Source organism: Hippopotamus amphibius, chromosome 5 (genome assembly GCF_030028045.1).
Source record: "Hippopotamus amphibius kiboko isolate mHipAmp2 chromosome 5, mHipAmp2.hap2, whole genome shotgun sequence".
Taxonomy (NCBI): domain Eukaryota; kingdom Metazoa; phylum Chordata; class Mammalia; order Artiodactyla; family Hippopotamidae; genus Hippopotamus; species Hippopotamus amphibius.
Window position 1 is genome coordinate 19329288 of NC_080190.1, and position 144179 is coordinate 19473466.

General features: G+C 43.2%; 1 protein-coding gene and 1 long non-coding RNA gene across 10 annotated transcripts; one reads left to right on the forward strand and one right to left on the reverse strand.

Annotated features, from left to right (window-relative positions):
- Positions 1–426: 426 nt before the first annotated feature.
- On the forward strand, positions 427–63920 carry GPAM (glycerol-3-phosphate acyltransferase, mitochondrial). 8 transcript variants are annotated; one of them, XM_057735801.1, is made up of 22 exons: positions 27114–27785; positions 28100–28422; positions 29163–29295; positions 30501–30623; positions 32843–32916; positions 35336–35449; positions 37175–37321; positions 41709–41805; positions 42792–42928; positions 45830–45929; positions 46278–46490; positions 48259–48372; positions 49816–49901; positions 50644–50759; positions 52671–52741; positions 53540–53804; positions 54358–54494; positions 55646–55723; positions 56353–56493; positions 57846–58035; positions 59359–59417; positions 60098–63920. In XM_057735801.1, exons 3-22 carry the CDS (start codon positions 29194–29196, stop codon positions 60212–60214), a joined length of 2481 nt encoding a protein of 826 aa, XP_057591784.1. In that variant the 5' UTR covers positions 27114–27785; positions 28100–28422; positions 29163–29193; the 3' UTR covers positions 60215–63920. The 8 variants fall into 8 exon arrangements, 6 of the variants coding, with proteins under 6 accessions (XP_057591786.1, XP_057591789.1, XP_057591785.1 ...); XM_057735803.1 differs by lacking the exons at positions 27114–27785; positions 28100–28422 and adding an exon at positions 427–644; XR_009053831.1 differs by having other exon boundaries at positions 27111–28422; positions 56353–56464; positions 60098–60175.
- Positions 7720–14502, reverse strand: LOC130853626 (uncharacterized). Of its 2 annotated transcripts, XR_009053833.1 has the most exons (6): positions 14323–14502; positions 11347–11564; positions 9695–9894; positions 9191–9236; positions 8844–8939; positions 7720–8108 (listed from the first exon to the last, which is right to left on the reverse strand). It is a non-coding gene; the product is annotated as an uncharacterized LOC130853626 (long non-coding RNA). The 2 variants fall into 2 exon arrangements; XR_009053834.1 differs by lacking the exon at positions 9695–9894.
- Positions 63921–144179: the final 80259 nt, after the last annotated feature.

A 144179-nucleotide genomic window follows, 5' to 3' on the forward strand; every position in this document is an offset into this window, starting at 1 on the left:
GGCAATGAGTTAGCACATCTGGTGTCAAATGCGCTCGCCCCATGCTGAGCCAAGCTTGCTTCCCTGCAGCAGCGAGGACTCTCGGTGATGGGGAAGCAGCTGTGCAGGGAGCTGGGTGCCACGTGATCACTCAGGGTCCTCAGCGGCCGCCCCTGCGCCAGGCACCTCCACTGAGAGTGGGGTTCCTGAGGTCGGAGCCTCCCTTCCTAGTCAGAAAATCCCGCCAGGCAAAGCCAAGAAGACACATGCAGCAGCATCATTAAATTATAACAAGCCCTGAAACTCACTCCAGAAGCCTGGGTCTGTTTGTCCTTGCGGTCGGAAGGAAGTGTGTGATTGGCCAGCTGAGCTCGGCCTAGCAGGCCTTATCTCTGACTGGTTATTATTTGATTAAAGAGGGCTTCCTCCTCCTGTGGTGTTTCAAAACTGTGCTGGGAGAGTTTGCTGCTGCCTGGGGTTTTTTTTCTGAGGTTACTCCCGAGCACCCAAAGTCCTTCCGTCTCTGGCCGTACAAATAAGCAGACAGAGGAGATTTTCACTCACCCCACACTCAGGCTGGGGCTGTGTTCTCCAGCATCTCCATCGGTTTTGCTAATCAACCGGTTGGAAATAATTCCTCAAACAGCACAGAGTCAAGGATACAGGTATTAAAAAAATTTTTTTTTTTGGGAGGGAGGTTTCTAATTTCTCAAGATGTCAAGACATTAGAAATGGGGGTGGGTGGAGGGCTGGGGCAGCAAAATGGAAAGCAGGAAAGGCAGAGGAAGTGGAGGAAGGGAGTGGAATCTTGGAATTCTACAGAAAGGCAGAGCCAGGGGTGAGTTGTTTGCAGCTGAAGAGAGGTGTGAGTGTGATTGTAATGTACCATTCAGGTCTGTGTGACTTCGCCTCCGTGAAATCCTTCCCAAGGTCTAGCTGCTCCCTTGGCCTCCTCATCATCCTTTCTCCTGGTTCAAGAAACCCACAGTGCTGAGTGGGTTTTACACACATTATGAGAAATCCAATTGCTTTAGCTTGAAATGTTATCAGATCTGATCCTCAAAGGCTCTACTTGGCGGTACCAATCCTCGTGATGTTGGCATCAGAGAAGGACAAGTGGGGCCAAGCCCTTTGTTTAGGAGAATTTGTTTCCCACTTTGTCTGGGATCTGAACTTGACGTGCCTTGTCCATTCTCATCCTCACCATAGCCCCACCTCAGTGGGGAGGGACCTGACCACTTGGAATGAAGATGAAAGGAGATGAAAGGATGGATTCCATCCTCTCAAAGTGTTCAGTTTTAGTTGGAGATAGCTGAAGGGGGGGGGGGTTATGATGCAAAAAAAAAAAAAAAAACTATTTTATTTCGGCATTAAGTAGGAAAGAATATTTTTATGGTAAATGGCTATTCTTAAAGCCAATTTTTCCCTATGCATTTTAGGTTAAGAAACAGCCATGCCAGCTGCATTTCCTTTCTCTAGTCACGGTGGCTGTCTTAACCTCCAAATGTTTCCATCTGTGTTGTCGTAATTCTCGCGTGTTTGTATCTGGGTTGTTTCTGCTTTGTTAGCTGCAGCGGGATGCTCTCAAGGCTGGGTCCCACGAAGCTGCTCTATAGGATGGAAGACTGTTCTTGCCGCCTGCTTCATGGTTCCTGGGGAGTTTTCTCTGCTGAGGCCCCATTGGATTTCTTGAGACTCTTCAGAGTAATTGGTCTGAGAAGTTCATCAAAGTGAATCCTGTCTCCCCCTCATAATTTTAAGAGAAACGTCGAGGTAGAGGATAAGCCCAGTGCACAGAGTTATGCTTCCTGGACCCCGATCTAGCACCTGGCTTGGCAAGACCAGGCACCTGCCTGGGGATACAGGTTCTGAGCGGTCCTCTGTCCTAGAGTGATCCCTCTCCCTCTCCTCCTCTCTCCCAGATGTCTTGGGCCTCTGGTACTAGAACATCACAGCCCCCAAAGCCTAAGCCAAGGCCTCCAGCTTAAGAGAATCTCCCGAGTCTGGTAATCTTGGTTAGAAGAGTGGTGCAGCATGGGGGAAGGGTCATTCAGACCCACTGGTGATGTTTGCTTTTTCCACTTGTTATTTAAATTGTCTAAGCCCCAATTTCCTCATCTGTAAGATGGATATAGTACTTCTCTCATGGGGTTACTTTGTGAATAGAGATTCTGCTTTCAGTAAATATCGGTGTATAGGAGGAGTTGGAGTATAGTGGAGAATGAGGCAGAGAAAGCTCTCTGCCCTCGTGGAGGTTACAGTTAAATGGGGTGGGGAGGGGTGATAGGCAGTAAAAAATTCACACAAATAAACAGGGCATCCCCATCTGTGATGAGAAAAGGAACACAGGACCTGATCTGGATGGGGGTGAAGAGAGCTTGTCGAGAAAGGCCTCTTTGATGAACTGGATGATTCCTGAGACTGTCGCTGCTCTCTGTTGCTTTATGATTCCTTGACCTGCAGCAGGATAGAGCCAGATCAAATGGGGGCCTCCTGACTCCCTGTCCAGTGCTCTTCTACCCAGCTGCCTCCACTGCTGGAGAGAGGCTGGGCCCAAACTCAAGGAGGGCAGGAGGAAGAACCGGGCAATTCTGTCTCCTAGAATCCCTTTTCTCCAGTGCCTCCTTCCTACTCCCCAGCTGGAGCCCAGTATCCTCAGTCCCCTAGGGTTCTTTCTGTCAGATGGAAATCCCTAACACCTTCCCAGGGATGCTTTAGGGGGAGGCAGATAACAGGCTCTCTGTGTCTTTCTCCCCCAGGTTCCTGCATGTCCATCCTGGATGATTAATCCACCTGGGGCGGTCACTCTGGTGGAGAAATTCCAAGCACAGGCAGGCAGGGAGGCGAGGAGTTGGGGGTGAGCCCATCATCTTCTCTGGCTGCCCATGAGCGCGCCCAAGACTGCCCCCTTCCCCACCCACTCAGCCTCCCAGGAGCACAGTGTTCCTTTCACACGGCACACAGTGTCTTTTATGAGCCCTCTGGCCGGGGCTTCAGTGACAGCTCTTGTAAGGAACTGGTTAGCATTTTTTCCAGACAAAGCCAGAAGTTCTGGGAGGTGATGGGAAGGCTAAACCTGCAGCGCGTGATGAAAGGAAATGGTCAGTCTCGGGCTCCTGCAAGAATGGTGTCAGCATCTTCAATTCTCTCCCACCTTTCCTGTGGGGGACCCTGTCCCCGTGACCTTCAGAGGGATATCAACTCTCCCTCCGTCTCCTCTTCCTTAGCTGGGGCCTCACTTCAGCTGTCTGCTAGCCAACCCCCACCTGCTGCTTGCTGGCCACAATAAGGCTTAGTAGGACCTCCCAGGGCCATCAGTGTTTTAGCCAGTGATGCCTGAAGGGAGCGGCCATGGTGGGAAGACAGGCGGTAGGATTGATACCTCAAGGTTCATAACTGTCTTCACCTGAATTCAGGATTTAAAAACCTCTGTTGGGTGTGAGTCACAGAGGATTGGATGTTGAGAAAGGAACGGAGATGCCTTCCCATAAGTAATATGCTAGACAAGACCATTTCCAACAAGACTTTGAATAGTGAGTGGTACCCCAAGGCAAAATCTCCCCAACAGGTCATAAGAGGAAAATGGCAGGACATTTGCAATGGGAAACTCACCCACGCCAGTCAGTTCGCAGAACCCACAGCCTTGCTAATCCCACCAAGGTGGAGCCCAGTTCTCCCTGCCGAACAGCATTTTAGATGTTTAACGGGGCTCTGGTTGTCACACTGAGCGAGGTAATGAAAACACTCAGTCATCACTCCTGGGCTCCTGAGTCCTCTCCCCATCCCGTTCTCCCTTTGCCTCAGCACGCTTGCTTGGTGAGCTTTGCATTTGGCCTCTGCCCAGTGCCCGGTGGGGCTGGCAGGAAGTTTAGCTGAGCCTGGCTCTATCTATTGGGCTTCAACAACCTGCCAAAAATCAGATTGGCTAAAAAAAAAAACCACCCAAAATGAGTCTTGAAAGAAAGCAACACCCATTTCCCCATGGGCTGGACTTGCTCTGCAGGGAAAGGGTGCTTGTTGTGGAACTGAACCCTGCTGGCTCCTGATAACTGTGTCGATGATGCTTTTCTTGAGTGAGTTCCAGAAAGTGACTGCGAGGAACAAGGGCCTGGGAAAAGTGAAAACTTTGGGACTGAGAACACTCCTCAGACTTGGCAATGGGGAAGCCGGAGGATCAAGCTGCAGGCAGGCAGGAGGCTGGCTGCTCCCCACCCCCAGCTCCTGCCCAGACAGCTGCGGGGACCAAGGCAGCGGAGCCGCGCCTTCGCTTAGCGGTCCCCTGGCACCTTCCTGGAGCAGCAGCCGTCCTGACTCCCGTCAAGCTCCCCTTGGGGCACATTTTAATTATCTTGTGGGCTGATGCTCAGGGTGAGCCTGCCAGGTTGGATGGAGGAGGAGCCCCCTTCTACTACACCAGGCAGAAACTGCATGCATGATTAGATGATCGCCAGTGTGGCCTCCAATCCTCAGATCATGTGGGTCCTTGAAGCAGCACAGTGTGTCCCTTGTGCTTTGCCATTGCTCCTTCAAATGCCCCCTTGCTACACTACCACATCTAATTAGCTCTGTGACTCAGGGCAACAAGGTACAGACCCTGCTCTCAAGGAACTCAAAGCCCAGTGGAAGAGATGCTTAATTAAACAAGCAATGTACTGTAGCATTACAGCATGGAGAGTACCTCGTAGAGCAGAGTGACTCTTTCTCAGGGCAACTCCTGTGCCCCCATTTCCACCCCCTCATCCCTCCCTATCCTTGCCCTGGAATATCTTCTCCATTCAAGCTGGGTCTCAAGCCTAATTCTTCTCCATGCGACTCTAGTGGCTACTCACAGTAGCCAGATTCCAGACTGCAGAGGGGGGCTGGTCTATGAGGTTTTCCCCGTCTACGGTGACATAAGAACTAAGGACAAAGTAGCAAGTCTTTAAGATGGCTATGGGTATTCAATTTGGGAAACTTCCCCTTGTTCTGAGAGTCTGTCCTTCCTGCTTGTTGGGATATTAAAACATTCTTTCTTTTATTAAATGATGTTTGTAGATTGTCCATTTCTGTTGAGTTTAATTTTAATATTATGGCTGGGCAGGGGATATATGTATAAATACAGCTGATTCACTTTGGTGTACCTCAAAAACTGGTACCAGAGTGTAAAGCAAATATATTCCAATAAAGAGCTTTAAAAAAAAACAAGTGATAGCTCAAGACCTGGGAATCATTGCCCAACAAGCTGTTCATCACTGAAATGAGCACCCATGTCCAAACCCAAGCAGGAGCCCCTGGGGTGTGTTTCTTAGTATCTGATTTTCCAGTCTGCAGCAGAATGGCAGAGCTGATATACTCAACTCACTCCCCAAAACATTTAGCTGCCTGTGACAGTTAAATCCTTAAACAGACACTACTGTTTTCTTGGCGTCCCAGGCTCCTGTATGTTTAATGCCTTGAGTATCTGATTTCTGGGCCAAACTCATGAAAATCTAAAGGGGAATTATCTGTCTCAGAAAACAGTTGCAATGGAAATAAAAGCCATTAGTACTCGGTGTTATCAGGATTGTTAATTTTTCATTGAAATTTCAAGATAAAAGTCGATCTTCAGAGTTGTGTTAACCGAGATCTCCAGCTTCCACTGAGATGCAGCTTAGAGACTGCTGGAAAAGATGCCTGTACCCTGGCTTGGGGTAGTCTTTTGGGGGCCCTCCATCTACCTTCTTAGGTTAGGGGACATTTTGGGGTCAAAGCATCTGCTCTGGTTAAATGAAATCTTATATTGCATCTGATTACCCTGACATTCTAGTTATGATCCAGGACACTGGAAGTCCCCCATGAAGCTTGATGGATAGAAGAAAAGGTCCACCAGGCAAACCAAATCCCAATAATACAAGTGGTAAAGTCCAAATTCTTGAGCCGAAGTTGAATGTTTGTGTTAAGAGTTGTTTAAAATGAGTGAATCATACTGGGCTTAGGTGTTTAGCTGTAAGGAGGGTTTTGTTTTACCCATTTTGCAATGTTGCCTTTGCTCTGTGATGGCAGTTGCAAAGGAGACCCTCATGTTTGGACTGAGTGCTTCTTGGGGGTCAAGAATATAACTTAGGTGTGATATTGGTGGACACCCTCTTCTCCTGCTGCCCATCTCTCCCCTGGGACCCAACACATCTCTTGGCACATAAGAAGCCAAGAAATTGTTGGTGGTGACAATGACCATGCAAATGACTAATATGTTTTAGAGAGAATCAGTTTCTGGCAATTTCTACTTGACCTGATATGATGGCTTAATCATTAATATTTTTAGCTTGCCTATTTAATTATTAAAAGAAAATTCTTCCTTTGTCTTGATCATTGTGTTTGGTTTGCAGCCCTAGGAAAGGAAGGCGTGGGGGTGTGAAGCTGGTGGGCAGGAAAGGCCTCTTGGTGAGCACCCTGTGTTTTGAGTCTTGGTCTCCTAGTTCCAGAACCTCCTTTGGCTGCTTATTCAGGGGATGATCCAGACCAAAGAGCAACAGTCTGGGTCCTTTTGAACTTATGTAATTGTGTTTGGTTTGCCTGGGCCGTTATGCCAACATGGTCTTTCTTTCCCACTGAACCCATCCCTCACGGCAGGCAGCCTTCGGCTGGTGAGCCTTGAGGTCTGGCAAGAACAGTTGTAGAAGGCTCCAGGGGATGTCATCCACCAGGTGTTGATGTGTGAACCTGGGCAAGTCTCTTTATCTCTCTGGTCATGGTTTCCTTGTGAAACATGCTGGATTCAATCAGAATTTCTACCCTTGGAACTAATGACATTATGGGTCATAATTCTTTGCTGTGGGGCTGTCCTGTGCATTGTAGGATGGTCAACAGCATCCTGGCCTCTACCCAATATGTACCAATAGTAGCACTCCTCCCCTCTTTTTTTTTTTTAATAAATTTATTTATTTATTTATTTATTTATTTATTTATTTTATTGGCTGTGTTGGGTCTTCATTGCTGCACACGAGCTTTCTCTAGTTGCAGCGAGCGGGGGCTACTCTTCTTTGTGGTGCGCAGGCTTCTCATTGCGGTGGTCTCTCTTGTTGCAGAGCATGGGCTCTAGGTGTGTGGGCCTCAGTAGTTGCGGCACATGGGCTCAATAGTTGTGGCGCACAGGCTTAGTTGCTCTGTGGCATGTGGTATCTTCTTGGAGCAAGGATTGAACCTGTGTCCCCTGCATTGGCAGATGGATTCTTACCCACTGCGCCACCTAGGAAGTCCCACTCCTCCCCTCTTTTGTGACCAAAAAAATATCTCCAGACATTTCCAAATGTCCCCTGGGGAGCAAAATCACCCCCAGTGGAGAATGATTGGATCCGATGATATCTAGATTCAAGAAACCACATTAGGAGTTGTTAATTTGTCCTATTTATTGAGCGCTCACTATGTGCTAGGCACTGTATTAGGGTTTACAGCCTAAATATTTTTACAGATATTCTATTGAGAAAGTGACATCTAAATCATGAAAATCTGAATTAGAGTCAATGGTTTCTACATGGGCACTGAGGTAAAGAGTGAAAAAAAGAGCTAGAATCCCTGTTTGGATTCTTGTTAGCCTCATTGTGCAATAGCAGCTTTATACATTGTTGTGAGGACCTAATGTTCAGTGTATATGAAAGCACATAGATCAGGACGGGGCAGGGGGGTGGGAGGTTGGGGTGGGATGAAGTGGGAGATTGGGATTGCCATATATACATTACTAATAAGAAAAAAATATCAAATTGTACACTTTAAATATATGCAGTTTATTGTATGTCAATTATATCTCAATAAAAGTCCATAAAAAAAGCACATAGGTCATAGTAGACATTCAACAATTAAACTCATTCCCCTTTTCTCTCCCCCAACCCTGAGAGAATCAGAACTGCACAAACCAGTTACTTTGCCAGCCTGGCTCTGCTGTTTCTGGGAATCTACCCTTACCCCACCAGTGCCCACAACTTCCTCCTGGTCAAGCCAACACTGATGTGTCGTCTCAAAAAATAAATCTTTAGTTGTTTGTTTCAAGGAGAGCCCCCAGATCTCTTGTATCAGATGGTTGACTTGGTCCATCCTTAAAGGGACTGCCTCTCCTTAGCAAAGAAGAAGATTCTCTGATAGCCAGGGATTTGCAGATGCCGTTGTTTCATGTTGGCCTGAGCACAAAAATGACGGTAAGGATTTGAAGATAAGGGAATTCTCACTTTGTGGGTTATTAGCACTGCTCCTCCTGGGCATGGGTTGGGCCGTGGGTTCTCCTGGGTTCTAAGTGTCTCAAGGGCAGAGACCATGAGTTGAACATCCATGGAAGGTCCTGCATTATCTCCTCCAGGAAAAACCTCTTGGTATTTTGTAGGCTGACCCAGTGAGAGTCATTCATGGTGCAGTAATAAAAAGTTAGGGCAATGAAGTTTGAATCTGCATTTTCTTCTCTGGTCAGACCCTGACTGGGGCTTATAGGGCTCATGAAGGCAGTGTAGTTCTCAGAGAAAAAAAAGGTTCAGGCTCAAGTCTCAGCTCTGCCACGTATGCTCCGATTGACCTCGGGAAACTTATGTTACCTCCCTGAACCTCAGCTTTCATATCTGCAAGTCTGCAATCACAACCCTATAAGGGTTCCTCCTTATAGGGAGTTTATGAGAATTAAATATCAGAACACATGGAAAGCATATAACACAATTCTGCTAAATACTAAGTGTTTAACCAAAATCAATTTTGATGAATAATATAAATGATCTTAAATAGTGGCTATTAACAGCAATAAATATAGTGGATGTTAAACAGACAACAGAAAGCTGGACGTCTGGGTGGAGGAAAAGGTATGAAATTGATTCATTGTGTTACTGATAAGAAAATGGGCTCAGAGAAAGGAAGCGAGTGGGAAGGGGTACCTGGGACATCATTGCTGGTTAATGCAGAGCTGGGACAGATCTGGCATCTCTAGATCCCCCTTCAGATGCTGGTTCTACCATACTGGGGCTACTTTCCTGTGTTAGAGGGAAAAAAAAATATTCAACAATACTTATTAAAGATGGCAAGGCAGGCTTTATCAGGACCACCGTGGTAAATACAAGGACCACTGCAATGGGATTTTACAGTAGGGGAGAGAGATTGGGCTCAACCCCAAGTGCAGCCTGGGAAAGTGTGGATTTATAGCTAAGGAGTAGGTTGGAGGTCAGCGGGTAGAAAATTACCAAGAGGAAATATCATGGGTGAGGGGGATTCTGGGTAAACTGACCTAATAGGATTCTTTGCTGAAGACGGTCCAGGGCATCAGACATCCCCTGGGGGGTGGCAGAGGATAAGGAACCCAATCAGATAACAAAGGTAGGGGCTCTGGTTACACTGACTCAGTCGCATTCTTACAAAAACTGGATTTTACAAGAAGGCACACACATGGGCCTTGGAGAAGTTTCAGGAGCCTAAGGTTTGAATCTCTGTACTATTCAAACATTTAAAGCCCATGTTTAGAAAATTGCATCCAGATTGAGGAAAACGCACCTATTGGTTTAAGAATCACATGCTGTTTCCAGACAGACTCTTTCTTCAGAGTAAGAGAGAAATGAGTGTTTTGTCTGCTGTGTTTTGAATGCCCTAGGGCCGCCTGAGAGAAAAACAGTGCAGAGAGGAGGCCTCGCCCGCCTCAAGGCTCCACCCACACCAGCCTTCGCTCACGCACAGCCAAGCACGACAGAAACCACCTTTGTCCCTGCCTCCCACCTTCCCAAAGTTCAGCCCTTACCCTGCAGCCCAGGCTCAAGGGACTGTGAGTTGATATTTTGCTTTAATGCTGATATTCAGTCTCGAGAGCCACTCTGATTAAACAGCTGGGCACCCATGTGTTCACCTTCTCAGTGAGGCTTCAAGAGATTTCTCTGGGCTGGCTCTGACCTGGGATTCATATCTTGTCTTTCACCTCTTGCCAATGAATTCATACATTTGCTTGAGAAGAAAAGACTGACATTTTCAGGCTCAGAGGTTGAGACAGGAAGAGTTTTGTTTTTTTTAAGATCTTTATTGGAATATAATTGCTTTACACTCTTGTACCAGTCTTTGAGGTACACCAAAGTGAATCAGCTGCACCTACACATATATCCCCATATCCCCTCCCTCCCGTGACTTCCCCCCACCCTCCCCGTCCCGGCCCTCCAAGGCATCACCCATCATAGAGTTGATCTCCCTTTGTTATACAGCATCTTCCCACTAGCTATCTATTTTACAGCTGGTAGTGTATATATGTCTATGCTACTCTCTCATTTTGTCCCCATAAGAAAGGAAGAGTTTTAATAGTCAGAGTGCCTCAGGATACTTTGTCCTTTAACCTAGCCTATCTTGGGCCTGTCTGGGATGGAGGTTATGTGGGTCTGTTCGGGTGTTGGCAGGTGAAATCACATATAATTACAACATGAATGGAACCTTGGTTCAAACAGAATACCTTATTTGCATTAAACTCTCCTGTTGTCTCAATGATTATAAATTAGTCGAGGAGTTGAATCAGTAGAGTCGTAACTTCTACCAGAATTCCATTGTCTATCTTCCCTTTTTGTTTTGTTTTATTTATTTATTTGTTTGTTTGTTTATTGGCTGCATTGGGTCTTTGTTGCTGTGTGTGGGCTTTTTCTAGTTGTGGAGAGCAGGGGCTACCCTTTATTTCATTGCACAGGCTTCTCATTGCAGTGGCTTCTCTTGTTGTGGAGCACAGGCTCTAGGCACGTGGGCTTCAGTAGTTAGCGCATGTGGGCTCAGCAGTTGTGGCCTGTGGGCTCTAGAGCTCAGGCTCAGTTGCTGTGGCGCACGGACTTAGTTGCTCTGTGGCACGTGGGATCTTCCTGGAGCAGGGCTCGAACCCGTGTCACCTGCGTTGGCAGGTGGATTCTTAACCACTGCACCACCAGGCAAGTCCCTGTTTTGCCTTTTTAAACTTAGTTTATCCATCTGCTGTCTTTCTTCTGTGAAGAGTGTACATTTTAATGCTTTTCTTTTACTCCCCTCCTCCTCTTTTGCTTAACCCCCTTCTAGCAAAGCACTGAGAGAATAATGATTTAAAGGAGGGACCTGCAAATTACGGCCCCCGGGCCAAATCCTTTCCGCTGCTTGTAAACAGAGTTGTACTGGCACAGCCACAGCCCTTTGTTTATGTGTTGTCATGGTCGCTTTCTACAACAGAGCCTAGAAGTAGCGACAGAGACCATGTGGCCCACAAAGCCTTAAATATTTATTATCTGTCCCTTTACAGAAAATAAAGTGTGCTGACTCCTGATTTAGAGTGTGAGAGGTGGAGTTAAACATACCTCGGTTCAAATCAGGTCTTGGTTACTTGGCTCGCTTGACATTGGAAAAGCTACATAACCGCTCTGAAACCTCATCTGTACCATGGGGATAAGAAATACCTACCTTGGAGGGTTGCTGTGAGAATTCAGTGAAATAGTGTTTGTAAAAAGGTGCAGCCCTGTGCCTGGCACAGAGGAAAAGCTTAATAAATGTCGCTATTATGACGATCACTCATTCCTTTATCCAACAACTGTATTTCCAGTGCTTGCTCCGTGCTAAGCCTGGGGGGCTGCAGCAGTGATCAAGACATAGACGATTCCTGCTCTCTTGGAGCTCACCTTCTAATGGGGAAGAGTGACAATATGAAGAAAACAAATCAAGAGATTATTTTCAGAAAGTGATAAGTGCTATAAATAAAATAGGATGCTATGAAGGAAAGTGACAAGGCTGGGGACAGAAAGTTGCTGAGCTCAGATTTAAACATAAGAATGAGGCAGCTAGGCAAATATCTAGAGAAGAATGTTCCTGGCAGAGTGGACAATAAATACGGAAGCCCTGAGCCAGGGGTGAGCTTGGGATGGTTCAAGAACAAACAGATGGCCTTGGGGACTGGGGCAGCATGGAGGACAGGGGGTGGGGAGACAGTAGCAGACAAGGGAGCAGAGGTCAGCATAGATCAGGGCATGTCACCGCTCACAGATCCTGAGAGGACGTTTGGCTTTTAGAGGAGGGATGCAATCTAAGATCATAATGGGGCAGAAATGTAACCGAGTCCTTGGCCTCATTCTATGACCTTCATTGTAAATATATTATCCTTCCTCTTCGGTCTCTGGCGTTCGTCACTGTTGGAAACAGGAGATGCATGGGGGCCCTGGAGAGCCCTAGTCAAAGTGGCAGACCCATCACATCGCCCCTGCTGGACATGTCCACCTCACTTGGGCTTTTCTCCTTACAGTACCCCTGACCCACCCAAAAGAATCTTCTGGCCGATGCCATTACCTCTTTGAAATCATTCCTTATCAGGAGATTTTAATGCTTCTCCAGCTGGAGCACTTAAGGTAAAAATCAGTTAATGTAATCATAAAACCCCCTAATAAATTTCCTGCAACTTAAGACAACCAGATAATCATTTTGTCCCTAGGGTCACTCAAAATTCACAGCTCAGTTCCCATAATTAGCATTTCTTTTGTATCTCAGTCATTGAACAGGGGGTGAAGAGCCCCAGTGATAATATTTTACCTGTTTGAGGTTTAAATGAAAGTTTTGACACAATCAGATAAACTGTCTCCAGCTTTGCCAATAATAACAGCCATACAGTACTTTCCAGTTCCAAGCAGTGCTGCATACTTGGCTCACTTCAAGGTAAAATTGTACATTTAGTTTATCAACCTTGATCCATCTGAGGTGACGCCTCCTCCCCCTCGTGTTCTCCTCTTCATTTTCCTCCTCCTTCGTCACCTTTATCCTCATCAAAACCCTTTATCTATCAACCCCCCCAGCTAATAGTAATTAATACTTCCTTTACAATGTGCAAGTATGTGTTTCTGTCTCATTTTGCTTCAGACATTGTTAAAAGAACAAGATCCAAAGGTGGTTCTCTTCCAAGCCATGCTTTCAAACACTGATTCTTAATCTGGGGTCCATGAATGATCATGGAAGGGGGTTATGCGCCCCCTGAAATGGAATGCAAGCTTTTACATGTACATTTTTTTTTATTGGGGGAAAGTCTAGAGTTTCATTGGACTCTCAAAGTGTTCCCTGATTCCAAAATTTAGAAACTACTGCTTTAAAGACTTTACTGGCTCACTCTGTAGTATGGTTATCAAAGGAAAAGTCTAGAAATTTTCTAACTGGAAAAGGAAAATTTGTTGAGTTGGAGCTGGGGAACCTGTGATTCTCAAAGACCACATTTATAAATTACGACCTGTGAAAGCAAGTGGGATTGATAATTGGATCAAATGCAGCCTTCCTTTTAGAGGACTACACATTTTCCTGTGAATTCTTATCATGACTGCAAACATTATATAGTTCCCAGTATGCACCAGGACTATCCTAGCGCCTTCTATATTTTACCTTTTAATCCTCACATCAACCCCATGAAGTATGTGATATTATTAGTCTTGTTTTACAGACAAGGGAAATGGGGCACACACAGATTAAAATCATAGGTTGAGTTTTGTATTCAACATTCCAAGACCCTTCACAGCTCTGGATAATATGGTTTGTCCAGCTATAATTAATGGTTCAGAATAATGATCATTTTGGATGTGTCTGAAGGGTGGCCATGTTGTAAAACCATGAAGCACACGCTTGGTTAATAACAGCATTCCTGTATGTGCCACCCTTGGTTTTGTGAATAGGAACAGATTGTAGGTCACATGCAGAGGGAAGAGAGCTGACTACTCCGCTTAATTTGAACCTGGCTAAGAGTCACCGTGGTTTACACAGTGACGTTACTGACCAAGTAGATAATTTTATTATTGTAAGTATTATTATCACTAAAAAATTCATGCTGTGTACATAAGGTATGCTGTCACCCCGCAGAGCTTAAAGTTAACTAAACCTTATCTCTTGGAGGCTAAAAGTTCATGCATTCCAGGAGTTGATCAATTGATGGGACTTCAGATATAATTCACCCTTTTCCTAGATTACATTATCAACAGTTAATGAGCAGATGGCCTAGAAATTTACTGGGACTAGTCTCTAAGAAAATCACTTATAAATAATCTATAGAAAAACCAACATTGTGGATATTGTTTTGTTTAATTCCACCTGTAGCCTATAGTGGTTACTAGGAATTCTACAATTCATGTACATGGGCTAAATTTACAGATAGAGGTGAGGTAGGAGCCCTGGACCAGAACAAAAAGCCTCTGGAAAAAGTAACTGTAAAATAATTTGATAAAGGGGGAAATGTTTTGCCATCTCCTAAGCAGAATTGGATACACAGCAGGAACAGGTGAGGTGTAAGTCATCCTAAGTGAGTGAAGGGTCAGACTTAATCCCCCACTAAGTCGGCAGAATGACAAAGTGGGGCTAGGAGAGAGGATTGCGCCCTGCGACCCTCAGTTACAGAAAGCCTGTTCTCTAATATCTTACCTTCATGTTGGAGGTCATCCTTGTAATAAATTTCAAATATTTTATGGAATAATGTGGTGATGGCCATCAGAAAATATTTGGTTAAAACCGCAGTCAGTTGTATCATGCTTATTTGGGTTTTACTTTGTATCAGGTAATTTAGATAATGGGAAACTGGGTTGATAGCACTCTTTACTTTGGGAAAATGTTCTTTTGGGAAATCTGTAAGTTAAAAGCAAGAGACAGTTTTAATGAGTATGTTTAGTATACCCAGGAGAATAATTTTCCTAAAAGAAAATCTTAGAACTTCTATGTCCCCAAAAGTAATGAAAGTAAATTATTTAAAAGTATTCTAAACATGAGCCTCAGTTGAACTTTGATCTTTCTTCTTATTAGACTTAATAAGTACATTTCTAGCTTATCTGAACTCATTAGAAAAAGAATTAATGCAGAGTAGTTCTGCTTCTCCTTGTCTTCTTCATGGATTTATTTTACCTTTTTGATAAAGACTGATTCTGAGGGAAGAAAAATAAAAATAAAGCCTGTCTCCAGCCATGTCTAGCTTTCCCTTTCAAATATTTTCAGATTCCTTCCTTTAAGTGTATTGGGCTTTCGCGCGCTTTGACTTTTCTCAATTGTGGCGCTCTTATCCATGGTGGACCACCTCCCACTGTGTGCTGGTTACACTGAGGAGCTGGGCCCCTGTTCTCCCTTGTATTATGTTGTTCCCTCTACTCTGGCTCAGAAAGTGGGGGTGGGAGAGGAATGGGAAATCTGCTTCCTACCTCCCTATCAAGCTTGGATACATGCCTTTCCCAAGACTGATGAATCCTGAACCCCCCGAACTCTAGGTTCATTATATCTCTCCTTGAATACTTCTGTCCCTAGAGCTTTCCTTGTCCTGCACTCTTGCCAGTTGTAAAAGCCATTCACATCCTCCTTTGTTAATTGTTAATTAATCGTCGTATTAATATTTAGATATTTAACAAATAAATCTTAAGCATCTGTTTTGTACAAGGCACTGTTAGGTGCTAGGGATACAAAGGAAGGGGATGCGAGAAGTCAAGACTGACATTTAGCAGGGAGAGGTAGATCTTAAATGGCTAATTCTACAATTAATTAATGTTCAGTTATAATTGTGATAAGTCCCTGGTGAAGAAGCATATGATAAGGGGCCTGCCTTAGTCTGAGGGTCAAAAAGTTTTTCATGAGGAGGTGAGATCTGAGTTACGTTATGAAGCATGAGTTGGAGAGAAAAGAGGATTGTGGGTGAGACCAGTGCTGGCAGAAGCAGTTTGTGCAAGGGAAGAGCAGAGCCCGTTTTTCTTGGGGACTGAAAGAAAGCCAGGGTGACTGAAGTCGGAGAAAAAGAGGGCAAGTGGGAGGAGATGAGGGTGGTGAAATTAACAGGGTGGAATGTGCCAGGCACTGGCAGTTCTAAAAACTATAAGGAATAAGGGAAAAAATTTTAATCAGTTGGGGTGGGGATCAGGCAGAGAAATGGGCGTGTTTGACATCATCAATGTTGTACTTTCAAATGTTCATCTGGGCTGATGTGTGGGGTGTTTGGGAGGGTGATGTGTAGAAAGCAGACATAAAGAGTCCACGGAGTAAGTTGTTATGCCTCCCAGGGAAGATGGTGCGGCCTGGAATAAGACAGTTCAAGAAGAGACAGAGATAAAAAGACGAGTTTAAAGCTACCTAGAAGGTAAAATTTCCAGAAGTTAGTACTGGATTGGATGTGGGAACAGGTTAAGAATGACCTCTAGGTTCCTGGTCTGCTAAGGACAGAGCATGGAATGAGAGTGAAGGAGGGTCTTGAACCAGAAAAAATGCCAAGAAAGAATATTCTGGTAGGTAGAAAGAAATCCAGCAGGACATGGGGTTGTGAAAGTCGAGGAAAGGCTTACACCCAGAGCTTGAACTTGCTCAACGAGCCATTGGTATGCAATAATCTGACATCAGGTTATACATCAGTAGAAGAAAGGTCCTGGGTAAGTCTGGGCATGCACAATCTAGCCTACATTAGGATCCCTCTTCTGGAAGACAAGATGCTGTGTTTATAGTCAGCATCTCAGCTCCATAAACCATCTTGGATCATATGTTCCAAGTACCAACAATGGTTTTCAGAAAAGTGGTCTTAAGCAATATGTAGGAAGAAAAGTTTTTCCTAAAAGACAAAATGTCTTCAGAGATGCAATTCTAGGCACAACAGAGACAAAATTTTCTGATGTCATATAGGATAGCCTGGCCTGTTAGAGGCTCCTGAATCCCTTCATTCCAGATTGGGGCCTTTGCTTTATCTGGCCCAACCAGAAGGTCCACTGAGTTTGCTCTGATGGTCATCAGGGCTGTTCATAAGTGTTCAGTTACCTTGTTTTGGGCATGTGTAGAATTATACTTCTTCACTTTCTTGCTTTATATGATGCTTTAGCTAGTGAAATGGGAACAGAAGTGATGTGTGGATTAAGAGCCAGTGCATGAAGGCAGAAATAGAGACAGATGTAGAGAACAAACATATGGACACCAAGGGGGGAAAGGGGGGGGAGGTTGGTGAGATGAATTGGGAGATTGAGATTGATATTTATACACTAATATGTATAAAATAGATGACTAATAAGAAAAAATATATCAAATTGTACACTTTAAATATATGCAGTTTATTGTGTGTCGATTATATCTCAATAAAACTTTTTAAAAGGAAGAAAAAAAAAAAGAGCCAATGTATGGTTCACTATACTCTCTGGTCCCAGCCTCGGCAATCAAGGAAGCATATGTCAAGACGGAGCCTCCCTCAGTGACCTTATGAGCAGAGCCCCTGTAATAACCTGCAGTTTCCATGTTAGCACAGGCAAATAAACTTTTTTGTCTCAAGACTCTGAGACATTTGTTACTGAATCATAACCTAGCCCATCCTGACTGATACAGAGACATTCTTCCTGGAACAAAGTGACCTTAATGGTTGGTTCCAAAGATTTTAGGACAAATTCTTCACCAGGATTCAAGCTCAAAGGAATCAGATCTCTCTTTTGTCTCCAGAGTCTATGCAAGAGGAGACTAACAACAATCATAATAGCTACTATTATCTCACCATGTGGCAGGCAGTATGCTAATTATCTGTATACATTATTCCATTTTACCTTAAAATAACCCAGTAAGTGAACATTAGCAAATCCGCTTTTTTTTTTTGTAAAGGGGAAGTTTTTTGGGGTTTTTTTAATCTTTTAAAAATTAATTAATTAATTAATTTGTTGGCTGCGTTTGGTTTTCACTGCTGTGTGCGGGCTTTCTCTAGTTGCAGCGAGTGGGGGCTACTCTTTGTTGCACTGCACAGGCTTCTCATTGTGGTGGCTTCTCTTGTTGCAAAGCATGGGCTCTAGGTACATGGGCTTCATGGGCTCAGTAGTTGTGGCTTGCACGCTCTAGAGCACAGGCTCAGTAGTTGTGGTGCATGGGCTCAGTTGCTCCATGGTATGTGGGATCTTCCCGGCCCAGGGATCGAACCCTTGTCCCATGCATTGGCAGGTGGATTCTTAACCACTGTGCCTCCAGGGAAGTCCCAAATCCACTTTTAAAATGAGAGAATTGGGGCTCAGAGAGGTTAAATAATTTTCTCAGGGTCACACAGATGGTAAACGGCAGAACCATGATTGGAACCCAGGTTGTCTGTCTCCAAAGCCCTGGCACAACTCTCAGACATTCTGCTGGAAGGACTCAGGATTAGTCCACTGATGTCCCAACTAGCAGCAGCTCAGCTTTTAAGCCAACCACCTCTTAGTATCACTACCTTCAGTTCCTTCATGGAATAGGGTTTAACATGAAGATAAGCTTTTCAGACCTGGGATCTGGTGGCCCAGTCTCAACTCCCAGGCTCTCACCTATGCTGGCTGAGTAACGTTATCAGTTACATGTTTGGGCTCTAGAATCAGATGGATCTCAATTCAAATCAGGATTCTTCCATATACCAGATTCGCCTAAACTCTTCCTGTGCCTCAAGTTTTCCTATGTGGAAAATCAGGGTAATAATAGTTCCTAGCTCATGGGGCTGCTGGGAGGATGGGCACCTTATTTGCCTCTTTGTCTCAGATCCAATCCCCATCCTTCTCTACTCTACTCTGTGTCTGGGGTGGGGGGGGGTTTGGGGGGGTAGGTAGCCCCTGCAAATTCATTCCTGAGACTCCCTTGCAGTTTGCTTCAGCCAATAGGAGGGCTGGCAGGTGATGGGAGGCCAGAAAGAGGTAGAAGTCAGGGAGGGTATCGCCCTCTTTCTCAGGAGGCATCTCCGGTGGTGGCAGCTCTGTGGTTTCAGCTCCCCCTAGGCAGCCCCTCTTTCCTTGGTCCCAGCTGTTGCCTAGGAGGGTCTGTTAGTGCCTGGCTTTAGCACTCCAGCCCTAGGGAGGACAGTGATCTTCCACTGTTGTTGATCTCTAGGCTGCCTCGCTATCCCCTTTTGTCCTTTCAGTTCTTCTAAGAACTTTCTAAGTAGAATTCTGTACTAAAGTCCACTAGAGGCTGTCTAGCATGGGCTCTTTTCCACACAGAACCATGGCTGATACAAAGGATTGCCTGAGCTAATGCCTATGAAGTGCTGAGAACAGTGCTTGGCACAGAGTAAATGCCCAATCAGTGGTAGCTTAGAAAATGTACTGACTTACCTCTTACCTAGATTCTCTGGGGCCAGTTTGCAGCAGGCAGGACCCTGCCTACATCATAGCTCCTGAATCGATGCCTATTTCTCCTCCTTCTGGGCCACCTGGGTCCACAGACGTGGATTTGTTTTGACACATTCTTCTCTAATCTTTATAGGGTAAAGGGCACGTGGATTCCGCCATGACATTTATGACACGTCACCATTTTATTTCTAATTTTTCAAATCTCTTACTAGGCCTTAAAAAACTCTGCTCTATCTGGCCCCTTCTGACTCCCCAACCCCTCCCTCTACCATTTCCCTCTCACTCCATCCAGCCCACACTGGCCTTTGTTCGCGTCTCTCTGCCAAGCTCTGTCCTCCCTGGGCTTTGGCAGGTATAGTTCCCTCTTCTTGGAAACATCTTTCCTGGTCTCCTTTCATATCCTTCTCACATCCCAGCCTCCAGGTGGCTGCTCCTCCCTTAGAGAGGCCCTCCCCATCACCTTATCTAATGTTGGTCACCTCTGTTATTCTCTGTGACAGATGCTGCTGGATCTTCATTGCAGTTCCCACAACTTGTCATGACTTTGCTTGTTTATTACTCTCCCTACTGTCTCCCTCCCAACATGCCACAGGCCATTAGACTATCAATTCCACCCGGCAGGATCTACGTGTGACAGCTTCATCTGTGTATCCTTGGTGCCTGAAAAAGATGCTTGGCGCAAAATGGGCTGTCAGTCAATGTGTTATGAATGAATGGATGTTGAATTAATCTGTCTCCGAACTGCTCGTGTCAAGGGTCCCTAGAAGTCCAATAGCGATCTGTGTTGGGATTCCCTTCCTCTCCCTTTCCCTGGCATGTGTGTTGTGAGCCAGAGGCCCTGGCTCTGTTCAGGCTGGCCTCCTTCACCACTGCTCTCTGCTGACACCCTGCAGGGTGCATGGAGCTCTGTTTCCTCCACTATGTGCTTGGCCACTGGGACATTCGCCAAGGCTCCCAAGACTCTCTATTCTCTCCACAGCGCTTCCACCTTCACCCTCCTTCTGAAGATCAGCCACCTCCAGGGCTTGCATCGAGCCATCTCGAATCTGATCCATAAGCCAAACCCTCCATCCTGAGCCCCTTCTCAGCGCCTGGGCCTTCCTGGCCTCTCTCCCGGCCTCAGGCAACATCTCCCTTTCACACAATCCAGCTTGATTCTACAGGGAAAGCAAAGGCACTTCAAGTTTTGTCTTCTTGGTGAACAGCGTCAGTCAATAGTTTCCCATTTTTTGGCTTTCATTAACAAAAAAAGGCTGTTAATGGCAATGACTTAGCCTCCTTCAATAGAACCTCAGGACTTAAATCACAGAGCCAGGCTACACCCCTAGGAGAAGGAAAAATGACTTTCTTAAGAATGAGCTAACAGTTATATAAACCAAAAAAGTTGATTTGGAAACTAATTTGTTAATTATCTGGCTCTAGTAGTTACTGATGCAGTAACCTGCTTCCAACTCTAGAGCTGGTGCCCTGCCCTGAGGCCCTGCTAGTGGCCGAAGTCTGGAACCCTCCCTAGTTCCCTCTGGCCTTCCCTCCTGGGGTGGGGGTGGGGGTAGATCAACTTTGTCATGCAGCCCACCTGGTAGAAGATGCCAAGCCAGCTCTCCCAGAAGCCTCACTGCCTCCTGCTTGGCTTATTTGAAGTTTTTACCTTAATCTAGTGATAACAGTTTTCAGTCAAATTGAAGTACCTGTTCTGTCACAAATGTGGTAAAAGTGAGTCAGAGGGGGTTCTGGTCTCTTCTGGCCTAAGGTACTTTCTAAATGGCAAGCTCCAAGGTCACGTCCATGGCCATCCCCCAGTGTGATATACTGGCAGGGGCTTTTTCTCCACGCTCTTTTCCCTCCTTATATTTGAGTTATTCTAGCAGCTGAAAGTGTGCTTAAAAATGAAATATGAGTGAGGAATACAAACTGTAACAGAAAATAAGATTTTAGTGGCTTAAAATCCAGAGGTGTGTGATTGGTAGCGTAGTGTTTGGACATTAAGTTACAGAGCAAATGGGAAAAAAAATTGAAAAAGAAGCAGTGCCAGCCATATCTATTCCCTTTTACGAGGAAAGAGACACTTCTCCAGAAATCCTCAACTTTGATTTTCTCTTAGGTGTCATTGGCTGGAACTGGGTCATAAGACCATCTTGACTGCAGGCACAGTTGGAATATTAGAGAACAAGAGTATCATAATTAACACAGATACTTTGATTCACTCTTTCCTCGGGTTGGGCAAGAGCTCACTCTGAATAAAATCAGGCTTCTAATAGTCAGGAATTTGCAAGAAATGGATATTGGACAGACAGTTCTGAGTTCTAGAAACCACAGCCTACTGAACTTGATGCTGTTTTTTGAATCTTTTGGGACACAATTATCAAACAGGAGTTGTATAAGTCTCCTAGGCTGTTTCACCCTATGCTGCCTGGTAGGCAGTATGTGTTCTACACGTATTTATTAAATGAATGAAGAAAACGAACCTAGAAGAAAGTAGATGATGAGAACAGCATAGATTCAGTAAGAGTAAGTCAGGCCAAACTTTATTTCCTTTAAAAGTTTTTGATAGGACTTCCTAGGTGGTGCAGTGGGTAAGAATCCACCTGCCAATGCAGGGGACATGGGTTTGATCCTTGCCCCAGGAAGATCCCAAATGCTGCGGAGCAACTAAGCCCTTGCGCCACAACTATTGAGCCTGTGCTCTAGAGCCCATGAGCCACAACTGTTGAGCCCATGTGCTGAAACTACTGAAGCCCACGCGCCTGGAGCCCATGCTCTGCAACAAGAGAGGCCACCGCAATGAGAAGCCCACGCACCACGAGGAAGAGCAGCCCCCGCTCACCACAACTAGAGAAAGCCCATGTGCAGCAACGAAGACCCAACACAGCCAATAAAATAAATAATTTATAAAAAAGAAAGTTTTTGATAGAGTAATTGTTATATTTAGATCAGGGCATGTCATAGATATTTTATCACTGGATTTTGGCAAGTCAGTTGACATTGTTCCTCATAATATTCTTGCAGAGAAAAAAAGCACGTCATAATTTGACGGGTGTAACTGAAGCAATACTTAGTGAGAAGTTTATAGCAGTAATATATCTGTATTAGAAAAGAAGACAGGTTTCAACTCAAATCACTGATCTCAAGGTGTATTTCAAGGTATTAAGAGTCCCGGCCTTTATAAGGGGTGTTTTCACCATCATTCAGTTCAAAGTACTTTCTAATTTTCATTCTTATTTATTCTTTAAATTGCGGTGTGTTTTTTTTTGTCTGTTTTTGTTTTTTAGAAGCATGTTAGTTTCCAAATATTTGGGGCATTTCCAGATACCTCTAAGTTAATGATCTCTAATTTCCATTGTGGTTAGAGTATGTTTTATGTGATTTGAATCCTTATAAATCTATTGAGACTTGTTTCGTGGCAAGTTTTACCAAGACACGCTCTGTATTCACCTGAAAAAATGATATTCTATCGATGGGTGTAGTGTTCTATAAATGTCAATCAGGCCAAGTTGGTCGATAGTATTGTACCAGCCTTGTACATCTTTACTGATTTTCTGCCTACTTGCTCAGTTATGGAAAGAGAGGTGCTGCAATTGCTGTTTATAATCACAGATTTTTCTATTTCTCCTTGCAAGTCTGTCAGTTTTTGATTCATATGTATAGAAGCTTTGTATTAGATGTGTAAATATTTACAATTGTTTTTTCCCCTTGATGGGTTGACTTCTTTATCTTTATGAAATGATCCTCTATTTCTGATAATATTCTTTTTTTTAAATTAATTTATTTATTGGCTGCATTCGGTCTTCGTTACTGTGCATGGGCTTTCTCTAGTTGTGGCAAGCAAGGGCTACTCTTCGTTGTGGTGCGTGGGCTTCTCATTGCGGCGGCTTCTCTTGTTGCCAAGCACGGGCTCTAGGCATGTGGGCTTCAGTGGTTGTGGCACATGGGCTCAGTAGTTGTGGCTCATGGGCTCTAGAGTGCAGGCTCAGTAGTTGCTCCATGGCATGTGGGATCTTTTCAGACCAGGGATCGAACCCATGTGTCCCCTGCATTGGTGGGCGGATTCTTAGCCACTGCACCACCAGGGAAGTCCCATATTTCTGGTAATATTCTTTGCATTGAAATCTACTTTTTATAATTTTAATATAACCACCCATATTTCTTCTGATTAGCATTAGCATGGTACATTGTTTTTCAATTGTTTATTTTTAACTTACTTGTCTTTATATTTAAAATAATTTTTTTTTTTTTTTTAGTAGATGGCATACAGTTGGTTCTTCCTTTTTTCTCCAATCTGACATCTTTGCCTTTTAACTGGGGTGGTTACTTATATGTATGAATTTAAAACTACCATCTTGGTATGTGTTTTCTTTATCAATCCATTTCTCTTTCCTTTCTCCTCATTTACTGCCTTCTTTTGGATTCGAGTGACTTTTTTTTTTTTTAATGATTCTGCTTTATTCTCTTTGTTGATGTATTAGCTACAACTGTTTGTTTTACTTTCATGGCAGTTGTTTTACGAATTGGAGGGTACATCTTTAACTTATCACATTTACCTTCAAGTATATTACACAACTCTATGCTTAGTATAAGAATATTACAACAGAATACTTCCCCCTTTCTAGATATTGTGCTGTTGTCATACATTTTACTTTTACATATGTTATAAGCCCCCCAAAATATTATTTTTATTTTTGCATTAAGCAATTATCTTTTAAAAGAGTTTTAAAAAGGAAAAAATTATTTACCTACAGATTTATGATTTCTGGAGCCCTTAATTCCTTTATGTAGATTCAAATTTCCATCTGGTTGTATTTTCTACTTGAAGGAGTTTCTTTTAACATTTCTTGTAGTGTCTGCTGGTGGTTAATTCTTTCAGCTTTTGTGCATCAGATATGTCCATTTTGTCTTGTGTTTGAAATACGTTTGTGGAAAGAATCATGTTTTGATTTGTAGACTGACAGTTTTCTCTTTGAGTACTTTAAAGATGCTGCTCCAGTGTCTTCTCATTTGCACACTTCTGATAAGAAGTCTCCTGATATTCTTATCTTTATTCTCTGCACAGTAATGTCTTTTTTTCTCTGTTTTTAAGATTTTTCACTCTATCACTGGTTGTAAGCAGTTCAGCTGAGATGTTGGTATAGTTTTCTTCTTGTTTCTACTTAGAGTTTGTTGAGCTTCTTGGATTTGTGAGTTTATAGTTTTAATCAAATTTGGGAAGTTTTCAGCCATTATTTTTCCAATTTTCTGATATTTCTCCTTTTCTTCAGGGATGCCAATTGCATGTATATTAAGCTCACTGATACTCTGTTCATTTTTATTTTCAGTCTTTTCTGTTTGTGTTTCATTTCAGATAGTTTCTATTGCGATATTTTCTGGTTCTTTAATCTTTTTTCCAGTAATGTCTAATTTGCTGTTAGTCCTATACAAGTGATGTGTGCGTGTGTGTATGTGTGTGTGTTAAAAATCTCAGACTTTTTTTTTTAATTTTTTTTGGGGGGTACACCAAGTTCAATCATCTGTTTTTATACACATATCCCAGTATTCCCTCCCTTCCTTGACTCCCCCCCTCGAGTCCCCCCCACCCTCCCCTTCCCAGTCCTCTAAGGCATCTTCCATTCTCAAGTTGGACTCCCTTTGTTATACAACTTCCCAGTGACTATCTATTTTACAGTTGGTAGTATATATATGTCTGTGCTACTCTCTCGCTTCGTCTCAGTTTCCCCTTCACCCCCTGCCCCCTCCCATACCTCAAGTTCTCCAGTCCATCAGACAATGGTTTTATAAGAGCTAGATGTTTGGTTTGGGTCTTTTCTTAGGTTTTCCACATCTCTATTTAACATGCTCAATCTCTCCTCTACTTTCTTGGACTTACAGAATATAGTCGTAAGCATTTTTTAGTGTCCTTATTTACCAATTCTATCATCTCTGTCATTTCTGGGACTCTTTCAGCTAATTTTTCTCTTCATTGTGGTTCATTCTTTCCTGTTTCTTTTTGCATGCCTGATGACTTTTGATTGGAAGAATGACATGGTGAATTTTACCTAGATTACCCGTCTGCACGCTAGCCTGGCAACTCTTTCTAGGCAGTAAGCTGAGGCAATCACAGGGCTTAACCTCATTCACTTCCTTTCCCTTATGGACCACTGTCCTGCACTGCTGCCTGTTTTATATATTTTTCTTGGTTTGTTTTTGTTTGTTTGTTTTTTGGTTTTGTTTTTCTTTTTGTTGTCTTAGCAGGAGAGTAAAATCAGTCCTTGTCGCTCCACCTTGGCTGGCCAGACTGGATCTGGATTACTAAATTATTGTGGTTCTGTGCATAAAAGACTGCCAAATTGTCCCTTGTTTTCAAAACAATCCTCATTAAGTAATCTGTGCACTGCAATCCACACCTCCTGCAAGTAAGTAAACTCTTGTGCAATGGGTGTTGCAGGAGAGTTGCCCACAAATGAACTTTATATAAGACAACTTAATTTCCCCCTCTGGCTTATATTTTAATTCCTGTGATATTCTACTTCATTTCTCATTACTTTCTCTTTAACAGTGACTTCAAAGCCTGTGACTTTCCTCTATCGTCTCCCCTCCTTTTCCTTTTTTTATTTCCCTTTTTTAATGTCAGGGACCAGTAATCTGTACACAAATTCCATTATATTTTGGGATGAGAATTCATCTTATTCTAGTTAACACAGAGCTTGAATACACAGGTGTGTGCTTGGAGCTAAGGTGTGTGAGTGGGTTGAATAAAGACAGCATCCCTGACTTCAAGAAGCTCAAAATCTGTTTTTAAATGAATAAGTACCCCTGCTGTTTTGAATTGTTTTGGGATGGATTTATAAACAGAAGTAGAAAGTGCAAGAGAAAGCATTCTTGTTTTACTTCTTGTTCCTCAGTTTCAAAAGTATTGACTGTTTACTATTATGTATTTACTATACCAATGCATTGTAGTGTTACCTAAGAAACAAGCATTGGGAGTGCCCTAGTGATCCAGTGATTAAGACTTTGCCTTCCAATGCAGGGGGTACAGGTTCCATCCCTGGTTGGGGAGCTAACGCCCCCCCTCATGGCCCAAAATCCAAAACATAAAACAGAAGCGATACTGTAACAAATTCAATAAAGACTTTAAAATAGTCCACATCGAAAAATCTTATTTAAAAAAAAAAAGAAATAGGTATTGATGATCAGTTCATAATCTTGTGGAAGAATGACACTAATTAATAAAGACACAAGGTGAGGTGCCACAGTAAACCTGGGAGATTTCACATGACCACGTGACTATGGAGGGCTGGAGAGATTAGGGGAGGCTTGGAGATCTAGTTCAGCAATGAATTTATCAAATTTAGGGGAGAGTGGTGTGAGCACAGTTAGGAGTATGAGTACCCAGGGCTTGACAAGGGACAACTGGGGAGGCTGAAGCCTGATGGAGAACAGTGGGAAAAGTAAAGGCCCCTCTGTGGAAGCCTTAGATGCCGGTCTCTGGCCTTTGGGAGCTCTGGATGGTTTTTGAAGGGTGGACACGGGCAGAGATTGTTTGGAAGAGAGGGTCAGGGTTCATGTGTGCAGAGATGAGGACTGGTGGCAGAGGTGTGAGGGCAGGGACTATGCCTTAATGACCTTTGTACCATCTCCTAGTTCATACTTAATGCTTGTTGCTTAAGGGCATGTAAAAGGTTATCTTTTCCCTTCTAAATTGCTAATCTCTTGATAACTACTCACCTGGTCACTGGCATGACAAATATTGGGAGAGAAACTCTTTGTGCCCCTTGCTAATTTGTTTCAAGGACCAAAGACAGAGATATGCGGACTCAGGCTCTTCCAAACCTTGTTGGTTTTCTTTTAATTCCTTATTTTCTTCCTTTAGGGAAAAGGCATTCAGCCACTGTTTGGAAAGTTACACAACAGGGCCATTCCCAATTCCCCACCTCCCCATAAATTCTGCAGACTCTTACAAATCTCATAAAAACACGGCCCACGTGCACGCTCCCTGGACAGCCGGGCGGAGATACAAACTTCGAGAGGAGCAGAGTTCACACAGCGCGGACGGGTGCACACACTCACGTGGCCCGGCGCCGAGGCAAAATCGCCGCGCGCTCAGGCAGCACACGCCGTACCCGGCCACACAGACACACTTGCGGGGCATACCTTCTAGTCTCAAAGCCTCTCGCAGCGCACGAGGCCAGTAGCCGGCCGGGCCCCGGGCCCCTGGCCCTCGCCCGTCCCCCGAAACGGGCCGGCTCCGGGCTGCGCGCGTCACCGCGGGCGCCGGTTGCGTCATCAGGGCGCGACGCTGCAGCAGCGCCGGCGAAGGCTTGACGTGCGTGCAGCTGCAGCTCTGAAGCCGGCGGAGCCGCGGCTGCGAGCGGCCTTGGCGGGAGCGGGCTGCGGGAGGCTGCTCGGGCCGGGAGCGCCGGGAGCGCCGGGACGGGTGCGTGGTCGTCCCCTGGCCGAACCCGGCGCGACTCCTGCAAGCTGCCGGGCGGTCCGCTCCCCCACCGGTGCCCTCCCTCGAGGTCCCGGGTCCCCCTCTGAGAGATGCTCCCGGCTTGTGCCGGCGTGGGGGTCGGGCTTGTCCTCTCGCCGGGAGACCGGGCTGCGGCAGGGATGCCCCTGGGCGGGAGGGAAGTCCCTGTGGGCTCAGTCCCCCCCGCGCACCCGAAGGGGACGTGGAGGCATTGGCTTTGACGTTGAGGCTGCGGGGGTGCTCTGAGAGCCGCTGGCGCTGGGGACAGTCCGATGACAGATGACCATTGATTGAACTGAGCACTCACTGTGCGTCAGACACTGTGCCAGGTGTCTTAAGGGTATTATCCAGGCCTCCCAGCAACCCAGGAGGTAAGAGTTATCATATCATGCCCATTCTCCAGATGGGGAAACCGAGGCATGGAAGTTAATTGACTTGTCCAAAGTCATACAGACGGTAAGCAGTGGGGGATTCGAACTCGGAGGTTTGGCTTCAGAGCTGGTCCTCCGGCCTGTGTCGTTTTCGAAACCCACCGTTGGCTCCGCTCAGCCCATAGCCTGGCGCCGCCAGGATTATTCTTTTTGGGGGAGATGGGGGGAACTTTTCAACCTTGGGCAAAAGTGGGGCGGGAGGAGCGAAGCGTGGACTTCCTATTGGCACAAGGCTGTTTCCCCCTGTCGTCCAGCCCTCATCGCTGGGGCCAGCCAAGTCTTCATTTTCCCAGGCAGCAACCGGCTCCGCCTGTTGCAGCTACATTCTGCACCTGAAACTGATAGCTTGAGAAGAGCTCTCCTGCCAGGTGCATTGCTTTACTATCCCCTCCCCTCGCCTATTATGTTAGATTGTTACTTACGTAAAACTGTTAAGAATGTGTATAGTCATGCTGAGGATAACAGTTACCACTGTAAATCCATCTGGGGATTGTGAAGAAATCTGAATCTGCCTCCAAGGAACACTGTTAACCTGGACATGACCTTTCAAGGTTTTAAAGGACTAATTTAAGGCCAGGTGAGAAATAGTCAAAAGCTAAAATAATTTGAGAATTATGTTAGAAAATTCTTATATTTGAAGTTAATATCTATTTTCTTTAGCAGTTCACTCTTAGTGAACATTTTTTCTTAGGGTAGGAAATGTCTTCTTGAAAAGAGGTGAAAACTTATAAATCAGATATTTTAGAACAGTGTACTTTTGTCTTAGAGCTTTGTAGATGTATTAAAAGTGCAAATATCATTTCATTTATGTCACACAAGAAAATTAAGACCTTAATTCGGTTCAAGTGGGAAACTTTAGAGGTGTCCTCGTTATCTTTACCCGTTTTTCACTGCATAGTGTGTATGACCAAAAATTCCCAGCACATAATTTTTCAAAATTGTCTACTTCTGTGGATACATGTAACTTATATTTAATAAATGTGTATCTTCATCCTTCTAGGAACTATTTAACACAAATGAAATAATTATTTATCACATACCTGAAATCAGCTGTTCTTTACCCTTGTGAATTCGTAGCTGTTTTGTTCATGAAGTCTAGAGATACAAATGTTGATTTTTTTTTTTAATCAGGATGGCCTGAGTTCATATATATACATCAGAGTCCATTTTTACATGTTGACTAAAGATGGTGGAAGTCCTCCATAGTTCATTTGACATCCTATCATGAGGCAAAATAACGTAGAAATCAGAATTTTGAGTTCTAGTATTTACTCTTTGGATCCTTCATTAACTTAAATGGTATACTTTTTTTTATAGCACATGATTTGGGAGTTAAACGTTTTGTGACATGGATGAGTCTGCGCTGACCCTTGGCACAATAGATGTTTCTTATTTACCAAATTCATCTGAATACAGTATTGGTCGATGTAAGCATGCAAGTGAGGAATGGGTAAGTTTAAGACAGGTTAAAAACATTCAGCCTAAAAATGTTCATTTCAGTGTTCATGAAGGTGAAAGCAACATAAATTCAACTAGAGGTTAATAGCTACAGAAACTGCCTCCAGCTGTTAGAAGCTATGTTTATGAAGTCTAATATTTAAACATTTTTTTTTGGTATTATGTTATTGGGAAGAAAAAATTGGGTAGGAAATTTAAGTACAGTGATTGTGTTAAAAAGCAAAACAGTTTTGCATAGGAAAAAAACCTATTAGTTGTTTTGGGTGGTGTAATTATAAAGATTTTTTTTCTTTCTGTATCTGTTTTCCGTAATTACATCTCACAAGTGTGAATTTTGTAATGGAAATAAACTTCATTTAAAAAAATTGAAAATAGGAAATTTTAGTATGACTCTCAATCCAAAGGGGTTTTTTTTTTTTTTTTTTTGGATTCCCTATGTCAACATAGCATGGCATGTTTTAAATATTTCTTGAACACTATCTGCTTTATTTTTATTATTTTTTTTAATGCTATCTGCTTTAGATAAAAAAATGATGTTGGAGTTTTGGGTAGTGTTTTGGTTTATTTTTGAGAATGTTACATCAGTGGGATTTGAGCAGCCAATGAACTTAAAGTTAAGAGAAAATTATTTAGAACAGAAGAGCTGAGTTTGACCCTAATTAGACAGTATGGCTATAATTTCAGTTCCAGACTTTAAACTCTCTTGTTAGGATAAAGGAATATTATATGTTTACCTTGTTTTTCATTTAAAGTAAAATATTTTAAGCTGTATGGTATCAACTTGCTTACTCTCTAGGTAAGGCCTTTGTAGTTCTTCTATGGGAGTGTATGATTTAAGAGGGAGTGAGATGAATTGTTAACATAGGGCTCTAGGAATCTGACTTTCTTGCTCCTGCTTCTGTCAGAAGGCTGTCTGACCTGTTAGAGCTTAGTTTTTAAACCTGTGAATGCTACTTTGAGTACTGCCAGCTATTGCTATTCTTAGGTGCTCAATTTTTGCCTGTTCCAAGCTTTATTCCAAGTGTTGGTCATGGAGGGAGTACTTTGAATGAAAATCATTCTGAGAAACACATGCCACCAAAAAGGAAAATATGTCTGAAGTTTCTCTTCTGTCTGAAATAGCTTAGATTTAGAGATCAAGTGGACAAGTATAATTTTCTTGCCATTCACACACAATTTTTCCTTAATATTTGTTAGGTTGAGTGTGGTTTCAGACCGACTGTCTTCAGATCTGCAACCTTGAAGTGGAAAGAAAGCCTCATGAGCCGGAAAAGGCCCTTTGTAGGAAGATGTTGTTATTCCTGTACTCCCCAGAGCTGGGTAAAAATGTTACCTTTAATACCTTTGCTGACCTTTAATAGAGTGAAATATGTGATGTAGATTTCCAACTTTGTGTGAATTTTATTATTGTGTAGTCTTAGGGACTTAATGCATTTTTAGAATTTAGGCTCATGTTTATAAACCAAATATTCCAAGTAAAGATGTTGACTCAACTTGTCTTTCCATTCATTTATTCAGTGAATATTGGCCTACTAGTTGATGCCAGGCAATATTTTGTTTTGTTTTGTTCTTTTGTTTTAGTATACCTTTAGAGGGAGAGATCTTACTTTCAGAAAACTCTTCCAGAGAGTTGGTGGGAACCTTCATGTAACTTCAAGATGTTGAAATTTAGCACTGAAAGTTAAAATCCTAGCACGATGAACGAGAGAGAGAGAGAGAGAGAGAGAGTGTGCGCATATGAGCACGGGTGGGACAGAATAAGAAATTAAAGTGTGGCTTTGCCCTTTTGCTAAGCGTCTGTTCCTGCAGTGGAGGGGAGTGGGAGGCTTTCTGTTGACTCTCTATTGTGAAGGATGGTCACGAAAATGTTAGGATGAAGACTGAAAAAAAGAGTGTGCATGGGTTTGTTGTTTGTATTGATATTTTGGTGAAAAAACACAAGCCGTGCAGAATCTTCCATTACAGTGTAGTATTTGAGAAGAGTTGATTGGATGAGAAGTATGCTTCTGAGAGCATTTTGCCAGAGGGCTGAGTTAGCACAGGAATGTAGACTGTAACATGGCTGTGCTCTCAGGCAGCAGATTACCTTTTAAGCATATACCTGAATGGTAAGCTCTCTGTGGGCTGGACCAGTTATCAGGACATGTAAGTGCCATTTATTAACCCTGCCATTTATAGAGGTTGCTTTTAACCTGTGTGCATAGCTGATAGTGCTGGGTGAATCTTCCACTCAGAGTTGGCTTGGCAGAGAGTAGAATTCTGAGTCTGGTATAAGGAATTTACTAATCTGGGAGAAATTTGTGTGATATCCAAGCAGTTTATGTGAAATATTCAGGTCTGCTCAAGAATGTCTTGATAGAGATATTGTTCCTCTTAAATCACAAGTGCCTTGTTGCAAGAACTTGGAGATGAAGGATCATGGAAATTTCTAATCTAGGAATAAGGTCAGTTCAGATTAATAGGCCAGTAGAAATAAAGATTTAAATAGAAGATCATGTGGCTTTTCTTTTTAGATCTGGCATCTCATCTAATTCTAATTTTGAATGCTTAAAAGATCAAAACAATACCTTAACTTTAATGTGTTCTTCAGTCAGAAGAGAGCATAAGAGATTATTTGGTGGTGGTGATGGTTTGGGGTGGGGATAGGTGAGTAGTGTAACAGATAATTGATTTTTGCCTAAATTTAGTACATGATAGAGCTGAACTTGATGTTAAGTTCTTCTGTGGTATGTTTATCTAAAATAATTTTTGTTTGACCATATTTTTGTAATAATTTTTTGACATTTCTTACCTTTTCTATGACATCCTATTTTCCTTTTCTCTAAAGAGATATCACTTAAGTATTTTGACATCTTTTGTTAAGGGTACATTATGCTTTTTCAGCATTTATTTGTGGAAATTTACCTTTTTTACCCACGTTGTTAAAGTTATGGACTTTCTCTTTTTAACAGAGCTATTTCTAGATTACCTTTCAAGATTACCTGTAAAGAGGGTGACCTTTAGCCATGCATTTTCTCATTAAGTAGACAGTCATTTTAGGGGAATAGAAAGACCACATTCTTTGAAGCAAGATCTGGGGTTGAATGCTAAACTTTTGTCAGCCTCAATTTTCCTATCTATAAAATGGGGATAGTAATTCTTATGTGTTGGGATTCTTGGGAGATTTAGTAATCTCACAACAACTACATGGTACTTAACATAGTATTTTGTATTTTGAAAACACTGAAATCTCCAGTATTCCTGTCAATGACTTAAGCCATCTGTGACTTTAACTCTTTTTGGTTGGGGGTGGGGAGTGGGGTGGGAAAGGGAGAGGCACTGTTTCCTTTGCAAGGTACTGAGGATTAGTTCTGAGTTTGTGACCTTCTTTGAAGGCTAAAAAGTACTTTCCAATAGAACATCATCTTTCTTCATTTCAGATTTTTGAAGCAATGCCTTACTTTATGCTTGAATTATAAAAGTCCTCAAGAACTAGTAATGTGAGTCCTTCACCAGCAATCCAATTATATATTTATGTCTGTTTATTTTGTTTTACGCAGGATAAATTTTTCAACCCCAGTATCCCGTCTTTGGGTTTGCGGAATGTTATTTATATCAATGAAACTCACACAAGGTAAAAAGACATTTCTTATACTTCTGATACATGTCAAGAGAAAAACTCTGTAATAACCAGTTAATACACTTTAAGATGAATCTCTCTCTCTTTTTTTTTTTTGAGTTAATAGAATATTAACTTCTGACACAAAAGACTTTATCTAAAAATTGGAACCTGAGAGACCTGTTACTATTTCCTGCTATAATTATATAATATTTTCATGAGAGTGTAAACACTTATAGCTTTAACTTATTCATATATTGATGTTGCAGCTGAAATGTGTCAAAATGTGATAGAGATTTGTATGAGGAGAGGTGGAGGTTTGAATGTCTTATGTTCTGTTATTATTTTATACTTTAAAGAAAGTATATCTTTTTGAAATATGCCTAATCTACAGAGTTTTGGAGGATATTTTCCTCTACTGAACAAATGTTATTTGATTTATTATTGGCTTAAGACTTTTCTTAGAATTTTACTTCTGAATTCCAGGCATATGGGGATGGACTCTTAGGCATCAGAATGAGGGAAAGGAGACTTTGTTCTAGGTGAATTGAGGCTAGGGGATGAGGAAGGAGGGGCAGTGTCTGTGAGGCAGGAGAGAAATGGCAGTCAAAAATGCCACCAGTCCTTGTAATTCTAAGAGTAAATGCCTGGAGTAGGTAAGTAGTAGCCTCAGGTGATGAGAAATACGTGAAATTCCATTAAAGAACTGATCCAAGGAGTCAAATACTAAAATTTTAAATCTTTCTAATGTTACTACTCATATTTTGATGATGCTATTGTAAGTGAGCATGATAATACTTGTATATATATTAAAGTTTTTTTTTTTAATAGAACTAAAGTCAAGGGATGTATTTTTTTCCAATTTCCACGCTACCCTTCCTTCTCTCTCTCTTTTGGCCTCTCTCCCTCTTGTATTCTCTCTCTTGCTCTCAAGTGTAAAGGAAAGAGGAGAAATTTCTTTTCCCTTTGGTTGACATGGTTAGGATCCTAAGCAAAAGCATCCCATTGAGTTTCTTCTTTATATAAGTGGATATTTTTACATACAAAGCTGAGGAATTCATTTGTTGTACTCAGTTGGAGGCAGTTAAGAAAAAAAAGCGTATGATACACACACACACACACACACACACACAAACACTTTTTAGCATATGTTGTATTGACCAGGCACTATGGAGCTGTTCAGTTTAATAAGCTACCTGTGCAGGTGAGTTGGCTGTTTAGCTCTTCCGTGTGTTGCATGAAGCAAAGCCTAAGCATTTTTACACACACACACCCCCCCCCCCGCCACACACACACACCCGCTTTCAGTCAGTTGTAAAGGGATTTCATCAAGAGTTTGGACTTTGTACATTCCAGTAATAATTTTTAAAATGTTCACTGATGGAAGAGTTTAGAATTAAACAACACATTGGGCCAAGTTTTCAGAGAAATGAGACAAAGGAAAGGAGGAAGAAAAAGAATGTCAGGAAGGAGAGATGAAGGAACATGTGATTCATAAACAGTTCTTCCTCAGATTACTTTTCCTCAATTGAGGAGTTTTGGGTCTTTTCAGAATTAAATTATAATCAAAGTTTTCTACTGTCTATATGAATATCATTATGCAGGAAATTATAATGAGATATTATATTATCATTACAAATGGTTTGAAATCATCACATAATGAAAGTCGGTAGCATTCTTATTCTGAGATCCCTGTCCTTAACTCCCATCCAAATAGCACATAGCCACTGTTGCTGGTGGGAACATGTCCTGTTCCTTAAGGATGTTGAATGTGTTTTTTAAAAAAGCAAAAAAAAACAAAAAAAAAAAAACCCAACCAAAAACCCCCCCAAAACCTCCCAAAACAGTAAGAACTTCTGGCTTTGTAAGCCCAGAGTACGAATACTCAGACCATTGTCTAGTTAGCCTTGACTTCTCTCAACCGATCAGCTTCGTCAGTTCAATTTGAGAGTCCATGATCACCTTAGAGGAATTACTGTAATGACAACAAAAAAATTAGCCCTTCATGGTAGGAAAAGACTCCCAAATGATTTTTTATAGCTCATAGATATAGCTATAGCTATAAGCTATATAGCTTGTATACAAAGCATTCAACGTATTTGGTTTTTAAAATGGTATTAATAAAGTAAGATGCTTTTATTTCTTTTGTTTTTATATTTGGATTATTACTTTGCAAAATAACACTATTCAAGCATTAATACATAAATTCCAAGTTTAAGTTTTAACTGAGAATACATGAAAGAAATTAGAAATAAAACTGTCTGCATAGCATCCTGAACTACTTACTAAGGAGAATTTGCTATAGGAGAACCCTAAATCTCTGAAATAGATGAACTGAGGATTTGTTTTTACAGGAGGGGAACCACTGTAATTTAAGCAACTTGCTTTACGTATTCCTAGAGTACTTCTCTGCTAAATTGTTTTCACATTGCAGGCACCGAGGATGGTTGGCAAGACGTCTTTCTTACGTGCTTTTTGTTCAAGAGCGAGATGTCCATAAAGGCCTGTTTGCCACCAATGTGACTGAAAATGTACTGAACAGCAGTAGGTAAGGGTGGGACGCTGTTGTAAAGGGGAAAGGTAGGGATGGGTGGTGCGAGTGGGAAAGTAATTTCCTTTATTAACCTTTAGTTTCTTTGGGACTCTGTCTCGAGAGGTGTTTGTGTTTCCAGGTGTTAAATGTTCAAGCTCCAGAAGAAAGCAAGGCAAGAAAACACATGGTTTTGGTGCCTTGTGGGAATAGCAATCTTGTTTTATGCATTAATAATTGAATGGGCTTCTAATTTATGAAAGGCGAGTTAGAGTTCAGATATGCACGTATTTCCAGAGTTCTCTGTTAAGTGTTCTGTAATATGAACGTTTGGGACAATGCATTTCCTATTTTATAGCTAGAAGAGAAGTGAGTTTGATATTTCTGTCAAATAATTGTTAAGCATCCAGGCACAAATTCTTGTATTAGAAAGTCACTATTAGAAATTTTAAGAGGATAAGGTGACTATCCTTTCCCTCAGAAGATTATGCTTAAAAATGGGAGAGACTGACTTGAACTCAAATGGAGTGAGGTAATCGTTATGAAGTGTAGCCATTAGACTGTGGGAGTTTGAGTGAAGGTTGGTCTCTCTTCCCCCTCATTGTTGTGGACCATGTTAGACACCTACCTGGATTTGGGAAGCTGGAGACCAGGATGGTTTGAAAGATGCTTAGAAATGCATGCCCAATGGTATGGTTGTTAAGGGCTGAACAGTAATGGCACGTAATAGGTACTCTTATAATTTACTGAATAAACGAGTGAATAGGTGATAATGGGGATGTAATAATTTCATGAACTGCTTGTGAAAACATTCCTGGTCACATTGAAATAAATGCTATTCAAGGAATAGACTTAGGGATGGTGCATGTCATGAGGAATTGGTCTTTTGTAGTAACGAATGATAGGGCTCTGTGGAGTTCTGCTGTACTCTAGTCTAAAATCAGCAACAGTGGGAGAAAAAAACAATTATTTGAAACTCTCTTGGATTATTATATATTTTATTTTCTAGGTAGAGCCCCTCAAGTATGTTTCATTCCATCCAGATATTTTGACTAATAACTAGGATGTTAGAAGTGATTTAAGGAGGTTTAAACCTCATGTGTTCTTCCCTAAATCACGTGGAAGATTTACAAGACTAGATTAAATCTTTCCTTTTACCTTACTGCTTACTGGTCTGTGCTGTTTAAATCTAGAGCAGTGCATTTTTAAAATTACTGGTTTGATGTGGAAAACACTTGTAAATATTTATGTCCTCCTTTGATCCCTCCTAGAGAGTTTTACAGATAGTCCCACTAATAGAGCCACAATGTAAATGAATAATAAGTTTGGTCTTCAAAAGAAAAATCACACATTACTTTGGCAGTGGACTTGGGATACCTCTGAATTATATGCCTAAAGGGATAATCTTCCTTTTCTTCCTTTCTGCCAGAGTCTAAAGAGTGTAACTTTTTCCTTCACAGTGTACCTGGAACGTTCAATTTCACATAGTTGTTACCCAGTGAATTTGAATTAAATTTTTAAATCTGCCTTCCAGCTTCCTAAGGGATTCATTGATTTATGAATATAATATCCTTAAGATCTAACAGACAGCCAAAGATAGCACTTCTAACTTGAGCTTATTCTCTTGTGATATCACATTTAAAAGAGAAAGTATATTTTGTGATTTGTATCTGTAGTTTAGAAAATAATACAGAATGTAGCATAGAGCCAGTTACATTGTCTGTCTTTCCATTTTGAAACCAGAGTACAAGAGGTAATTGCAGAAGTGGCTGCTGAATTAAACCCTGATGGTTCTGCTCAGCAGCAATCAAAAGCCATCCATAAAGTGAAAAAGAAAGCCAGAAAGATCCTTCAAGAAATGGTTGCCACTGTTTCACCAGCAGTGATCAGGTATTAAAAGGCAAAAAGCAAAAAAACTTTGAACGAGTCATCCTGTTTTGAGGAGACAGGACGAACCATTGGACTTCCCTCTCCTAGCACGATGCTCTTGGTCCAAAAGAGACTTTAACATATTCTGATGTTAAAAACCAGCTCCTCTTTGTATTCTTATTTAACTTTCATGAGAAGTAGCACTTGGGGGTCTTCAAGGTCCCTTAATCTTTGACATCTTCCAGACTAGTTGTGAGCTCGGTTTCACATGCCCATGTCTTTTTGTTTTCTTTCAGTTTTATTGAGATATAACTGACATATAGCAGTGTATAAGTTGAAGGTATACGACGTAAGGATTTGACTCACATACATCATGAAATGATTACCTCCATGCGTTTACTGAACTGAACAGTCATCATCTCATATAGATACAAAATTAAAGACATAGAATGAAAATTTTTTTCCTAGTGATGAGAACCCTTAGGATTTGCTCTCAGCAATTTTCATGTATGACATACAGCAGTGTTAATTATATTTATTGTGTTGTGCATTACATCCTCAGTACTTATTCATCTTGTAAGTGGAAGTTTGTATCTTTTGACTGCCTTCATCCAATTGCTCCTCTTCCTACCACTTCTGGTAACCACAAATCTGATCTCTTTTTCTGAGTTTGTTTGTTTTGGAAGTATAATTGATCTACAACACTATGTCAGTTCCTGTTATATGACAGTGATTCAATATTTCTATATATTTCAAAATGATCACCACTAGAAGTTTAGTCCTGATCTGTCAACATACAAAGATATTACATAGTTATTGACTATATTCTTCTCACTGTACATTTCATACTTGTGACTCATTTATTTCACAACTGAAGTTTGTACCTTTAAATCTCCCTCACCTATTTCTTACATTCCCACCTGCCTTTCCTCTAGCAACCACCTGTTTTTTTCTGTATCTATAACTCTGTTTTATGTTTGTAGTTTTGATTTTTAGATGACATACATAAGTGAAATCATACAGTATTTGTCTTTCTCTGTCTTTTTTCACTTAGCATAATGTCCTCTAAGTCCATCCATGTAGGTCACAGATGGAAAAATTTCATTCTTTTTTATGGCTGAGGAATATTCCATTGTGTGTTTTTGGGTGTATGTGTGTACATACCACATCTTTATCCATTTTTCTATTGATGGGCACTTAGGCTGCTTCCATATCTTAGCTATTATAAATAATGATGCAATGAACATAGGGGTGCATATATGGCTTCTAATTAATGTTTTCATTTTCCTCATATAAGTACCCAGGAGTGAAATTGCTAGACTATATGGTAGTTCTGTTTTTAATTTTTTAGGAATCTCCGTATTGTTTTCTGTAGTGGCTGCACCAATTTACATTCCCTTTCTCTGCATTCTCCCCAACACTTACTATATGCTGTCTTTTTGATAATAGCCATTCTGACAGGGGTGTGGTTTTGATTTGTGTTCCCCCAGTGATTTGTGATGTTGAGCATCTTTTCGTGTGCCTGTTGGCCATCTGTATGTCTTCTTTGGGAAAATGTCTATTCAGATCCTCTGCCCATTTTGTAATTGGATTGTTTGTTTTTTTGATGTTGAGTTTTTTGTGTGTTTTTGGTATTAACCCCTTATCAGGTATATCCTTTGCAAATACCTTCTCCCTTTCAGTAGGTGGCCTTTTTATTTTGTTGATAGTTTCTTCACTCTGAAAAAACTTTTTAATTTGATGTAATCCCATTTGTTTATTTTTGCTTTTGTTTCCCTTACCTGAGTAGACATATCCAAAAAAATATTACTGACTGATATCAAAGTGTATATTGCCTGTTTTCTTTTAGAAGTTTTATGGTTTCAGGTCTTAGATTTAAGTCTTTAATCCATTTTGAATTTATTTTCATGCATGGTGTGAGAGAGTAGTGCAGTTTGATTTTTTTTTTTCTTCTGCAAGTAGCTGTCCAGTTTTCCCAGCACCATTTATTACAGAGACTCTTTTCCCCATTGTATATTCTTGCCTCCATTGTCATAGATTAATTGCCCATATAATTTTGGGTTCCTTTCTGGGTTCTCTGTTCCATTGATCTGTGTGTCTGTTTTTGTGCCAGTACATGTTGTCTTGATTACTGTAGCTTTGTAGGATAACTTGAAATCAGGGAGCATGACACCTCCACCTTTGTTCTTCTTAAGATTGTTTTGGGTATTTGTGTTTCTGTATAAATTTTAGAATTATTTATTCTAGTTCAGTGAAAAATGCCATTGGTATTTTGATGGGGATTACTTTAAATCTGTAGATTGCCTTAGATATATGGTCGTTTTTAACAATATTAATTCTTCTAATCCGTGAACACAGTATATCTTTCCATCTGCTTGTGTCATCTTTAATTTCTTTCATGAGTCTTACATTTTTCCAAGTACAGGTGTTTTACCTAATTAGATTTATTCCTAGATATTTTATTCCTAGATATTTTATTCTTTTTGATGCATTTGTAAATGAGATTGTTTTCGTAATTTCCCTTCAGATAGTTTGTTGTTAGTGTATGGAAATGCATCTGATTTCTATATATTAATTTTGTATCCTGCAACTTTACCAAATTCATTATGAGTTCAAGTAATTTTCTGGTGGCGTCTTTAGGATTTTCTTTTTTCTTTTTAATTAATCAATTAATTTTTGGCTGCATTGGGTCTTTGTTGCTGCGCACAGGCTTTTTCTAGTTGTGGTGAGTGGGGGCTAATCTTTGTTGTGGTGCGTGGTTTTCTCATTGTAGTGGCTTCTTTTGTTGTGGAGCATGGGCTCTAGGTGTGTGGGCTTCAATAATTGCAGCACGTGGGCTTAGTAGCTGTGGCTCACGGGCTCTAGAGTGCAGGCTCAGTAGTTGTGGCACATGGGCTTAGTTGTTCCACAGCATGTGGGATCTTTCTGGACCATGGCTCAAACCCATGTCCTCTGCATTGGTAGGTGGATTCTTAACCACTGCACCACCAGGGAAGTCCCAGGATTTTCTAAGTATTGTATCATCATCTGCATACAGTGATAATTTCATGTATTCCTTTCCACTTTGGATTCCTTTTATTTCTTTTTCTTGTCTGATTGCTGTGGCTAGGACTTTCAATACTGTGTCAAATAAAAGTGGCAAGAAAGGGCATCCATCCTTGTCATGTTCGTGATCTTAGAGGAAATGCTTTCAGCTTTTCATCATTGAGTCTGATGTTAGCCATGGGCTTGTCATTTATGGCCTTTCTTATATTTAGGTATGTTCCCTCTATATTCACTTTGTTGAGAGTTTTTATCATAAATGGATGTTAGGTTTTGTCAAGAGTTTATTTTTGCATCTGTTGAGATGATTATATGATTTTTATTCTTCAAGTTGTTAATATGATGTATCACATTGATTGATTTGCAGATATTGAACCATCCTTGCATCCTGGGATAAATTCTGCTTGATCAAGGTGTATGATGCTTTTAATGTACTGTATTGTTGAATTTAGTTTGCTAATATTTTGTTGAGAATTTTTGCATCTATGTTCTTCAGTGATACTGGCCTGTGATTTTCTTCTTTTGTGATGTCTTTGGTTTTGATATCATTGTGATGCTGGCCTCATAGGATGAGCAGAATGCAGAAGTGTTCCTTCCTCTGCAATTTTTTGGAATGGTTTGAGAAGGATATGTGTTAATTCTTCTCCAAATGTTCACATGTTTGGTAGAATTCACCTGTGAAGCCATCTGGTCCTGGACTTTTGTTTGCTGGAGGTTTTTTTGTTTCTTTTTTCATTGTTTTTTGTTTGTTTTTTATTACTAGCTCACTTTCATTACTGGTCATTGGTCTGTTCATATTTTATATTTCTTTCTGGTTCAGTCTTGGGAGAGTGTACATTTCTAGGAATTTGTCCATTTCCTCTAGGTTGTCTATTTGCATATACTTGTTTGTAGTAATCTTTTATGATCCTTTGTATTTCTGTAGTGTTGGTTGTAACTTCTCCTTTTTCATTTCTGATTTTATTTATTTGGGCCCTCTCTCTTTTTTTCTTGGTGAATCTGCATATGCCCATGTCTTTGAGGGAGTGATTTATATGCAGTAGAGTGAGTACTATGTTCACCTAAATATTTGCTTGATCATTAGATTCTGAAGTATAAAGTGTGCAATTAGAGTGAAATGTAAGATTTTAGTACATAATAAATGGATGCTTCTGCAAGTAGTATATATGTAAAGTCAGTTAATTAAGTCCACAATTCAGATGTACACATACACACACATACACGCACACATGCTCATAACATGAAATCAGTTACAATCACTCTCAGGTTGTAAGTTCAAAACTTTAAGAAGACAAGTGTCAACTATATATGTTTATATGTATAAATATATGTATATACATTCAAAATTTTTTTAACTTCCTTTCAGACTGACTGGATGGGTGATGCTAAAACTGTTCAACAGCTTCTTTTGGAATATTCAGATTCACAAGGGTCAACTTGAGATGGTTAAAGCTGCAACTGAGGCAAGAATTATGTGAATCTATCATTCTATTTTCTCCACATTTGCAGAGTGATTTTGGAATTCTTTTGGAAATATTTTCTTGTATACTGCTGTGCGTTCCCACACATTTGCAAGATTTCCCCCATGTGAGATAACTAGAGTAGCTATGTATTTGGGGAGAATAAGTGGGGTAAATGAGGACCTACCAGCAATATGCAGGATTCCTTCTATAAGTTACCTTGCAATAACTCTGAAAATCAGGTAGAACAGTCCTTATTTTATAAACAAGGAAATAAAAGCACATAGAAATTAAGAAATTGTCCCAAGTTACAGCCAGTAAGTCACTTGCCCGGGATTTCAAACCAAACCAAGCCTGTGTCCAAAACCTATGTTTTTTTCTTTTTTTAATTAATTAATTTATTGGCTTTGTTGGGTCTTCGTTGCTGCACATGGGCTTTGTCTAGTTGCGGCAAGCAGGGGCTACTCATTGCTGTGGCTTCTCTTGCTGTAGAGCACGAGCTCTAGGTACGTGGGCTTCAGTAGCTGTGGCACACGGGCTCAATAGTTGTGGCTCACCGGCTCTAAAGCACAGGCTCAATAGTTGTGGCACATGGGCTTAGTTGCTCTGAGGCATGTGGGCTCTTCTTGGTGCAGGCATTGAACCCGTGTACCCAGCATTGGCAGGCAGATTCTTAACCACTGTGCCACCTGGGAAGTCCCAAAACCTACGTTCTTTTTATATGGTTAGGGCTTCCTCTCAGAAGATATATAGTAGAGTTAACTTGAGCTCTTGATTGGTCTCCTCCTTCCCTGATTCTTTTTTGTTGTTGCAGTTGTTTTTAGCTAGATAATATTAAATTGAAAGAAGTTCTTATTACTAAAAAATGTTTTTAAAAAATGAGTCATTAATTAGCTAGTGTTTGAATTGACTGTAACTAAATGTGAAGTTGCAAACTGTAATTGAACTTTTCATTTGAATTTTAAATTTGGTGTTTTTCCTTTTGCTAGACGAATTTGCCACTTATATTTCTACCAGTTCATAGATCACACATTGACTATCTCCTGCTCACTTTCATTCTTTTCTGCCATAACATCAAAGCGCCATACATTGCTTCAGGCAATAATCTCAACATCCCCATCTTCAGGTAAGATCAGCTTATTTTGAAAGTTAAGGTATGAAGATTATATTTGGAATTAAAATTTTTTTATTATACCTTTAGATACATTTTATTATAATGAGGACATTAGCTTTTTTATTTTTATTATAAAAGTAATGCATATAAAGAACAAAAAAGCATTAAGACTATAAACATTTGAACTTATTTGCAAAGCAAAAACAGAGATACAGACATAGAAAACAAATGTATGGATACCAAGAGAGGAGGGAGGGTGGGATGGTTTGGGAGATTGGGATTGACATATATACACTACTGTGTATAAAATAGATAACTAATGAGAGCCGACTGGATAGCACAGGGAACTCTACTCAATGCTCTGTGGTGACCTAAATGGGAAGGAAGTCCAAGGAAGAGGGGATATATGTATATTTATGGCTGATTCACTTTGCTCTACAGTAGAAACTAACACAACATTGTAAAGCAACTATACTCCAATGAAAAAAAAAGTACACACAGTAAAAAAGACTATCATCATTATTTCTGTGTTTTATATGGGATATTTGGTGAACTGTGAATAGCTAAACTTATCAGCAGTATTTATCAAATGTATAAAAGACAGTTAGAAAGATAAGATAGCAAATTACTATATCTGATTCGGCAGTAGGGAGGTGGGGTCAGGGTGGTGGTGGACAGGTGGTGATGGTATAAAGGTAAGAAAGAACCATACCTGTTACTCTGATCTCATAATTTAGTAGAACTAGAAACATAATAATTACTGTATAACATGAAAGGTATATTTTCTGGTTACCAGGGGAATGCAGTGCATTCCATTCAGAGGAAATAGTATGTGAAAAAGCAGAGAGATTTAAAAGCATGATATGGTCATGAAATAGCAGACCATTCTTAGACTCTATGGTTAGAATGTAGGGTGCATTGGCGGGGTCAGAGGCTGGCGGTGGTGACTGCATAGGTAGTGAGAGGTCAAAACAATTTCTAAGCCAAGAGTTTAGAGTATATCCCATACTTGAGAAATGATGTGTTCAGATTTGCATTTTGAAAAGTCACTCTGGATTAGAGGGAGTTAGATCAATTCTGACTCTTTTGCAATAGTTCAGACAAAAGATAATGAAGCCTTGAATAAAAGTATAATAGTGCTCTTGGAGAAGAGGTAATAGATTTGAAGAGTATTTAGTTTCAAACTTCAAAGCACAAAGCGTCTCTAAGGGCAGCTCTCAGCGGTAGAGAGCAAGAGGAGGATGGATGTGGAGAATGACTGGAAGGGAAGCAGGCGGGCAGGTTGTGCAGACAGGGCCTCACAAGGGGGCACGCACTGCTTTGCGTGCCACGAAGGCTGATCCTCAGCCTCACAGTCCAGGGAGCTCCTTCCTGACCTCTTAGCTCAGAGTTCTGTAGCTAATCTCACTCATGTGAATGACTGAAGAGAAGCCGTTCGTTCACGCCATCAGCCGACACTTACCCGAATGTGCTCTAGACAAGGGTGAACAAGATACGTAGTCCTCACTTTCAGATAGCTCATAAAATAATGGAGAATGTAGACAAACAACTAGCTCTAATCCAGCATGATGTGACCCTACAGGGCTGACATGCGTTCCCAGGTATCAGAATATCTGTGTTGTCTCTCGTGGGTACCTCTTCCCAGTGTCAGGGAACCTGAAAAGTCGAATTAGAAAGTTATCAGAAAGGTGCTTAGGTGTAGACTTAGTGTGAAGAGGACTCTTCCATCTGGGCTCTAGAGAAAGCTTGCCCCATAATAGTTTGCCTGTTCTGTAATCAGAACAACTCATGTACTCATTCCCTCCAGGTTGGATTGGTTTCCAAGATAGGTCTCTGGGAAGTGCTTAATAAACACTGATAATTTCTCATAATCCAGCTTCCCTTTTCATGACCTCAGTGCCACTCGTTGCTCAGCTTCTCATTCCTTCAGACATAACAGACTCTAGATAACCTGGGCTATTTGTTTGTAGTATTCTTTTGTTACATGCCAGTCTGTACCTTCACAAACCACTTTTCAAGATGGGTTATTTTTGTGGATGGTTCATCTCATTAAGAATTTATTCTGTAGAGTTTTACTTTCAAAGAGTGACATTAAGTTTTGAAGATACCTTACTGTGGCCTCTTTATACTGGCTTTAGAAAATGCCAAAACTGTGTATTAATATTTATATTAATATGCTATTTGAACAGAATAGGAGGAGGCTCTGAGTTTGGAAAGGTTGACTTAAGTATTGGAAAATTTCAACTTCATATCAAAATCATTCATCAGTGTTACAGAGACATGGGGCTGTGAGAATTGTTTTATTCTATGTATGTGTAAATGAAACAAGTTTTTGTTTCATGTTTTGGGAGGATGTTATGCTTGGTTCCAGTTTGATAAAGTCATCCTTGCCTCACTGGGATGCTCTCTGAAATACTTATTTGAGAAACTTTCCCCAAAGGAGCTTTTGTAACATTACATTCATCTCGTAGTAACTGTGCCATAGGAAAATTTGGGGATTTCTAAAGGTCAGTGTCTCGAGATCCAGGGCAGGGTTTTAAAATATAGCAGTATTTTTTCCCCATAATGTTCTTTTTTTTTTTAATTGGTAAAATTTAGCAGTATTTTATAATCCTCTTAAAATCTATACCAGCACCTTTGTGGGGTAATGTATCATGTAAACTCCTTTTGGTTTAGAACGGGTGTAACAGAGCTTCATTATACACAGTGATATTCTGAAGGCTAATGAATAATGTAAATGACTGAAACACATCAATCATATGGAAACTGGAAAAATGTCCACATTTTCACAATCAGCAGCTCAAACAACACGTGGGGTTTATATTCAAATGACACATTTCAAATAACTTGGAATTTGAGTACTCTTTTTACATTTTTTCTTTTTAAAAAATTAATGCGTTCTTAAATTTATAGTACCTTGATCCATAAGCTTGGGGGCTTTTTCATACGACGGAGGCTGGATGAGACGCCAGATGGACGGAAAGATGTCCTCTATAGAGCCTTGCTCCACGGGGTATGTGTGATCTCTAATTATCTTTGAAGTCGTTATGGTAACTGTCACAGTAGAAGACAAAGAGACTTGATTGAGATTTTTAAAAACCAGTTGTCTGAGTAATTATTTCAATGATTATTGCTTGGGAATGGGTTTGATGATTACTTTTTATCACTAAAATAAAACATTGGAGAAACTCTTTTGCTATCATTTGTGTGAGTAAAATATTTTGTCAGTAGTGAAGCTATAGGGTTTTTTGGTTTTGTTTTTATTTTTGTTTTTTTTTAAGACTTAACTTTGCTGAACTTATTCCAAGTTGGGTGACCTTGAGTTCATGAGTTCATGTTTTACTTTCTCCTTATATTCCAGCATATAGTTGAACTACTTCAGCAGCAGCAGTTCTTGGAGATTTTTCTGGAAGGCACACGCTCTAGGAGTGGAAAAATCTCCTGTGCTCGGGCAGGACTTTTGTCAGTTGTGGTAGATACTCTATCTACCAATACCATCCCGGATATCTTGATAATACCTGTGGGGATCTCCTACGATCGTATTATTGAGGGTCATTACAATGGTGAACAGCTGGTAAGAAGACCACATGCACAAAAGTCGTCTTTGCTTTTCCAGTCTTTGGCTTTTAGATAGTGCTTTTAGAATTAATTAAGAACATTTTTAATACTCTCGAATTTTATAACAGTGTAGGAAACATGGTAGGGTGGACTTTCATCTCCTATGGCAGCCTGATGGGTGGTGCTAATGTGGTGCTTTCCGGCACTTGGAAGAAGTGACGTGATTAGATTAATCAGTGCCAGCCTTGGTCATGGGGTCGGAAAATAAAATACTTGGTACTGAGTTGCCATCTCTGCCTGGGTGGGGGGTATGTGTGGCTCGATCTCCCCAGGGCTTATAGCTTATTTGTAGAGTTTAAGTTAAACCCGAAGAACTGGTGGGATCATGTTGGCAGAGCAGCTACAAATTAATTTGAGATGAGGCAGTAATTTTTTTTGTGAATTTTTTATTGAAGTAATTACGTGTAGCTTGAATTAGCACAAAGTGAACACACCTATGTAAGCAGCACCCAGGCCAGGGACCCTAGAAACCCCCTTATCCCTCTCATTGCTCTCCCCTCAAGGGTAACCACTTATCTTGACTTACAGAATAGGTTAGTTTGCCTATTTTTGAACATTATACAAATGGAATAATGTAGTGTGTGGACTTTTTGTCTCTGGTTTCCTTTGCTTAAGCAACAGCTGTTTGTTGTTGCAGATAGTTTGAATTTGTCACAGCTGTATAGTATTGCAGTGTATGAATATACAATTTGTCTCTTCTACTGTTGAAAAAAAAGTTTGGTTTCCTGGTTTCGGCTGTTATCGTTCTTGTACATTTCTCTTGATGACCATATGTGTACATTTTGTTGGTATGTACCTAGGAGTGGGATCGGTGGATCATAAAGTATACGTATGTTCAGCTTTGTAGATGCTGCCCTAACAGTTTTCCAAAATGATTTTACCAACTTACCATTCCTCCCAGTAGTGTGGAAGTTCCAGTGGAATTTAGTTTTGTTCTTATTTAGTGTGGAAGTCTTGGCCGTGGTACTTGTTACAAGCTTACTGCCTAAAACATATCAGAAGCTCAAGGACTCTTAATAATTGGAGGCTTTTAAAATAAAGTGATAGACCTGGATTATTATCTGCGTTTCTCTTGTGAGACCCCTCCTTGTGTTGCCTGTGTCCATTGTAAACATATGTTCCACTCACCCTGACCGGGTCTCGTGATGTCATATCTGAGTCCCGTGTCCATTATACAGTTGTCACTGTGCCTTATGCATGTTAAATATTCAGGAAATGCTTACTAAATGAATAATCGGCCCAAAGGCCTCTGGGGGGCTGAGTTTGGCATTTGGTTGCCTAATATTACATATTCGGACCATCGTGATCATCAGACCCCAATAAGGTGGTCTCTTTGACATCTTATTTGTATCTGAAAACTGCAAAACAGTTTTTCAGGCTATTATGTCAATTTTATCATTTTATTATTATGTTATTTATTATGTCGTTTGTGAATGATGTAAACAATGAACTAAATGAAGTCGTGTTAAGTGTTTGCTTTTTCATTGGCCAAATTACCTCCCCAGTGATGTGATTAGATCTTTTAGCATCTTTGAGTGCTAAATGTTTTCTGACAGGTCTCAGTCAATGAATGCTTATCTTCCTTCTTCATTAGTTATTATCTTTTTCTAGACAAACCTTTGGTTTCCTTAAAAAAATTAATAAACTTTATTCTTTGAAAACAATGTTTGCATATTTGTTAGTTTTATTTCTTACCATGCTATTCTTTCAAAATTGCAAATTAGGGAAAACCCAAGAAGAATGAGAGCCTCTGGAGCGTAGCAAGAGGCGTTATCAGAATGTTACGAAAAAACTATGGATGTGTCAGAGTGGATTTTGCACAACCATTTTCCTTAAAGGTGAGTGTCTGTTGAAACGAAGCTGTGTTGAAGCGTTGGTGTAGCTCAGTGTCAGAAGATATGGGCTCTAGTCCGGCCTCTGATACCTCCTCTCCATGTGAGTTGGGGCCTCACTTTCTTCTCTTATAGAACAGGGACTCTGACAAGAATAGTGTCTCCTAAATTTTTCCACCGAAATGTGCCTGGTGACAAAGGAGACGAAATCTATCTTCAGGAGATATCAGTCTCAAAATTTATTGCTATTTTTTAAAATTCATGAGAATTTTGCATGTTGCTTTATCTATATCCTTATTTTTTTTATTTTATTTTTTATTTTTTATTTTTTATTTTTTGGGGGGTACACCAGGTTCAATCATCTGTTTCCATACACACATCCCCGTACTCCCTCCCTTCCCCGACCCCCCCCCCTCGAGTCCCCCCCACCCTCCCTGCCCCAGTCCTCCAAGGCATCTTCCATCCTCAAGCTGGACTCCCTTTGTTATACAACAACTTCCCACTGACTATTTTACAGTTGGTAGTATATATATGTCTGTGCTACTCTCTCGCTTCGTCTCAGTTTCCCCTTCACCCCCCGCCCCCTCCCATATATCCGTATTTTATATTACGTTTTAAAGTTGCTTTTAAGAGAAATTTCTCAAAACATGTCTCACAGCTGGGTAACACTGATAGTCTAGGCTGATGCTCTGTTCTACTGAGTGGAGTCTAATACCCACATATTCAGAGGAATAGTGCCATCCTCATGGAGAATCCTGGGGCTGGTGGGTCCCTGAGGTCCTGTAGTTTTAAATTCTTAAGATTTTCAAATTGGTAAAGGAGAAAGAGAAGGATGGAGAGTTGGGAACCTAAAGATAAGGTGCAGAGAGGTCCTGCTTCTCCTTCTGTTCCACTTTTTGGTTTTACTTTAAAAGAGTCTAACTGCTACATGCTAGATGTTTTCTAGCCTTAAGTGCTTTTGACTTTTAGGGACTTCATCATTTCTTACTACTTTCTTGTTGTTCTTGTTGGTAATATTGCACAGCTTCTCTTGTTCATGATTTGCTTTTGAACTGATGTTCTTTTCAATATAACGTGACCTTCAGGTCGTCAGATTTCCTTTAGAAGATATGGTTGATCAGTTATCACTTAATATTGGGAATGCAAAATAATTTCATGAAGATAGAAGAAAAGTTAAATTTCGACCTTAATTTTTAAATGATTTTGCTTAAGCATCATCTTGTTTTTTGGAGCTTCAGTTCTTAGATTTCTTGCCTAACAACATTCTATGAGTCATTCTGCACTTCTGAAGATAGTTTAGGATACAGAAAGTATTTCTCGTGCTACGTAGTATGGCTCATTTTATTAACAACTCCCTGTTTACTTTTTGAAGATGAAATTATATTTTATATATGTTTATGGAGGTGAGACAGTGGGAATAAATGATTGTATTTTATTTTATTTTTCCAGGAATATTTAGAAAGTCAAAGTCAGAAACCTGTTTCTGCTCCACTTTCTCTGGAGCAAGCATTGTTACCAGCTATACTTCCTTCAAGGTAAGATTCATGGAAATTTTTTTATACTACCTATCAAATATCTATTATTTCTTATATCACATGGAAAAATTGGTTGCCTTTAGTAAGGGCATTCATGTTCTTGTTTTTACTTCCTCACTCGAGTAACTTTTCTCTTGATCCGATAAAGGATCTTGAAATGATATGTTTCCACATTAGTTTGAAGGGTTTTGATTATTTTCATCATAAAATCTTTTTGATTTTGTGAATCATGTAAGAGTTCTTATTTGATTTATATTTTTGGATGTTTGAAATGTTCTTTTGATAGTAGCTTAGGTTATGCATATTGTACATTCATGCAACATATTAAAGAGTTTTCCTCGGTGAATTTTCCAGAATTCAAATCAAATTGTCACTTAGAGAAATAGAATACTAAGCCCTTCCTTTAATATATGTTCAAGTATCAAATTTTTGAAAATGTTTTAAAGTGAGGCATCTTGCTTTATGCATTGTTTCTGCCAGTGAGTTCTGGAAGTGATGTACCAACAGACTGGTTAGCCATAATTAAATAACATGTTTTGGTCAAGAGAGTGCATTAAACATAATACGGTATATTGTGGAGTGAAGCAACCCATAGAAATAATCTATTTGTGGCTTAAATTTAGAATATGTTGAAATTTAAAGTATCTAATACATTTGTATCTTAAGCCCATGTAGTTTGCTTTATAAAAGAGTGGGTTATAGAAGTCTAATTAAAAAAAGGAAAAAAACAAAACTTTTTTAGACCCAGTGATGCTGCTGATGAAGGTACAGACAGGTCCATTAACGAGTCCAGAAACGCAACAGATGAGTCCTTCCGAAGAAGGCTGATTGCAGATCTGGCTGAGCACATTCTCTTCAGTAAGTAGAATTCTACTCTTTAATTCCAAAGTTCAGATTGGGCATGGTGCAGGACGAACTTAGATTCCACTTCCGGTTCTAGTGCTAATGCACAGAGTGATAGGTAAGTTATTAGAGAGAAGGTGGTGCAGAGAGGATTTGAGGTAACTGAGTGAAACACTTCACACAGTGCCTGATAAGTAGTAGGTACTCATGTGGTAGTGCTTAGGAATTTTAAAAAATTGCCAACATGATTTGTTCCTTCCTTTGCTCATGAATTAGTCTCTTTGAACTAACTTGTGGTCCAGCATCTAGGTGTATAGTTGCATGTCCCTTTCCCCTGTGACCCCACGATCATTTTTATTTGGCGAGTAGTTTGTGGCTAGTATGTGTAAAGTTTTGTTTTAGCTGTGGGAAATGCAAATTGAATAATTGCTCTGTACTTAAAGAGGTAGTGCTCCTCTCAGTGGGATAGCTGTACACAAATAATGCAGGTGGGAGCGACTCAGAGTGGAGTGAGTGACACGCAGAATTAGCCGTCCTTAAGTGCCAGATTGCAGCGTTGTGTCGTGTAGTAGAGGCTGCTTTAAGAGCGAGAAGCAGCCACAGCAGGGCACCTGGCGCGTCAGCCAGGCCGGATCTCCTCACCATTCCCCGTGCCTGCTCCCTGCCAGGTCAGACTCTCAGCACTTCCTGCCGACCCCAGCGTGGAGGCTTCCTCACCTCTCTCGCTCCTTCCGCTCTAGCTGCTGCTAGTTCTGCTTTACGCTGGGCGGGGGTAGTCTTTCTTGAGCACATCTGATTGTGTCTCCCCCTTGCTTAAATTCTGGTGGCTAAAAATAATACATCCTTAAACGTCGAAAAGTCGGAAAATAAAGATGAAACCCACTACCCAAATAACCAGATGTGTTGCTGTCTAGTCTATAAAAATATTTTTTACTGTTTTATATTGTGCTGTTTTCCATTTATAACACAAATACTTAACTAAAAAAAACTTTTAGATACTCTTTTTTAAAGGCCAAATATATATGGTACTGGGTACTTTTTTGTTTCTTAAACACTGGAGACAACATAAATTGTGAATGGAGTCTTCATGAGTTCATTGTCAACTCAGAAAACCCACAAGTGGTGTCTTATTTTAGATTATTCCATAGATGTTCTCATATTTGATTTGTATCATATTCTACAAATTTAAAATATTGAGTTATGGACTATAGTCATTCTCAAGTGTATTTCTGTCCCCTTCCTTCCTGCCTCTGACCTGCCTCTGGGCCAGGTTGAAAAGAGGAAATTAAAGTATATTGAGCACCTGTTCCTATAGGTCCTGTGCCGGATCAGTCATTTTGTGCTCACAGAGCCCAGTGGACTAGGTGGAATGCTCATTTTATGAGAGGGAAACTGAGGCTTAAGAATGTAAGAGTTCCCCCAAGTCATGAAATTAGTGTAGAAGTTAGGATTTGAGCCCAGATTTCTGACTTTAAATTACCACCCCCGCCCACCCCCCTTGTAGTGCCATGGTGAACACCTGCAAGAGGAATGAAGCAGAGTTGTAGTTACAGTAGACCGAGGCCAGGAACAAGGCAAGAAACACAAAAGTAGGATATCCTGCAGAGCTCCTAGCCAGGCTCATACTTTGGGTCTTGGTATTTCCATAAAGATGGCTGTTCGTCATTGAGTAACGAACTTCCGTTGGTCTGCATTGAGGGGGACCTGTCTTAGACCGAATTCTTTTATATGATGAATAATCATCTCTAATGAGGTTCCATTGGCCCAGAGTACAGTATAATGTTGTAACTTCCCTTTGGTAAATCAGTTATAGGAAATGTGGCAGAGGACTTTTATAGTTTTAAATACTCCTGATTAAGATTTAGGTACTAAGTTTCAGCTATATTACAAAAAAAGTGCAACTAAAGATTTGTGTTTGCCTTCCAGCCGCTAGCAAGTCCTGTGCCATTATGTCAACACACATCGTGGCCTGCCTGCTCCTCTACAGACACAGGCAGGTATGTCTGCGGTGTCACCTGGAGTTCAGTAGGAAGCATGAAAATGCTTTGTCCGCTCTTCAAATACTTGTCCACGGATAGGTTTGGCCCCCTTCCAGCTAGTCCTGTGAAATAAACAGTAAGATAAGCTAAGGGCTCTGCCCACAGGTGCTTACAGCCTGATGGAGGAAGGAATCTACATGACAGAAACCTCAGAGACTGTTTTATATGATAGTAAGACATTCTTTGAGTAATATAGTTAACATGAATAAGGTGTATCTCATCGACGTGCAGAAAGTATTCTGACAGCTAATGATTTCCAAGCCATTTGATTTGTATTCAGGACCTGCGTTCTGCCTTCCACGATGCACTTGTCTAAGCCCCGTGATGGGAAAGAGTGTGTGTGTGTGTGTCTGTCTGTCTTTCTCGCAGTCATGTTCTCAACACCAAACATAGTGTCAGAATATAGATACCAAATAAATATTTGTCAGATAAATATTTAGAATGAGGGAAATTCTTGCTAAAAAAATAAGTACTTCTTTCAGATGGTGGCTTCTTCCTTTTGTGATCTTACGTGCTCACGTCACGTGTTGTGACTAGAGAATTCTTGGGACATGGAGTATCTTGACATTCCTGGGGGACAGCTTTTTAACCAGTATCCTGACTTTCTTTACATGGTGTTTTGGCCCTTTTTCTGTATGTGCCGACGGCGAACTGCAGGAAAGCCAAGGCAAGAAAAAGAATCCTTGAAACGGTCTCTCCATCTTTTGGGAAACAGGCTCTCTGCTCTCATGATACCACTTCTGTCTGTTTCTCTAGGGAATTGACCTCTCCACGTTGGTGGAGGACTTCTTTGTGATGAAGGAAGAGGTCCTGGCTCGTGATTTTGACCTGGGTTTCTCAGGAAATTCAGAAGATGTAGTCATGCACGCCATACAGCTGCTAGGAAACTGCATCACAATCACCCACACCAACAGGAACGATGAGTTTTTTATTACTCCCAGCACAACTGTCCCGTCCGTCTTTGAGCTCAACTTCTACAGCAATGGTGTGCTGCACGTTTTTATCATGGAGGCCATCATAGGTATGTCGGGCCCTGAAATATTTTCATGGCAAATAAAATGGCCGAAAGCACATGGCGGTGTCTACTTCGGTTTGGACGATAGCCCCTTGTTTGAGGGAATGTGTTGCTATAGTTTCGGTTTTCAAATAAAAATGTTATCTGCTATTTCACCGTTTATAGTTTATTTTTACACTTATTAGTCAACAAGTAGTAACTGAATTACTGTATGCATAGTATTACATGTTTTACTAAGGAGGAGAGGTCAGATGTCTTGCTATCCAGGAGCTGAAAACCTAAGTGAGGTAAGAATACATGGCAGTGAAGTGAGTGGAGGGAACAGAGGAGACAGAGGGCAGAGGGGATGGAAGCTTTGGAAGACGACGTGATCGGGTTGGGATCACGTGGAATCATGAGAAGTAAATTCTAAAGAGGTTTATTAAATTTCTCCAGTGAATGCAGATATTTTTTTTGATGTATGAGTAATCTGTCAAGGTAATCCAACTAATCTGAGCCAGTCGAAGCTTTCCTTGGAGATCTCAGGCTGCCAGCGTCATTGATGCTTTTCCTTTACCAGCCTGCAGCCTTTACGCAGTTCTGAAGAAGAGGGGCCCAGGAGGGCCTGTGTCTCCCAACTTGGTCAGCCAGGAGCAGCTGGTGCGCAAGGCCGCCAGCCTGTGCTATCTGCTCTCCAATGAAGGCACCATCTCTCTCGTAAGTGAAGACCCTGTAGAGTTGCCTGTTCTCTTTTTCTTGAGCATCTTCATGAAATTATAACATGCTTTCCTCTTAGAGAATTTTTGGTCCATTATTGAAGCTTTATATCCTGCTCCTGGGTCTCAGTGACCACCACACCATCATGTTGTTACTGTCTTGGTGTGCTTTTGGGGTCATTGCTCTACTGAACCCTTCGTGCACTGTGAGGTGTGATAGGACAGATGGGTGAGCGTCCTCCATTACTCAGATCCACTGCTCAAGGCACTGGGTCAGGGGTTTGTAAATAATTAACATGCCCACTTGTTAGTGATAGAACTGTAGAAGATAAGAGTCAGAAACAGTCTTAAAACTCATCCGCTCAACCCTTCTCCTTTACAAATGGGGAAACTAAGGCCCAGTGGAACTAATGAGCATCTATGTTATATTTAAAGTTCTGGACATTTATAATGAGGCACACATACGAAGCAGTAGAGAGATTTTTTTCCTCAAAATCATCAACAAATAGAATTCATGTTTTATTTTAAAGTCTGTTCTTTTCCACTTATATGAATGTGCCCCGGGACATTTATGAGCACAGGTATTATGATACAGCCCTCCTCCACAGTGTTCTTTGTACATGTTACGTTTGCGGCCCTGTGGGGGAATCTGTTTTGCATGAATCTTGGGGGCAGGATGGGAGGGGATAGGGTAGATAAGGCTCTCAAGATTGACCTTGTCTTTTGCTTGGGCCTTTTTTGAGTTATTTGAATACATATTGTGTTTCCTCATACACCACCTTTATGTTCAGCATTTACTGTAAGATAGCTTTTGCAGAGAAAGTGTCTTATAAAGGGAAAGACAGGTGTAGGGGCCTGACAAGAAGCCCTTTTGAGGCCTTGCTCCACTGGAGAGACAGCCCAGGAGCCCCCTCTGCAGGTGGTGCTGCATCTGTGCTCTGCCAGTCAGGTAACAAGGTCTCTTCTCAGACTTTGTCCACGACATGCGCTCTTCAAGAGGGTGGGTGTCGTAAGTCTTAGTGGAGTCTTATGCCCAATGGAGTGAGGCGTGCCCGCGGAAGTACTGGGCAGCAACCTTGTATGCTGTTTTCTGTCTTTAAAAAAAAAAGTGTAAGACAAGGACATTTACATTGAAATGCCTTTTCTTTTCAGCCCTGCCAGACGTTTTACCAGATTTGCCATGAAACAGTAGGCAGGTTCATCCAGTATGGCATCCTCACAGTGGCGGAGGTGAGAGGGCGAGCTTGCCTTTGCTTGCAGTTATTTAGTTTCTTGCTCTTCATTACCTGTTCCAGCAGCCACTTTAACCAGAGTCCATTTGATATATAGTCAAGTCCAGGTGAGATGAAGAGAAAAATAAGAAGAGGGAGAATAAGTGTCTTTGGGGACTGTTTAATATTGGGTTCCTTTCGTGTAACTGGTGTTGCATAAAATATACCTTGACTTAATTCCATGACATCCAGAAGTCTGCATTCCAGATCAGATCTTCTGTATATCTGTGTGCTTGTAACTTGCACACATGCACTTTTTTTTTAATTTTTTTGAGATTTTGTTTTAATTTTGGCAGCTTTAGTACAGAGGGAATGGCCTGGGAGAATAGATCCCAACTGAGGAGAGGGAAGGGTATTTTATTTGATCTGTCCGGTAGCTCTCGCCCTCACTCTTTCTTTCCGTCCTTCTTCCCCTGCTGTCTCCGGAGTGGTTTTGAGTTTGGAGGGGGCAGTGGGTTGATATCGTGAATGGCTGGGCAGAGCAGAGGAGGCGAGTGGGTGAAAGAGGACTGCTGGGTGTGGGTGCAGCCGGGCGGGTGTCTGTGAGCCTGTGCTGTCTGTTCACCGCTGGTCATCTCCTTGGCACAGCAAGATGATCAGGAAGATGTCAGTCCTGGTCTTGCTGAGCAGCAGTGGGACAAGAAGCTTCCTGAACCTTTGTCCTGGAGAAGTGATGAGGAAGATGAAGACAGCGATTTTGGTGAGGAGCAGCGAGATTGCTACCTGAAGGTACTTGGGTGAAGAACTCTGGTGGACATCACAGTGAGGGGTTGAGGCTTCTGCTGCCACAAGTTATGAGGTTCTTATCAACTGGGACTCTGGTGACTTATTCACATTCAGAGCACCCACAGACCAGCTGGGGTGCTTTCCGCCCAGTTGAAACACTGAAACTGAATTGAATTAATACCTTAAATTGTTCCATTTGGGTATAGATAAATGGAAAAAAGAGACAAGAGTCTCAAAATTCAGGAAGGTGAACATCATAGATGATAACTTTCATGACCCACTCATCAGAACGCACAAGGGCAAACCTGCGTACCCGCACTGGCACGCGCTCCTGAGGGGGCAGTGGTTTTGCTCAGTCAGCGCTGAAGCCAGGCGCTGCGGGGCCAGGTCTGGGAGCGCACACATGCCGCCGCCTGCCCCTTCTGTGTCCTGCTCAGTCTTGCCATCCCTCCCAGAATTGCAGACATTACGCTCTCCGCCTTCGCCTATCACAGGAGAAAATCTGACTTTTAAAAGATTGTCCCTGCTTTAGAAAAAGCAATTTTTTTCTAACTTGTAAGTTTAGAAATTAGTGATAATGACCCTTCTTTTCTGAATACCCTAGGTGGATTACTCACTTTGCAGCGTGATAATACCCCTAGTTTACACACACACACACACACAAACACACACACACACTCTCTCTCTCTCTCTCTCTCAAGAGAGTCCAAATGACTTCTGGAGGTTTTTGCATTTTGGGTGTTATTAGTTTTGAACTGGAACAGTGATCTTGCTTCCACACTCCAGAGAGGCTCATCTGAACGTGCATATTTGTGTGTGTGTGTGTGGGGGGGGGCGGTGCAATGAGAGCCCCCACTGCCCAGAGTATCCCACCACCACCACCACCCCCACCACCACCACCGCTCCCCGCTCTGCCAGCTGCGGGCCTGAAGCTGCGCAGGGGTGGCAAGCAGTGAGCTCTGGGAGGGACCGAGGTGATCTCAGGGGTCTTGGCATGTGGCCTTTTTGAGCACTTGAGGGACCCTCGAGCCAGGCTTCAAAGTCTGGAGGGTCCAGCCTCGGGACCAGCTGTTTTCAGGGATGACAGGATGGCACAATTATGTCACTCAAATAAGACGATTTCTTCTAGGCAGCTGTTCAATGAACACAAACCTCAAATACTGTGGAAGTCAGTGATTACAGTAAAGACCACATTTCAAAACCGGCAAGTCGTTTCCAGGGGGCGATTCTGTGGACACGGGGCAGTAGGCTGCCTCTGTGTGGGGACAGTGAGGGGCCATCTTCTCGGGCCGCTGGCGCTCCGAGGAGGTTCCTCTGTCCCTCCCTGACTGGGTCTCCTGCCCTCGCCCTCCCAGGTGAGCCAGTCCAGGGAGCACCAGCAGTTCCTCACCTTCCTGCAGAGGCTCCTTGGGCCTTTGCTGGAGGCCTACAGCTCCGCTGCCATCTTCATTCACAACTTCAGTGGTCCCGTTCCGGAGCCGGAGTATCTGCAGAAGCTGCACAAATACCTGATAACCAGGACAGAAAGACGAGTTGCAGTCTACGGTATGTGCGGCCCTGTGTTGGCTTCTTTTAAAAGCTCCGCCTTTTTTGATTATAGGAATCTGCCCATTGTAGATGATTGGAAAGAAGAATGCCAAATTATCCTGACCTCTAACTCCATCGATTACTACCATGACCTGTTTTGGTGTGTTATGTAAATTGAATGATACAGATACATACTCTTACGTCTGGCTTTTTTCACTTAACTTTATAAGTGAAAGCCATGTATGTCACTGTGTGTAGTTTGTTTATTCTTGTTGCTTTGTAGTATTCCACTGTATACATATTTACCACATTTTATTTATTCATTTCCATCATTGAGGGATATTTGGGTTTTGCAGTTCAGAGCTACTCTGAATAGTGCTGCTGTAAACACGTTTGAACATGTCTTTGGGTGAACACAGGGACCCATTTATGCTGGGATGTATAGGAGGATTGCCTAGTCACAGGGTGTGGTGTGTTCAGATTCGCAAGTGCTGCCAGACAGTTGCTAAGTGCTGAACCAGTTTGCATCCCCAGCAGCAGTGTGTCTTTCAGTTGCCCCCCATCCTGGCCAGCACTTGGTACTCTCTGTTATAGAAGAGGTGTGATTAGAGTGGGAGTGGCATTTTCTGTGTTACGGTTTAGGACTGAAACTACTTTGAATCAATAATTTTTAGAGCCATGAGGGATCTAGAGATAATCTATCTCTAAGTACTTATCTAGAGATATCCATCTCTCTCTCTCTGTATCTCTTGTTATATAGAGATAGATGTATAGATATATCTATAGCTATATCTCTAGATTGTGATCTAGAGCTAAAATCACCTCACCTTTATAGATGAGGACACTAGTCCAGATCTTATAGCTAGTTAAAGGGCAACCTGGGTTTAGAATTCTTTTTTTCCGACTTTTAGACTTATGCTGTTTCTGGTTCCACTGATGTAGGAAACATCTGTGCGTCACTTTGCAGTTTAAAAGATTTCTACACACAGTCTCGTTTGCGTCTCACAAAAATCCTTCAGGATGGATATTTTGGGTGTTTCTCTTTCCTTTCCTCTTCTCTCTGTCCTTCCCTGACTCTTTTTCTTCCTCCCTCCCTCTTTCTCTCTCTCTCCTTATCCCGCTCACCTCCTCTTTTTTCCTTAAAAGATGACAAAGTCGGCTTAGAGAAACAGCAAATCCTTTGAGGCCTCACAGGTTGCCGGTAGTGAAAGGGAGCTTGACCCAGTCCCCAGACTGGCTCTGACCCTCTTCCCAGCCTCCCGCACTCTCTCACTGTGGGTATTGGGGTTTATGTCATCATTGGGCCTAAACGTTTGACAGGGGCTTTATCTTTCTCCACAGCTGAGAGTGCCACGTATTGTCTTGTGAAGAATGCTGTAAAAATGTTTAAGGATATTGGGGTGAGTGTCCCCTGCTTATGTATAATATAAAGTAGAGTGTGTTCATTTCTGTCCTCTTTCTATTTAGATCTAGTCTGCTTGAGTCACCTTTGTGTTGGACCCTGGGAGAAGCAGTTTCTGCTGGATTAATCTGCAGACATTTCTGGGGGTTGGGAGGGGGAGGGGCATGTTGAAAGTGAGGCCCATCAGCATAGATTTATTTGAATGTTCCAGAATTTTCCTTGTTTTCATCTACATTCCAAATGAAGACGTCAGTGTGTTTCAAGATTCTACGACAGTTTTGGTGGGGATGTTAATTATGCCATATGATTTTTAGTTATTGTGCTTTTACCAGTATTGCTAGAAGTATCCTCAGGTATCCTTTATCTTCACGTATCATTTGGGACATGAGTTCCATGAAGGCACTAGTGGTCTTTGTAAGGGAGTGTTTGTGACTTTATTCTAATATAAATTTAAAAATATAGTACACTGGTTGAGCTCCACCCCCCAAAACCCCACACCTGCCCCCATAACCTTCCCACCCCATGCTCGCACACACCTACCTGTACATTTACTCAAAGCCCAAATATGGCTTTATGTGCCTTACTGCATTTTGGGGTCTAGGACACAGAACAGGGTTGGTGACAAAAATGTCTCTCCCCCACCCTTTGGTTTGTCTTTAATCTAAACTTTCTCTCTAGGTTTTCAAAGAGACCAAACAAAAGAAAGTGTCTGTTTTAGAACTCAGCAGCACTTTTCTACCTCAGTGCAACCGGCAAAAACTCCTAGAGTATATTCTGAGTTTTGTGGTGCTGTAGGTTACTCCTGGCACCTCTGGCAAGGGACGGGCGTGGGACAAGTCCCTTGTAGGCTCCCGCCTCTGGCTCGAGAGTGGAAGGTGCCATCGTGTGGTCGGGCCTGACCTGTCCTGATGCGATCTCCTGGAAGACAAGTGCCTTCTCCCCTCCGTGCTCTGTGATCATCGCGCTCTGAGATGACACGCCGCCTGCAGATCACACTGTGGGGGCCCTCAGCCTCCGTTCGCAGTTCATAATCAATAGATTACAAAATGAAATCTCAAACGATTATTTTGGAGTTTATTAAAGATTTACATTTTAAGTATAACTGTTAAGAACTAATTACTGTGATGGACACAAACATGTAGTTGATTCTAGAACTGAATCTTGTATAGTATACTTAATGCTGTCAGGTAATTTGTTGGTGTATTATCTGATTAATGGTTAATGTTTCCTTTAAAAATACTTGCGTCATCCATTCACTGGGTCTTTTTGTTTTTCCTTTTGTTTTTGTTTTTTTTTTGGTCTTATCTTTGTCAATCATAGCTAAATTTTAAATGGGAACATTTTTCATCCCAAAGTGCTTTACAGATGAATGGGCTAATATACATCACACCCAGGTATCACTGTGCTTTCTGTTGCAGTCAGGTATAGAAAGTGTTTTAAGAGCTAAGTGAAAACACAGTATTAGTTTAGGTCAAGAATAGAGATAATGTGACCAAACAGCTAACACCAAGAAATAAATTTGGCTGGCAAAATTCAAGATAAACTTGGCCAGAAAACTGACTTTGAAAACACTTGCTCATATGAAAAAGTGCCATTGAGTTTTAAATGACCAGCAAGTATTTAGCAAGTATCCTATTTTACGTCTGTATCCTTTCCCACCCCTCAGGTAGTAGTACCTGCCTCTCACAGGTACAGCTGTTTCTTGGCGATAGCAAGTGTACTAACTTATTAGCTTGGCCTGATAGCCTGTGTTAGCATATAGTGCTCTGGCTGCAGGCTACTGACCCAGGCCTCGTGTGCCCTGCAGACAGGTCGTGCACTGCGTGTCTTCTGGGTGGCTGGTACCCACTTAAGTTGGGCAGAGTACAACCTGGGCAGTATATGTGATGGCCCTGCAGACTGGCACATGGTTGGAGGCATGTATAGATTTTTTAGCTTTGAGGAAAAAAAAAACCATGGTTCTTTAAAAATGTGTGTGGGTTGTTTTCCTAAACCCCAGTGCCACATAGTGGCAAATAATTATGAAAAATTGTTCATAACAGGTAGGTGCCTTTTTGTGAGCAGGGATCATAATTGTTAGCTAATTGTGGTAATTATGGTGATTTCTTAAAGATCATGTGATATTAAATGTTTTCTAACAGCTTACTGTTCCTTTTCTTCTCTCCGTGGTATTATGGAATTAGGAATTTTTCCTGATGAATATTGCTGGTAATCTTTGAATTTAATAGAAAAGTACTGAGAATTAAGTTTGTGCTTTCATCAGTTTGGATTTTAAACACTAATAATATCTCATGAATTCCTTGTGTGTTGGGAAAGGGAAAGATACTGATTGATATTTCACATTGTATGAAATTTTTGAAACTCAGAGCAATAATGCCATGCTATTGTGATTTTCTTCCCGTCTTCTCAAATTCCACACTTAAAATATATATTTCTTTATAGGCGCTCACGTCCCATTAAGCCGTTGTCAGTGCTGCGGCGGCTCTGGTGTGGAGTCAGGTCTTCACTGCGTAGCATTCCAATTTCCTAAGCAGGATGGGGCTCTGTGTTCCAGGGAACAGCCAAGGAGGCTCATTTATCCCCTTGTGTGTTCCGTATCTAGGCAACCAAACATTTCACTCGTCTCTTTTTTTCACCTGCTAAATTATAGACCAAGGATCACTCAGACTCTTTAAGTCAAGCTTGGGACTGACCTCCCAGTGGATTCTGCTGTCCCGCTTGTGACTTCCTCTAAGAGCTGCTGCTGCGCCAGCCTGAGCAGGCAACAATGGCTTCTCTGGCTTTATTTTCCCTTTCAGTTGGTTTGTTTTCTAGAAGTCTAATCAGATGCTTTGGGGAATGCAATGTATGATTTGCTGGCTCTCTTGCCACTTAACTCACTGTGAGAATAAATATGCATGCTTTCTGTAATTAACTGGTGCTTTGAAAACCTTTTTTAAGGAAGACAAATATCAACCAAAGTTCTGCTCATCCAGACAAGCTCACTCTCCAGTTAATTTTAGCACAGCTCATTCTTTAGTGCCTCGTCGCTGGACGAATACCCATCATCCCAATAAGGCTTCCATATAGCACTGTTTTGCTAAAAGATTTATTCTCATTGTTTTCCAAAAGCAAATGGCTTTCATGTAAGATTAAACAGACTAGGTGCTTGTAAATAATTTATTACAGTTTACTCTATTGCATTTCTATAAAACTGAAATGCATGCCCTCCAGGGGAAGACAGACTGTGAATCAAGTTAAAAAGCAAACAAAAAGACCCAATAATAAGCAATATGAAACTGCACTCTTTCAAAATGAGAAAGTTCTAAGTAATTCAAAAGAGGGGAAGGAATTTTCGCTCTCAAGATTTTAAGAAAAACAAAGGGAAAGAACTAGCGTGAAGAACTAGTAACAGAGAAAGTACTATATGAGTCTTCCTTCTCAGATCTGTTAAGTCTCACGAGGTCACGAGTGAGTGGAGAAGACACATCGGGGATTGCGATGAATGTAAATTCAAGTTGTAGAATTTCCAACCTGAAGGAGAAAAGCTTTTCTCAAAGTTCTCCATGTGTGTGAGTGCTCCGTGAGATGTTCATAGGTGTTTTGTAGAAAAAGTGTTGCTGGTGAAATAAATTTGCACATGAACCCTCTTTCCTAGAAACTCACAGTGCACTTTAGCATAGTAAGGGCTCAGGGTCTGACGGTACCAAGCCTGTTGAACCCAGCATTGCTCAATCTCTGTAACCACAGGGGCTTTTTCCCCTGTGGGTCACCTATGGACCTCTCCTTAGGTTCATAGAAAACGTTTGGGAAACACTGTGTTAAGGAGACAAAACAGTAACTACCAGATGGCATAGAGGCAGAATTTGCATGCATTTTGTACAATCAAATGTTGCATTTAATGGATGTATGTTTCCTCCCCTGGAGAAATAAGCACAGAAAACTATAACATAGGTGGTCAGAGCTCTTTCCTTTGCTGAAAGATCAGCCCTCAATGTATCTGGGTTTCTCACCAAAAGTAGCGAAATTAGCAGTAGGATTAATTGGGGTAAAAAATTAAGATTTTAATTCAGACCTAGAAGAAAATATTGCACAATCAAATGCAGCTTTTTATCCACAAATAGTTCTAGTGTTTAGAAACGACAGGACTTACTGCTGAGGTTTATAAGACTTAATTTGGATGTAAATCTGTTTTTTAAAACACTCTTTCTAGGAACTTGAAACTTGGCATCTGGCATTTCAGTTTAATAAAAACTAATGATTGCATTTGAAAGAGACTTTTGACTTATTTCTAAACATCTAAAGTTCTGAAATGCCTTGATGGAAGGTGTTAAACTATTTGCCTGTTGTACAAAGAAATGTTAGATTGTTGTAAAAAGATTTATTGTACAGTACCGTAAAATAACACGGTATGATGTCGTGAGTGAAACTTATTTGGAAACGTTGATTGATTTTTATGCCTGTTAATATATTGTAAGAAGCACAGACGTGTAGTTTTGTTTTAATAAACCGAAAAGTGAATGTATTCTTGATGTCTTGCATTTGGAGTTAAAATTTCCCAAATAATTCATTGTACAAACAGTTCTTGTTTGACTTCACATTGAACTTTATTAAAATGCTTATAATAAATAATCTTACATAAATTTTTGAACCTGCAGTGCATGATTTTATTATTGACCCAGAGCTCTTCAAATTTGATCAGGCATTTGGGGATGTAGATATGTACAGCTTAGCTACCGCCCTCCTCAGTAAATACATCACAGAGGTACTCTTTGGGTTTCTTTAAATATTCCTATAAATGTGGTGCTGCTGTCATATTTTAATATGTTTAAGTTTGTTAAAGCATGAACTGAAGTCTTGGGGTTTTCCCACTAGTTCATAATAGTTGCTCAAAATCATTTACTTTTTTGGCAAGTATTATCTTTCACTATTTTAATTCTAATATTTTACTAGAGCACAGTTTTCTGTGGATGCTTTGAAAGTGCTCAGATGCAGCCTTCTCTCAAAAGTGTGCTCCCTGGAAAGGGTGTTAAATGGGTGCCTGGCGATGCTATCCATGCCCTTTGGGTGCATGACAGTGCGTGACAGGTCTGTGACCCTGATCAACACCCAAGATCATCCCATCTGTTCTGGGCCAGCAACTCGATCCGAACTTTGTTTAGTCCCTTTGATTTCCTTTGGGATGTTGTTGCCATGAATATGCCCTCACCCTTTGGTCCTATTTATTCCCTTTTTAAACACCTTATAGTCTGTCTGATACACACATAGCTAGTAAAATTCTAATGTACAAATACAAAGGCATTTTCTTAATTGTCCACAGCATCTGTGATGTCCACGCGACGGCCATTGCTTAGCCGTCTGTAGATGCCAGCATAGCTCCTGCATTGTGTGGCTTGTACCACAAAGCTTGGCATCTGGACGTTTCTCTGCCCTAGGAGAAGGAAGGCTTGTCCAAGTTGTGTTCCGTGTGTGGATTTTATATAGCCTTTCAAATCAGTTTTTATTACTTTTAAGAAAAGGAATATAGCAGAGAGAGCCTGGGGCTTGAGCAAAAAACTTAGGATCAAGTCTGGTTGTCTTATGCATGTGCTAGAGGACTTTGAGCTGGTCAGCTCACCCAAGTGAACGTGGGTGTCCTCTGTGTTGTATGGGGACAGCTGGATTTCTGAAGATGAAATGAGGTGGAATGAATGCAGCAAAAGTGTTTTGTAAGCTTAAAAGTGTCGCAACTGCGTGGTATTTGGTTTTCTTGATTTCCTACTTAGGAAAGAAAATTTAGCTCTGTAAGGGAAATTAGGATTCACTTGGTAGACGGCACCCAAGTTTTACAGAAAAGAACATCTGGGTGCTTGCACAGTAAGTGATGATAGAATCTAGAACAGAAGCAGCATCGTTCAACCTTCAATCCCATGACCACCAACCAAATGGAAGGTGAACAAGAAAGCAAAATGATCAAGTCCCACCCAGTGAATAGGGACCATCCTTGTGTTTGGAACTTGGCATATTACATAAGGATGTGAAACTGGAAGGAAGTTAATTGCCTCCAGCAAAACAATGTGCTAGACTTGCTGGTACCTGGGACTTATTTGTGGGTATCTAGTTGGGCACTGCGCTAAGCACTTCCTATGCATCATCTTGATCCTCTGGGGCAGGTACGATTAGCCCCATCTTACCACTCTTCTGCCAAGGCAGAGAGCAAATTTGTCCATCTCTGTCACCATCTCTGTCATGGTGACATACTTTTTCCTGGGTTTGCAAATTCTGCCCTTGTCCTTCAACAACTGACAGGCACGGAGGAATAAGGCAGATAGCAGTATGTCTCATCAGGATGGAGTAAAAGAGCATAAGGATTCTCTCCCTTCATTCCACCTAATTTCATCTTCAAAAATCCACTGTACCATTCAGAGGGCAATCATGTCACTAAGGTGATGTGTCCAGCTCAAAAGATTTCTCAGAAGCCCTCCTAGACTGTGCCCTTTGCACAGTTAAGCAGGAGGAGAGCTCTTGAGGTTGAAGATGGCTAGAATTTGCTACCACTCACTGTGGATTTATCATGATACAGGGACAAAATTCAGCAACGATTAGCATATGTGTTGGAGGGGATCATGGAGAGGAAATGAGCATTGGTTGACTGGCGAGCTAGAGCTAGACCTGGGCAAAAGAAGATTCCTAACCCCCCTCCTCTGTCCTTGGAAGGTACATTCTGCTTACTATTCCCATGCGGGCAGCCATTTCAAGGATGCAGCCTTGAGAGAGTAAGGTATTGTAGAGACCAATACGTGCCTGAACCCAGTTAAGTTCTCTGCATAAACTTTTAAGATTCTAGCCTACAGGGGTGGCGATTACTCGTCTTGCACTGCCCACGACAATCCTCATAGGTAAGTTCCCTTGCTTACGAAACCTGCCACCCACCAATCTGGAGCCGTCTGCCTCTTCCTCTATTCTCTCCTTACCCTCTGTGTGCAGGGGTCCAGTGTGCAAACAAACAAGTGATAGTATTTTTATGGTCGTGTGCGTCAGGCACTATGCTGATTATGTAGTAGGGGTCCTAAAAGACCCTAAGAGGAAACAATGTAAGCAATTTCTTAAGGTCATTTTGCTGGCAGGCTGTGGGGCCGGTTTCCAAACTTGATTTTCAACATTGCGTTTTACAAGTGCTCATTGGAGGCACTCGGCCTCCCCAGTGGACCATGTCTGGAAGAGAGAACAAATAGCACTGGAACAGAATCTGGAGATGGCGTTTACTTGGAAAGGGTTTGAGCATAAGGTAGGCTTTGGCTGGGCTTGCTCTGAAGTCTTCCACTGTGTTCACTGTGTTGGAAGATCTCTGCCTCTTGTGCAGAAAGAAAAGGGGACAGTTCTGCCTTGGCATCCCACACTGCAGGCTGATTGGTCCTGGCCCCTCCATTTGCAGTCAGGAGATATCCCTTCCCTCCAAGGAACTGCATAAATCACTTCTAAATCTGCAATCCTGAGACAGTAATGGTATTAACAGGGCCACAGTTTCATAATGCTTTAAGGCTCTAAACAGCAAGTCATTTTTTTACATAACGTTCGTTTCCATCTCTAGATTGGGAATTTTTACAAAGTCTCTTTTGTTGAAGCCTTACAGCCTCATTAACTTTTCCCCATAGAAGTTCCCTCCCAATAGTCAACTGAAATAACAATGCACATGAGAGCTGTGAGTTTCAGTTTTATGTGGGGACTTACTGAGGACTATAGCCCGGGAGACAGTCTCTCAGCTCTGAGGAACTGCTCCAGAGAGGTGGGGAGAGAGCTGAGTGTGAGTGTGACTTTGGAGGAGGGGTATGTGGACTCAGGCACACATCTCTATAGATGTTGCTTCTAGTCATGAGAAACAGGTATCCCAGTTAATGATTTTAGTGCTTGTCTAAGTATGAGAAGATGCAAGAAATTGGGTGCATAAAATTTTCTCCTAAAAATATCTAGCTCTCTGAAGGCTTGTCCTGCCAGATTTTCTAGAGCACAGAGCGCCCATTCCTAATCTCTGCCACAATCCCCTTTCAGGGTGTGTGAAAGGTTAGCAACGGCAGTGCCCAATGACTCAATCCTTGTAGAGCCAGATGGCGAGTGACATTCTTTTGTTGGCACAATGCAAGCATAAAGCGGGCACACTGATTTGGAAACTATGTCTAAATTGGGTGATGGAGCACAGCCATTATCTTTGATCATGATGAAACTTAACTTTCATTAGCAACAACCTGCATTTAGGTCATTCTTGATGAAAATTCATTGTGCTTCTCTAATCTATTGAACCAAGAGGTGAGGCTTAAATGGTGTGTCCATGGTTCCTGTTTTAAGTCAGTTTTATTAACAATAAAGTCTTGTCAAGTGCCTAGAAAATAATTTTACATAAAGGTGAAATGCAGAGGTTGAAAGAGTAGTTATCAGAAAGGGCACTTGGGTCTCAGGACACTGTGAGGGCCTGGAAAGCGGCAGACACTGAATATGGGAGTCACTGCAGCAAAGCCCATCACACAAGCACACAAAGACAGATGACACCAAGAACTAGATGAGTTCCCGAAAAGCTGTTAGGAAATCAATTTTAAAAATTACAAAATAATTTTAAAGGGTTACATGCTTTGCTATTTAAAGTAACCCACCTGGCAAGGTCTTTAGTAATACGAAGTTCATCAAGTCTGCAAATTAGAGACAGTCACTAGTTATATGACTTTGGGCAAACACTTGATTTCTCTAATTTGTAAATTAGGGCAGAGAATAACATCCCCATATCTATCATGTCTATCACGGGAGTGTTGGGAAACCAACCTGAGCCAGTGGGTGGTGCTTTGAAAGTGTAATTTATCTCTAAACATAAAGACCAGCTTCTATCAGGGTGCTGGGTTTTCTTGAGGCAGCGTTCTTGCCGTGGATTCTGTAGGACCCTACCTATATGCCTGTGGCCACCTGGGGGCCACCCGCGGACATCCCAGCACCTTTGCCTGCCTGGATCTCCCTGCTGAGGGCCTTCCCTGACTTGGGAGCATGTGGAGCCCATAGAGCCTTCTGGAAGTTGCTGGGGAGTCAACACCCCAGGAGTGATGGTCGACCAGCAGGGGGTGGGAACTAGAGGATAAGAAGCCCTGCATCGGGACAGTTCAGAGGGTCCTCAGCGGGGTTAAACTCCAGTTGACCACAGCAGCGACCCACTCATTATTCCCTTTTCTTGGGGGGTAATCATCCTTCTCCGCCTTCCGTGTCTCCCTTTGTCTGTCCCTTACTGGTGCTTCCTGACGTCAGTTCATACATCAAGGACTTGCAGCTGAATCCTGTCTCAGGATTTTTTGTTTTTAATTCTTAAAAACAAAAAATCATTTTATTGATCCTTTACCATATACAATTTATTCAAATTATACCCATTTGAATTGGTAAGATCACAGTTAGAGAACAGGTTACTCTGTAACAAATCTATTTACAAAATCCATCATAAAAGCTTTTTTTTTTTTTTTTACATTATATTACATATTTTGGGGGGAACTCAAACTGAGACAGTCCTCGTGACTCTTCATTGACTAGATGTGGTGTTATGAGCTGGTGTTTCCAAAAACTGTTAAGTTGGCTTCACCAGTGCGTTGTCAATGCAGAATAAGTAGAGAGAAAGAGAATGTGGCATTTCTAATTCCAGTTTGACATCCGTGTTTGAAGATGGTGTTGAGCAGTGGATCTGTAAACATGGTCCTGCCTCCTTTGCTGGTTGCCAGTGAGAAAGATCAACATGGTAGTTAGAGAGGTTAGAATTCAGGGTGGTAAAGATTCCGGGACTGTAACCAGCATTGGCAGAGTCTAGAGGTAGGCAGGAGAGAGGAGACCAAGTGTAAAGCATGTGCTCACCCGCGAGCAGCTCACTGTCTCCTAGCGGACCCAGGACATTACCCTAGAAATGTTACCTAATAATATTGTAGTTGGTCGAAGCAAATACAGAACCCGTTGTGGGAGATCTGGGTGGTGGCAGGGGGCACATGGCAGAGTCAGCCTTTAATTGTGCCAGGAAGGAAGGGCAAGAACCAGAGAGTGGGAACAGGAATCCTTTCAAAATCTCACCTGGTAAGTTTGAGTAAACTTAATATTAAAGCTCATATCAAGACCTGTGTACATAGGCTAAATTCACCCTGCAGACTTGCCCAGTTTGGTAATTTCGAAATGTCAAACAAATGGAGTCAAAGTTCAAGATATCAGATTTCTCTAAAATCTAAAATTGTGGTAAAATTCTAGCTTTCGTCAAAACTATTAAAAGATCTGGCAGCACTGGGTCTGCACTCCGCATGGAACAATGGCTTAATCATGCAGAGAGGTCATTTACACGGGGCATGCGCCTTTCAGTTTGGTAAATTTCCGTCTGCCGGATTGCCTGCGGCACGGAGGTCAGGGGTCATTGAATCGTTGGGCTTGTGCAGTTTTTTTTTTTCCCAAAACAAAGAACAATGTTACTAAATGCGCACCTTTACTTAAAATGGAAAAAGAAAGCCATGTGAGTGTCCAGGTGGGGAGAATAAAGTAATACGTATTGAGCATAAACAAATGGTCAGTCGCTGCGCTAACAGCTTTACAGGAGCGACTAGCTTCTCCCCATTTTACAGACCAGGAAGTGGAGGCGCGAAGGTGTTGGGAAGCGCCTCGGATTTCTTAAGGGAACCATGGCCAGCCTGCCGCACAAACCCCTGTTCTTTCTGTGGCACCCGAGAGTTTCCTTGACCTTGAGCTTCTTCTTGTTTGGAGTTCGTGATCTGGATGCAAGTACCCACTGTCACCACATTTGGGGGTGGGATAGGGATGAGGGTGGTGGGAGGGAAAAGGAGGATGATGCACTAGGATGTGGGGCTTTACCATTCCCCCATAGTTTAAAGCCCGCCTCCCAGGACCCACACGCGTGTCTCGGGAGTTGAACGCGTTCAATTCAGGACAAAGAGGCCGCAGCTGTTTCAGGAGGGGAAGAGAAGGCTGGCGTTGAGCGTGATGGGCGGGCCAATCCCCGGGGTGGGGCCTCTGGGTGATGAAAAGAAGGCCATGACCGTGAAGTCACCGGCGAGTCCATCTTCATGGCTTTCTTGGGGGTACGGAGCCCCGACCCGCCAACGAACTAGAGTTTTGAACAGGTAGGGTCCCCGCACAGTAGTCTGGGGGCTTCCGGGTTATGTTGGTGATGTGACTGCGGCCGAAGCGTTTATAGCTTTGTGATTCTGTGCCCAGAATCTGGCTAAGCCTCCCTGGGATCGAATCCCAGTTACCTGCTCACCAGCCCCGACCTGGCGCCTGTTTTTTGATTTAACCGCCTCCACTTAATTGGGTTTACGAAGAAGTTATGAATGTTGACGAAGCATTTAATACGAAGCCTGGCACATACATAGTAAATGCTTTATAAATGTTAGCTCTGTTAAAGATGTCCCCTTTTCTGATGACTCAGAAAATTCTCCTGGGGACCCTCTGCTTTTTCTACCTCCACCTGCCCTCTTGCTCCCGTAGCCAGCGATTCCCAGAGTATTCTGGCAGACGCTGTGCAAGCCCCCGCGTGGTCCAGACCCTAGTGTTTTGTGCTTCCCCAGCCTCCTCCGCCTTGCTGAGGTCGGGAAGTTTCAGAGGCGACTTTGAATCCGGCCGCACCTGCACCGGGATGCAGGGTGTGGCTGCGCCGCGCATTCCAGCTCCGTCCACAAGGTGGCGCTGGAACTTCATCTCGGGCTGCGAACCCGGGGCTGAAAGGAAGCCGCCGCCCAGGCCCTGGGACTGGAGTGTGTGCTTTGGGTGCTCCTTTGCAAGGGGGCTTCTCACCGATTGCCACAGATGAGACTCTGGGATGGATCCTCCAAGTGGAGGAAAGGGAAAGGAAGAGACAGAAACGCGGAGGGGTGGGGTATACAGGGCAGCAGTGGGCGTGGTTCCTGCAGCCCCAGATCGCCAGTCTGTGGCCTTGTCCCTGCTGCTTGCTCTGTGCTAGTTCAGGCTCTGGTCACTTTGTCACTCTCTTTGGCCCCCAGCCCAGCTCTGCCTTGCGGTGCATCTTCCACGCACCTTTCTGCTCCTCTTTTAATACCCCCAGCGCCCTCCAAGACCACCTCTCCTTTCTTTGCCCTCACTCTTCACTGCAGTTAACCTAACCCCTCCTTTCCCTCTTCCACGCCTTTGCTTCTGAGTTTCTTTGTCTCCACCTCTGCGTGTTCAGATCTTATTTTTTCCCCTTGGGTCACCTGGAAGTGATCGTTCCTTCTTCTGAACTCTCATTGCATCTCTCCTATGGCATCGGACGCTGTCACTCTTTCATTCCGGTATTTATTGAGCACCTGCTGTGTGCAGCAAGGTGCTGGGGTTGCAGTGGTGAACAATACTGACATCCATGCCCTCATGAAGCTTACATTCCGGCTGGCGAGATAGGTCTAAAAGGATTAAACAGGAGTGTAAAGTACATACTGTGATGAGTTGCAGTGAATGAAACTATTGGGGTGCTGTGGGAGAGTGTAATTGTGGGGTGTCTCCTCTGAGCAAGTTGACGTTTAAGCTGAGGGTCTTAAGACTGAGAAAGAGCCTGTTTGGCAAAGGGGGTTTAGGGGTGGGTTATTCCCAGAGACGAGCTGCGCGAGCAGAGCCCTACTGGACCACAGAGAAGCTGGGAGAGGCTGGGCGGCCCCTGAGCCATGAGGCTCCCAGAGCACAAGGCAGGGAAGCCGCTGAAGGGGAATGTCAAGGGTCAAGCTCTTTAAAGAGTATTGTTGCTGTTCTGTGTACATGACCTGGGGAAAGGGGAGGAAATGAAACCACAAGTGCAGAGGGAGAGGATGGTTTTTGGAACTGGTGGGGATGGGGAGGGGGATGGATTTGGGTATGTTCTAGAGATTGATGGGCAGGTCTGCCCTATCACAAAGGCATGGGACCTCGTGTCGAGGGAAGTGTTCCGAGCCATGTGCAGTCTAAGCAGCAGAGTGACGTGATTGAGCAGCCAGCTCTAGGGTGGGTGCAAGGGGGCCGCGTGGCATGGACAATGGATCTGACATTTGATTAATGGACTCAGAACTCCCTGAGGGCAGGAACTGCGCTTGTGTTGTGACCATGAAAATCATTTCCTGGGTGGCCTCCCTTTGGCAGAACAAGCATAAAGATTTGATACTGTTGGAAACTCGGGTGTCAAGGGGACGGAAGCAGGCCCTCTTTGCTGCCTGCCACCTGCTGTCTTGGGAGCACCAAGGATGCTTGTGGTGGCTGCAGAGTGATGGGGCCAGGGCGGGCTCTTCTCCTTGGCCCTGTGCTTGGGACTCCATGCACACTGGTCCTCGCTGCTGTTGCTTTAAGCAGTGAGCTCCAATCCCTCTTCATCCTCCTTCATGGTCCACCTGCATTCTTCTTCCCCTCTGAAGAGTGGGGTGCTGATGGTTTCAGGAGTCCTATAGTCCGGCTTACCTTGCAGAAGGGGAGAGTGGGTGTCTCCCCTGCCTCCCAGAAATGCCTCCTGGGTGCCTGAATCATATAAGAACCTCACTCCTAACAAAGACTTTGCAGGCTCTAAGCTGACTTCCTTCTGACAAGGCTCATTAGGCAGTCTTACTTAGAGTGTAAAGTTTGCACCTTAGTAAAACTGAGATCCGCAGAGCTAGCTGGGAAGGGCAGTAGGGAGAATGCGAACTCTGTCTGAGACTGGTGGGAAGATGGGGAGACACTGGGGGAGGGGAGAGGAGTGATGCTGAGGCTGGAAGGCTGGTGTCCTGTACATCACAGTTTTGCCCTGGGCAGACTCCTGTCTGGGAACTATAGCCTTCCTCCTGGGGCTCAGGGAAGAAGTTCCAGGTGGAGCCCAGCCCCTGCATCCACTAGAGGGCGCCAGCACCCTGCAGTTTCTGGTGCAGCTTCGAAGGCCACGGATGGAGAGGTTTGGGGTGTCTCAGGGCCCTCAGAGATGCCATTGTGTCTGGAACTGCTGCCTGGTATGCCCTGCACCCCCTCTTCCTCTGTGCTGCTCAGATGTGGCTGCTGTTTGCTTGGCCATCTCACAGACCAGCTGTGGCCCCGCCATTGCCAGCATGAGCCTTGAGGAGTGGGGACCCCGGGCTGCTGTGATGAACCTCAGGGGGGCTCCCCGAGCTGGCCCCAGGGTGAGTTGTCAGGTGTGCCTGCCCGGGAGCCTGTGGTGCCCACGGCCTCCTCCCTGCGGGGTGAGTTTTCTGGGAAAGAGAATCTGTCTTTGGAGTATCTGTCCCTGTTCCTCTGCCCTTCAGGGCCCAGCTGGGTCCTGCACTTAGTAGGAGGCAGCAGATCCACTGGCCCTGGGTGCCTCCTGGTGCTGGCTCTTGGTGAGCCGCTGGCTGGGGTGGCGGCAGCACCTTGGGAGACAGTGAATGGCGGGGGTGGGGGGGGGTGGAAGGGGGAGGAGGGAAGACAGCAGGAGGAAGGGGAAGAGGAGGAAGAGGGGGAGGAAGCGGGAGAGGGTGGTGAGCTGCTTTCAAAAGCACGCGGGAGGGTTCAGGCAGCCAGGGGGCATCTCCACCCAGGGAAGGTTTGGCCCACTGGCCACCCCCGCCTGGGGCTGTATGAGAATCAGGAAGCCAATTCATGAAGCCTGCCCTGCTCCTGGCTTCTAGAGCCTTCTAACCTGCAGGCTGCTCTGGGCTGGGGAACCAAGGGGGAATATTTTCCTTATTTTGCTCTGGCCTGCAGCCATGGGGCCGGGCTCTCTGGAGGAGCCGGGGAGACTGACTGTCCTGGGCTACTGGAGCCTGAGGGGCCCACGGGGTGCACAGAGGCCCCGAGGGCTGCAGGTGCAGGTGTCATGTCTGCAGAGGTGTCGCTTGGTATGCTTTGGCCGCCAGCGTCTCTGAGCATTGCAGGCTGTGGAGCTGCATTGAGTTCTTGCGTGGGTTTCCTGCCTTCATCACGTGGGTTGTAGGCACGTTGGCCAGGCTGCACTTTCTTCTCCCAGTGAATACAGCTTCTGCGCTGCAGACGGAGGACCCTGCTTATTCGCTGGTCTCCAGCAACCCTTTCCCTGGTCTGAAAATAATCCCTCATTGGGTTAGTTGTGTAATGAGCTTGTGTGAAATGTTAATTTAAAAAAATCATTGGCGGATGATTTCCATCATAATGAAAGTCTCAGTGATGGCAGCGCTCCAGAGCCTGAGGACTTGTGCGGAGCCCGCGTGGAACATGAGGGGGTCTGATGAAGGGGAGGGCCGGTGGGAAGGAGACGGCCATGCCTCTGAAGGCGACGATGTTGTGAATGCAGGTTCCAGGAGGAAACAAGAGGCGGTGGGCAGTGGTGAGATTTCCATCCATGCTGTAAGGCCGTGCGACTGTAAGTGTGACTTTACAGAGGAGGAGAGGCTCAGAGAGGCTGAGATTCTTGCTCAGAGCCGTAGAGCAAAGCAGAGACAGGGCAAGGCTCGGAAGGCAGATTTCTGCATCCTGAAAATTTCACACACACACACACACACACACACACACACACACACACGAGTGGAGGGAGTAGTGTAACAGGCCCCACGCTCCCATCACCTGCTTTCAACAACTGCCAACCCAGGGCCAGTTCCATTTCGTCTGTATCCTTTCTGCTCTCCCACCTCTGGATTATTTCAGAGCGGATCCCTGACATCCTATCATTTCATCCCTAAGTATTTCAGCGGGCAGCTCTAAAGGGTAATGACTCTGTTTTAAAACCATCCTCACAATGTCATGATCACACCTGGTATCAGGTGTGTCATCATTGCTCTAGTCAGTGTTCAGTTGCCTCAATTTTTCTTCTTAACGGTGGGTCAGGATCCAAGTAAGAGTCAAACACGGCAAGCAAAGTCTTTTCAGTTTCTTTTGAGCTGTCGTGTTTTCTCTCTCTTTTCCCTGCTACTTCCTTGTTTAAGCAGTCTGGTCAGTTATTCTGTGTTCCCCACACCTGGCTCTGGCTGTTGGCATCTTTGGGGTCCTGTACAACCTATGCCTCTGTCCCCTATATTTCCTGTGATCTGGAACTTGGATCTGGAGGCTTGATCTGATTTAGGTTCAGTTTTCATAGAGCCAGCTTTCTCAAAGCACAAGATCAAAAGGCAGGCTGCTGAGCAGTGTGTGTGTGTGTGTGTGTGTGCGCGCGCGCGCGCGTGCGCGCGCGCACGCACGCGTGCTTGTGTGCTATTCTCTCCTCCGTTTGGTCACCTCCCAGAAGCCACTGCTCTCCCGTGGCCAGAAGCTCCTCTCAAGGCTACAAAACTGCTTCAGTGCTACTTGTCAAGGAGCAAATACAAAGTGTTCCCTTTCTCAAAGCCGTCTCCTGGGATGCCGCCTCAGGGAAATCATCTTCAGTGGAGACACTATTTTGATGTCTGCACACCAGTTTCCTCCTGCTGCCTCTTTCTCTTGCCCATATTTTGACTCAGGGTCTCTTCTGTCAGGGACCATAGATGGTCTGAACACCCAGCATTCTCTTCCCGCTCCCTCCCATCATTCAGCCCCCGCTCTCTGCCAAAGCTGAGAAGTTAGATGTGAACCTCTGGTTCTACCTCGGAGGTCCTGTGGGCTGATGGGGCAAACTGACATGGAAACTGCAGCAACAACAATCACCCAAACACCCAGCCAGAAGTCCCCGGGGATGCCCTGGAAACGGAGGATGAGGGCTGGGGAGGATGCCCTGGAAACCAAGGACGATGGCCAGGGAGGGTCAGAAAGCACAGGTCTGCTCTCTGCCTCTCCTACGGGGTGAAAACCCCCATCCCAGCTGAAGACTGAGTCTGGTGGCATCAGCTGCAAAGTGGAGAAAGAGGCCTTGTGCTCAACTTCTAAGATGCCTGTCCTGGCAACAGAAATGCTTGCTCTGGGAGCCATCCATCCACGCGAGGGTGTTTCCTGATCACCTCTTCTGCACTGGGGGGAGTAAGGGTCATCTCATACCGTCAACGTGTATATGTTCCGATGGCCAGCTGATGACCAAGTGTTCAAAGAACAGGGAGGCATTCTTGACGCCTCTTGTTTGTTCCTCACATCCAATCCATGGTCAACTGTGTCAGCTCAACCTTCAAAACAGATATTATTATATTTTAAATTTTTTGTCTGTCCCGTGCGGCTTGTGGGATCTTGGTTTTCCAACCAGGGATTGAACCTGGGCCCTCAGGAGTGAAAGTGTGGAGTCCTTACCACTGGATTGCTAGGGAAGTCTGCCAAACAGATTTTAAATTGTTCCCCTTCTCTCATTACCTCCTCACTGCTTCCTACCTTCTCTCTTACTCTCTTTAATCCATTCTCACACTGCGGCCAGAGTCATATTTTTGTAACACAAACCCCATCAGGGACTTCCCTGAAAGTGCAATGGTTAAGAATCCGCCTGCCAGTACGGGGGACACGGGTTCGAGCCCTGGCCCAGGAAAATCCCACATGCTGCGGAGCAACTAAGCCCGTGCGCCACAACTACTGAGCTTACACTCTAGCGCCCTCGAGCCACAACTGCTGAGTCCATGTGCCGCAACTATGGAAGCCCATGCTCCACAAGAGAAGCCACCGCAATGAGAAGCCCCTGCACCACAATGAAGAGTAGCCCCCGCTTGGCGTAACTAGAGAAAAGCCCGCACGCAGCAACAAAGACCCAACACAGCCAATAGATAAATTTATAAAAAAAAAATCCCATCATACTCCTTCTCTACCTAAAATCCTGTGGAGGGCTGAACAGTGTTCCCCCCAAACTCATGTCTACCTGGAACCTCAAAGTGTGACCTTACTTGGAAATAGATTCTTTGCAGATGTAATTAAAGTGAGGTTATAGTAGATTAAGGTGGGACTTAAGTCCCTTAAACCTAGTGACGTGTGTCCTTATGAGAAGAGGACATCGCGAGACACACAGAGAAGAAAGCCACGGGAAGGGCTGCCAGTAGCCAGGAGAAGCTGGGAGGAGGCAGGGAAGGGTTCTCCCCTCGAGCCTTCAGGGGGTGCACGGCCCTGCCAACACCTTGATTTTGGATTTTACCTTCTGGAAGTGTGAGAGAATAAAGTTTTGCCGTTTGAAGCCATCTGGTTTGTGGTACTCTGTTATGGCCACCTTAGGAAACAAATACAGACCCTTAATAAATGGCATTCAAAATTGTTCCTAGAATAAAATCCCAAACTATCAGCAGGTCCCACCAGGCCCAGCAAGGCCTGGCTCCCTCTGTTCTGCCCCCCGGGGGCCTGCACTCTTCCCACGTCTCGTGCTTCCCCATCCCCGCCGTCTGTCTCTCTCGTATCATTCTGTGTTTAACTTCCATCACAGTACTTTTTACAAGTTGTAATTTTAAATAGACTGCGATGCTGTTTCCCCATCAGACTGTGGGCTCCTGGTGGACATGTGCGTTTGTCCTGTTGGTCCTCTCCCCCCAGCTCTTTATCCTGCATGTCTGGCAGTAGGCGCTTCATTAATATTTGCTGAATAAATGAACCCAACATGTACAAGTGAGAATATTTAATGCGACGAGGCTCTACAGAGGGTCAAATCAGGGTCAGTGGGGCATGGAGAAGAGTTGAGGCCTGTGAGTTTGGGGGAGGACAGAAATGACCCAAATGACCCGATGCACTTTCCCCGGGAAAGACTGATGAAAGAGGGTCTGTGCCAGCTCTCTGTCACATCATAAACTCGGAGAGGCTTGTCCCTGTGTGTCAGCCTCGAGTTGGAGCAGGAATGGCCTTTCAGCTCTCCGGGCTGTGATGGATGCATTCCAGACAGAGGGCAGGTGATTATGATTTACAGGAGCCTCAGACCACTTGGGCCAAGCAACTGTGGGCAGTTACATCACCCAACAGAGGAGATTCACAGCCCAGGCAAGACACCAGGGCCTCGGGGAGCAGCTGCTCCATCTCCAAGTTTATAGATGGGTCCACCAAGGTCCCGAGAGGGCGCACGACTAGCCCAGTGTCAAACACGGGCGTCCCCTCTGGGGCAGCACAGGACTGGAAGCCTGGGCTCTCTAAGCTGATCCTTCCTCCCCGAGGCCTTTCCTCTTAAAAAAAAAAAAAAAACCCAGCAGAAACCAAGCAGAAAGCCCTTCCTTAGGCTCTCTGGAGGGCTGGCATTTAAATCACTTGATCTGGCCCAGGTTTTACTTAACGATAATAAAGGTGACAGTTCTGTTTTATTTAAAAGTTAAACTGTTAAAAACTTCCTAGCTTTTCCACCAACGTAGCCAGTGCTGATAGGTCACTCCTGTCCTTCTGCAGCCTCCACTTCTGCCTTCACTGCCCTTTTGATTCTTTGATGTCTGGGAACCTGAGACAGATGGGGGTGGAGGGGGCAGCGTGGAGCAGGCCAGAGGAGGCCTGTGGTCTTATGTCCCTGTCCTGATTTCTCAGTAGGTGGCCCACCCCACCCAAGGGGAGCCTAAAAACCCGGCTTTGTGCTGAACACACGGTTGGTGTTTAGTTAAGGTTGACTGAGGTGAAGAACAGCCTTGAGTACTTGTAGTTGAGATGATATATATATTTTTAATAAATTTATTTATTTATTTTATTGGCTGTGTTGGGTCTTTTTTGCTGTGCGCGGGCTTTCTTTTAGTTGCGGTGAGTGGGGGCTACTCTTTGTTGTGCGCGGGCTCCTCATTGCCATGGCTTCTCTTATTGCGGAGCACGGGCTGTAGGCGCGTGGGCTTCAGTAGTTGCGGCACATGGGCTCAATAGTTGTGGCTCATGGGCTCTAAAGCGCAGGCTCAATAGTTGTGGCACACGGGCTTAGTTGCTCCGCAGCATGTGGGATCTTCCTGGAGCAGAGATTGAACCCGTGTCCCCTGCATTGGCAGGCGGATTCTCAACCACTGCACCACCTAGGAAGCCCGAGATGATATTTTTGGTGACTTACCCATCTGCTGCGTCATCATGGTCTCCCTCATTTATAGAAATGCAGCATCTTGGAGCTAAGGGGACCATGCAATCCATCCCCCCACATCTGTTCAGGTCAGAGACCCGGCGGTCATTGTTGAGTCTTTCCTTTCCTCCCCTCCACATGCAATCCACCCGCCAGAGCTGTGGCTTTATCTCTGCACCGCGTCTCCAATGCCCCTCCCCTCTGCATCACCACGGCCCCCCCATCATCTCGCTCCGAGAGAAGTCTTTTCACTGGCGCTTGCTGCCATCCGTGTCTCCCATTCCGTCCATGTTTCACAAAGCAGCTTTAAAAGGGGTGATGCTTTTAGGATGAAAGTCACTCAGATTGTGTCAGGTCTTTGCTTGAAACTGTTCATGGCTTTTTGTTGCACTTGGAATAAAACCCCCACTCCTTCCACAGCCCACAGATAGGGTCCCTGGAGATGTCTACAGCCCTGCAACTCCTACCAGCCTCGACCCGCTGTCCTGTGGCCAGAGCTCCCCTTCCCTCAGCCCGCCCCTGCCCTGGGCTCTCTCTGCCTGAGGCTCTCCCCTCAATTCCTGTGGCTGCTTTTCCTCAAGACCCTCCAAGTCTCAGCCTAAATGTCACCTCCTTAGGGATGTCCCCTCTACCCTCTACCCCCCACGCACAGTACTCAGGGGTCACCAAACTCCATGGGTCAAATCTGACCACAGCCTGGTTTTGTACATACGCTATTGGAAGGCAGCCCCAGCTGTTCCTTCACCTGTTGACTTTGGCTGCGCTGGGGTTATGGTGGTAGAGCCCAGTTGTTGCGACACAGACCACGTGGCCCATAAAGCGTAAAATGTTTACCATCTGGCCCTTTTTTTAGAAAAAGTTTGCCAACTCCTGTGGTAGCTCAGCCTTTTGCTTGCTTTCTTGATGTCACTTTTCACATATAAGAATCAATGTATATATTTTCATGTTTACTTTTATTTTTTGTCTGTCTTCCCATAAAAACATAAGTTCCTGGAGCATAGAGGCCTTATAGGACACATCCCTAGTCTGAGCATGGGGGTGGGTGTGAGGAATTCAATTATTTGTTCACCAAAATAAAAATACTTATATATATGACACTGTCCAGTACTTTCCTAGAACTAACTGAGTAATTAATTACTGGTCAGATCAATGTTTTTGGATTATCTTTAGCCTGTTTGCCCCAAACACACATACACACCCCCGATGGACAGATGAGTGCTGACGGTGTATTTATATCACTTCCTGCTCATGGCAGTCACACCTGGGCACAAGCTCTTCCATTTTTCTTCCAAACCTATTGGCCTCCTGGATAATTTGGGGGAATAAATTGGCTACAAGTTGTCAAAAATGGATGAAACTTTCCCTTGCCAGGAGTGGACAGGATGGAGAAGAGACAGGCTGGCTTCTGGAAGGAGGAACCCTGAGCATCATGTTCTAGCCTGGATGCCGTGAATGTGTTATGAATGGCCTCCATCTCTTTGGAAGGAGGTAGATTATACATGATGACTATAAATGATGACTGACTAACTGTGAGAGCCTGTTCTCTCTGGGCCTTAGTGTCTTCATCTGGAAAATGATTTCCAAAGAGCACAGGATGACTGCTGAACAATTTCCCGGGGCTCTTGCTAAAGTCAGGTTCCCCACGTGAGACCAGGTGCTTCTGACTCACAGCCGAACCCACTGGATTAAAGGTCTCTGAATTCTCATATCTCATCTTCTCGATGCTAATTTCTGGTTCAAGCTCCTCCACAAGCCTGTGTCCTGTGTCTTTGGGCAACATGCCCCACGTCTCTGAGGCTGTTTCTTAACCTGTGGCAGGATCACATTTTGAAAATATTAATTGTTGTTGTTTCCTTTTCTTTCTTGGCCCTACCATTCATCAGCGCATTTTGTCTTTCCCCATATCCCTCCCTGTGACAGCAGAAAGGAGAAGGAAAAGGAACCCTCTTCCTGGCGTTTGAGTTTCAATAGCCTAGACCCTTTGGGGACCAGAAAGGACTCATATCAGAGGATAAATATTTTGGAGGAAACAAGGCACGTGAAAGGAAGACCCTCTCCATCCCTATCTCTGACCAGAAGAACATTCTCAGGGCTACAGGCAAGGAGGTGACTTGGAGGGGATGCAGGGACGGTGTAGATGTAGAGAGACCCCACGAGGGGCTTGGCTGAGCCCTGGACAAGTGGCCACACAGATGTTTGTGGGAGCTGAGGGTAAAGGAGACCTCTGTTTGAGGCTGTGGGATCTCAGAGAAGAAATGTCCTGATAGCTTCAGTGTGTCCTCAACCTAAAATGAAAAAGGAGCAGTGGATGATTCTAGGGGGTCATGAGGCCAAGAGCAGCCTCAGGGAAAGCGGTTGAGATGACTCTGCAGTGACCTGCATGGGCAGATGACAGCAACGTCCAGATGGCCTTTCTTCTCCCTCCCCCACCAAACATCAGCATTGCATTGGCTTTCCTGAACCTTCCCTGCAATCTCAGGGAATGAGGAGGGTGGGCTTGAATTAGCTGATGGTATTTCACAAGTTGACCAGACCAGAAGGAGTATTTTCCCCTAGCTGATGCAAATTTGAGGTTGAAAACAAGGACTAAACGGGATGAAATGAGGTATGGGGTTTTGAAGTGCTGAGAAAGTTGGTTTCGAATAAAAATGCAGAGAGGGAGAATGGGAGGGTGGGGAAGAGAGGGAGGGGGAGGGAGAGAGAGATTGAAAAATCAATCCCCCAGCCGCCGGCAGCCCAGCTGGTGGGCACCAGATGGCAAAATGATGATCTACAGATCAGGTCCTGTTAACAAGGCTGATGGCGACCGTAAGAAACCACCTGCAGCCGGCTTTGCGGAAAATCTGGCACCCGAGCGTGGGCTTCAAGTAATCCATCTCGGGAACCACTGAGCCATGAACTTGTTAAACGGTAGCCGCCGGAGACCCGCTCGGCTCATGTCAGCTGCAAACGGTGGCAGAATCTCTGCCACGGGAAGGCCAGATGGCGCAAGTGGCGGTGGTGGTCCCAGGGTCCCCATGCAGTGAACGTGAGCTGCGGCAGATGCGGGGGAGGGGGGGGGGGTTGGCAGCTCCAGGGTCAGCCGAACTCCCGTTGCTGGCACTTTCCGAGCACTTGGGAGGCGCATCTGTTCGCTCTGCGGGTGCCGTTTTCTTCCTTCCTCTTCCTTTCCTCTGACCGGCCTCTGCCCTTCTGCTCTGAAGCAGCCTGGTGCTTCTGCTCACCTCCACCTGCAAGGATCAGGCTGGTCCTGATTAGGAACCAAAAGTGTTGCAACCAGGCGGGATGGACAGTGGAGCGTAGTGGGTGTGGTAGCTCCGGGTCTCAGTCCTGGCTCCTCTCCTACCTGTGGGACCATGGGCAAGTGACTCAAACCACTTGAAGCCTCAGTTTCCTCCTCTGTCAAGGGGTTACCTACCTCATGGCGTGGATGCAAGGATTAAGTGGGGTAATATAAACAGAGCGCTTCGTTCAGTACCTGGCATCTAGTCCCTAGCACCAGCTTCAAGACCACAAGCAACCACAGCCGTGGAGGGCTCGCATAACCCCAGACACAGTAACACCCGCAGAGCACTGGCACAACAGAGTCCCCACAGCACAGGAACCCAACACTCGGCTTCCCTGGTGGGACCACAACTCTCCCAGACCTCAGCGATCTTGTCTTTTATGCCTGTTTTCCCCACTTCTGGAATGTGCTCTCTTTTCCTGCTCCCCAGAGCAGCCCTGTGAGAGCCCCAGCTGCACGTGACGGTGGAAGCTGACTCTTCCCGGGCAGAATTGTGTTAGAGATTTCCATTTCCTGAAACCCTGCCCATCGGATACAGCCTGTTTCCAATTACTGTACCTACCAGTAATTAGATGAGCACAAACTGAAAAATGGCTTTCATGGGAGCCACTGACACTGGATTGGCTTTGAAGCTTTTAACCTCATTATTAATAATAAACGTTTGGGTGATGAACTTTTGACCATGCACTCATCAAACATCCTTCCTCATAAGTACCCTTCACTGGAGAGGCAGTGTGTGTGGTGGAAAGGGGCTGCCTGGGCAATCGGAAGGGTGGAGTTCAGATCTTTGGTTATCCTTGAGAACTCAATTCCTCTCTCTGTGCCTCAGTTTATTCATCTGTAAAATGAGAGTGTTAGACCTTGTGACCTCTGGGGTTTCTTTTACTGCTTTATTAAACTTGAGCACTTGCAGGAAAAAAAAAAATCAAAGCACTGAGATCTAGAATCCTTAGCTCAGAGAGGCAGTGAGCAATCGGTGCCCTTTGATTTTCAGAATTACTTCTCTGGAAATGAACCTCTAGTGAGGGATGATACTCAGGGAGACTTTAGGAGGGAGAGGTTGAAAAGTGACTCCCTGGGTTGACACAGTTTTTGTTAAGGCTTTTTTTTTTTTTAAATCCAAGGGTACTCTGGGCTGGATGGAATCATGCCTTTCTAAGTAGTTCTTGACTTTGGATTTTCATTAGCGTTATCTGGGGGAGTTTTCAAAATTTCTACGCCCAGGTCACACCTCAGAATAACCACAGCAGAATCTCTGGGAGTGAATTTCAGCTTTGCTACTTTGTACAAATTTCCCGTGTGATTCCAACTGTGTGGGTGAGGTTGAGAATCACTGGGCTACCACAATACATTCCAAACTTTCATGAATCACTGGGGATTTTGCTAAAATGCAGCTTCGGATTCAGTAGACTGCAGTGGGACCTGAGAGGCTGCATGTCTCACAAGCTCCCAGGTGACACTGCTGCTGGTTCTGGGACCACACGTTGTGTAGCAAGACCTGGAAGTCTCAGCAGCCTGGCTATGCCATTGGAAGCTACACGGGGGGGTGCTGGTGACAACCATGGTGCCCCGTGTCTGGCACTCGTGGCAGTTGTTGTTAGCCAGTTCCTGCCTGTGGTTGGACCATGGCTGGGATTCTGACCATCCAGTCTTGCTTGGTTCCAGGCATCCCACTGACTTTGTGAGCTACTCAGTACCCCTCCAATAAATGTATTTTTGGCCTGAATAGGCTTCATTTCTGTTGGTGAAATCAAGATTCCCAGTTGGTACATAGGGTTGTTGCTAGATCAAATGGGATAATTCATGTGGAAAGCTTAGAGTTCCACCCAATGCTTAGGAACCAACCAACCAATCTTAGTGATGTTGCTGAAGAAGAGGAAAAGGATGGTGTGGGGAAGAAGGAGGAGGAGCTGAAGGAGGGGGAGGAGGAGGAGAAAAACAAGAAAGTACTGAGAGAGACAACATTGAGGGGACTTGCTTCCAAGACAGAGGTCAAGACACACTGTAAAAGTTCAGACCTGAAAAATGAAAGGGAGCCAACCATATGAAGAGCATTCGAACGGGGCAACTGCCTGTGCACGAGACCTGAGGAAGTTATGAGGCTCAGATATTCTGGAAGTTGTAAGAAGGTCAGTGAGGTGGGGATGGTGATGACTGAGGGGGCCACGCATGAGTTGCAGCATGGAGTATGGGTTTTCTGAGTCATAGTAAGCAATTAGCATTGAACATTTCATCCTCAGAGCATTGCCAAAGCATTGCCAACTTCTGTCCCTCCTCTCAGCCGTGGATTCCCTCTGGTTGATGTCTAATCCTGGCCTGCCCTAGCACATGACACATTTGAGTGGAGCCTCAGGAGATGGGATGGGCAGCCCCTCTGCCAAAGTAGGTCTTGGGGGTGGAGTGTCCATTTCCTTGGATGGGTTGCCCTTCATGCAGGCTCGAATGTTCACTGCATTCATCTGTCTGGCTGTGGAAGTCTTGCTTTGGAAGGCATCTCTGTTAGTCAGTAGAGGATGGGCTATGCTGTGGTACCCAATACTGTCCAAATCTCAGTGGCTTAACACAGCAGATGTGGGTCCAGCAACTCTCTAGGGCAGCTGTCCTTCTTGCAGTAGCTCAGCGATGCTGGCTGCTTTGATCTTGCGGGGCCATCACCTCTTTGTGAAGCTTCTGGGTCACTGGGGCAAGAGATGAGAGAGATGGAGGGTCAAACACCAGCTCTGCAATCTCGGTCACAGCTCATTGGCCAGGACTGGTCACTTCGATGCAAGAGGGCTGGGAAACATAGGGGAGTGCATGGAACGTTTGAGGAACATGATCATTTCTAATACAACCTCTAATCTAATCTAGTTGAGTTTCTTACTCAAGAGAAACTGGCACTAAAGGCCAGTACTTTCTGTTTGTTGCTATATCTTGACTAAGCGTCACCACAACCATGTAAGATTAAAAACTGATATTGTCTCCATTACAATATGAAGAGACACAGGCTTGAAGGGTGCATTACTGAGGACCTGTGGTTGCAAATGTGAAGAATCCAGTTTTAACTGGTGTAAGGTAAATAGAGAGGAATTTATTCATGTGAGAAGAAATTCTAAGGCTTCAGGCACAGCTGGATCTAGGGTCTTCATGATGTCACCATGACTCCATTTCACAGTCGTGGTTCTACTTTCTTCTATGTTAGGGGGCTTTCTTGGTGTGACAGTCCCAGAAACTTTAGGTTTATGCCTTCTCAGTTTCAAATACAGTAAAAAGAGAGATTTCCTTCCCAGAGGTTCCAACTCCAAATCCCAGGACTGAATCTCCTTGGTCTGACGTGGGTCATGGGTCCTGCAGATTTGATCAATATGGCCGAGAGGTTGGAATACACTGACTGACCTATTGGGCTACATGCCCGCCTCTAGAGCTAGTGATGGGGTGGTTAGATACCTTCTACCTGAAGGAAAATTATGGTTCTATTACCTGGAGAACAAGAAAGAGACAATGCATAGGCAAACCAAGAAATCCGGAAAGTAGGGGTCTGCTTCGGTACGTTTCAATAATGTACATAAATTTTTACGGCTATTAAGTGGCAATGAGAGGATCTGAACTGGATTCTACTTGACCCCAGAGCCCGTGTTCTCCCAGTTTTGCTCTGAGCGCTGGGCGAACAGTCATGCCATATGCCCACCTGGCACATGGTCCACCTGGTAGAACCCGGGTTCCTTCAGACACAGGCAAGCTCCTGCCCCATCAGCCCTTCCACTTTGGCAGTGTGCTCCTGTGGAGTGAGACGGGCCTTCTTCCGCTGAAGGGGAACCAAAAGTTCCCTTCCACGGGGATGATCACAGTGTAATCCTGGCTCCAGCCATGGCACGCAAGGAAGACCCCACCCCGAAGGAACCTGAAGCAGAGAATGTGGGGAGCGGAGGCCAAGGACACGAGTCCTTGAGGCCCTGAGATTTATAGCAGGTCAGTGTCTCCTTACTGTGCCCAGGAGAGGAGGCTCTGGGACTAGCCTGAAGTGCAGACTGAGGGCAGGAAGGCTGCTGCAGGCGGGGAGGGGTGGACACAAACGAAGGTGGTCCCTTTAACACACACCCCGACCCCGCTAGCATCGAAGCCGACTTTGCTTCACGTGGCTTTGTCTGTGTTTGTGGGGGTGCACACGCCTTCCTCATGGAGGCTGCATCTGCCCTCTTCCCACATTAAATCTTTTGAGGGCAGGGACTGTGATGTCTATTTCCAGCAAGCCTTGTGGATCGTATTAGAGATGCCATTTTTGAAAGCTCTTCGAGCAGGTAGGCTTGAAGGAAGGGAAAAGGAGGTGTGCTGTCCATGCGCTGTCTTTACCAAGACTGCGTGTGTATGTGTGTATACATGTGTCTCTGTGTGTGCACGTATATGTATGTACATGTGTGTCTGTATATATATCTTTGTTGTGTATATGCGTGTGTTCGTGTGTGTGTATGTGCAGAACATAAAGTTTTTCCCTGGATGGTGGTCTTGCTGAATCAAAAACATGTGAAAGATGTTTGCCTTTTATGTGATAATCCAAGGCTATAATACTCTTGCTTTTCCTCGTTAAAAGGAAGGATAGAAAAAATGTGGACGGTGATATCTTCCTGATTGTTCATAGCTGATGGCCTTGTCAGCTGGAGTCACCTCAGGCCCACAGACTATGCAGGAGCCACAGCTGCTTTGAGATGACAGAGGAAGGGGTCAAGGGCTCACAGTTTACCAGCTGGGAGCTCAGAGCCTAAAATCTCTTCTCTTGCCACCTCCTCTTCCAGTCCTGAAAACCATACATTTGTTCTCACCTTTCCAACTACCAGACCCCTCACTTTCCACCTCCTGCCATGTAGCTTTTCCTCCTCCACTTCCTTTTTATATGATTTTGATTAAGATAGAAAAAAAAGAAAACAGGAAGAAAACCAAACAATGACCCACTCTGGAATTTGACCAAGTATGAATTTTTTTCTCTTAATGATGTCAGTATCCTTCTTTACAAAAAGAAGGGGTTGGACTGGTGATCTCACTGGTCCCTTCTGGCTTTCAAGTCAGTTACAGCCCTCTCCCCTGACTCACCACCCCCAGCACATTCTGGAACCCAGTAGAGAGACGTGTCAGTACCTAAAGCAGCTTTCAGTGTTAACCCTCTGCAATCTTCCTAAATCAGTCAGGGAAACAGCACGAGAGAAGCAGGATTATGGGTCTGGGGGTGTCCATGAAGGCCGGCACGATGTGTGGAAGGAGTCCTGTGAAACTGTGGTCCTCCAGCAGGGAGCCCCAGAGGGTCTAACTGAGTAGGTCTGGGGTTCACCTTCAAAATGTGCATTTCTAACCTGTACTCCAAGTTAATTCTGGTGCAGGTAGCCCGAGAACTAAGTGTCAAGAGATGTAACTGTAGACCAGAGTTATGTAACCTTGGTACCACTGACACTTGGGCTGATGCTTCTTAGTTGGGGGGGACCGTCCTGAGGGCAGTCAGCAGCATCCTTGGCCTCTACCCACTAGATGCCAGTGGAAACCCACCTCCCAAATGGTACAATCAAAAATGTCTCCAAAAAAAAAAAAATGTCTCCAGACACTGTCAATTGACCCCTGGTGGTAAAAGTGGCCCCAGTTGAGAACTACTGCCATAGACGGTGCTTCTACTTGAGACCTATAGGCACACATTTGGAGATAATTGGACACTAAGAGCATTTGGACATCATGAGCTCCAGGAGCCACTCAACTTCTTCATCGATTGGAAAGTCAGCATCCCAACAGCGAATGTCCCTCTAGCATTTGCTGTAGGCTAAGCGCTGTGCTGAATGTTTTGCACACATTATCATTTTTGATCTTCCCAGCAACCTTATGGTGCTACTTCTATTATTATCTCTATTAACAAGAAAAGCGTGTTAAATAATATGTCCAAATGGTTGACCTGGGATTTAACATCGGACAGTCTGACTCCAGAGACCGCTTTGTAAACCACTGTGCTGTGTGCATTTGCGTGTCTCTTCCCATTTTCTGAAAAAGTAGACCTCAGTCTTGCCCAGACACCAGGGAGGTGTGATTTTAGGTGAATTCACATTATAATAAAAATTAAGGGATGCTTTTTGAACTAAGCCTCCCTGACCAGGGACCAGGATACAGCAGCCTGGGGAGCAGCACAGGGATAAAGCCCCACCCGAGGGTGGGTGACCAGCTGCTTCCTTTTGTCCACGTTCCTGCCTATTTGGAAAGTTCTGGAGTGTCAGCGAGTGAAGAGAAGCAGTGGGGGCGGGGGATGTGACATGCAAGAGGACCGTGAGTGGGGTTCAGGACATCTGCATACATCTGTCTTCTCCACTGGGAGGATTTTTGGTAAAGTTCTTTGTGAATTTTTACAAACACCACCAGAAAACTCCAATGGAATAATAGGGACTTTGGTTGGGTGGTGCTGTGAGGATTCCTGTGGTGCCTGGCTTCATTCCCTACAGGTTAGCAAGTAGGGAGAAAGTGACAGCATCATTTAGAATGGTTATTGCATCTGCTAATGAGCATATTGCTATAGTAGTTAAAACCCTTCATTTCCATGTGGACTGGAAATAGGAAAAGAAAGGAGCGGTGGACCAGGAGATGCGTGTGACCGCGAGCACCAGTGAGCTGGGAATGCCTTTGAGGTGTTGCCACACTGTGACCAGTGTATCAAGTTCATTGTCTTGGAGCTGAAGATGCCTTTGAGTAGATGGTGTTAGAGCAGCTGCAGGGTGAGTGGAGCAGGTCCTTGCTGTGTGGGTGGGTCAGCTTACAGATTGTTATAGGACAGAGGAAGAGGCTTTGCGAAGGGCAAGCTGGTGGCAAAGAGAGTTGGCCTGTGTAGTGGCACATGAAAGGGATTTGCCTTGTCTGTACATAAGGAGAGTGTGGTCTAAGGACAGGCAGGTGTGTCCAAATAGCAACCCAGGTGCTGAAGGCAGTCCACGTGGATAGGACAGTGATTACTGAAAACAAAAGAATTCTGAGTCGCGTGTCCATTGAGACCTTTGTTTGTAAGCAATAGACACCCAATGTAAACTGATTTAAGCAAAAAAAAAAACAAAACTGGCAGAAAACAAAAATGTGTATATGTGCAGAGCGGGAGGGTCATGAATTCACTTAATGGAAAATTCCAGGGGTGATTCATTTCAGGCACAGGTGTACTGAGAAGTTCAAATGATGTCAGTAGTGCTTTGTCAGCAGTGCTTGTGTCTCTGTCTTTTGACAATACCCTCTTCTGTTGACCACTCCCATAGGCAGATTTTCCTACATGAAGGTCCCCACGTGTGCCTTGCTTCAAGTCCAGTAGAAAGAGAAGTCTTCTCTTTGTCACTGGTTCCAGCTAAAGTCTCTGATTGTAGTCTCTGTTGGCCAGTCCTGGGCTCTGTGCCTTCCCCAAGCTGGGGGTTTAGGTCAGGCCCACCCAAACCACACGGCCAGAGGGGGAGAAACGTAATGGGCTTCTAATGGATTCAGATGGGCAACTTGATCTTTTCTGCTCCATGCTGAACAGTGATCTGCAGCCACAAGCTTGCTGACCATGTGGGCTTCACACAAACAATTCCTTCCCCTAAATTTCCCTTTCTGTAATAAGCTTGGGTTAGCAATTTGATCTCACTGATGGTCACATCCTAACTGGTGACGTTTGATTAAAAAAAAAAAAAAAGTAAAACCCAGAGTTGGGTTTCCTGATAAATACCATGTGAAATCATGGAGATGAACAAAAAACATCTTTCTTTTCCTCCTTCCTCCTTCCCTCCCTCCCACCCTCTCTACCTTTCTCCCTCCCTCTTTCCCTCTCTCTCTTCTAGTTTTTAACGTGTGAGTTTCTTAAAGGAAGGCCAGGTCTCTGCGTCTCTTCTAAGTCTAATGACACCCAACCCAGTGGCTGTGACGATTTCTTGTAATACGAGCTATTTCACACAACCCTCAGGAAGAGAAGAGCCTTGCCATCCTGTGGCGAGACCACCAGATAGAAGAGGGGAGGGGAACTGGGCGCATGAACATTTAGTTTCTTTAATGGTGGCCTTGACCACAGCTGTGGTGACAACTGTGGTCCAGGAGGTTTCTGATTGAAGGTCTCAGTACAGCCTCCCCACTTTGGGTTTTACAACCCTAGACCATCTTCTTATGATCCCATCTTTGGTCCAAAGCCCCTTTAGGATCAAAACAAGATCTAGGCTTCGTGCAAGCCCCATTCCCCCAGACTCCAAGCCAGATCTTCCCCCGAGGCCAGTCAGCAAGACCACATGGGGCTCTGCCCCAAATTCTCACTTCTATTACTGGAGTTCTGACTTTTGCCTCATTAGATCATTCGCAAGGACGTGACTGGAGCAAATGGGAGTGCTGCTTCGTGTCGCCTCAGCCGGAGCCTCCCTGCCCGGTGGAGGCTGATGAGACTCTGGATTCCCTTCTCTCTGGAGGCCCAAGAACATGAACAGTTTCTACCCACAGCTTGTCTTCACTGCATCTTCCCTCGTCTCCCCTGACATCACTGATGGCACGCGCAGGTTCTGCTGATGTTATAGGGGTCTTCTAGATCCCATGGCTTTATGTGGTTGCTTACGTCTTCAGAAGACAGCTTTTCATCTTCATGTGTGTGTGTGGGGGGGGGGGGAAGGTCTAAATCATATTCCAGAACCTTAGGCTTCAGAAAGCCAGGGACATCATTAGTCATTAAGAAAATGCAAGTCAGAACCATGAGATCCCACTTCATACCCATTAGGATGGTCATAGTAAAGCAGAGGGAGGTTAAGAAGTATTGGCAAGCGGGGCAGAAAGTAGATCCCTCAAATGCTTCTGGTAGGAATTTAGAATGGTGCCGTGATCTGGAAAACAGCCTTGCTGTTCCCTAACATGGTAAACATAGAGTCACCGTGTGGCCAGGCAATTCCACTCCTAGGTGTACATTAAAGAGAAATGAAGACATGTCCATGCAAAGACTTGTACATGAATGTGCACAGCAACTTATTCATAGTCGCCAAGAAGTGGAAACGATCCAAATGTCCATCAGCTGCGAATAGATAAACAAAATGTGGTTTATCCATGCAATGGAATATTATTTAGCGATAGAAAGAAACAAAGTACTGATATATGGTGCAAGAGGGATGAACCTGAAAAGCATCATGCTGCATGAAAGAAGCCAGTCACAAAAGACCACGTGTCACATAACTTTATCTCCATAAAATGTCCAGAATAGGCAAGTGCATTGGGAAAAAAGCAGATTAGTGGTTTCCAGTGGCTGGGGGGAATGGGGAATGATTGCTTTGTGTATGGGGTTTCTTTTGGGGGCAAGGAAAAGATTCTGAAATTAGAGAGTGGTGATGGTTGTACAACTCAGTGAATATACCAAAGACCATTGAATTGCACCGTTTAAATGGGTGAATTGTATAGCATGCAAATTATATCTCAGTAAAATGAATCTCTATCCCTATCTATCTATCTATCTATCTATCTATCTATCTATCTATCTATCTACACATGGATCTATCTGTTGACATAAAGAGATGACTATAGAAATTAGCTGAAGAAAAAAATTCAGTGTTCAAGTTAGTACTTCATAAATAATAATGGTACAATGTCCTTTTATTCCCCAAGCTAATCACTCCTGATCATGTGTTAGGTCTGTAACTCTTTATACTAATTCGTGACAATTCTTGTCATTGAGCAGAAGGATTTAAAATCCTCAATTTCAAGAACAAATATGTATATCTTAACTTTGATGGTGTTGGTCCATGAGACTGTGTTTGCTGTGGGAAATGGACAGTGCCTTTTGATTATGAAGTATTGGGGAAGCATCTCACAGCTCAGGATGAAAAAGGACAAATGAGACTCTTAAAGGAAATGCAATTTCTCTCTCACTTAAGAATCAACGATGTTGAAGATGGCAGAGTAGGAGGACATGCGCTCATTCCCTCTTGCAAGAGCACCGGAATTACAACTAACTGCTGAACAATCATCAACAGAAAGACACTGGAACTCACCAAAAAAGACACGCCACATCCAGAGACAAAGGAGAAGCCACAATGAGACGGTAGGAGGGGCGCAATCGTGTTAAAATCAAATCTCATAAATGCTGGGTGGGTGACTCACAAACTGGAGAACAGTTATACTGCAGAAGTCCACCCACTAAAGTGAGGGTTCTGAGCCCCATGTCAGGCTTCCCAACCTGGGAGTCCAGCAACGGGAGGAGGAATCCCTAGAGAATCAGACTCTGAAAGCCAGTGGGATTTGATTGCAGGACCTCCACAGGACTGGGGGAAACAGAGACTCCACTCTGGGAGGGCACACAAAAAAGTGTGCTCACCAGGACCCAGGGGGAAGGAGCAGTGATTCCCACAGGAGCCTGAACCCTACCTGCTGGTGTTGGAGGGTTGCCTGCGGAGATGGGGGTGGCTGTGGCTCACCAAGGAGACAGGGGCACTGGCAGCAGGGGTCCTGGGAAGTGCTCATTGATGTGAGCCCTCCCGGAGTCTGCCATTAGCCCCACCAAAGAGCCTGTAAGCTCCAGTGCTAGGTAGCCTCAGGCCAGACAACCAACAAGGTGGGAACACAGCCCCACCCATTAGCAGACAAGCAGATTAAAGTTTTACTGAGCTCTGCCCACCAAATGGGATTAAAGTCTTACTGAGCTCCACCCACCCAGCCCTACCCACCATCAGTCCCTCCCATCAGGAAGCATGCAGGAGCCTCCTAGATAGCTTCCTCCACAAGAGGGCAGACAGCAGTATCAAGCAGTATCAGCAGTATTTTGTCTTGTGGAACTGACAGCCACAGCCACAGAAAGATAGAAAAAAAAAAAAATGAAAAAGCAGAGGACTTTGTACCAGATGAAGGGACAGGATAAAACCCCAGAAGAACAACTAAATGAAGAGGAGATAGGCACCCTTCCAGAAAAAGCATTCAGAATAATGATAGTGAAGATGATCCAGGACTTTGAAAAAAGACTGGATGCAAAGATCAAAAAGTTTACCAAAGACCTAGAAGAATTAGAGAGCAAACAAACAGAGATATGCAACACAATAACTGAAATGAAAAATACACTAGAAGGAACCAACAGCAGATTAACGGAGGCAGAAGGGCAAATAAGTGACCTGGAAGACAGAATGGTGATAATCCCTGATGTGGAAAAGAATAAAGAAAAAAGAATGAAAAGAACTGAAGATCAGCCTAAGATACCTCTGGGACAATGTTAAACGCACCAACATTTGCATTATAGGGGTCCCAGAAGGAGACGAGAGAGAGAGAAAGGACCTGAGAAAATATTGGAAGAGATTCTAGTTGAAAACTTCCCTAACATGGGAAAGGAAATAGCTATCCAAATCCAGGAAGTGCAGAGAGTCCCAGGCAGGATAAACCCAAGGAGAAACACACCAAGACATATAGTAGTCAAGCTGACAAAAATTAAAGACAGAGAAATGTTATTAAAAGCAACAAGGGAAAAACGACAAATAACATACAAGGGAACTCCCATCAGGGTAACAGCTGATTTCTCAGCAGAAACTCTGCAAGCCAGAAGGGAGTGGCATGATATATTTCAAGTGATGAAAGGGAAGAATCTACAACCAAGAAACTCTACCCAGCAAGGATCTCATTCAGATTTGACGGAGAAATCAAAAGTTTTATAGACAAGCAACAGCTAAGAGAATTCAGCACCACCAAACCAGCCCTACAACAAATGCTAAAGGAACTTCTCTAAGTGGGAAACATAAGAGAAGAAAAGCACCTACAAAAACAAAAACAAAACAATTAAGAAAATGGTAATAGGAACATACATCTCGATAATTACCTTGAATGTAAATGGACTACATGCACCAACCAAAAGACACAGACTGACTGAATGGATACAAAAACAAGACCCATATATATGCTGTCTACAAGAGACCCACTTCAGACCTAGGCACACATACACACTGAAAGTGAGGGGATGGAAAAAGATATTCCATGCAAATGGAAATCAAAAGAAAGCTGGAGTAGCAATACTCATATCAGATAAAATAGACTTTAAAATAAAAAATGTTACAGGAGACAAGAAAGGACATTACATAAAGATCAAGGGATCAATCCAAGAAGAGATAACAATTATAAACATATACGCACCCAATATAGGAGCACCTCAATACAGAAGGCAAAAGCTAACAACTATGAAAAAGGAAATGCAAGGCAGAAATAGAGACACAGATGTAGAGAACAAACACATGGACATCGAGTGGGGAAAGCGGGGAGGGTTGGGGAGGAATGAACTGGGAGATTGGGACACCAAATTGTACACTCTAAATATATGCTATTTATTGTCTGTTAACTGTATCTCAATAAAAGTTCTTAAAAAAAATCAATGATGTTATCGTTTATAAGAGAAATTCACAGTGTTTTATTAATCTCAGGTCTCGTGCAGTGTGATGACTTATGGGACCTCCTTTCTCCCTGGGCTCTGCTTTCTTGCTTTTGGTGTCAGGGTCAGACCTGGGGGTAGGGTGGTTCGGAGGCTGGTGCAGGGGGACCAGAGGGAGCTTCCTTTCAACAGATTCAGAGTCCATGTTCTTAGCTGACCAAGAGGACAATATTGGAGCCACAGTTGGTTATAAGCAATTTGATGTTGGGGATGGGGTCTCAGCCAATGTGACAACCTTAGGACCCAGCACTGCCTCAGGCACATGGTAAGCCTTTAATGTTAGCTCCTTGACTTGTAAGTGTTAACGAGGAGGACACAGTGGGTGACAGAAACAGTCACAGACCCTGGCAGAAATAGTAAGGGAGATGTTAATCACATAATCACATACGGATGCAATTATAAACTGTAAAGTGCTTTAAGGGAAAAATATGTGGGGGCATGTGGAATTATTGAGGAGTGAATGGCCACATGGAAACCCCATAAACGTTACCTCTGGAACACTTTCGGTCCCTATAAGGGGTTGTGTTTAGACAGAGGAGAAATTAGTTCACCTTACCTGTCACCAGGGCTCCGATGGTCAGGACTAACATAGTGAAGGGAAAACGGCTTGTCCCAGCCTGCCTCCCCGTGAAGGCGGGAAGGGCAAATAGATAGGGCCTCCTTGGGCACCATCTTTATTTAAGTGGAAGCTTGGTGTCTGGTGTCATCAATTAGGGCCTGAATGCAGCCAAGAAACAGCAGAGCAACTGGTCTCCAGTGCGGAGGGGACTCTGTACTGCCCTCATGTGGTGAAAGCGGAGCATGCTTCCCCCGCTGCCTCTGCGGGGTCCGTGTTCTTTCTGCATGTGCGGGGGCCGGACTGGCCCTTTAGGGAGCCCACGGGGTCCTTTCCCATTGCTTGCTACCCTTACTGTTTTGATGTGTGCTTGTCGTAAGGCATTCTGACCCCATATCCGTCAGCCTGCTGGACATGTCTCTGCATAGAAGCTCCATGGAAACCTGGTATTTAAAATATCCCCGAATGAGTCCATAACCTCGCCCCTCCACCTCCCCAGCGTGTCCTTTTCTATGGTCTCTGACCTGGTAAATGGCATCACTCGGTTCCCTGGGCTGGAAATCTGAGTGGCTTCCAAACCACCTCCCTCTCCGTCTCTTCCCAAAGCTGATCAACCACATTCCTGTTCACCACAACTCTATGTGTTTCATTGAATTTGTCCTCTTTTCTGTCCCCAGTGCTGCTGTGTTAGTGATTTCATCCCACACTGATGCAGTGGTTTCTCACCTGATCTTCTTGCCTTCCATCTGGTCTCTCTCTAATCCACCTTCCACTGTGTCCCCAGATCATTCTGAAATGCTAGTATGACCACATTAATGGACCTGCTTCAAACCCTTTGGTGGCTTCCTACTGCTTGTGGGTCAGGTCCACAATCCGTAGTGTGGATTTAGGTTTCTCCACTGTCTGGCCCCATGGATGTCTCCAGTGGGCTGCTTGACATCTCTCCAATCCTTGCCCTGAAGCTTCCCTGAGGGCTACGACAGCTGCACCTCTGTCTTGCCCATGCTGCCCTCTCCTGGTCTGTCTACCTGTGTACACCCTCATCTTTTATTAGACTTGGCTCAAGAGTCACCTCCTCTATGAAGCATTTCTTGATTTCTTCCTCCAGACCCCATCCAAGGTGAGACTCACCACTTCCACTTTGCAGGATTATATTGCAGAGAAGATAAGAGCAGAGGGTTTGGGGGCAGAAAATTCCAGTCCAAGCATTGGTGCCATCATTTATTCTCTGTGTGACCCAAAACAGCTTACTGAACCTCTCTAAGTCTGTTTCTCCCTCTTTAAAATGTGGAGATTAGTGTGCCCTGCTCATTTCTGGATTAAATGAAATTATCCACATAAAGTTCCTGGCACCTGGAAAGCTCTCAGCAAATGCTTCCTATGATTTGAAGCCCCCAGATATTCTGAGCAAGTTCTCACCCTAGGAAGGTGATGCCTTTGCGTGTCCTTACTTGTCTGTGAACCCACAGCTAGACCAGATCTGATAAGGACAAGTTGATTTTGTTTCCTTAGTTCCTAGAACGGTGCTGGGGAAAGAACAGACTTTGAACAGTAGACTTTTAGTCACTGTTTAAGGAGTGGATGGGAATAAAGTTGTAAAGGACGGTGGGAGTAATTTTATAGCTTCCTGTTGTGTCTCAGTGGGTCTTAGGAAATCAATTAGCTACAGTTCATCCACAGTGTGATTGACAGTGGACCTTCCAGGTGGAGATCTGGGCCTTGGGACAAAGAGGAGGATGAAAGCACAGCAAGTCCTGTGTGCTCCCTAATTCTCAATTCCTCAGCCGGACATGTCAGACATAACGTTGTTTTTTTCTGACGTATGGGGACATCTCTCAAATAATGAAACTGTATGTTTACAGAGAACCAAAACTTTAAAAAATCAAGTTGCCATCCTTATAGAAGCTGCACCAAAGGAATTATTGGTTACCTTTCACTCATTTTGCCCAGCAGCCTTGACTGAGTATATGGGCTTGTTCTTTTATTTAAAGTTTATCATTTGATTTGCTGTTTGTCAGAGTAATTGTTCTTGTCCAGAGCAAAAACTTTCCTAAATATGAGGGATGTTGGCCTCTTTGGTTGGAAATGGGGCTCGTTCCAGGAACATTACCAGTTATCTGCTTCATTTAACTATAAATAAAATGTAAACAAAATGACCCCGCCATCTAGTCATTTTCTGATGGAACTATAAATTTGATCAAAAAGACAAAATACTTGTCTGGAAATTATAGTGTGCGACTTCTGTAAATGTCATCTGCATCTATCTTTCAGTTGAGAGGAATATATATTAAAAGGTAAAGCAAACAGTGCAAATGCACATCTTACAGAAATCCATAATTAAGTGGAGTTTTCCCAATTAATGCCTTAAGTCACAATTTGTCTTATAAATCCACAATTCCTTGTGTATCGCTCACTATTAATCGATTGGTAAAAAAAATGAGCAATTCTTATAAAATATGTATGATTTTTTTCCTTACCTGGAGAAAATTCCATTTACTTTGTGATATCATAATCTGTGATCCTGATAGCGATTTGACCCTTTTTAACTCTCAAGTGTGTATTGAAATAGAAAAGATAGGTTGTGATGGGTAGTGAAATTGATATCACTAGAGGAGTTTGGCTTAAAAATGGGTATAGATCACTGGATTACTAAAGGGTTTAAAAGGTCCCTACTGTTTTGTTTTGTTTTATTTTATTTTATAAATAACTGGAGTAAAAAATAAGAATCAAATTCTCTTTTGGTCAAAATATTCCAAATTTCGTGGTATCTCGGTTGCCTGCATACTCTCCTTTGTTCTGTTTCCCTTAATCTTAGATATCTGTTGTTGTAGAATCATAGAATGTTAGCTCAGTATAGTACTTTGAGAGCATTCACAATTGGAAGCTTCTGGAAAGATTCTCAGTCTATTTTGGTCTTTTGTGTTCAAAGTTGGAGGTACTTGGGCCTGACCTTGGCCCAAGAAGCCAAATGCATTCTTTTCTTCTTTTCCTTTGCCCCTTCCCCCACCATCCTTGTATAAGTCACATCAAAAGAATTACTGGTCACCTTTCATTTGTTTTGCCAGCTGCCTTGGCCAGGAGTCATGGTCATGAACTCCCCTGAGACACGCTGTTGTTCCCAGGTGTTTCTAATAATCAGTGCTCTGTGTGTGTGGTGAACTGAAGCAAATGAATTATCTGCTGGTATAATGCTGACATCATGGAACTAGTTTTGTTTAATTGAGTTTGTTGTATTGTTTGGTCTAATAAGTTGTGTTGAAAAACTTCCCACGTCTCTGCCTGCCTTTATTAGCTTAAAACTTGGGTCTTTTTTTTTAATTGTTGGTGCTTAGAATAGATTTTACTGTGGTTTGCAATGGTCTCTGTCACTATGGTTTAGTACCTGCTTTGTACTGTAATGGGGTAAGTCAGCGGAAGACCATGCCCTTTGCTTGAGTGTACTACATGAAAGAATCAGGTATAACTTCATAAATTATTTGTAATTCCAGGCAATGTTGGAAACAAATTCCATCCCTACTCCCCTTGAAATTACTTAAAAATCTAACATCTCTCCGCATGATTGGAGAGTCTGCTGTTCGGTTCAACTTTTCTTTTTCCCACTTTTACCATTGCTTTGCTGTATCATGTAAATCTGATTTCTACCCTGGCATTTGCATCTTCTGAATACAGCAGATCCTTGGCATTTGCAGATTTCCCAACTCATGGGATTAACTGTATTCCAAAAGCCCTGACGTTGTTTGTAGTTTTGTAAAAACAAGAATTAGAATTGTATCTACCGTAGGCTGGTAAGCTAGAGCAAGACCCTCTGCTAACAAAGCCACCTTCCTGACCCCAAACCTTAGCATGGAATCACTTCTCCATCTGTAGAAGGTACTAGCTGCCTCTGGGTAACTTCTTCTTTAATCATTCTTAGGTATATGTTAATGGACTAAATGATGGATTTTAGAGGACTATATGAATGTGGGGTTTGTGATAGCTTAGAACACTGTGTCTGAATCTTCTAAAAAACGGCTAATGCCTGAAAAACACTTCTAGAAATTCTAATTCATTTGGTCTGGGGTGGGGCCTGAGGATGTCTCCCCAGGGTTTTTCTCACATGTAAACAGGGTTGGGAGCTGATGAACAAGGAGATACGTCAGTCCTTCATAACCCCCAGCTCTAGTTTAAAAGACCTGAATGATTTCCCATCGCTGTTAAGAGAAAGAGCCACCCTTTGAACATTCCCTAAGTCAAAGTTTCTCATGATCTCGACTCTCCAGCCCCTCTGCAGCCTCTTCTGATACCAGACTCATTTTCTCTGTCTTCCTCTCAGCCCCTTGTATGCACCACGCTCCTTCCTCCCATGACCTTCAGATGCATTCTTTCCTTTGCTTCGAATGTTCTTTTCATTTCTCCTGCTCCAGTGAACTCCTGTGTATCCCATACATCTTAGCCCAACCACCATTTCCTCAGGGAGGCGTCTCCAGACATCCTCCCATCCCCCAACACACACGCACACCCCTCCAGGTGAAATCCCACCATCAGTCACTCTCACACTTCCTTATAGCACTTGTAGTTGCAATTTCACCCTGATTTTGGTAATTCTTTGCTTAGTTCCTGTCTCCCCAACAATGCTGTCAGCTCCATGAGGGCAGGAACAATGTCTTCTCTGCTCTAAACCCCTTTTCCTAGCGTGATGTTTACATAGAGTTGGAATTTAAGACAGATATTGAGTGAATGAATAAAAGGTTTGTGGCAACTGAATTTGTCACATTGACTACTCTACCATCAGAATAGAAAAAAAGGATTTTCATTCAGTTACAACTAAAAGAAGTTTCTTAATTTCTGATTAAATACAGTGCAGAACATGGTTCTAAGCCAGGGTTTCTTAACATGGGCACGACATTTCAGGTTGAATAATTTTTGGTGAGGGGGCCGTCCTGTGCATCAGAGGAGGTTGAACAGCATCCCTGACCTCTACCCACTAGAGAGCAGTAGAACCGCTGCCCTGAGTTGTACCAAACCAAACCAAACCAAATGAAATCAAACCAAAATGTCTCCAGACACTACCAAATGTCCCCTGGGGTCAAAAATCAACTTTGGCTTTTCTAGGGAGAGAGACCAGGATCAGAAGTAATCATGACAACCTATGGTGACGGGACTCCATCACAATGATCTCTTGCTATTTGAACCACTGGAAAGGAGGAACTTGGTCATTGCCTAGTTCATCATGGGCTAATTCCTGGGAAAAAAAGAGAATGGTTTGAGAATACTGATTTCAATCAGGAGGGCTTTCTTCTATGTGCCCCTGGAAATTTAGGATTTAAGATAAAAAAAATTAAGGGTGGTGGCAATTGATAATGATGCAGTTTTATGGGCCACCAGGGTCCCCGTGATAAAGTCTGGGGTCAGGGGTGGGCACATGAGCCCCCCAGAGCCTTCCCAAATCAGAGTCTCTGTTTTATGTCTGTTTGGTAGTGTCTGATCCCTCAAAGTTTTTCTGCTTAACTTATTTCTAAATCTGGCCAATGATCAAAATGCTAAGGAGAGCCTTCTAAAAGTAGACATGCCCCGCCCTCTCCGCTGGGGACTCTGATGCATCAGGACAGGAACCTGACCTTGTGAGGGGCTCCCTCAGTCAGTGATGCTCATGATCGTCTGCACTGGGGACACTCATCTGAGCCACAGGTGAGTGCGGAGCCCTCCGCCAAGTCCTCGGGCAGCTAAGCAGTGAGCCTCGGGAGTACTCAGGTGTGGAAGGGTCAGGGTGTATGGGGCTCCCTCAAGGCTGCGGGATGGGCCAGAGGTCTGTAAAAAGGCGAGGTGGCTCTGTGGAACTGGCGAGGTGGTCTGCCAGCCTGAAGTAGAGCAGGAATGGAGAGAATATTTAGATTAGAGACAATGCCTGTAGCACCAGAAAGCGCAAACTCTTTATTACCAAAATCCATTTGAATTATTTTGTCTGCCAAGAGCAGTTCTCATCTTCAGTCTCTCTCTCAGTGAAATAAACCTCCCCATATTTTCTTGATAGTTTTATTTGGGAGGAAGAGAAGGAAGATGTGAGCAAGAGGATCCTGACATTTTGGTCCAGGCAAAATTTCCTTCTACCTTGAAAATGTGAAAAAGTCTAGGAGCCACTCACCAAGTAACATCTCCTCCACCAAACCTCTTGGGGCCATGAGGGTGGGTACAGGGGTGTGTATAGTGCTCTAGGTGTGTCCAGCTTTGCCCAAGAACTTCAACGTGGTCAAAGAGTGGGGAGGACAGAGTGGAGACGAGAGCTCATGTTCTCACTGAGCTACTACTGGCTTCAAACAGTAAGACTTCCCGGCACATTCCAAGTAGCACTTATAGACTGTGTAACAAGTTCAGTTTGTAAGAATCTGTTTAAAAGATGTCAACACACACATCCAAAAAAAAAAAAAATCTTGCAGGGAAGGAGTTAGTCATGTTTTCTATTGCAGACAATTTAGAGGGATGGAGTTTGGATTACAGGACATGAGAGCAATACAAATGTAATTGTTTGGAGGTAATTTGAAGAAAAATGAAGTGTGCTTGTACGGGGAGTTCAAGGACATCAAACAGTCTTTACATGATGGAGGTCTGGGTAAAAGCTCTCTTGGAAATTACAGTCTGAGTCCTGAGCTGTCAGTCTAGGGACTGGGTCCTTCATTTGGGGAGAACTTTCCGCTCTCACCAACAGGAAAGCAGCTATTCTGAAAATCCTTCACCATTCAGGGATTTCTCTTGCAGTTTTATGTAAATAGACTCTTTGTTCCTTAGCACTTAGTTTTACCACAGCACACAATCCCGTGCATGTTGTTTATAATATTGTTGGTTCTTGAGGTTTTCGCAATGGCAGTGCATAGTCAGATAGAATTGAGATTGGCTTTAAAAAGATTTATGTGTTTCCCCCTTCTGTTAATTCCAGCTTTTGGAATGGCCGTCTCAGGTGTAAATTGCTGCTTACAGAGGTGGCACTGAGTGTATGTTTGCATAATATCTAGGAAGTTTAACTTGGAAGGCGCATACGTGGGGAGCTCAGACCAGAACTGTAGAATCTGAATATCTGGGAGTGGGAGCGGTTACTGGGTTGTGTAGTAAGTAGAGTTCAGGGCCTGAGTCCACACTGCCTGGGTTCCAATCTAGTTCCATCACTTTTAGCTGTGGAAGATCAATAGCTTCCCCAAATCCATGGCCTTTGTAATGTCTTTGCTCCTTCCACTAAGGGATAGTCTGTTTCCTTATTCGGTAAATCTGGGCTAGCCTTGTGACCTGCTCCAGTCAACAGAATGCAGGGAAAATGATACTGTGTCAATTCCAAGGCTACATCTTAGGTTAAGGGTCCTTACATACTTGCACTTTCACTTGGAACACTGCTTCTGCCCTGTGCACTTGCCAGAGCTAGCTTGCTAGAGCAGGACAGACCCTGTGGAGGGTAACAGAGGCACCTCAGCCAACAGCCAGCCAACAGCCAGAAACAGAGATGCCTAGAAACATGCAGAAACATCAACTTGCAGGTGATGGCAAAAGCAGAAGGATCATAGCCAAGAGGAAAAAAATGCATAGCTGAGCCAAGCTTAAATTTTCAGGAAGTTCTGGGAACTTTTGTAACTCTGCAATAGCTAAGTGATACATTAGTGATCAAGGACGTGTTGCTTAGTTTTTTGGTTCCTGTTCCCTTGACTGAAAAATGGGTATAGAACTGCTACCTCAGAGCAATGCTTGAAGATCTCAGCCCAGTGCCTTGTGTGGAATATGTGGTAATAGATATCCATCATTATTCACATGGAGGATTTATGCTCAGGCTCAGTCTGAGCTTGTTTTGAAACATGCCTGTTTTGGAATAGCTGTGGAGAGCTTCAGCCTCTGTGATCCCCTAGTAGGGAAAGGAAACACGGATAGGTGAGTGGAGGTTTTTGAAGGCTTTTTCTTCTGGTTCCAGGAAAATGGGAAAAGGGAAAGAGGCAGCTCTTATCTTTGGAGGGAAGTCTGCACCAGTTCCTGGGGGCAGTGGGGCAGGGCTGGGGGATGTTCCAGGTCCGGGCTGTTTGCTCTCTGCAGCCCAGGTTCTGCTTTCACTGGCTGTACAGAATTTGAGCTTTGAGCATCAAGTAAAGCAATCATTTATTTTATGGAATTGGATGCTTCACAGTAAAGGAACACCAGATCGGTGTTTATTCTACATTAGTTGGTGACAGTATTGGCGAATCTCACCCTCTGAGGTTTCAGCACACACAGGCATAGAAAAAGTTCTGCCCAGACCTGACCAGAAAACTCCCCAGGCCTGGGAAACATGAGGGATTGAGCGGTGAAGGCACAGAGAAGCAAGGAGGTGTCAGGCAGTGGAGGGCACGTGGGACACCCGAGGACGTGGGCATCTAGCAGAGGGCTGCCTCTGACGCCTCTTCCCAGGCCCCTGCTACCAGTCACCACTAATCTCCTTCCAAGAGGCTGCTCAGTTTTTCCTGTGTGAGAAAATGTACCTCCAGAGAGATGAGCCCAGGTTACCTGCTTTATAGATTACTGTTTTTCAATTATGGAGGAGCCTGTTTGCACACGAGGCTCTATGTTTGGTGCTTACAGGGTCATCAGATATCAGAAGGATGTAGTTTCTATCCTCAGGAAGCTTAAATTCCTGAGGTGGTCTGTCGCTCTGAGTGTATGTTAGAATCACCTGAGAGCTTAAGAGAACGGTGGCTGGGCTCCACCACAGTCTGATAAACCAGAATCTCTGGGGCAGGGCGGGCAACAGGGGCATTGTTATGTTTCAGATATTCCCCAGTTTTCCTAATGTGCAGCAGGAGTTGAGACTTGCTGACTTGAATGGCAGGCACTTTTCACACCTCAAATAATAAAAAGAGCAGAGTGGTTGCAGAGTTGGTTAATTTATGGCTCAGTTATTTTAAGAACTCATGTTATGTTCACATTTGTCCTCTGCCCTTTTTACCCCGTTGGCTTTTGCCTCAGCTTCATGGTTGCAAGATGGCTGCAGTGGTGCCAAGCATCACTTCCTCATGAGTTGCATCTTGAGACATAACAGGAATGACTTCTCCACATGTATTTCTTTCTAAGAGCGAATAAAGTTTTTCCCAGAATTTCCCTAGATTTCTCTTTTAACCCCTTGCCCAGAATAGGATCACATGTGCAAGCCTTAACCAATCTCTGGCAAGGCAAATAAAACCATTGCTATCTGCTGAGATCCATTTGTGACTCACTCTCCCTGGGGCTGGAGAGGCAGTCACTTACTCTGAGCCTGTGGCAAAGCAGACAGTGAACACAAACAATACTGGGGCTTTGTCAGGAGGGAATGAGGGGGTAGGAATGGCTGATGGATAGTATCTGGCCAGAGAGGGTAGCCTGTGCTGTGGTGACAAGTAAGCCCCAGCATCTCCCTAGCTTAGCACAACAAAATTTTCCTTCACAATCACAATGTCTGACTCAGGTTAGATGGAGTTCTCCATCTGGTGAGTTGGTTAAATGCTCCCATGTTTCTCCATCTTGTGGGGCTTCCAGTTCACCATGTGGCCTCCGAGGTTCCTGCAACAGGGGAGAGAGCGAGAGCAGAGGCATTGATTTTAACTTCCAACCTGGAAGTGACACACCTTACTTCTGCTCTTTGTCTATTGACCAGAACTAGTCAGTGGGTCCTGACCTAACTCTAAGGGCATCTGGGACGTGTTGGGAAACATGTGGAGAATTTCATGAGAACTAATGACCTTTTCCATAGCAGGCAACTAAATCAGAAATAGAGGCATAATTCAGAGGAAGAAGAGGGTGCTGGGTCCAAACATGCATGTTGGTTGTGTGACCAGCTTTTGCTTCCAATCTCTTTGGACTCCCATTGTCTCTGCTACAGGGGTGGAATACCAGTCATCACTCGCACTGGCGCATTAGGGAGATTTTTGTTTCTATATTTAAAAAAAATTTTATTTTATTGGACTATAGTTGATTTACAATGTTCTGTTAGTTTCTGCTGTATAGCAAAGTGAATCAGTTATATATATACATGTATCCACTCTTTTTTAGATTCTTTTTCCATATAGGTAGAGTTCCCTGTGCTGTACAGTAGGTCCTTATTAGCTATCTATTTTCTATATAGTAGTGTGTACATGTCAATCCCAATCTTCCTGTTTATCCATCCCCCCTTCTGTTGGCCACTCGCTGAGGCAGATTTTCCTGCACATGGTCCCCAAGCATGCCTCGCTTCAAGTCCAGTAGAAAGAAAAGTCTTCTCTGGTACCCATAAGATTTTTTTATCTTTAAAAAAATGTTTGTAAAGAGCATCTGAGCATCTCGGGGGCAGGAAATATGTAAATGTTTGGTGTCATTACCATGCTGTTTGATGGTACCAGAAGCTCCGGTCATCACTCAGCTATGTGTCTGCATCTTGACGTGGCAAAAAGTGATCATATTTACATTTAGAGAGAAAAATATGCCCTACAGCCTTGCTCAGCTTCCTCTTGCCTTTGTTCAGTAGCCCAGGACTCCTTTCTTAACGCAATGAGTCATTTTCCTCTAAGTCCTTGAGTTACTTTCAGAGAGCCATTATACTGACTCATCTGCTTTTCCAGTAGAAGGTGGGTCATGTTTGTTCATAAATGCAAGTGTGTTTCTACATTTATGGGGCTCTGAATTGAATGTTGGGGGTCCAAAGCTTTCAATATAAACATCTTATCCTTTAAAGAGACTATAAACTTTCCCAGAGCAAAGAACACCTGCCCTATTCTTTCCATGGTACCTAGCATGGTTCTGGGTTTATAATAGGAGCTCTGTAAATCCAATTTGATAGAGAATAGATGACCTGCTTTATCTCTAGGGCTGGAATGTGCTCAATTCTTAGAAGAGTTTTGGGTAATGTACAAAAAAGGTCAATTTTACTTTGTCAGTGTGGGTTATCTATTTCATGGTCTCTTCTAGGCAAAGTATTTATCTCAGAATAGCATCTTTCCCCTAGGCTGACATTACAGAATAGTAGTTTACAGATGCTTAAGAAAATACTAAGTACTTTAAAACAATGTTGCATCATTTAGCTGAAGGTCATGAATCTGGTGACAATCAAATGTCAAAATGCAGCTAAGACACAGGAAGTAAGCAACAACAGATCTTTGGAGCAGATGGAAGGCATAAGAAAACTTTTGTGTTAAATTTCCTCATCTCAGAATTCCTAGATTCTTACTTACAGCCCAGTGACCCCTGTGGAACCCAGAGTTCTGAAAGAAATGATCCTCTGGTCTCTTTGAATGTTACAGCAGCAGTCCATGCAATGGAATGCAGTCATTTAGAATGACAATATAGCTCTATCTTGATTGACATAGAAGTATGTTCACTATCTATCACTGAGAAACAAGGCAGTTTATAGAACAGCATGTAGAGTTGTCCTTTGCTTAGAGAGACAGCGGGTGTGTGCTAGGTACTTATGATGGCAGTGAATTAGATGGAAATGGCCTCTGCCCTCATGGAGCTTACAGTCTAGTGGGAGAAAGGGAAGAAGCAGTAGTAATTGCATTATGACAGGGTGAACAGTTCTGTGATTGGTGCTTTGAGAGTACAAGGCAGGACCAACCACCCCCGCCTTGGGGAGTCAGGGAGGGCTTCCTGGAGGAAATTATATCCGGCAATTATTAGGTTGTCTTGTGTTGCAGTGTGCTTTATGTATTTTATTACATGGTATCACATAATCAATGATGTTGTTAATTAATAATTAATTATAGTCAGTAATAATGTAATCTAGGACCAGGGAAGGAGGTTGAAGGCAGGGGTTTGCAGGGCTGAGAAAACCCTTTTGGACAAAAGGGTCTGCATGTGGGAAGGCTTGAGAGAGGCCTTGATTGGAGGAACTGAATAAAACTCAGCTTGGCTTGCAGTTTTTTAAAAAATAGCACTGGTATTTTTGGGTGTTGAAATTTTGAGTTTTATTTACTTTCTTCTTCAGGAATGTCTATTTTTTTGAATACATATATATATATAAAACGAACATATTTTATTTTCCAGTGGGGAAGATTCTAGAAATTTATCTTTGCTTAAAAAAAGACGTTTGCTGTCTAGAATATTTACTTAGGTGGCTTAGAGCTTTTCTTCTGAAAATGGCATGTAAATCTTACCAACGCTCTATGAATTGAGCATAATAAGGAAATTACGAGATTATCCAAGGCTCTACTTAGGTTGCCAAGGGAAGATGATTCTATGAATTGGGTATTTTGGACTGTCCACAGGATTGCTCCATTTTACTGTCAAGAAGGACCCTGGGAAGAACCTGTTGCGTAGATTTACTCTGCCTTTTTTCCCTTTTGTGAAAATACAAGATCTGAATTGTTCTTCAAGGATTTTTTTTTTTTTTAAGCGGATGAGTTTTAGAAATTCATGGGAGGCCTCTGGGTCCCAAGCCCTTAAGGAAGAAATGTTGCTAAGTATTGTTTTAATTTCTTCCTAACGCTGGGAACAGCTCCAGTCCCTTAATCACTAAAGACTGGCCAGGCTGGCCATATGCTGCCCAAATCACGGGGAGGTTGGGAAGTGGGGTGAGCTGAGGAAATGGATGGAAAGTGTCTTTGTGTGTCCTGTAGCCTTGGCAGTCATCTGAGACTCATCCCAAAGAACCAGCCAAGAAGGAGAATATTATCTGGGGACTGTTGTCTCTACATCTCATGTGAGAGCACAGCTCACTTGAATCAATTTTTCCTGCCTTCTCACTCTGTGGTATATTCTAGGATTCTCTGAAAATGAGCAAATAAGATATGGTGTGGTTGACTGCTAAAACTGGGGAATAAGAAGGTGCTAAGAGACATTCCAAGAGGGAAACCAAGTCCAGGCCAGTGGTGGTCATGGAAGGCACTGGGGGAGCAGATGGTTAGGATGAGGCATGAAAAATAAGTGAGAATGAGTCAGGGAAAGGGGGATACAGAAAACCTAGTGGTGATAAATTCAAGGACTGAACGTGATTAGGTAGGATGTAGCATCTTCCGTAAGACAGGGTGTGCTAAGCAGAAGACGAGTGGGATCAATAGGGGCCAGCTCATGAAGCATCCTTAATACTCTGGTCGGGAGCTTAGATTTCCCCCAAGGTCAGTGGGGGACTGGAAAAGTCACAATAAGACTTGCGTTCTAGAACATCCATTCTTATTGCGAGAGGACAAGAGACGGAAGGAGACAGGGAGGCTGGTGACAGATTGGGACAGTGAGGAGATGGCCCAGCCTTGGAGATGGAGGGTCAACTCATTCCAAGAAAAGAAAGAGTCAACCTTAATTTATTTGGTCCTTTCTCTCAAGGAACGGCAATTAAATAGACCAGATTTATTTTTCAAGAGTGAGTGGTTCAGAAAAATGTAGGCAGGAATCAAGGGACCTTTTCTACGTTTGTTTTTTGTTTGTTATATTTGTTTTATGTTTTAGATTCCACGTACAAGCAAAATCATACAGTAATTGTCTGTCTTTGTCTGAATGCTTTCACTAAGCATAATATCCTGCAGGTCCATCCATGTTGTCGCAAATGGCAAAATTTCATTCTTTTTTTATGGCTGAGTAATATTTCATTGTATATATACCGCATCTTCTTTCTCAGTTCATCTGCTGATGGACATTTAGGCTGTTTCCATATCTTGGCTATTGTGAATAGTATTGCTTTGAACATTGGAATGCATATATCTTTTTGGATTAGTGTTTTTGTTTTCTTCAGATAGATACCCAGGAGTGGAATTGTTGGATCGTATGGTAGTTCTATTTTTAATTTAAGGAACCCATAGTGTTTTCCATAGTGGCTGCACCAATTTACATTCCTATCAGCAGTGTTCCTCAAGGTACTTTTTTTGGACACCACAGGATATCTGGTGATGGTTGAGCAGCTCTAGGGCTGCAGCTGGTGGTGGATGCAAGAGAATTGTGACATTTATATACAAAAAACGGGCACAGAACAGCTGCTAAGTTCCCGTTACCCTTGTTCCTATAAGGCAGTGCTTCCTCTGGGGCTGTGGAGTAACCACGGTGGGTCCTGGAATTCATTTATTGCCTCTAGGCTGAGTAAACAAATGTTTAGTGCACAGGTATGAATCTTCAAATTCATGTGATAAACACAATACAAATTCATTTCCAAGTGTGATGAATTCAGGGTAGTTTTCTTTGTGGATTTTCTCCATCCGACAAAGCTACAAGGAAAATTACTATTAGGTGGGGCTCTGAGAAGTATTTTGTCATTAAAAATATCCTCATGCTTAAAGGTTGAGAACCACCTGACCTTTCGGAGGGAAGCATGAAATGTAGCCTCAGGCTCCATGTACCACCTGGCCTTGATTGATTGCTGGCTACAGGTTTGGATCCAACCCAAACAGGACTTCCATGAAGAACAGGGACACTGGGGGTGGATTTAACTGAGGTTCCCATGTCTTCTTCTTTTGATTCCCCCTGCTTCTCCATTTCTTATTCAGCCCTGGCATTCCCTCCCCTTGCAAACTGCAGTCCTTACAGATAGCATATGTGATTTCGCCTAAACAGGACTTCAGCTAGGGCTGCAGACATCCGGATACAATTTTACAGCATGCCCGTGAAATCTCCTGATTTGATTTGATGCTGTTATTAACAACCATAACTAACACAAAAACACTGCGAATAACAAGAAGCTTGACATTTATGGAGCCTTTGAAAACGAAACTTTGCCAGGCCTGGCCAGTCCATCCTGCAGGGGCTGAACAAGCAGAGTAAGGGCAGGTGTCTGAGCGCAGGGAAGCAAGACGGGTGGGGAGGAGGAAGCTGATACAGCTCTGTCTTGGAGCAAAACTGTGGGACTTCGGTTACCCCGAGACAATGCCTCTCATAGTGACTGTTGGAGTCACCTTGGAGACTTTTAAAATACAGGTGTCCAGGTCCCAGCTAGGCTGGACCCAATCAGAATCTTTGGAATAGGGAGTGAGCTTCTGAATTTTTTAAAACTTCTAGTGTAGTCATCTTAATGGGCATGAGTGTCCCCAGGCTTGTTCAAATGTCAGTGAGGGGGCCTAGAGTATCTGATTCAGTAGATCTGGGAGGGGGGGAGGGGGTGCTTGAGAATATGCATTTCTAGAAAGTTCCTGGGTGATGCTGTTGCTGCTGCTGTTCTTTGAGATCCACTGCCATGAGATCTTAGGATGTTGGTGCCAGATGCATTTGAGCCTATAACCCCATTCTGTGGGGGCCTCAAGTCTTTCCTTCCACTGTATCTGGAAGAACTCTGAAGACGAATCAAGTTAGTAACATGTTTTCCTTGGATAGCCCCAGCTGCAAAACCAATTTTATAAAGTCACAAATGGTTGGGTCTACAATCTTTCATTGCTTAGTTAGGGGGTGTAACAAGGTTGTCATAATTCTTTTCCCATGTGAACTCCACTGCATAAGTTTATCTGACAGTGCTTATGTGGGAAAGTACAAACATAGCTACAGCGTTGGGCTGGCTGTCACTTGACCATGGGTATTACTAAACTTTCAGTCTTCACCTGTGTGCAGGCTGGGTTTAAGGGATGGGGTCAGGGGACGGTTGACTTAGTGTCATAGCTGCCATGATGCATATTGTTCTATACAGCTGGATGAGTCAGGCTGGAACCAGGCAAGACCACCCCCCTGAGTGGGGACAGGCACTCGTGGCAGTGTCCAGAAGCAATGTCAGTAAATAAGTGGTGGCTTCTCTAATGGTCAGCACTGGGAGGGCCAGGCTGGAGTGCTGGGGTGGAGCAGGGCAGTGGGGAGTTCAGGGGAAGGTGATGTTTGGAGACCTACGCAGATAGTACCAGTGAAGGTATGAGTTCTCTGTTATTGGGCTGAGACATCTATCAGGTTCTGAGAGAGGACAGATGAGAATAAGGTTGAGCTTCAGTCCTCTGGGGAATGGAGGTCTGAGTCAGGAATGGAGAAAGAGGTAAGATTCTATGAGGCGCTGAATTTTAGGAACAAGACAGAGACCAGTTATTCAAATTGTGTTCAAATTTAGGGCCAGGACACCCAGGAAATGGGTAAATATGATGCTGGAGTTGCCCAAATGCCTCCTGCCTGAAAACAGGCCTCTGTCAAAAGAACAGGCAAGGTGGAGCCTTAAGACAGAGGCCAGGTGGCCTCCACTCTGGAGAGAGGTATTTTATAGAGGTTTGACCTCAGCAAGGTCTGATACATTGGGGTAAACCTGCCCACACTGGTACCTTATATGCGTTTCTCCTGCCTAAACATCTGTTGAGCTGCATTAAAATGGTTGCATGAAACATCATGCCACTGCCTGAATATTCTTCAGTGGCTTATACTAGAATCTGCTTGCCCAGGTGGCCACTGTATATTTCCAATCTCACATCCTATCGTGAGGGAGATGTGCCCTGAGCAGAGGGAGCGGATTATAGTAACTTCCTGAGGATCTTCACACAGAGATGGGCTTAGTAGGTTAGAGCAGCTGTTGCATTTTGTTTACATAAAAGACTTTCCCCAGTTTCATCCTCTAGAAACAGACTTTGCCCTTCTGGCTGGAGGAAGATCCCGTGAGCGCGGCATGGCTAATTGTAATCAGTAATGATACCTCTAAGGGGTGGGCAGGTAATCATTGCAAGACCAATCAGAGTCCTTCTCTGTGATTGATATATGAACACAGAGAAGAAACTTCTCTCCACTTCTGCTGGGTTTGTTAAGTTGAATTTGCTGGCAGCCACATTACCAACATATAGAAATGACGACATGTAAGGCAATGCAGAAATGAACATGGATAAGAAAAAGATACACACGCCTGTACATACAAGTAGTGATGAACATCTGGCTCTGGTTCGTGCATCTTGTTCTTCAGTTTTTTAAGTGCTATTCCCGATGGTGAAGGCTAATAAATTCCCTCTTATGTTTAATTGAGCTTGGCTAATAACAGATCTCCAGTGAATACAGTGTGTGGATTGGGAATCTCAGAGGATACCGAAGGGGCCCAGAGGACTAAACGTGAAGATCAGTAAAAGCTGCTAGTGAGCTGTTCTGGAGGGGTGGGCCAGTGAGAAGGCACCCCTTGCAGGATGCTGAATTGGAAACCTGGAAGAACAGAATCCTTCCTGCTCTGTCCCTGGCTGGTTATATGAACTTCAATTTCTTTATCTTTAAAATGAATGAGTTGAGGAGCTAGATTTTGTCAAGGTCCTTTCCAGGTCCAGCTAGTAAAGCTGCCTACCTTCCTTTTCTTTAAGGTATGGAGGGCAGTGCTTGCTTCCCTTTACATTATGAGCTGAAATCTGGGCTCCAGCCCTTCCTTTCCTTGCCTCTGCCTCTAACATCTGGCCTCTCCAGTTCCTCTTTACTCTGCTGCTGCCACTGCATCAAAACAGCCCAGCCCGTATCACAGCTCCATTCTCCATCAGCTTCAGAGAGAAGCTCCTGTGTCTTATCCTGACCCCGAAGGTCCTCCGGTTCTAGACTCAGCAGCCCTCTTTCCAGCCTCATGGAATTACAAAGCTGCAGTGACTCTAGAAATGTTAGTCTAACTTCTTTACTCGGATGGAAAACTGAGACTCAGGTTGTGATTTCCACACACGCAGGACTGGGCTCCATCGTCATCCCATCCTCGGCGTGTGCCCCAAGCTGCCTGCTTTGGAGAGCTCACCTTCCCCTAATGGGTCAAGTCCACTCATCTCTGGGCCTTTGCACCCACCATCCCTTTGCCCAGCACATCCTCCTTTCACATCCAAGCTCTTGGAAATACTGTGGCTTCCCCAGGCTCATCTTCAGAGACACCTTGTATGCCCCAGCCTCCCTCTCCAGGATGGACTGCCCTCTCCTTGTCACCCCTAGTGCTCTGTGCCACTCCAGGAATCTTTACTTCTTTTATCTCTGGGTTTTAGGTTTCTTTTTCTTTAACGCAGGGAGCTCCCTTGAGAAAAGAGGTCTTCTGCCTGCCATGCCTGAAAACTTCTGCATGTCCCACAGAGCCCCCACTCAAGAAAGAATTGCTGGGTAGAATCCACATGATTTGGGAGGGTCCCTATCAAAGTGCCCCTATCCTGATGCCAAAATGCATTTCCCACAGGAGTGGTCTTTGAAGCACAGAGTGATTGGGATGAACTCTCGTAAGAATGCTCATATTTTTGGTTCATTTATCCTCGTGCGGGTCAGTAACATTTTTGAAACCCATTAAACCTTGGAAAGTACAGTGTGGTGAAATGAGGTGGTTTAATCAGCTTTTATAGGCTAGTGAAATATATTCTGGTGACACATAGTTTATCTTTTGAGGAGGTGGCTGGGTGAGGAGTGGGATGAGGGATGATTCGTGCTGGGAGCCGTAGGTGCTCCTAAGGTCATATTATGCGTATCAGAACAGAGAACAGGGGCGGCACTCCACGTATTACGCACTGTGTCTTTTCCTCCATCAAGCCAGGATTGTGCTGGAAGCAGTGATATTTACCTTGAAATTAGGCCATGAGATAAGAGATTGCTGAAACCAGAGGCTTGTTTTCCCTAAAATGTGGTGGGGCTGCACTCTTTGTTTTGGGGGCTTGCAAGGGGGTGGGGGCAGCAGGCATGTGTCTCGGCCACCAGGGCTGTGCGGAGGGCTCTCTCTCTGAGACCACCCACACTCCCAGTATTTCTAGACCCCAGCGCTTTGAGGCTGGCCTTTTGAGTATGTCCCGACCCTGCAAAAGGGAACATGAGTGAGACAGACATTTTCCCGTCTACTGCATGCATCTTCATTACTAAGATGAAAGCTGGGTGCCCAAGGGCAAGAACACGCGTGCATGCCCCTCCCATCCATCACCCTTGCCTCCTACCACAAAGCCTACCCTACATCGTCATCCAGCTACCTGCTCCCCAGGAGAATCGGTTTGCGGGGCAGGGGACCATCTCTGCTTTTGCTTTTATGTGTTGGGGCTCCCAGGGGTTGCCACGTTGGAAGGAGAAGTGGAGACAGCTGAGAGAGATGAGCAGCGAGATGAATTACTTCGTCTGGAGGTCAGTGCCCTGTAGTGGGGAGAGGCATGGAGAGCTAGGAGACAGCCAGCCGAGGCTATCAGCTTGGAAGCCCGGGCAGGTTATTTCTCACTTTGCGAAGCCAACGGCCAGGCAGAGCGCTTCAAGATGTGATTGTTCCTGTTTTCCATCATTAAACAATGTAGCACAGAGAAATTTCCATTTAAAATAAAATTAGCCAGAACATTAAGCTATTTTGGTCCTGCCAATGCTCCCTGTTTAGTGATGGCCAAAGAAATTCCCCTTTGAGGATGGAGGGTTGAATGAGATGGAAAAGGAAGTTTTTTATTTCTTTTTTTCAAACAAGTAGTTTGATTTTCTTAATTATTCTAGGTCTGCTTCGCTAAGGTACCTCCTCACCTGCTTTATTTCCTTTTGTGACACAAACCTACTCCAAACCTCTGCTCAAACAGGAACCCTGAAAACTGGAAGTTGTAAATAATTTTGTGGGAGCCCAGTTAGTCTCCAAGAATATGGGGTGTGTGTGATCTTGGGATTGGGTGTGAATGGGGCACCAGGAACAGTTTCTTCCCACAAAGGATGAGGCAGGAGGGTTTAGTTAGAGCAAGAGGGATTCATGGAAGACATTTGGAATTCACATTTACAAACCATCTCATTTTACAAAATAGGTGTCCTAAAAATCCAATTAGAAACTCAAGGTAAAGAGGAAAATTAGAAACTTGCACTTAGCTAAAAATAACTCCATGCTTGTTTTGCTTCTGTGAAATATGCTTGATGTGCTGAGAAAAACAGAAAAACAGGATGACCTAGCAATCAAATGTAACTTTAAGATGTTTTGCTAAAAAAAATGGAATGTTCTGCACCTGCTCTTGTAAATTTCTCTTTGGAAACTTCCATGCTCTGTACACATGTGCACCATAAAAGTAAAGCTCACCCTGCGTTCGAGGCCCAGAACTTTGGAGCGTTAGCTCGTCTGGGGCCACTGGCTTAATAAACCTGAGTTCTCCAACCCTCTGAGTGTGGTGCTTGGTTTCTCGACGGACTGATTTCTGCAACAAAGGAACTGCAGATTAGCTAATCCAATCTCTCCTATAAGATTTATAATAAAAAGAGGCAGTCCTGTGTCACACTTCTCTCTGCCTCTGACCCTCATTCAAAAGGCAATGACAATTAGCTCTTGACCGGTTACATTCCTGCCACAAAAACTACCATATTTCTAAGTACCATGCATATATACTGTTATTTTTTATTTTTCAATGTCAGATATTATCCACTGATTTCCTAGTATTGAAGATAATGATTTACTTTCTCATCATGACATTTTCTCTCTACTCTGCCTCTTTAAAATTTTTTAATTCAACATCCAGTGTTTATCTTATTGTGAATACATGTAGTCCCAACTGAGCAAACACACACACACACACACACACACACACACACACACACACACACACACGTACAAACTCTGTCATTCTGGAATCTCCCCTCTTCACCATTTTAGTGGTTTCCTTTGCCTGTTTTCCATACTGGAGCCCCCATTTCCCAGCTCCGCTGTCTCCCATTTGTTATTTATTTATTTTTGTCTGGGTGACGATCGTTCCCCTGTAGCTTCCTGAGAAAGGGTGTATGATAAATATACCTTTGAAAACATATGTGACTGAGGATGTTATGCTGTCTTCACATTTGATCAATAGTGTGACTTGGTATAGAATTCTGGGTAGTAAAACACTTCTTTCAGGATTTTAAAGACTTCTTTTACCTTGTTATCCCCTTCATTGTCACCATGAGGAATGTGATGACATTCTGATTCCCAGTCCTGTGACCGACCTGCTTTCCTCCTTTGGAAGTGTGTAGTATCCACACCCTATCCACAGTGTTGTGAACCATCATGATGAAGGTCTTGGTGTGAGTCATTTTTTCTTTCTTTGAACTGTACTTGGTGGGCCTTTTAAATCTGGAACTCAAACCTCTGGTTCTGGAACATTTCTTTAATTTTTTGGTAATTTCTTCTCTTCCTGTCTTCCTGCAATTCCTGTTAGTTGGTTTTCCTGGATCTATGCTAATTATCTTTTCTCCTCCCCTCTTATTTCCCACTTTTTTGGGGTTTACTTTGTGGGAGATTTCCTTAACTTCATTTACGAGAACTTCGTTGAATTTTTTTCACTTCTGCTATCATATTTTTAAATGTTCAATAAATTTTTCATATTTGCATGTTCCTTTTTAAAAGATAACATCATGTTCTTGCTTCATGGTTGCAATATCTTTTCCCATCACTCAGGATATTAACTGTAGCTTTCATTAGATTACTTTTTCCTCTGCTCCCTACACACTCTATTTCCTCTGAGTTTATTTTTCTGTTTATTATTTTGATTTCTGCCTTTAATAGTAGACACTTTTCTCAAATGTTTGAGGATCCTTGGCTCTCTGCTCAGTTTTTTTGGTTTTTAATTGGAGCAGATAAGAATGACTGGAAGCTATGTACCTTGGTGGGGTTTGTCAATGGTGGGCTCCACCTTGGGTGACTGGGGAGGCCTGTTTCAATGGGGAACTTCCAACTGTTTCAATATCCCTAGGTCATTTCTCTTAAGCTTTCGCCTTTTCCCAGAGAAAAAATTTTCCAATTTCTGTCTGGGGGGCATAAACCTGCCTGAGCATGTACCGAGTAAATTGGGAAAGAGGGACCCGAGACTGTCACTGTGTTCTCTGCGGACTTTTGGTCAGGACCCCTGCTTTCAGCATTGTCCTCTCAGCCACAGAGGGTGGCTGGAGGCCCTGAGTTCAGAGTCTCTTGGTTCTAACCATTGAATTCTCCAGTCTTCTGCTGGAGAAGAGGGGCATGTGCTTGCCAGCGTGGACTAGAGTGGGGTGGAGATTCGTGAATCTAATTATTCCTTAGATGGTCAGCCTATCCAGCTCCATCCATGTCTTTGTGTTCAGAGACACTTTGTGCCTCCAATAGCTGAGCCTTCTTGATAGTCTACAGAATAAACAGGCTTAATATTTTGCCTCTCCCCCTTCCAGCTTAGCTTTTAAGGTTATTGTTTGTTTGTTTTTTGTTGCCCATAAGTTTATGGCCATAATTCCTTTTTCTTTTCTTAATTTTGTTACTCTCATCTTCTCTACCTTCTCTTTGTCTTGTTGGGTTACTGAAAAAATCATTTACTGAAGTGATAGAGGATTTTTCTTTAAGAAAGCACAGGAGGGCTTCCTAGGTGGCGCAGTGGTTAAGAATCCGGCTGCCAATGCAGAGGACATGGGTTCGATCCCGGCTCCAGGAAGATCCCACATGCCACGGAGCAACTAAGCCTGTGTGCCAAAAAAAAAAAAAAAAAAAAATAAAAAATAAAAAAAAAAAAAAAAAAAAAAAAAAAGAAAGCACAGGAAAATACAGTCATCTTCCTGTTTAACAGAAGGTTCCCCTCCTTATATTAAAACTGAGAAAACAGCCCCTGGGAGAGGAAAGCGTTTGCCTAAGGTCATTTACACATTTAGAGGGAGAGTTCTCACTGCAAATCTTTCAACTTATCCAAGTCTATTTACAGTTATATCCTATGTTCCCGAGAAATTTTTCCTAAGTCATATTGAAACTATGTGAGACCTGTTTTAAAGGCATTAATAGAGGTGTCACCAGCAGTGTCACCAACAAAAACGTTTCTTGATTTCATCCATTAAAAAGCTTTTATTGAGCACCTATGATGGGCCAATAAAATGACACTTGGTGTAATATATGGACTCGTACAACAGTGAACACAAAAGACACTGTGTTTTCTTTTTTTAAAAAACTTTTATTGAGATATAATTGACATACAGTAAACTGCATATATTTAAAGTGTACAATTCGTTATTTTTTTTCTTATTAGTAATGTATATATGGCAATCGACACTGTTTTCTCTTGTAAAGTTTACTGTCTAGTAGGGAAGATAGATGCCTATCAAATAATCATCATTGTGGAATTTCACCTGCCAGCTCTGTGACCACAGTCATGTTACTTAACCTCTCTAAGCTCAAGTTCATCATCTGTGAAATGGTTTTACTAAGATGTGAGGATCAAATGAGAAGATTCATGGAAGGGGCTTAACACAATGACTGAACCACTATAAGTTCTTGGTTACATTTAGCTATGTTATTTTCATTATTAATAGCTACGAAGGAAAAGTGAATAGCATTAAGAGAGATTATAAAGGGATGTGTGTGCGTGCACCCTTGAGGTGAGACTGTTCTAGTCTGGGAATCACCTACTATGTATAGGACTCTCCTATTTGCTGAAGGCACTTAGTCAAATATAAAAGAAACTTTGATATAAAATCTTCCCATAGAGAGCAGTTGCTGTCTGATTTATTGGTTGTGTAAATTGTGATTTATCACGGAGTATGTTTATTTCTATTTGCATTTGGAGATTGAGCCAGTACCTCTGATTCCCTGTAAGAAATTACGGAGTGTCAAAAGAGAAGTAGACCCACAAAATGAAATGTCATGGGTTAGAGCAATGTGGTTATTAGAAAAAAAATTAAGGCTGCAAAAAGAGGAAAATGGAGGGGTTGCGTGGAGATGCTGTGTGCAGTGTTTGCCATTAGTCAGACTTCCAGGGAAAATATTATAAACAGTTTCAGGTCAGGAGAAGAGGGGGAGTATCTGTTTAATGGAAGAAAGGAGTGATCTGATTTCTGAGTCCACCATAGTGAAAAAAAAGGAGGTTCTGGACTAAGATTGTGTGGGAGTAGGCCTACCAAGGATATAAATAAAGAAAAAGATCATAGAGGATCAGTCAGGATCTTGGGGGATTAAAGACTTATTGGGCAGCAAGAGTGGGGTCAAAGGCATCATAGAAAGGGATGGGAGGGACAGAGGAGGGCTGAAGATGCACTTCTGAGTTTTCTCTGCAGGTCATGGAGCAATGAAGAATTTTGAATTTGTAGAAATGTTTCTGGTTTGTTATGGAAAAAATTATGAGTTTGTAAACATGGGAATATCTTTTCAATATAAAATGTAAACAAATAACTCTAGAGTTAGCTGTCCTATCTTTGCATTTCCCTAGAAGGAGAAATATGTAAGGCGATAAAAGATCAGAAGGAACTTACTAGAAGAGGACCAAGATGAGAGGCATCACCAATTCCTTGCCCTCCCTCCCCTATCCTCCTTCTTGGTGTGACCAGAAAGTGGCTGGATGATTATTTTATGTATGTTTCAACTGTGACAGTCACAGCCACTCTGCTTAAACCTCTTTTTTGGGCCATACTTTTCCTTTTGCATAAACTTTGTCAAGGCTTCCATCACTTAGAGTAAAGTGTAGATTTCTTGGCCAATATAAGTGGTGAAGTGGTGAAACTTAAGGAAAGTGTGGGAATGCTTTGCACACAATACAAAATAGTGGTTGCTTCTGGGGAGGGAGGGGAGAAAGGAGGGAGGGAGAGAGAGGAGTGTGGTTTGGACCACGGGCAGAGATGCCTCTGCTCCCTCCCTGGCAAACCTTTACTCCTGGAGAAGCTGTTTTCTGCTTATTGTAGGAAATGACTTGAACTCCTTCAGAACTTCCATGGGCTGACCACTGATGTGCTTTCCTCAGAGAGGCACTTTTTGTTTGGCCAGTCTTGCCTCACATACAGTAGTTAAAGTATCAAGGCCTGCGTCTGGACTCTTAAGGCTCCAGCTCTAGATCTCATTGGTGATGCTCCAGTGCCTGGGATGTGTCTGGGGCAGGGCTGTGAAGTCTCGGGTCTCAGTTTCCTCCTCTTCCAGAAAAAAAGACCATGGGCTTTGAGTCAAAGAGTTGGGGGCTCAAATCCCAGCTCTGCTGATGCAGTTGTCATTTTGGACAATTAACCTCTGAGATCCTGATTTAACTCATTTGTACAATAGACACAATAATACCCATCCTGGAGGGGTGTTCTGAGAATTAGAGATAAGTGGTGCTCAGTTGTCACTATGAGTAAGAATCATCACTAGTTCTGATAGCTGGCCTCACTTAAGAAGCATTAACTGTTATGAAATAGCCAATTCCTAAGAGGAATCAACATAATTTAACTTACAGAGTTGCCCTTGTGAGAAGCAGCTCAATTATAAATCACCATCTGCAATTTGGGGGATCTACCCATATGGACTTCATTTAGTATATTTCCCTTTCCACAGCAACTTAATACTTATAGCTTATATTTCTTGATGAACAGTCCTTTAACTGCATCTCAGTTTCAGCTGTGAAATTTAGAATGAATTCCATGTATAGGTGTAGCCTGTGTTCTAAATCAAACCATTCCAAACATGTCCTCCCAACTTGTAGGTAATCAGTCCAGCTGTTTTTCAGTTGATGCAATAAAATATATAGATAGGAATCTAATTTTATTTCTCTGGATGAGATAGATTAAAACAGTAACATCTGTATCCATCTGTGTCATCCCCAGGACCTGGAGAGTCCCTTAGTGTCAGGGAATCCTATTTTATACTTTTTTTTTAGGTTCTCTGTGCCCATGGAGATGTGCCCAAGCATGGAGACGTCCTGACTTGAATAATTTAGTGATTTATTCAGCAAGACATATTTAGGGATATTGAATGTGAGGTATGTGTGGGATGCTGAGATCTGGTCCTGAATAAGACAGATGTGAGACATAGACATGAAACAAACAATTGCACAGACAATTACTTTCTGTTGATACACAGTGAAGGAGAAGGACAGAGTTGCCATGAAAACATAGTATGGAGACCTGACAAAGGGAGGCTATTGCTGGCCCAGGGTATCTGCAGGTTGGAAGGATTGCCAGGTGAGCCTGACCAGAGTGTGTCCTCCTACTCTGAGCTAGATTTACAGGGGCTCTTGTTACCTGCCCAGTCTAAAGACACTGAAGACCAGCAGTTCGGCCAGTGTCCACACCCCAGATAAAGATGAAGCTGCTCCCGTCCTATGTAACATGTTTTAAGTGCCTACTCTGTGCCGTGGGCTTTCACACGTGTTGCCTCATTTAGTCCTCCCAACAACCCAGGGTGTTTGGTGCGAGCCATACTTATACTGAAGGTTCAGAAAAATTATAGGGTGTCTAGTTTCCCATGATAATTGGCTGAGCCTGGGAAATATCTTGTCTTTTGATTTCAAGCAGTCTTGGGTCCATAGTGGTTTCATTTAAAAACACTTTAAGAACAAAACCTTTTTCTCAAGCAAAGCCCCGTCTATGAAGCTGTTAGAAGAGAGCTTCCCTGGTTGAATTGGGGGCGGAGAATCAGGTCACTACCTGCTAGTCTCCTCTTGGCACCCCAGGCTGTCTCTAAATTGCTTTGGAAGGACCTAAGCATTGTGTGAGGCTTGGTTTTAAAACCACTGCTCTAAACCATGTTGCACTTCTCAGCTCACAAATCCCTGCAGCTTAGTTACTATTGGATGAGCACAATTAAATGCCAGCAGTTATTAGAGCCCAGTGATTGTAAGGGAGGTCCCTCTAACCCTAGTTAATAAGCAATTCTTACTAAATGTTCATGAGCATTAATATTAGCCAAGATTTTCTAATCTCAGTCTCATTTGGATTTTCACCTGTGATGTTTTATGTAAACAAGGAGCTGGAAGTAGGGAGGAGGGTTTGCTTCCAGCAGGTGCACAGTATTTGTTGATTTGATTTCCTAGGTTAGCCCTGGAGGAGGAAATATTTGGACATCCACAATGCAGACTGTGCTTCTCCCTCTGGGACTCGCAAAGGTGTAGGCTATCAGGGCCCTGGCCTTGAAGCCTTCAGAGTCCAATTGCAGATGGAACATGTGTGCTGAAGCAATTAGACAACCTGATAAGTTGGCACGACATCAAGTGCTAGATCATGTATTGCAGCTTCTGGTGCTATGAGAGGTCAGGGAAGGAAGGGATTAATGAGAGGGAAATGGAGTAATGGAGGTTAACTCTGGAGCCAAGTGGGCCTCTTGCTGGGTCTTAATAAACTGGTGGGAAGTAGGAGTTAGAGAGAAAGGAGAAGGCGATCAAGGCAGGGGCAGCTATGGAAGTAAAGACACGAAGGCAGGAATCTACAGGGCTGTGCAGAGAATGAGGGAAGGGATTTGAGTGATGGGAGAACATGCTGGGAATGGGGTAATGGGAAATAATGTTCGGGGGTCAGCTGGGAGATTAGTACAAAAGATACACCCCTTAATGCAGGACACAGTGAAAGGAACTCAAAAGAACAAAGGGGACCAGAGCTCTAGTTACTTGGTCTCAGCTCCAGTCAGTATTCATAGTGAATGGGGTAGGACCAGGGTGTAGGAAGCCAGACAGAGGAGCTGTTGCTTGGTCTTCTGGACCATAGGGAGTCATTATAGGCTCTTGCAAGAGGGAGTCATATTTTGGAAAGATTGGTCTTCCAGCGTGTTTTTGAAAGATCAAAGGGATGCTGCCCTGCTTTTGCACACATTCCAAACTTAGTCTTCTGATGCTTGTGGGCTCCCAGTGATGACCCAGCTTGGGGCTGGCTTTGTACAATTCTTGATAACGACTTCTAGTTAGTTTCAGTTCTAAATAAACTGTGAATGTTAATCCAAATTGCTCTGATGAACAATGATCTGGTGCACAGATAGAGTTAATGATGCGCTAACAACAAAACATGAAGAGCCTCGCTTAGGTAAACTATTAGCTACTGTGATGTCCTTCTAACAACATCCTTGCAGTGACATTTTTGCAAACCCAGAAAGTACTTTTGATAGATCAGACTGTTAAGTCAGGAAAGTACTAAGCCTGACCTCTGTAACAATGATGTCATTTGTATATTGATTTCTTTGAATCAAGGACTGAAGAATTGCCTCCCTCTACAAATTTATTTTATGACCTACATGCTGGGTCTCCATAATTCAGAGGGAAGACAAGGGCAGGTGCCTCAGGGCAAAGTACAGTGAGGGACTGGAAAGTGGACAGTGATTTGGTACCTCAGAGTTAGCTAGTCACTGTGTTTAAATAATGATGATGACATATACCATTTATCAAATGCCCAGCATTCAATGAATGAAGACATTTTACATTCTTCATTAAATTTTCAAAACACTCCATTCGTGTATGTATTTTTGTTACCTCTAGTTTCTAGACCAAGCAGCCAGGGCTTGGAAATTAAGCAACTCACCAGTACACAGGTAGGTGTGTGAGAGTAGGAATGTGAATCTACAGCTTCCTGACCTGAGTCTATTCTTTTAACCACCTCTTTATCACGGATCTCCATGGTGATGGTGACGATGGAGATTATAATTTCTGTGACAGACCGTTTTAGTTGCCTACCCAAAAGTAAGCGGGCAGACTCCCTTGCCCCTAAGGGTGGCCCTGTGATAAAATTCTGGCCAAGGAGACATAAGCTGAAGGTTCTTGCTGATTTCTTAGTACAGGCTCAGATCCTTCCAGCAACTCCCTTACTCCTATTCCTGTCTTGCATATGGATGCAGTGACTTGAGGTATAACAGCCGTCTCACAACCATGTGGGCAAAAGCCAGATTCTAAGGTAGTAGAGCAGGACTATAGACACAACTGGAGTCTTTGATGACTCTCTTGAACAGTGGCCTGCATACATCCTAACTATTTATTATGTGATAAAAACAAATCTCTCACTATTTAATCCACTTCTATTACTTGTGCCTTAGTGCAATCCTGATCAATAAAATCATGCCTTTACAGCTCTCGACACACATCAGGGTTTTCCAGTTGTGATATTTACCGACATTTCGAGGCTGAATAATTCTTTGTGGTTGCGGCTGTTTGGGGCATTGTAGGATGTTTAGCACCATCCTTGGCCTCTCCAGCCACCTGTTGGAACAACCAAGAATGTCTCCAGACATTGCTAAATGCCCCCCCAGAGGGCAAAATAGCCCCAGTTGAGAACCATTGCCATACGTCATCTTACTGGACCTTCTTAATGGTTTTGGAGGTAGGTCGAAATGTTTGATTGAAAAGTTGAGGAAATTGGATTCTCGGACATTCACAGATCTGCCAGGATTTGCAACATTAGTAAGTGGACTGGAACCCAGGACTTCTGGCTCTAGGATCAGTGTATTTTCCATTACTGTGCTTCAGTTATTTGTTAAGGCCACTGACCTAACTAGTTGAATGGTCCTCTGTTTTAGATGCTGTCGGATTGTTGTAAAGAAGTATTGCAGTTGGATAAGGCAGAGTGTTCTGTGAACAGAAGACAATAAATGTAAGTCCAAACCCCTGCCCCCTCCCCTCCCGCCCCACCCCGCCCCGCCTCGCTCCTTTGAACAGATGTGTTTACTCAGTGTTTCAAAAGGTAATTCACAGGGCAGGGCTTCCTAAGCGTACTGGTGTCATTGTCCTGGCTGAAGCTGGATTGCCTTTTCTCATTTTCCAAAAAATGCAGGCATAAGCAAGCAGATTCCAAAATTTTCTATCGCTTTTTCTATGCCCCAGGGATAACTTGTCCTCAATCAACTGTTAGGAAATTTTTTAAAAAGTTGAAAAGATTCCATCTGATTTCTTTTTGCCCCTCCTTCATTTACTATGATGGCAATCTGAAGCAAACACCAGCTATGTATGTCCTCAGGCCTCTCTTTGAGTCAAGTGCGTCATCTGGCTTCTCTAATGTTTCCAGTTGTCTCCACTAGGATTGCCCACTGGGGTGTGATCTAAGTAGACTCCTCCTGAGTTCCAATAGGGCCTGTAGGCAAAAGAACATAGACTCTCTTAGCCCATTAATAACTACCAAGAGAACTGTTCTTCAGTCAAAACGTGGAGCAGGGAGTGCCTCTTGAAGGAAGAAGTATCTTCAAGGGAACAGTGCTTTATTGACCCACTTCAGCCTTGACCTTTGGCTCCTCCTCATTTTTTTTTGTAATGCTTTCAGACTAAAAGTCGATTTATTTTTAAGTACATCTCTGTCTGGTGTCTTCAGAGAATCCCTGCAAAGTCTGCTAGACTTGCTAACAGCTACCAAGGCTGAATCATGTTCCCTTATTTACCACCATCCTCTGTCAACATTGTCTGAGTTGATTTGGGGGCAGTTATTGGGTTGTTTTGAATAAACTGTGAAATGTTCTTCTTGAAAAGTTGTTGGCCATGTCATTTTGACACTAAGGTAGACAGATGTGCACTCAAGATGAGAACATTATAAGAAAGGGGAAAATTGGTCGGTGGCTTTGCCTCATTTTTCTTAGTTTTTAATAGATTTTTATTTTCCTATATTGTATGCTCTCTTAAATTCTTTTTCTGTTTTGAATAGGGCATCATAAAATGAATAGTAAATGTATGAAGCCAGTTTTGTGAAACATGAACCCATCACATTGATAGGGAATTATAAAATGATTGAAAGATACAGTTACAGATCTAGTTTAAACTGTGAGCAGGTTAAACTGTGACAGGTTAAACAGAGAAGATTAAACCATGCAAAATGATGCATCAGTATGAATATGCTTTGTAATTGGAAAACCATCCATTGCATGGAGTTTCGGTTTATATAGCAATGAAATCCATTCATTTATTGATTGAACAGATATTTATTTCATGCCTACTACCCACTAGGCATGGTATTAGACATGAGTATTTCAGATTAAATTGAAAAATGGACTTCTATGAAGGAATTTAGTCTGATAGGAGAGTCAGATAAAAAATAAATTATCTAGCAATGTAATATAAAAGTGTGTAGAGTGTAATAAGAACAGTAATGAAAAAGTGAAATGGAAATGACAACTTCAACATTTGTATGGCACTTCCCATCTTATAATGTCTTTATTGTAAGGAACTCTGATGTTCTCTTCTCATGATTCTACAGGAGGAGGTTTCTGCTTCCCTCCAAATGCCAGGAAAATACTGGAGGGGACCTATTCTCCACTCCCTGCTCGCTTTCCTGAGGGGAGAATGAGTGTCCAGTTGGTTGTAGAGAGCATGGTTTCTGTTGGATCACATTTTCCTCCAGAGTGTGTAGTCTCTGCATTGAAAAGGGAATAAAGGTCCATCTCGAATTCTCTCGGCTTCTCATTTTGCTGGGGTCTGGATTTTAGAGGCGGGCTGATCTGGCCTTTGACATATACTCAGATTTATTTGCAAAGTTGACATTACCACAGGCAGATACCTAGCCTTGATTTGGGGAGGGACATTAGTTAAAACCTTTCATTTTGGCCTTGGATCCAAGCAATGTTTTATAGTGCCTTTTTACTTTGGGACCCTAGTTATCAGAGGATGGTTAAAAAAGCTGATCCACTGATCTCCTTTTGGCTTTAGGTATTTATCCCTACCCTCCTGGAGCACATTGTATCTATACCACATGGCAGGAGAGATGAGTTATTAGCACCACTTACATTCAATAATCTCACTTGATAATTATGACAACCTTGTGAGAAGGTTGTAGTGGGGATTCTTTTTCTCATTTTGCATGTGAATAAGTAGGCAGAGATTGAGATTATGTGGAATAATGGAATCCCAGCATCACAGATATGGGTTCAGTCTTGGTGCTGTTACCTATGAGTGGGCTGACCTGGGAAAAGGTTCCTTAATGTGATGAGCCTCCGTTTCCTTCTCTGTAAATTGGAAGAAACATCATCGCCTCTGTAGGTTGTGAAGAGTAGACGTTGTATGTATAGAACACTAAGCACAGTGTCTGATGCATAGCAGATACTCAGTGAATATCTGACCTGAGTGGGAGTTGTGTTATGAAGCCAGAAGAGAGAGTTGGGGGATTCAGGAAAGCTGAGACCAAGAACTAACTGAATGAGCCAATGGGAGGTCATCAGGAAAAATTCCAAAATGGAGAACAGGTATCTAGAGCAGCCTTACATGGGTACCAGCATTACCTAATGTAGGAATATTAATTTCATTTATAGATGCTAAAATACGATGAGTATTATAAGTTTTAGACTATGTTAAACTCATGAACTAGCAGCTTCTTTCTCAGGAGAGATTTTTTTTTCAGAGGGTAGAGGGAGCCATTGGATGTTAAGCCATGTGGTGGAGACACAATGTGCTCCAGGAGGGGAGGGACCAGCCTGTCTTTCTCTCCATGGGATCTCCAGTGCCAAGAACAGAGCTGTGCATGTCTCTTTGCTCAACAAGTATTTGGTGAACCAGTGAATAAATGAACTTAGAGATAAGAGAGTTCTGTGAGCTGGAATTGATGGAAAAGATTTCTTGTAAAAGGTAGCACTTGAGAAAGACCTGGAAGAATGAGTAGACTTTCTAGGGAGAGGGGAAGTGGGCACTTGGAAGTGACTGACGGCTTTAGAAAATACTTTTACTGCAAACTGAAGGGCTAGGAGAGAGCTGATCACTGATATGGGTGATCTATGCACTGCTAGGAATTACAACATGATGTATTCAGCTATAGAATTTGTGTCTCTTAGGAAGATGGTGGAGATAAATGGATTGGCTTTGCAATTTGTTGATTGGCCATAGAAAGTCATATCTTGCATCTGGGATTTTCCAGGTTGCTGGTGGCAACAATATTTCTCCAAAGCATGCTATTTAGAATTACTTCATCCTTCCTAGGGAAAGATGGTGGGTGCAGGTGGGAGGAAAATGGCAAAATAAGTGACAAGCTTTGATGCATACAACCCCTCCCACCCATAAATGCATCCAAATCATAACTGAGCAGTCATGACACTCTCCATTAATTTAATGAAATTAATTTTTTCATACACCACTTTCAATGCTACAAAATACTTTACAGTGAGAGGCAAAAGGAGATAATGAGATAATGTTTTATGGAACCATGCAGCAGCAAGTTTCCTATCATTAGCAAGATAGGAGAATCTATTAAAAACGGCATGGATAGAAGAAAACTCAGAAATAGCAACCAGAGAAGAAAGAGCAGAAGCAGGATATGGCTTTCAAAGCTTTTTATCCTTTACTGTAAAAATAGCTCCATTTATTGGCAGGATTCAGAGTGAGCCTAGGGCAAGTGAGCTAGGGGCTGAGCACTTGCCCTTTCTAGAGTGGTTAGTCCAAAGAAAATGAACTCATCACCTCTAGTTGCTCAGTCGTGAGATATCCTGGTAAAATAGAAAGATTATGTTACTTAGAGTCAGTCAAATCTGAGCTCAAATCCAGTTCTGCCATTCAGCAGCTGCCTACTTTGGCCTCTGCGTGTGACTCAGTTTTGTCTCCATAAAATGGGAATGGCAGCTTGTCTCATTGGATTACCATGGGAATTTGATTGGTAAATTGCTTTAGCATACTGGTCAGCACATAAGTAGGTGCTCAACAAATACTACTTTGATCTCTGCTTTTGTGAGTAACAATGATAACAGGTCAGGCTATCACATGATTTGGATCTTCCTTGCTGCAGTTTGTGTGTGTGTGTGTGTGTGTGTGTGTGTGTTGTGGCGGGTAGTAGGACTGGGGAGGGTTCATCAAATGATACAGGTTGCCTATCCAGCACCTGTTATTACCATGCTTTATGTTGGCAGAGGTCCAGTTTTTTCCATCCTCCCCTAAGTGACGTGGACAAATTTGGATTGGTCTAAGCCAATAATAATGGTTCCATTCTCTCTCTCTCTTTTTTTTAATCTTTGTTGGAATATAATTGCTTTAGAGTATTGTGTCAGTTTCTGCTGTACAACAAAGTGAAAGAGCCATATATATACATATATCCCCATATCCCCTATCCTCCTGAGCCTCCCTCCCAACCTCCCTATCCCACCCCTTTAAGTCTTTTTTTAAAATTAATTAATTAATTAATTTATTGGCTGCGTTGGGTTTTCGTTGCTGCACACAGGCTTTCTCTAGTTGTGGCGAGTGGGGGCTACTCTTCATTGTGATGCGCAGGCTCCTCAATGTGATGACTTCTTGTTGTGGAGCACGGGCTCTAGGCACGTGGGCTTCAGTAGTTGCAGTACATGGGCTCAATAGTTGTGGCTCACGGGCTCTAGAGAGCAGGCTCAATAGTTGTGGCACACGGGCTTAGTTGCTCTCTGGCATGTGGTATCTTCCTGGGGCAGGGATCGAACCTGTGTCCCCTGCATTGGCAGGCGGATTCTTAACCACTGCACCACCTAGGAAGTCCCCTCTTTAAGTCTTCACAAAGCATCAAGCTGGTCTCCCTGTGCTCTGTAGTAGCTTCCCACTAGCCATCTATTTTACATTTGGTAGTGTGTATATATTGATACTACTCTCTCACTATGTCCCAGCTTCCCCTCCCCCCGGTGTCCTCAAATCCATTTTCTATGTCTGCATCTCTATTCCTACCCTGCCACTAGGTTCATTGTACCATTTTTATAGATTCCATATATATGTGTTAGCATATGGTATTTGTTTTTTTCTTTCTGGCTTCACTCTGTGTGACAGACTCTAGGTCCATCCCCCTCACTACAAATAGCTCAATTTCATCCCTTTTTATGGCTGAATAATATTCCATTGTGTATATGTGCCACATCTTCTCTATTCATTCATCTGTCAATGGACATTTAGGTTGCTTCCATGTCCTGGCTATTGTAAATAATGCTGCAGTGAACATTGTGGTATGTGTATCTTTTTGAATTATGGTTTTCTCCAGGTATATGCCCAGTAGTGGGATTGCTGGGACATATGGTAGTTCCATTTTTAGTTTTTTAAGGAACCTCCATACTGTTTTCCATAGTGCTGTACCAACTTACATTCCCACCAACAGTGCAGGAGAGTTCCCTTTTCTCCATACCCTCTCCAGCATTTATTGTTTCTAGATTTTGTGATGATGGCCATTCTGACTGGTGTGAGGTGATACCTCATTGTGGTTTTAATTTGCATTTCTCTAATGATTAATGATATTGAGCATCTTTTCATGTGTCTGTTGGCCATCTGTATGTCTTCCTTGGAGAAATGTCTATTTAGGTCTTCTGCCCATTTTTGGATTGGGTTGTTTGTTTTTTTGATATTGAGCTGAATGAGCTGCTTGTGTATTTTGGAGATTAATCCTTTGTCAGTTGCTTCATTTACAAATATTTGCTCCCGTTCTGAGGGTTGTCTTTTTGTCTTGTTTATGGTTTCCTTTGCTGTGCAAAAGCTTCTAAGTTTCATTAGGTCCCATTTGTTTGTTTTTGTTTTTATTTCCATTATTCTGGGAGGTGGGCCAAGAAGGATCTTGCTATGATTTATGTCATAGAGTGTTCTGCCTATATTTTCCTCAAGAGTTTTATAGTGCCCAGTCTTACATGTAGGTCTTTAATCCATTTTGAGTTTATTTTTGTATATGGTGTTAGGTAGTGTTCTAGTTTCATTCTTTTACATGTAGCTGTCCGATTTTCCCAGCACCACTTATTGAAGAGGCTGTCTTTTCTCCATTGTATGTTCTTGCCACCTTTGCCATATATTAGGTGACCATATGTGTGTGGGCTTATCTCTGGGCTTTCTATCCTATACCATTGATCTATATTTTTGTACCAGTACCATACTGTTTTGATTACAGTAGCTTTGTAGTATAGTCTGAAATCGGGGTGACTGATTCCTCCAGCTCTGTTTTTCTTTCTCAAGATTGCTTTGGCTATTCGGAGTGTTTTGTGTTTCCAAACAAATTGTAAAATTTTTTGTTCTAATTCTTTGAAGAATGCCATTGGTAATTTGATAGGGATTACACTGAATCTGTAGATTGCTTTGGGTAGCATAGTCATTTTCACAATGTTGATTCTTCCAGTCCAAGAACGTGGTATATTTCTCCATCTATTCATGTCATCTTTGATTTCTTTCATCAGTGTTTTATAACTTTCTGAATACAAGTCTTTTTGTATCCTTAGGTAGATTTATGCCTAGGTATTTTATTCTTTTTGTTGTGATGGTAAAGGGGATTGTTTCCTTAATTTCTCTTTCTGATTTTTCATTGTTAGTGTATAGGAATGCAAGGGATTTCTGTGCATTAATTTTGTATCCTGCGACTTTTCCAAATTCATTGATTAGTTCTAGTAGTTTTCTGGTGGCATCTTTAGGATTTTCTGTGTATAGTATCATATCATCTGCAAACAGTGACAGTTTTACTTCTTCTTTTCCAATTTGTATCCCCTTTTATTTCTTTTTCTTCTCTGATTGCCATGGCTAGGACTTCTAAAACTATGTTGAATAAGAGTGGCAAGAATGGACATCCTTGTCTTGTTCCTGACCTTAGCGGAAATGCTTTCAGTTTTTCCCCATTGAGAATAATGTTTGCTGTGGGTTTATCATATATGGGCTTTATTATGTTGAGGTATCTTCCCTCTACACCCACCTTCTGGAGAGTTTTTATCATAAATGGGTGTTGAATTTTGTCAAAAGCTTTTCCTGCATTGATTGAGATGATCATGTAGTTGTTATCCTTCAATGTGTTAATATGGTGTATCACATTGATTGATTTGCATATACTGAAGAATCCTTGCATTCCAGGGATAAACCCCACTTGATCAGGATGTATGATCCCTTTAATGTGTTGTTGGATTCTGTTGGCTAGTATTTTGTTGAGGATTTTTGCATCTAAATTCATCAGTGATATTGGTCTGTAATTTTCTTTTTTTGTGATATCTTTGTCTGGTTTTGATATCAGGGTGATGGTGGCCTTGTAGAACAAATTTGAGAGTGTTCCTCCCTCTGCAATTTTTTGGAAGAGTTTGAGAAGAACAGGTGTTAGCTCTTCTCTAGATGTTTGATAGAATTCACATGTGAAGACATCTGGTCCTGGACTTTTGTTTGTTGGAAGATTTTTAATCACAGTTTCAAGTTCATTGCTTGTGATAGGTCTGTTTATATTTTTTAATTCTTCCTGATTCAGTCTTGGAAAATTGTACCTTTCCAAGAATTTATCCATTTCTTTGAGGTTGTCCATTTTATTGGCATATAGTTGTTTATAGTAGTCTCTTATAATCCTTTGTATTTCTGTGGTGTCAGTTGTGATTTCTCCTTTTTCATTTCTAATTTTATTGATTTGTGTCCTCTCCCTTTTTTTCTTGATGAGTCCTGCTAAAGGTTTATCAATTTTGTTTATCTTCTCAAAGAACCAACTTTTAGCTTTATTGATCTTTGCTATTGTTTTCTTCATTTCTATTTCATTTATTTCTGCTCTGATCTTTATGATTTCTTTCCTTCTACTGGTTTTGAGTTTTCTTTGTTTTTCTTTCTCTAGTTGTTTCAAGTGTATGGCTAAATTGTTTACTTTTCTTGTTTCTTGAGGTGAGATTGAATTGCTATAAACTTCCCTCTTAGAACTGCTTTTGTTTCGTCCCACAGGTTTTGGGTCGTCATGTTTTCATTGTCATTTATTTCTATGTATTTTTAAATTTCTTCTTTGATTTCTTCAGTGATCACTTGGTTATTTAGTAGTGCATTGTTTAGCCTCCATGTATTTGTGTTTTTTACAGCTTTTTTCCCTGTAGTTGATTTCTAATCTCACAGCGTTGTGGTCAGAAAAGATGCTTGATATGATTTCAATTTTCTTGAATTTTCCACGACTTGATTTGTGACCCAGAATGTGATCTATCCTGGACAATGTTCCATGTACACTTGAGAAGAAAGTGTATTCTGCCACTTTTGGGTGGAATGTCCTATAAATACCAATTAAATCTATCAGGTCTATTGTGTCATTTAAAGCTTGTGTTTCCTTGTTTATTTTCTGTTCGGATGATCTGTCCATTGGTGTAAGTGGGGTGTTAAAATCCCCTCCTATTATTGTGTTACTGTCGATTTCTGCTTTTATGGCTGTTAGCATTTACCTTATGTATTGAGGTGCTGCCAATAATAATGGTTCCATTCTTTTGACAATTATTGATTTAAGGTTGGGCATTGGGACCCAATTCTGGTTAATGAAACATAAGGGGAATTTTTTTCTGGGAGACTCCTGGGGAAATTTATTTGCTCTTCAAAAGAGATATGTACAGAAGAACTGGTCTTTCTTCTACTGGATATTTATCATATCTACTCAAGATTTGTGGAACTATAGCCACCATCTTGGACCAGAAGTGAAATTAGTCCCAAGTCTCTTTCCAGCAGAACCTGCTATAGAAAGAGACAAGAAATCTGGAAGTTGCATGGTGGTGTTGTGTGCTAAGTTAGCCAACTCTGTGCTGGCCTGCCACTAGAAATTTATTGTGGAGCTAATACATCCCTTTATAGTTTTAGCAAGGCTCATTTGGGTTTTCTGTTATTTGTAGCTGAAGGCATCCTAACTGATACAGGTGGCTGCCAGGTGGGGATCTAGAGTTTGAACTTTAATTTCAAGTATAGAGGGAAATCCTCATGTTCTTCTCACTCGTGATATTTGAAGTGGAATAAAGAAATGTTTCCATGTCACCCTGTCCTAAGCCACTATTTGGGGAAATATTTTGAAGCCAGCATGCATCTTTTTCATACACAGAGAGACATATGACTGGGTCTAGTGGAATCATGAACTATTCAGTCTAGAGAAGAAGGGAAGCTAAAAAAATAATTTGTGGAGCACTCATTCTGTATGCTGTATTCTATAAGTCATTCTATGTTCTATATGCTTCACATATATTTCAATCCCCACAGTGAGAGTTTAAAAGAACATAAGTTGTGTTATCATCATCTAAAGATGGGGAAATTGAGGCTCAGAAAGGTTGAACAGTTTGCCTAGATCTCTCTGCTATTAAGTGATGGAGCCAGTATTAAAGTGCTAGAAGCCAGGTGCTATTTCCTAGAAGAAGAGATGGAAGTCCAAAGAAGTTACTTATATAAGCAAGTTAGTTGCCAAGACTGGTTAGTCTAGATTCTAGGTTTCTTGATGTCTTGCCTTGATTTTCTTAAATTATTGCCCCTCACCAAGATTCCCTGATGCCAGCAATGAGTAGATTAGAAGAGATTTGCCTACTGAGTTTATCAGTTCATTTAATAAGTATTGCACATCCACCAAATACCCAGTGCTGTGCTAGGTATGAGGTTTATAGTGGTTGACAAAAGAGGTTGGTCTGTGCTGCTCACTTCCTTAGTTGGGGTTGCTCCTCTGGATGTGTCATAGGTGGGGCTGGGACAGTTGGTGAGTGGCCCAAGGAGGCAGGGGGTGCAGAGAGGACTTGGCAGGAAAACCAGGGCTCTGGGGCATGGGATCTGTGAGAAACTCACCAGCGGGTGAGAATGATGTCTTGGGACCTCAGAAAATGCTTCATCTGTTGAGAGTCAACACTGTGTTTCAAGGCACAGGGGGGAAAGGCAAGAACTGAGGGATCTAAAAAAACTCTGGCTCCCAGGAGTAGTCTGCTGGGTGGGTCTGCTTCATCCTGACCCCTCCAGAAAGCATTTAGACATGGCCCTGATGTTAATATAGCCTCTCGTCTCAACTGGTAGAATCCGTCTGGAAGGTGCGACTGCTTTTCCTCTTTAGTTGTAAATGTGCTTTGGTGATGCTCGGCAAGCCTGGATGTCTTCAAGGTGAGCCCCCAGGAAGGATGAAAAAGAAGCAGTGGTGTGCTGGTGGACATTAACCACTGGCTCTCTGGGGCAAAAAAATTCTGATTTGTTACATTTGTAACTTTCTTTGTAAATACTCCCACTGTGGCTGATTTCAAGCTATTGGTTTAATATCAACCAAATTCCCCAAATTTCTAAAAATTTAACAGTGGGCTGTTGGGAGCCATGGATGGCTGCAGCATACCCTGGCTCTAGCACAGCCCTGGAAAGAGGCATCCCTGGCCACCCATGATGCTGTCAGCTCCCTAACATACCTGGAAGGGAGAGTATGAGAGCTACAGGTGACGTCCAGGTGATAGAGCCAGGGTTAGCACGGATGCCTCCCTAACCCCTGCCTTCACTTTCTCTACCTTTGAAATATAGGCCAATTTATGACCATTTCTACTTTTCCTATGTTCCCCTTTGCAGATTTCTTTCTTTTTTTCTCTTTTACCTCTGATTTAAAAATATATTTTAAAAAAGAGCTAGAACAAATATCTTGCTTTATGTTTAAGCAGGAGTTATTTTTTTCAGCCTGGTTATTGATTTTTTTTTTCTGTTATTCCCACAATGCATCAAGTTAGAAAGAAGGGGCTGGTTTCACTTTTCCCGAAAGGAAAAATGAACAGCCTATGGGCTTTTCCTACGAGCGCAAGCCCATGCCTTCTGAAATGCATTCAGATGGGAAATGCACTCAGGGCCCCAGGATTGTGGGGCTGCCTGATGAGGGTCTCCTATTTCCAACAGACTCTAATTTTCAGAGCTGCTCCTTTCCTCAGTGTGATTTAGAATTGTATTTGTTCAGCCTGTAAAGTAGAGCTGAGCATATTAAGGACCCTAGATATGAATCCTATTAATGAAACAGCATTTAGAAATGAGAGCATCGCCCTCTCTGCTGTTACATCGTCTGTAGGTTAGTCATAATGTTCTGAGGACCCTGTCTGATCAGAAGCTTATTTTAAATAGCACATTTCCTGTGACTAAAGAGTGCAATTATTGGTTGCTATCTTCAGAGGACAGTTACAGGGCAGATGAAAAAAATGAACATTTTTTAAAAGCAATTAAGTGGGTGGGAGGCATATTCTGAAGATGGAATAAGGCAAAGAAAAAAATAATGAACTGAAATAGAATGGGATTGGAAAATTAAAAAGCAAGTTAATTGTCATTGTTGGGTAGAAAAGCCCCCAAAGGTGAGGTGATTACCTGGGCTGAACTCTGGAGGTTTTAAGGCCACGTGCTGGAGATGGGTGTCTCTTCTTTTTGTTTTATCTTGAACAGATGGGAAACATGTATAGGAAATCAGAACAGTGAAGGGGTTAGAAGCTGCCTCCTGACTTCACTGTGATGGAGGAAATCTTTGCTAATAACCACACTTGCCTAAAAGATGTTGACAAAGAACGTCTTAGGAAGAAAGCAAAGACAAGCCAGTTTTTAGAATGAATAGGAAGAGGAAGAGAGCAAGGACAGGTGGGGAAGTAGTCATCTCCGAAAGAAGGCAATGGGGGTAGCAGAGGGACCCCAGGTCAGGAGTCAGACGTACCTGAATGGGAATCTTGTCCCTGCCACACCTTACCTGTGTGACTGTGGGCAAGTTTCCTAACTTCTCTGAGCTTCAATTTCCCCATCTGAACGATAGGACATGTGTACCAGGGTGGTTGTGAGAATGAAAAGAGGAAGTAATAGAGCACATTGTACACATTCAATATACGTTTTTCCCTTCTCAGGAGCTTGGCTAATCACCGAGCTAAAATATAGTTACAGTTACGTGATTTGTGGTGAACAGCCCATTTTTACTGTATTTCCTGACAGTCTGATGGGCTTCTGTGGGTTAAGCCTGATAGCATTTGGGTGGACAAGAGGCTGCCCAGCCCTGCCAGATTCCTGGTGCAGGTGTGGGGAGACCCAGAGGCACCAGCAATCCTGCCTGGGGATTGCGGGTGGGCTGCGGGGAGTGAGGTTCAAGTTAGTGATGAATGCTTGGCTGCTGGACTGTCCTCAGCATCTCTAGTCCCAACCTGCAAACAGGTGGAAGGGGGAAGAGAAGTGCATTTCTTGTTACTTTTTAAAATAGAGTTATTATTATATTATTTTCTCTACAAATGTGATTCTGACTAATTTCAGGAAAAAAAAGCAGCAAATACGAAGAAGCCAAAAGAAGAAACTATAAAACACCCATGATTTTTCAACCCACGTTAAGACAGGGTGGTGCTTCTCAAACTTTTCATTTTTACTGAGTGAAGTTGTTCCTTTGGGAATGAGTCCCACTTCTTGTTATAAACTTGCATTTGTTTTTATAGACGCATCATGCTTTCATTGAAATTATTTAATGGCCCCTCACTCCCAGGTCCTTGAGTATAGCTGACTGTTTGGGGTGACTCCACAGCTAATCCTATGGCTTCTTCTACCAGTACATACACCTAAGCATGCCCTAGTTTGTGGGTTTTTTTTCCAGGTCAGTTTTTCATGTTCTGTGCTTATATACACTACAGTGCTGGTAACTGTTTGCTCTAGACATTAAAATCATGGGTACTTATATTTTTAAATATTTTGCTTCTCTATTTTTGCTTATATTTTAGGAAATGAACATGTATTACCTTTAAAACAAGCAGTTTGCTTTCATATACAGTTTTCAGAAAATATATTAAAACCAGCTTGCAATTGGGTACTGTCTTCACTAGAAATGTAGTAAGGGCAGATATATGTATGTATATGTGTATATATATGCACATACATACATTTGCACATATATGTAGCTACATGGATATTATATAGCTATATATGTAGTTGTATAAATGTATGCTTAAAACCCCCTAGCTGTAAAATATGTATGTGCATGATTTTTATGGCAATAGATCATGAACATATTTTCATATCATTTTATTGGTTGCATAGTAATCAACAGTATAGCTATAACATAGCTATACAATATATAATAGCATTATATACATTAATATATATACATAGCTATGCAATAGTATAGCTATAAACAACTTAACCAAGCCTATATTGTTGAGTATTTGGAGTTTTCCCAATGTTTTGTAGTATTACAAATGATGCTCTATTGAATATCTTTGTAAACATCCTTAATTATTTGCAGTGTTGCATTTTAAAAGTCAGGTAGTAAGTTTACACTAATGGCAAAATGCGTTGGAAGTTTCAATATTATGAACAGTGGTTACGTTCCCAGGCTGTCCTAGAACATTTAATTTAACACGCAACGTATGCAAACTAGATTTTCAGTGCTATTGTATTGGGTTGGCCACAAACGAACTTTGTGGCCAACCCAATACCTGAGTGGGTTGAATTGTGTCTCTCTTCACCCCCAAATATGTTCAAGTCCTAAACTCTGTTACCTGTGAGTGTGACCTTATTTGGGAAAGGGTCCACGCTGATGCAGTCAAGATAAAATGAGGTCATGCTGCATTACGGTGGGCCCTAGATCCACCGGTGTCTTTACAAGAGAACCAAGAAGGAGATTTGAACTCAGACAGAAGGAAGAAGATCATGTGAAGACAGTGCCAGTTCAGTTGTCACAAGCCAGGGAGTGCCGGGAGCCGTCAGCAACTGGAAGAGGCAGAGAAGTGTTCTCACCTAGAGGCTTTGGAGAGAGCCTGGCCATGATGACATGTCAGCTTCAGGATTCTGGTCTCCAGAACACTGAGAAGTGAGAAAAATAATTTTTTTTTCACCTAGTTTGTGGTATTTTGTTTCAGCAGCCCTAGGAAACGAATACATGTACCTGATTACCAGTTAGCATAGATTTCTCCACAGAATGAATCTTAGAAAGGGAGGTTAGATCCCAGGTCTAGCTCACAAAGGTACTTAATATGTAATATAGCAGTACCCCACTTCACATCGTCTTCCCAGAAGAAAGAGCCAAGTATAGAATGGCAGGAGGAACTCTGCCTTTTCAGGCCCCACAGACAGACATGAGACAATGCCCTTCCTGCCACAAGGTGGCGCTTTTGGCAGGGGTTGGGGGAGCGTATCATATAATAAATAACTCAGTTAACATTTGATGAAGACATCATACTGGTGAACCAGACATGCGGGTTGGACATACTGGTGAACCACACATGGGGGTTAGTGGGAGGACATATAAGTGAACCGTCTAGAGTCCTGTTGGGACTGGTGAGGTGGGCTGGGGGGGTCTGGCAGCAGAAAGAAGGTGATAGGGTTGGGGAGCTTTGCTGAGATCGGCCCCTTAGGCAATACCAAGCTCTTGGAGGTCCCTTGAAAGGAAGTGGGGATCTGAGGAGGGGAGGAAGAGGAGGGTATGGGTGGCAGTGTCTTTTAGGTGGAGATGACTCAGAAAGTTAAGTGGTTTTAAAAGATTGTGTACACGTGAGAGAGAAATTCTCTTAAGAGGAAAGTACGTCTCTTTCGGATTCAGCTAAGGTTCTAGCTACTTCTGTATCATTTTTAGTGCTTGTTCCACCTAATTTCTTATTCGTTCCAGGCCAAGAAAACCAATCTGTGACTTAAATTTGATTACATAGATTTGTAGGCTTGGTGGGATGGTGTCCTTGAATCCGTTTAATTGGCCTGATCCATTCAAGCAGAGTAACTGAGCACCAGCAAAAATGAATCCCAAGCTAATGGCCATGGCGTGCTTTCTGATAGGAAGATTGATTTAATGTGGAGAATCGATGTTTTAGAGTCATCACTTAATTTCCTTTTATGTCCCACATGTTAATTACCAGAGGAAACAATTTCATACCTAACTGAAAAGGATGAAACAAGATGTCAATTCTCATGTTAAATTACTTGGAATGAGAAAATCTGTGCAAGCTACAAACGGGCACTGCCCACGTGTGGTTCGACAGCAGTGACTTGAATACTTCCACCTAACAATAAGGCAGATGTATACCTGCCTAATGTCTCGGAGAGTAGCATGTTGATGTTCCAAGGCCCAAGGGTAAGCCATATGATAGAGACATTTCCAAGGCAACAATGAGAATGGTTGTAAACCTTTTCTAGTAATTGTTCACAGCTGCTGTATGATGTGGGTTGCCGGAAATGTTAGGTTTCTCAGACTTGATGACCTCCTGGCTTACTAATTTTTATTACAAAGTTACTTAATTATATGTAAACATAAAACTCTGTATAACCCTTTTATAGCTCCTAGGTAGTTTTAAAACCGTATCACATTAAACGGTTGCATTTTATTTTAATTTTATTGAGTTTGCCGTTTCATTTGTATTTAATGTGTTGTAGGCAATGTTGTTTAGCTGAAACTAAATCATTACTCTGGCATGAATTTGGTGCTTTGGGGTCTCCCTGCCATTGCTACAGTGTCCCTTTGAACTCTCCATGTTGTGTCACAAGCATTTTATTATCCATTTATCAGTCTTCGTTTTTTCAGTTTTTAACATTTGAATAGGTTTTTGTGTTAGCTATATGCATACTATTTCTTTTTCTTTTATTTAAGTATAGTTGATTTACAACGTATTAGTTTCAGGTATACAGCAAAGTGATTCAGTGTCATATATGTACATATATATATTGTATATATATGTATATATACTTTTTCATTTTCCCTTATAGGTATTATGAAATATTTTTTTAAATTAATTTATTTATTGGCTGCATTGGGTCTTCATCGCTGCTCTTGGGCTTTCTCTAGTTGTGGTGAGTGGGGCCTACTCTTTGTGGCAGTGGGCAAGCTTCTCATCTCAATGGCTTCTCTTGCTGCAGAGCACAGGGTTTTGGCGTGCAGGCTTCAGTAGTTGTGGCACATGGGCTCAGTAGTTTTGGCTCACGGGCTTAGTTGCTCTGCGGCATGTGGGATCTTCCTGGACCAGGGACTGAACCCAAGTCTCCTGCATTGGCAGGCAGATTCTTAACCACTGTGCTACCAGGGAAGTCCTGGTATTATGAAATATTGAGTAGAGTTCCCTGTGCTATGCAGTAGGTCCTTGCTGGTTAACTATTTTATATATAATAGTGTGTATATGTTAATCCCAAACTCCTAATTTATCTCCCCCCCCCGCACTTCAGTAACCGTAAGTTTGTTTTCTATGTTGCACATGATTTCTTGTATTTTGTGTTGCTTGCATATTAATGAGAAGTAATATTCAAACCCTAAATTAAAACCTATGAATTTCCATGAGGATCTATGAGAAATGTCTCATCCATTTGGGATATTTCAGTTTCTTGAAGAAAGACACAGTTGTATTTGAAATCAAGCCTACCAGAGGCTTTTAACCCTTCACAGTTGCCAGTGACCTTAGCTAGCTACAGCTTGGCTTAGAGAACTGCCCACCTACCACGACAGGTGGTAAGGGCTGAGCATGAGAGAGCCAAGGTTGGAAAGGATGGAGTGTAGCGGGCTAGAAAGCAGGGATGTCTCGTTGTGCGATCTGAGTGCCCCTCCCCTCTGAGGGGTAGGTCATGCCATTACTATAACTAACTGTCCAGTGTGATGTAGCTGGAAAGGACAGAAAGGTTTCTAAGTCAGGGTGAACCTGAGACAGGCTGGATTTAAGTCCTAGTTCCACAGTTCACAGCTGAGTGACCTTAGACTCAGTTTTGAAAATACAAGCAAGGCTGCCGGTTCCAGAGGTCCCAAATTCAGTGGCTAAAACAAGGTGGACATTGTAACTGTTCCTTACCTAACAGTCTGGGTGAGGGGTCCAGGGCTGCTAGAGAGCAAGCTCCTTTCATCTTGTTCCTCTGCCAGCCCTGCCTTCGTCGGCATGGCTGCAGATGGCAGGCACTATGTTCAATTTCAGCCACAGGCAGAGGGAGAGAGGAGGAAAAGGGCACATGTCCTTTATTTTATTTCCTGGAAGTCACATCCATCACTTCTGTTCACACATCACCATCCAGAATCTACTCACGTGGTTGTGAGTAGTGCAGTGGAGGCCCTGTATCCAGCCAAATATTCCCAGAGAAGAAGAAACAAGGTGTTTGGGGTGTGTGTGTGTGTGTGTGTGTGTGTGTGTGTGTGTGTGTGTGTGTGTTGGGTGGGGGATGGGAAGGCAACTAGCAGTCTCTGCCTCAGCTCCCTAAATCCCAGTTCCCTATCCTTTTTTATTGGCTTATAGTTGGCTTACAATATCATGTTAGTTTCAGGTATACAACATAGTGTTTCAATCTTTTTATAGATTATGCGCCATACAAAGTTATACTATTTTTGGCTATCTCCGCTGTGTTGTACGTTACATCCCTGTGACTTGTGTATTTTGTGGCTGGTGGTGTATACCTCTTGATCCCTTTACCTATTTTGCCCATCTCCCCACCCTCCTCCTCTCTGGCAACCGCTAGTTTTTCTTCTGTATCTGTGAGTCTGTTTTGTTATATTTGTCCATAGTTTTGTTTTTTAGACTTCATATATAGGAGAAAGCATGCAGGATTTGTCTTTCTTGTCTGATTTGTGTCACTTAGCATGGTACCCTCCAGATCCACCCATGTTATTGCGCGTGGGAAAATTTCACTCTTTTTTATGGCTTATTTATATTCCATTGTGTGTGTGTGTGTGTGTACATCTCCTTAATCTGTTGATCTGTTGATGGACACTTCAATTCTGAATGATAGCTATCCCAGGTAGAGTATCCTCGGTTGTAGGTTTTTTCCCTTTCAGCCCTTTAAATACATCATGACACTCTATTCTTGCAAAGTTTCTGCTGATCAGTCAGCTGGAAGCCTTGTGTGGGCTTTCCTTGTATTGACTATTTGTTTGTCTCTTGCTGCTTTTAAAATTCTCTCTTTAACTTTTGCTATCTAATTATGATTCTTGATGTGGATCCCTTTGGGCTCATCTTTTTTAAAAGGCACTCTCTGTACTTCCTGGAACAGGATATCTGTTTTCTTTCCCAGTTTAAGTAAGTTTTCAGCAATATTTCACCAAATATGTTTCCTGCCCTTTTCTCTCTCTTCTCCTGCTAGAGCTCCTATAATGCTTATGCCTGTTATTGTCCCAGAGGTTACTTAAACCATCTTCATTTTTAAGAAATTCTTTTTTCTTTTTGCTGTTCTGATTGGGTAATTTCCACTATTTTGTCTTCCAGATTACTTATGCATTCTTCTGTATCACCTAATCTGCTGTTGATTTTTTCACATGTATTTTTCATTTCAGTTACTATTTCTTCAGTTGTCATTAGTTCTTTTTTTATATTTTCTAATTCTTTGTTGAAGTTCTCACTGTGTTTCTCTGTTCTCCTGAGTTTCATGAGCATTTTTATGACCATTTCTTTAAACCCTGTATCAGGTAAATTAATTATCTTCATTTCATTAAGGTTTTTTTCCCTAGTGTTTTATCATGTTCTTTCATTTGGAAAATACTCCTCTCTTTTCTCCTTTTGTTTGGCTTTGTGTGTTTACGAGTTAGGTGAAAGAGCTACCTCTCTTGGTCTTGAAGGTGTGTTCCTGGGTAGGAGTGTCTCTGTGCAGACTTCATGAGCCTGGTGGCTTTGGCGGGAGGGCTGGAGCAGATGCGAGTGTGGGCTGGGGCTTCTCCTGGGGTGTGCGTGGGGCTGCCACCTTGGCAGGGGGATTGGAGCTGGAGTGTGATGTGAGCTGTGGGGCATGCTGGGGCAGCCTTTGTAGGCTGGCTAGAGTGCCAGGTGCTGTTCAATCTGCTGCCTCTGCCCTGGAACCCGGAGTGGGTGAGTGTGTGCGTGCTCCTTTTAAGAGCAAAGTCTTGGTTTCCTACCACCCTCTGGCCCTCCTGGTCATAGTCCTGCTGGTTTTCAGAATCAGTTAAGGGAACTCATCTTCCTGGCACCGGTCCCCGTGGCTGGGGTGCCTCATGTGCGGCTCAAACCCCTTGCTCTTTAGGGAGGACCTCTGAGTTTGTGATGTCCCCTTTCTCTTTTGGTCGCCCATGGGAGGTATGGGTCCAGGCTAGATCGCTTTTCTTCCCCTTCTACCTATCTCGATGTGGTTTCTTCTTTATATCCTTAACTGTGGAAGAGCTGTTCTGCTGGTCTTTTCAGGTCATTCTCAGAGAGAGTTGTTCTATATGTAGTTGTAGTTTTGGTGTGTTCGTTTGGGGGAGGTGAACTCAGGGTCTTCCTACTCTGTCATCTTCCTAGTTCCCCCATTTTTCGAATAAGAGTAATGCTAGTCTACTAACAGGGTGGTGGTTGTGAGTAATTTTTTAATTAATTAATTAATTAATTGTCTGTGTTGGGTCTTCGTTGCTGCGCGTGGGCTTTCTCTAGTTGTGGTGAGCAGGGGCTACTCTGTTACAGCGCGCAGGCTTCTCAGTGTGGTGGCTTCTCTTGTTGGGGAGCATGGGCTCTAGGTGCATGGGCTTCAGTAGTTGTGGAGCGTGGGCTCAACAGTTGTGGCTCACAGGCTCTAGAGCGCAGGCTCAGTAGTTGTGGCGCACAGGCTTCGTTGCTCCTCAGCATGTGGGATCTTCCTGGCCCAGAGATCAAACCCGTGTCCCCTGCATTGGCAGACGGATTTTTAACCGTGGCACCACCAGGGAAGTCCCGGTCGTTGTGAGTATTAAATTGGAGTTTCCACGGAGAGATTTGGTATAGCGCCTGACTTTTAGCAATGTAAGATGAGCTGTTGACGAGCTTGGCCAGTGTGACCCATGGCAGCAACTCCCCATCACATCCAATATTGTAAAGCCCTGTACACGTTCAAATTA

Coding starts and splice junctions, on each gene's coding strand:
- GPAM (XM_057735803.1), top strand. CDS start 29,194: ATGGATGAGTCTGCGCTGACCCTTGGCACAATAGATGTTTCTTATTTA. Junction 32,917..35,335: donor ATCAATGAAACTCACACAAG/GTAAAAAGACAT, acceptor TTCACATTGCAG/GCACCGAGGATGGTTGGCAA. Junction 37,322..41,708: donor GTTTCACCAGCAGTGATCAG/GTATTAAAAGGC, acceptor ACTTCCTTTCAG/ACTGACTGGATGGGTGATGC.